General features: G+C 48.7%; 1 protein-coding gene across 5 annotated transcripts; it reads right to left on the bottom strand.

Moving 5' to 3' along the window:
- Positions 1–10,582: 10,582 nt before the first annotated feature.
- On the bottom strand, positions 10,583–111,811 carry LOC146064951 (uncharacterized). 5 transcript variants are annotated; one of them, XM_083179001.1, is made up of 6 exons: positions 111,667–111,810; positions 76,902–77,004; positions 54,527–54,640; positions 34,444–34,569; positions 25,780–26,235; positions 10,583–11,555 (listed from the first exon to the last, which is right to left on the bottom strand). In XM_083179001.1, the coding sequence occupies exons 2-6, from the start codon at positions 76,933–76,935 to the stop codon at positions 10,849–10,851; spliced, it is 1,437 nt and encodes a 478-aa protein (XP_083035127.1). In that variant the 5' UTR covers positions 76,936–77,004; positions 111,667–111,810; the 3' UTR covers positions 10,583–10,848. The 5 variants fall into 5 exon arrangements, with proteins under 5 accessions (XP_083035127.1, XP_083035129.1, XP_083035130.1 ...); XM_083179003.1 differs by lacking the exon at positions 111,667–111,810 and adding an exon at positions 111,628–111,652; XM_083179004.1 differs by lacking the exon at positions 111,667–111,810 and adding an exon at positions 97,111–97,317.
- Between the last annotated feature and the right edge of the window lie 32,368 nt (positions 111,812–144,179).

Below are 144,179 nucleotides of genomic sequence, written 5' to 3' on the forward strand. Positions count from 1 at the left end.
CCGCAGGGTATATGTCCCTGGCAGTGTGTGGTCACAGGAGTCACACCAGGGCCTGGGCACAGATCTCACTGAGGGCATGGGATGTGTTATACCCACAGCAGCTGGGTTTCCGCAGGGTAAATGTCCCTGGCGGTTCGTGGTCACAGGAGTCACACCAGGGCCTGGGCACCGATCTCACTGAGGGCATGGGATGTGTTATACCCACAGCAGCTGGGTTTCCGCAGGGTATATGTCCCTGGCAGTGCGTGGTCACAGGAGTCACACCAGGACCTGGCACAGATCTCACTGAGGGCATGGGATGTGTTATACCCACAGCAGCTGGGTGGCCGCAGGGTATATGTCCCTGGCAGTGCGTGGTCACAGGAGTCACACCGGGGCCTGGGCACAGATCTCACTGAGGGCATAGGATGTGTTATACCCACAGCAGCTGGGTTTCCGCAGGGTATATGTCCCTGGCAGTGTGTGGTCACAGGAGTCACACCAGGGCCTGGGCACAGATCTCACTGAGGGCATGGGATGTGTTATACCCACAGCAGCTGGGTGGCCGCAGGGTATATGTCCCTGGCAGTGTGTGGCCACAGGAGTCACACCAGGGCCTGGCACAGATCTCACTGAGGGCATGGGATGTGTTATACCCACAGCAGCTGGGTTTCCGCAGGGTATATGTCCCTGGCAGTGTGTCCCTATCATGCTCCCCACTTATAACCACCTGTACTACTCTCATGAGACAAGGACATTAATGAATCTATGAAAATTATTTATAAATATTCCCCTGCAAAGGTTTATTCTCCCCCACCCCTCCCTGCAGCATACATCCACCCCACCATGTAATGTGTACCTCTGCAGATTGCACACGCTGCCAGCGCTGAACTATGCAGTGCACCCAGATGTTGCCTCATATGGTATCTCTGCGGGCAGGATGTGGGTCACGTGCAGGGTATATCATACACAAGTATTTGCTTTCCAATATATGCATTGGGCCCTTGTATGGCTCGCCTCCTACAGTGTAACCGACGTAGTGCACCCACCATGGCTGCCTCATATGGGCCCTTATTCTGGTTGGTGCGGTCAGAGCCGCACACGGGGCTCCGACCGCACAAACCAAGGGCCGCCCACCCGACGGATCGCCACGGCCGTCCGTACACGGACGGCTGGCGATCCGCACAAAAATGGTGGAGGCTACGCCTCCACCATGGTGGGAGCTGCCCCCTGCCTTCGATGGTCGACGACCATCGAAGGCAGGCCCGCACGCCGCGGCAGCTCCCGCAAGCTCAGACCACACGGACAATCGTCCGTGTGGGAGCTTGAAAGGGGGCTGAAAGCTGACATCCGGCGACGTCAGCTTTCCGCCCCCATGTCATGGTAATGAGGGCGTCATGCCCTCATTACCATGCATACGCCCCGCGTTTGCATGGGAACGCCCATGAAACGCGGGGCGTACACATAGGGTAATGAGGGGCTGAAGCCCCTCACGCCCCTATACGCCCCCTTTGCGGCGGACGAAATCCGTCTGCGGCGAAGGGGGCTGCACATGCGCAGAATGACCTCTGCGCATGTGCAGAACAAAAACATCGGCGGTACGGCCGCACGCGGGCCGTACCGAGCCGAGTAGAATAAGGGCCATGGTGCACTTGTGGATGGGATGCAAAATACACTGACCTGAGTCTACACTGAAATCACCTATTTTTCTCTCATTTCTTCTAGGGGTAATCTATTCCACCCAGGGTAATCCTACGCAGAGCACCTAAAATGGCTGCCGCATCTGGTACGGATGGAGTACACAATCCATGAAAGTTATTATTCAAAATGCTGCACCAATCCTGCATTATGCTTACTGTGTGCTCAAGGGTTTCTGTTGTCTGTGACTTGTCCGTGACTGTGCAACCGGTGTCCCCTGTATCATGTGCCTTGTCTGCTAGTGTACTACCGACATCCTCTGTATTATGTGCCTTGTCTGTGACTGTGCAACCGGCGTCCTCTGTATTATGTGCCTTGTCCGTAACTGTGCAACCAGCATCCACTGTATTATGTGCCTTGTCTGCTAGTGTACTACAGACATCCTCTGTATTATGTGCCTTGTCTGTTAGTGTACTACTGACATCCTCTGTATTATGTGCCTTGTCCGTGACTGTGCAACCGGCGTCCCCTGTATTATGTGCCTTGTCCGTGACACCGACATCCTCTGTATTATGTGCCTTGTCCGTGACTGTGCTACCGCCATTCTCTGTATTATGTGCCATGTCTGCTAGTGTACTACCGACATCCTCTGTATTATGTGCCTTGTCCGTGACTGTGCAACCGGCGTCCCCTGTATTATGTGCCTTGTCCGTGACAACGACATCCTCTGTATTATGTGCCTTGTCCGTGACTGTGCTACCGACATTCTCTGTATTATGTGCCTTGTCTGCTAGTGTACTACCGACATCCTCTGTATTATGTGCCTTGTCCGTGACTGTGCAACCAGCGTCCCCTGTATAATGTGCCTTGTCTGCTAGTGTACTACCAACATCCTCTATATTATGTGCTTGTCCGTGACTGTGCAACCGGTGTCCCCTGTATTATGTGCCTTGTTTGCTAGTGTACCACCGACATCCTCTGTATTATGTGCCTTGTCCGTGACTGTGCAACCAGCGTCCCCTGTATTATGTGCCTTGTCTGCTAGTGTACTACCGACATCCTCTATATTATGTGCTTGTCTGTGACTGTGCAACCGGCGTCCTCTATATTATGTGCCTTGTCCGTGACACCGACATCCTCTGTATTATGTGTCTTGTCCGTGACTGTGCAACCGGAGTCCCCTGTATTATGTGCCTTGTCTGTGACACCGGCATCCTCTGTATTATGTGTCTTGTCCGTGACTGTGCAACCGGCATCCCCTGTATAAATTGTCTTGTCCGTGACTGTGCTACCGACATTCTCTGTATTATGTGTCTTGTCCGTGACTGTGCAACCAGCGTCCCCTGTATTATGTGCCTTGTCCGTGACACCGACATCCTCTGTATTATGTGTCTTGTCCGTGACTGTGCAACCGGCATCCCCTGTATTATGTGTCTTGTCCGTGACTGTGCAACCGGCATCCCCTGTATTATGTGTCTTCTCCGTGACTGTGCTACCGACATTCTCTGTATTATGTGTCTTGTCCGTGACACCGACATCCTCTGTATTATGTGTCGTGACTGTGCAACCGGCGTCCCCTGTATTATGTGTCTTGTCCGTGACTGTGCTACCGACATTCTCTGTATTATGTGCCTTGTATGTGACTGTACTATCTATATCCTCTGTATTATGTGCCTTGTCTGCTAGTGTACTACTGACATCCTCTCTATTATGTGCTTGTCCGTGACTGTGCTACCGGCATCCCCTGTATTATGTGCATTGTCTGTTAGTGTACTACCAACATCCTCTGTATCATGTGCCTTGTCTGTGACTGTACTACCGAAATCCTCTTTATTATGTGCAACCGGCGTACTCTGTATTATGTAACTTGTCCGTGACTGTGCAACCGGCATCCCCTGTATTATGTGCATTGTCTGCTAGTGTACTACCAACATCCTCTGTATCATGTGCCTTGTCTGTGACTGTACTACCGACATCCTCTTTATTATGTGCCTTGTCTGCTAGTGTACGACCAACATCCTCTGTATCATGTGCCTTGTCTGTGACTGTACTACCGACATCCTCTGTATTATGTGCCTTGTCTGTAACTTATCAGCCGGCGTACTCTATATTATGTGACTTGTCCGTGACTGTGCAACCGGCATCCCCTGTATTATGTGCGTTGTCTGTTGCTGTTCGACCGACATCCTCTGTATTATGTGCCTGGTCTGTTGCTGTGCTACCAACATCCTCTGTATTATGTGCCTTGTCTGTGACTGTACTACCGACATCCTCTGTATCATGTGCATTGTCTGTGACTGTACTACCGACATCCTCTGTATTATGTGCATTGTCTGTGACTGTACTACCAGCATTCTCTGTATTATGTGCCTTGTCTGTGACTGTACTAGTGACATCCTCTGTATTATGTGCCTTGTCTGTGACTGTACTACCGACATCCTCTGTATTATGTGCCTGGTCTGTTGCTGTGCTACCAACATCCTCTGTATTATGTGCCTTGTCTGTGACTGAACTACCGACATCCTCTGTATCATGTGCATTGTCTGTGACTGTACTACCGACATCCTCTGTATTATGTGCCTTGTCTGTGACTGTACTAGTGACATCCTCTGTATTATGTGCCTTGTCTGTGACTGTACTACCGACATCCTCTGTATTATGTGCATTGTCTGTGACTGTACTACCAGCATTCTCTGTATTATGTGCCTTGTCTGTGACTGTACTACTGACATCCTCTGTATTATGTGCATTGTCTGTGACTGTACTACCGACATCCTCTGTATTATGTGCATTGTCTGTTACTGTACTACCAGCATCCTCTGTATTATGTGCATTGTCCGTTAATGTACTAACGACATCCTTTGTATTATGTGCATTGTCTGTTACTGTACTACCGACATCCTCTGTATTATGTGCCTGGTCTGTGACTGTACTACCGACATCCTCTGTATTATGTGCATTGTCCGTTACTGTACCACCGACATCCTCTATATTATGTGCATTGTCTGTTACTGTACTACCTACATCCTCTGTATTATGTGCATTGTCTGTTACTGTACTACCAACATCCTCTGTATTATGTGCTTTGTCTGTTACTGTACTACCTGCATCCTCTGTATTATGTGCATTGTCTGTTACTGTACTACCTGCATCCTCTGTATTATGTGCCTTGTCTGTTACTGTACTACCGACATCCTCTGTATTATGTGCATTGTCTGTGACTGTACTAGTGACATCCTCTGTATTATGTGCCTTGTCTGTGACTGTACTACCGACATCCTCTGTATCATGTGCATTGTCTGTTACTGTACTACCTGCATCCTCTGTATCATGTGCATTGTCTGTTACTGTACTACCTGCATCCTCTGTATTATGTGCATTGTCTGTTACTGTACTACTGACATCCTCTGTATTATGTGTATTGTCTGTGACTGTACTACCGACATCCTCTGTATCATGTGCATTGTCTGTTACTGTACTACCTGCATCCTCTGTATTATGTGCATAGTCTGTTACTGTACTACCTACATCCTCTGTATTATGTGCATTGTCTGTTACTGTACTACTGACATCCTCTGTATTATGTGCACTGTCTGTTACTGTACTACCGACATCCTCTGTATTATGTGCATTGTCTGTTACTGTACTACAGACATCCTCTGTATTATGTGCATTGTCTGTTACTGTACTACTGACATCCTCTGTATTATGTGCATTGTCTGTTACTGTACTACCGACATCCTCTGTATTATGTGCATTGTCTGTTACTGTACTACCAACATCCTCTGTATTATGTGCCTTGTCTGTGACTGTACTACCGTCATCCTCTGTATTATGTGCATTGTCAGTGACTGTACTACCGGCATCCTCTGTATCATGTGCCTTGTCTGTGACTGTACTACCGACATCCTCTGTATCATGTGCCTTGTCTGTGACTGTACTACCGACATCCTCTGTATCATGTGCATTGTCTGTGACTGTACTACCGACATCCTCTGTATTATGTGCATTGTCTGTGACTGTACTACCAGCATTCTCTGTATTATGTGCCTTGTCTGTGACTGTACTAGTGACATCCTCTGTATTATGTGCCTTGTCTGTGACTGTACTACCGACATCCTCTGTATTATGTGCCTGGTCTGTTGCTGTGCTACCAACATCCTCTGTATTATGTGCCTTGTCTGTGACTGAACTACCGACATCCTCTGTATCATGTGCATTGTCTGTGACTGTACTACCGACATCCTCTGTATTATGTGCATTGTCTGTGACTGTACTACCAGCATTCTCTGTATTATGTGCCTTGTCTGTGACTGTACTAGTGACATCCTCTGTATTATGTGCCTTGTCTGTGACTGTACTACCGACATCCTCTGTATTATGTGCATTGTCTGTGACTGTACTACCGACATCCTCTGTATTATGTGTATTGTCTGTTACTGTACTACCAACATCCTCTGTATTATGTGCCTTGTCTGTTACTGTACTACCGACATCCTCTGTATTATGTGCATTGTCTGTTACTGTACTACCAGCATTCTCTGTATTATGTGCCTTGTCTGTGACTGTACTACCGACATCCTCTGTATTATGTGCCTTGTCTGTGACTGTACTAGTGACATCCTCTGTATTATGTGCCTTGTCTGTGACTGTACTACCGGCATCCTCTGTATCATGTGCATTGTCTGTTACTGTACTACCTGCATCCTCTGTATCATGTGCATTGTCTGTTACTGTACTACCTGCATCCTCTGTATTATGTGCATAGTCTGTTACTGTACTACTGACATCCTCTGTATTATGTGCATTGTCTGTGACTGTACTACCGACATCCTCTGTATCATGTGCATTGTCTGTTACTGTACTACCTGCATCCTCTGTATTATGTGCATAGTCTGTTACTGTACTACCTACATCCTCTGTATTATGTGCATTGTCTGTTACTGTACTACTGACATCCTCTGTATTATGTGTATTGTCTGTGACTGTACTACCGACATCCTCTGTATCATGTGCATTGTCTGTTACTGTACTACCTGCATTCTCTGTATTATGTGCATAGTCTGTTACTGTACTACCTACATCCTCTGTATTATGTGCATTGTCTGTTACTGTACTACTGACATCCTCTGTATTATGTGTATTGTCTGTGACTGTACTACCGACATCCTCTGTATTATGTGCATTATCTGTTACTGTACTACCGACATCCTCTGTATTATGTGCCTTGTCTGACTGTACTACCGACATCCTCTGTATTATGTGCATTGTCTGTGACTGTACTACCGACATCCTCTGTATTATGTGCATTGTCTGTTACTGTACTACCGGCATCCTCTGTATTATGTGCACTGTCTGTGACTGTACTACCGACATGCTCTGTATTATGTGCTTTGTCTGTTACTGTACTACTGACATCCTCTGTATTATGTGCCTTGACTGTGACTGTACTACAGACATCCTCTGTATTATGTGCCTTGTCTGCTAGTGTACGACCAACATCCTCTGTATCATGTGCCTTGTCTGTGACTGTACTACCAACATCCTCTGTATCATGTGCCTTGTCTGTGACTGTACTACCGACATCCTCTGTATTATGTGCATTGTCTGTGACTGTACTACCGACATCCTCTGTATCATGTGCATGGTCTGTGACTGTACTAGACATCCTCTGTATTATGTGCATTGTCTGTGACTGTACAACCAACATCCCCTGTATTATGTGCCTTGACTGTGATTGTACTACCAACATCCTCTGTATTATGCGCATTGTCTGTGACTGTACAACCAACATCCCCTGTATTATGTGCATTGTCTGTTACTGTACTACCAACATCCTCTGTATTATGTGCCTTGTCTGTGACTGTACTACCGTCATCCTCTGTATTATGTGCCTTGTCTGTGACTGTACTACCGACATCCTCTGTATTATGTGCATTGTCTGTTACTGTACTACCGGCATCCTCTGTATCATGTGCCTTGTCTGTGACTGTACTACCGACATCCTCTGTATCATGTGCCTTGTCTGTGACTGTACTACCGACATCCTCTGTATCATGTGCATTGTCTGTGACTGTACTACCGACATCCTCTGTATTATGTGCATTGTCTGTGACTGTACTACCAGCATTCTCTGTATTATGTGCCTTGTCTGTGACTGTACTAGTGACATCCTCTGTATTATGTGCCTTGTCTGTGACTGTACTACCGACATCCTCTGTATTATGTGCCTGGTCTGTTGCTGTGCTACCAACATCCTCTGTATTATGTGCCTTGTCTGTGACTGAACTACCGACATCCTCTGTATCATGTGCATTGTCTGTGACTGTACTACCGACATCCTCTGTATCATGTGCCTTGTCTGTGACTGTACTACCGACATCCTCTGTATCATGTGCATTGTCTGTGACTGTACTACCGACATCCTCTGTATTATGTGCATTGTCTGTGACTGTACTACCAGCATTCTCTGTATTATGTGCCTTGTCTGTGACTGTACTAGTGACATCCTCTGTATTATGTGCCTTGTCTGTGACTGTACTACCGACATCCTCTGTATTATGTGCATTGTCTGTGACTGTACTACCAGCATTCTCTGTATTATGTGCCTTGTCTGTTACTGTACTACCGACATCCTCTGTATTATGTGCATTGTCTCTGACTGTACTACCAGCATTCTCTGTATTATGTGCCTTGTCTGTGACTGTACTACTGACATCCTCTGTATTATGTGCATTGTCTGTGACTGTACTACCGACATCCTCTGTATTATGTGCATTGTCTGTTACTGTACTACCAGCATCCTCTGTATTATGTGCATTGTCCGTTAATGTACTAACGACATCCTTTGTATTATGTGCATTGTCTGTTACTGTACTACCAACATCCTCTGTATTATGTGCCTGGTCTGTGACTGTACTACCGACATCCTCTGTATTATGTGCATTGTCCGTTACTGTACCACCGACATCCTCTATATTATGTGCATTGTCTGTTACTGTACTACCTACATCCTCTGTATTATGTGCATTGTCTGTTACTGTACTACCAACATCCTCTGTATTATGTGCTTTGTCTGTTACTGTACCACCTACATCCTCTGTATTATGTGCATTGTCTGTTACTGTACCACCAACATCCTCTGTATTATGTGCATTGTCTGTTACTGTACTACCTGCATCCTCTGTATTATGTGCCTTGTCTGTTACTGTACTACCGACATCCTCTGTATTATGTGCATTGTCTGTGACTGTACTAGTGACATCCTCTGTATTATGTGCCTTGTCTGTGACTGTACTACCGACATCCTCTGTATCATGTGCATTGTCTGTTACTGTACTACCAACATCCTCTGTATTATGTGCATTGTCTGTTACTGTACTACCTGCATCCTCTGTATTATGTGCCTTGTCTGTTACTGTACTACCGACATCCTCTGTATTATGTGCATTGTCTGTGACTGTACTAGTGACATCCTCTGTATTATGTGCCTTGTCTGTGACTGTACTACCGACATCCTCTGTATCATGTGCATTGTCTGTTACTGTACTACCTGCATCCTCTGTATCATGTGCATTGTCTGTTACTGTACTACCTGCATCCTCTGTATCATGTGCATTGTCTGTTACTGTACTACTGACATCCTCTGTATTATGTGTATTGTCTGTGACTGTACTACCGACATCCTCTGTATCATGTGCATTGTCTGTTACTGTACTACCTGCATTCTCTGTATTATGTGCATAGTCTGTTACTGTACTACCTACATCCTCTGTATTATGTGCATTGTCTGTGACTGTACTACTGACATCCTCTGTATTATGTGCACTGTCTGTTACTGTACTACCGACATCCTCTGTATTATGTGCATTGTCTGTTACTGTACTACTGACATCCTCTGTATTATGTGCATTGTCTGTTACTGTACTACTGACATCCTCTGTATTATGTGTATTGTCTGTGACTGTACTACCGACATCCTCTGTATTATGTGCATTATCTGTTACTGTACTACCGACATCCTCTGTATTATGTGCATTGTCTGTTACTGTACTACCAACATCCTCTGTATTATGTGCCTTGTCTGTGACTGTACTACCGTCATCCTCTGTATTATGTGCATTGTCTGTGACTGTACTACCGACATCCTCTGTATTATGTGCATTGTCTGTTACTGTACTACCGGCATCCTCTGTATTATGTGCACAGTCTGTGACTGTACTACCGACATGCTCTGTATTATGTGCTTTGTCTGTTACTGTACTACTGACATCCTCTGTATTATGTGCCTTGACTGTGACTGTACTACCGACATCCTCTGTATTATGTGCCTTGTCTGCTAGTGTACGACCAACATCCTCTGTATCATGTGCCTTGTCTGTGACTGTACTACCGACATCCTCTGTATCATGTGCCTTGTCTGTGACTGTACTACCGACATCCTCTGTATTATGTGCATTGTCTGTGACTGTACTACCGACATCCTCTGTATTATGTGCCTTGTCTGTGACTGTACTAGTGACATCCTCTGTATTATGTGCATTGTCTGTGATTGTACTACCGACATCCTCTGTATTATGTGCCTTGACTGTGATTGTACTACCGACATCCTCTGTATTATGCGCATTGTCTGTGACTGTACAACCAACATCCCCTGTATTATGTGCATTGCTTTAATGTCTGTAAACCACCGTAAGTCCCGTTGGAGTGCGCTATATAAATAAAACTTACTACCATGCATTAAGAGACTATAAAACTTGAAATATAATAAATACCTAAAAAAACACTAGGACACTGGACCTGAATGGGTTATGTAATGATATATGTGCCTTTGTCCACATGCGATGTCTCCTCTGTGTGAGAATGGGGTTGCAGTGTATGGACAGATTAGAGGGGGGAGGGGGGGGGGGTAAAATTAGGAATAATTATATGCGATTGAATAGATTGAAATGAATTTGGTAAAATCTTCAGCATTTGTAAGGAGGGAACTTTATTCTAAGACATCACCAAGGAATGTGACTTGTAGAAGATATGTTCTGTACACCTGCATAGAGAGACACAGTGACTTCCCTACGCTTTATTAGGGCAGAAAACTAGAGAGCCATGAAACAATGCGGCTAGAAAGGAGAACAGATACGAGGTGACATTGCTGGAATGGTTGGCTCTTACATGGCATACAGTCAGAGAAGGCGACAAAACTATGAAAACGTAACATGCGACTAGAATTCTATTTTAATGACGTCTTTTTTTGGGTGTTTGTTCAGGAGAACTCTGAGTTTTGCTGCGTCTTCGGGCGGCCCTCCAATGTGTCTGGGGACCCCTTCTGGGTTCCACTTCCAATGCTGGCACCGGAGAGTTGTCACTGGGACTTTCGCTTGGAGTGGGAGATGGAGACCCCCGGTGGGAGCCTAGGACATGGAACATTTGCTGCATGCCACTCATACACTGTTTGTTGTGCTGCTGCTGCTGTTCTGCAATCAGAAGAAGGTTAGACGACAGCTTCTCAAAGATGGTGTTCTGCTGCTGCAAGGTCTGAGATAGGGTAGCTATGCTTTGGGTGAAGGACTTCTGGAAGGCTTTAACATTGGAGTTTAAAGTTTTAACATTGCTATTAAGCAAATTTAATTTCTGTGACATTGTCCGACGGAAATGACTCTGTTCTGCATAAATCAGGCTTGTGTGATCCCTTATAGTTTGCTGTCTCATATTTAATGTCTGCTCTTTTGTCGAGTTTGGAAGAGAGACCTCCGGTCTGTTTTCTCTTGAAGTATCCTCTTGGGCCGGTCCTCCTTCATTTTCAGGAACTGGATCTTCTGTGTACTCCTCCTGATCATTGGTGTCATCATGTGTGGTAACCGGGTAATCCTCTCCATCTGCATTCCCTGCCTCATCCTCATCAGCAAGCTCTTGGAATTCTGACAGCTCATGTTCTGATTGTCCTAATGCAAACAACAGTTACTCATCCCATCTACAATCACATACAGTAATCATACATGTCAAATAAGCAGTGAAACTAGGATACACTTCTGGCCTTCAGTATACAAAGAAAAAGGCTGAAGGCATTACTTACCTTTACACTTCTATTGTCTGTGTCAATCCCCTCTCAGAAATGACCTTTATTGTGTTCTGTATATCAGGAGGGGGGGGGGGGAGAGTTAAATCAAATCGAGTCAGTCATATAGGCACAACCACCACCGTGACGGGGCCGCCATGCTGTCCTCTCCAGTCTCTGTCCAATGACATCATTGTGACACGCACCGGCCAGTGCTGTTTCATAGCCTCAGATAACATAACCATGTCCCAATGTATGTTTTTATTTATGTTACATGCACATGTATATTTGTACAGTCACTTTTTTGAATTTATTTACAGGGGTTGCCATGAATTTATTTACAGGGGTTGCCATGACTACCAAATCTCTGAGAGTCAGCGCCGGCCGCTGCGTGTCACAATGACGTCATTGGACAGAGACTGGAGAGGGCAGCATGGCAGCCCCGTCACGGTGGTGGGGGTGCCTACATAGGTAAGTTACAATTTGTATTGCATTGAGCCTGATGCCGAGCATTAAAAGCTCGAAACTTGGCTGTCCGTTATTGATTGCTGTTATATATATAAAATATATATATATATATTTATTTTTAAATATATATATTTATTTCAATTTTTTTTCTTTAATATTGATTTTAGTTTAATGTACACCTTTTACAAGTTTTCAGTCATTTTTTTTGTGTGTGGGGGGGGGGGGGGGGGCATTCACTTTGGCTCCTAAACTTTTGTCCTGGCTCCTAAATTTTAGAAAAATTTGTCAAGCCCTGCTGTATATAACCTTCTCCCCTTCAACCTAAATACTATAGAGCAGCTCCAATACACCATATGCTGCTGTGGATCTACCTCATCTCCCCATCCACCTTACAACGCTGCTCTGGATCTACTGTACCTCTTATCCCCATCTTCCTTATGCTGCTCTGGATCTAGCCCTGCTCCCCATCCACCTTATGCTGCTCTGGATCTACCTCTTCTCCCCACCCACCTTACACTGCTCTGGATCTACCTCTTATCCCCATCCACCTTATGCTGCTCTGGATCTACCTTATCTCCCAATCCACCTTATGCTGCTCCAGATCTACCTCTTATCCCCACCCACCTTATGCTGCTCCTGATCTACCTCATCCCCATACACCTTAGGCTGCTCTGGATCTACCTCTTCTCCCCACCCACCTTATGCTGCTCTGGATCTACCTCATCTCCCAATCCACCTTATGCTGCACCGGATCTACCTCTTATCCCCACCCACCTTATGCTGCTCCTGATCTACCTCATCCCCATCCACCTTAGGCTGCTCTGGATCTACCTCTTCTCCCCAACCCACCTTATACTGCTCCTGATCTACCTCATCCCCATCCACCTTATACTGCTCTGGATCTACCTCTTATCCCCACCCACCTTATGCTGCTCCTGATCTACCTCATCCCCATCCACCTTATACTGCTCTGGATCTACCCCTGCTCCCCATCCACCTTATGCTGCTCCGGATCTACCTCATCTTCCCACCCACCTTATGCTGCTCCTGATCTACCTCATCTTCCCACCCACCTTATGCTTCTCTGGATCTACCCCTGCTCTCCATACACATGATACTGCTCTGGATCTACCTCTTATCCCACCCACCTTATGCTGCTCCTGATCTACCTCATCTTCCCACCCACCCTATGCTGCTCTTGATCTACCTCTTATCCCCATCCACCTTACACTGCTCTGGATCTACCCCTGCTCCCCATCCACCTTATGCTGCTCCGGATCTACCTCATCTTCCCACCCACCTTATGCTGCTCCTGATCTACCTCTTATCCCAGCCACCTTACGCTGCTCCAGATCTACCTCATCTTCCCACCCACCTTATACTGCTCTGGATCTACCTCTTATCCCACCCACCTTATGCTGCTCTGGATCTACCTCTTATCCCCATCCACCTAAAGCTATGTACACACAATTCGTTTTGCTTTAGATTTGATATTAGATTTGATTTTCTATTAGATCTGGCATTAGATCTTCCCATTCAATTTGGCATTAGATCTGAACTTTTGCATTAGAAATCGATTTAGTTATTGAATTCGATTTACATTCATGGTACATTGTACACATTTGATTTACTGGATCGGATTCGATATTTCCTTGGCTGCACAGTCTACTTTTCTTTATCAAATCAAATGCATCGAATCAAATGCAGATCGTGGATTTGATTTTGCTTCTAAAAGCAAAATCAAATCGAAAACACGGAAAAATCGAAGCATGTGTACACAGCTTTATGCTGCTCTGGATCTACCTCTTCTCCCCATCCACCTTATGCTGCTCTAGATCTACTCGTGCTCCCCATCCACCTTATATTGCTCTGGATCCAACCCTTCTCCCCATCCACCTTATACTGCCAAGGATCCAACCCTGCTCATCATCCACCTTATACTGCTCTGGATCTACCTCTCCTCCCCACCCACCTTATGCTGATCTGGATCTACCTCATTTTCCCACCCACCTTATGCTGCTCCTGATCTACCTCATCTTCCCACCCACCTTATGCTTCTCTGGATCTACCCCTGCTCTCCATACACATGATACTGCTCTGGATCTACCTCTTATCCCACCCACCTTATGCTGCTCCTGATCAACCACTTATCCCCATCCACCTTATACTGCTCTGGATCTACCGCTGCTCCTGCATCCACCTTACACTGCTCTGGATCTACCTCATCTCCCCATCCACCTTATGCTGCTCCGGATCTACCTCATCTTCCCACCCACTTTATGCTGCTCCGGATCTACCTCATCTTCCCACCCACCTTATGCTGCTCCGGAGCTACCTCATCTTCCCACCCACCTTATGCTGCTCCGGATCTACCTCATCTTCCCACCCACCTTATGCTGCTCCGGATCTACCTCATCTTCCCACCCACCTTATGCTGCTCCGGATCTACCTCATCTTCCCACCCACCTTATGCTGCTCCGGAGCTACCTCATCTTCCCACCCACCTTATGCTGCTCCGGAATCTACCTCATCTTCCCACCCACCTTATGCTGCTCCGGATCTACCTCATCTTCCCACCCACCTTATGCTGCTCCGGATCTACCTCATCTTCCCACCCACCTTATGCTGCTCCTGATCTACCTCATCTTCCCACCTACCTCTTATCCCCATCCACCTTATACTGCTCTGGATCTACCCCTGCTCCCCATCCACCTTATGCTGCTCCAGATACATTGTACACATTTGATTTACTGGATCGAATTCGATATTTCCTTGGCTGGACAGTCTACTGTACTTTTCTTTATCAAATCAAATGCATCGAATCAAATGCAGATCGTGGATTTGATTTTGCTTCGAAAAGCAAAATCAAATCGAAAACATGGAAAAATCGAAGCATGTGTACACAGCTTTATGCTGCTCTGGATCTACCTTTTCTCCCCATCCACCTTATGCTGCTCTAGATCTACTCATGCTCCCCATCCACCTTATGCTGCTCTGGATCTACTTCTGCTCCCCATCCACCTTATACTGCTCTGGATCCAACCCTTCTCCCCATCCACCTTATACTGCTCTGGATCCAACCCTTCTCCCCATCCACCTTATACTGCTCTGGATCCAACCCATCTCCCCATCCACCTTATGCTTCTCTGGAGCTACCTCTTCTCCCCATCCACCTTATGCTACTCTAGATCTACTCTCCCCCCCCTCCTCCAGCTCTTTCGTCCTCCATCGCTGATTTTGCTACCTACTTATCAACAACCAAAATCTCCTCTCTCAGGACTGCTATCACTGCTGTCATGACCTCACCCTCTCCCTCCTACATCTCCACTCCCCTCCTTCCCACACCTGTCCTCATTTTACCCCACCACTGCCGCTGAAGTCCACTCTATCCTTCAATCCGCTTCCCCCTCCACCTGCCCGCTCTATCCTATCCCCTCCAATATTATCCGTTGTCTCAGTCCGTCAGTCTGCTCTCACCTGGCTCACCTCTTTAATCTTTCCCTATCCTCTGGGATCTTTCCTTCCTCCTTCAAACACGCTCTTGTCTCCCCAATTCTCAAAAAAACAAAGATCTGGACCCCAACTCTCCATCCAAATACAGGCCCATCTCCCTCCTCCCTTTTGCCTCCAAGCTCCTAGAACGTCTGACCTATAATCGTCTCCTAAGCCACCTTACTGCTAACTCCCTTCTAGACCCCCTGCAATCCGGGTTCCGCCCTTTACATTCCACTGAAACTGCCCTGACCAAAGTCACTAACGATCTACTATCGGCTAAATCCAAAGGCCTCTTCTCTATCCTCATCCAGCTTAATCTGTCGGCTGCCTTTGACACTGTTGACCACCCTCTCCTGCTCAACACCCTCCGCTCCTTTGGCATCACTGGCACAGTCTTCTCCTGGTTCACCTCATACCTCTCCGATCGCTCCTTCTCCACTCCGAGCTCCTCCTCCTCCTACTACCCCGCAGCCAGTCGGTATTCTCCAAGGGTCAGTCCTTGGCCCTATCCTCTTCTCCCTCTACACCACCTCTCTGGGCACCCTCATCAGCTCCTATGGTTTCCATTACCACCTTTATGCTGATGATACCCTAATCTATCTCTCCTCCCCCGACCTATCCCCAGCACTCCTGTCCAAGGTCTCCGAATGCCTAACGGCCATCTCAGCCTGGATTACCCAACGCTTCCTTAAACTAAACATGGCTAAAACTGAACTTCTAATCTTCCATCCCCCGAACATCCCCTCTTCTCCCACGATCTCCATCAGCATTGGTGAAACCGAGATCACCTCCACCGACCAAACGCGCTGCCTCTGTGTCATCATTGACTCGGCCCTTTCTTTCACCCCCCCACATTCGTGCTCTCTCACAGTCTTGCCGCTTTCACCTACCCAACATCTCGCGCATCAGACCATTCCTCTCCACTGAAGCAACCAAAATTCTCATTCACTCTCTTGTCATCTCCCGCCTTGACTACTGCAACATCCTTCTCTCTGGGCTACCTCTCACCCGCCTCGCACCTCTCCAATCCATTCTTAACGCTGCTGCTTGGCTCATCTTCCTCTCCCGCCGCTCTACCTCCGCCTCCCCCCTCTGTCTATTTCTTCACTGGCTCCCCATTCCTTTCTGAGTTCTCTTTAAACTCCTCACCACCACCTACAAAGCTCTCTCCTCCTCCACCGCTCCTTACCTCTCTTCACTGATCTCTATCCACACTCCCTCCCGTCCTCTTCGCTCCATCGCTGACCACCGACTGACCTCTCACCTAATCACCTCCTCCCACTCCCGTGTCCAAGACTTCTCTCGCGCTGCCCCCCTGCACTTGAACAACCTCCCGCCACCAATCAGGCTTTCTGATTCCCTTACCTCCTTCAAGCGCTCCCTCAAAACCCACTTTTTTCGACTAGCCTATCCCTCCTCCTAACCTCTTTTAATCCTCCTATCCTGCCTCCGTTCCCATCCGTTCCTACTTATCCTATTGTTTTTCGTTCGTCCACCCACCTCCTTTTAGTATGTTAACTCTTATGAGTAGGGCCCTCCTTCCTCACGTACTCACCCTACCTCTTTACCTCACCAGTGCTCCTGCCCGGTTCTTCCCTTCCTCTACTTCGTCTTCAGTCTCCTCTACAATTTCGACACCTACTTCTGAACTGATGCTGATTTTAGTTCTACCAGCTATACCCCTATTTATGCTGTATTTTACCAACACACCCTGTATGTTACCTGGTCATTTGTCTTTTGTTTGCTATGTATGGCGCTGCAGACACTTTGTGGGGCCTTATAAATAAACGTACTACTACTACTCCTGCTCCATATCCACCTTATACTGCGCAGGATCTACTCCTACACCCCATACACCTTATGCTGCTTTAAATCTACACGTTCTCCCCATCCACCTTCTTCTGCTCTGGATCTACTCCTTCTCCCCATCTATCTTATGCTACTCTGGATATATTCCTGCTCCCCATCCACCTTATACTGCCCTAGATCTACTCCGTCCACCGTATACTACCCTGGATCTACCCCTTCTCCCATCCACCTTATGCTTCTCTGGATCTACCTCTTCTCCCCACACACCTTATGCTGCTCTGGATCTACTCCAGCTCCCCCATACACCTTATGCTGCTCTGGATCTACTCCAGCTCCCCCATCCACCTTATGCTTCTCTGGATCTACCTCTTCTCCCCACACACCTTATGCTGCTCTGGATCTACTCCAGCTCCCCCATCCACCTTATGCTGCTCTGGATCTACTCCAGCTCCCCCATCCACCTTATGCTGCTCTGGATCTACACGTTCTCCCCATCCACCTTATGCTGCTCTAGATCTTCTCGTGCTCCCCATCCACCTTATGCTGCTCTGGATCTACACCTTCTCCCCATCCACCTTATGCTGCTCCGGATCTACCCCTGATCCCCCATCCACCTCATACTGCTCTGCCTTTATCTCTTCTCCCCATCCACCTTATGCTGCTCTGGATCTGCCAACCGAATGCGTTTTCTGCTCTGTACCATATTCTTTTCTATATTCTCTTTGTCCACATTATACAGTACTTCTGAATATACCAGGCCCCAATCATCTCAATTTACTTTCCCTAGCATACACCTTATTACAGTACACCTTGTTTTCTCCACCAGACCAACACACCAACTTTCCCCCACCCCTATCATATTCACCTATGGCTGATACATTCTCAAGGTCAGTTCTTTTCCCTTCACATCTCTACTTTATGGCTCCTAAACAAGTCCCACATTTACCCCTAACAACCCCATGGACAGGTACAAGACGCAAAAATACTCTCTTCACTAGCTAGTTGGCTTGCCCACATGGTAAAGGACGACTGTGAACAGACACTTGCCCTTGCTGGATACGCCCTTCCCGGTCACAGATAGTGATTATGGTCTTACAGAACCTGGCCAATAGGGGTCTCCTACTGTTAATTACGCCACCCACTACGCAGTGGGCGGGTATAGCGACTCCAACCACATGGCTTCAAGAACCACGGTTACTTGCTCAGGTCCACACACTAGCCTGGTCAGATCACCCCCAATATACCTTTGGGATTTTTATATCAAAGAGACCATCTTACTGTCACTGCACAAATACATCCAGATTTAATGCAGGATGTCAATGCAATGAAATGTCGCACAGAGACGCACATACATTCCCGTTACTAGTAACACCTGTGCATGGGATTACCTGCTGACACGTCACACATAGACGCACATACCTGCCCGTTACTAGTAACACCTGTGCGGGAAATTACCTGCTGACACGTCACACAGAGACGCACACACCTGCCCGTTACTAGTAACACCTGTGCGGGAGATTACCTGCTGACACGTCACACATAGACGCACACACCTGCCCGTTACTAGTAACACCTGTGCGGGAGATTACCTGCTGACACGTCACACAGACGCACACACCTGCCCGTTACTAGTAACACCTGTGCGGGAGATTACCTACTGACACGTCACACAGAGACGCACACACCTGCCCGTTACTAGTAACACCTGTGCGGGAGATTACCTGCTGACACGTCACACAGACGCACATACCTGCCCGTTACTAGTAACACCTGTGCATGGGATTACCTGCTGACACGTCACACAGAGACGCACATACCTGCCCGTTACTAGTAACACCTGTGCGGGAGATTACCTGCTGACACGTCACACAGAGACGCACATACCTGCCCGTTACTAGTAACACCTGTGCAGATTACCTGCTGACACGTCACACAGAGACGCACACACCTGCCCGTTACTAGTAACACCTGTGCAGGAGATTACCTGCTGACACGTCACACAGAGACGCACATACCTGCCCGTTACTAGTAACACCGGTGCAGGAGATTACCCGCTGACACGTCACACAGAGACGCACATACCTGCCCGTTACTAGTAACACCTGTGCAGGAGATTACCCGCTGACACGTCACACAGAGATGCACATACCTGCCCGTTACTAGTAACACCTGTGCGGGAGATTACCCGCTGACACGTCACACAGAGACGCACATACCTGCCCGTTACTGGTAACACCTGTGCGGGAGATTACCCGGTGACACGTCATACAGAGACGCACATACCTGCCCGTTACTAGTAACACCTGTGCGGGAGATTACCTGCTGACACGTCACACAGAGACGCACATACTTGCCCGTTACTAGTAACACCTGTGCGGGAGATTACCCGCTGACACGTCACACGGAGACGCACACACCTGCCCGTTACTAGTAACACCTGTGCGGGAGATTACCTGCTGACACGTCACACAGAGACGCTCATACCTGCCCGATACTAGTAACACCTGTGCGGGAGATTACCTACTGACACAACACACAGAGACGCACATACCTGCCCGTTACTAGTAACACCTGTGCGGGAGATTACCTGCTGACATGTCACACAGAGACGCACATACCTGCCCGTTACTAGTAACACCTGTGCGGGAGATTACCTGCTGACACGTCACACAGAGACGCTCATACCTGCCCGTTACTAGTAACACCTGTGCGGGAGATTACCTGCTGACACGTCACACAGAGACGCTCATACCTGCCCGATACTAGTAACACCTGTGCGGGAGATTACCTACTGACACGTCACACAGAGACGCACATACCTGCCCGTTACTAGTAACACCTGTGCGGGAGATTACCTGCTGACACGTCACACAGAGACGCACATACCTGCCCGTTACTAGTAACACCTGTGCGGGAGATTACCTGCTGACACGTCACACAGAGACGCTCATACCTGCCCGTTACTAGTAACACCTGTGCGGGAGATTACCTGCTGACACGTCACACAGAGACGCTCATACCTGCCCGTTACTAGTAACACCTGTGCGGGAGATTACCTGCTGACACGTCACACAGAGACGCACATACCTGCCCGTTACTAGTAACACCTGAGCGGGAGATTACCTGCTGACACGTCACACAGAGACGCTCATACCTGCCCGTTACTAGTAACACCTGTGCGGGAGATTACCTGCTGACACGTCACACAGAGACGCACATACCTGCCCGTTACTAGTAACACCTGTGCGGGAGATTACCTGCTGACACGTCACACAGAGACGCTCATACCTGCCCGTTACTAGTAACACCTGTGCGGGAGATTACCTGCTGACACGTCACACAGAGACGCACATACCTGCCCGTTACTAGTAACACCTGTGCGGGAGATTACCCGCTGACACGTCACACAGAGACGCACATACCTGCCCGTTACTAGTAACACCTGTGCGGGAGATTACCCGCTGACACGTCACACATAGACGCACATACCTGCCCGTTACTAGTAACACCTGTGCGGGAAATTACCTGCTGACACGTCACACAGAGACGCACACACCTGCCCGTTACTAGTAACACCTGTGCGGGAGATTACCTGCTGACACGTCACACATAGACGCACACACCTGCCCGTTACTAGTAACACCTGTGCGGGAGATTACCTGCTGACACGTCACACAGACGCACACACCTGCCCGTTACTAGTAACACCTGTGCGGGAGATTACCTACTGACACGTCACACAGAGACGCACACACCTGCCCGTTACTAGTAACACCTGTGCGGGAGATTACCTGCTGACACGTCACACAGACGCACATACCTGCCCGTTACTAGTAACACCTGTGCGGGAGATTACCTGCTGACACGTCACACAGAGACGCACATACCTGCCCGTTACTAGTAACACCTGTGCGGGAGATTACCTGCTGACACGTCACACAGAGACGCACACACCTGCCCGTGACTAGTAACACCTGTGCGGGAGATTACCTGCTGACACGTCACACAGAGACGCACACACCTGCCCGTTACTAGTAACACCTGTGCGGGAGATTACCTGCTGACACGTCACACAGAGACGCACATACCTGCCCGTTACTAGTAACACCTGTGCAGGAGATTACCTGCTGACACGTCACACAGAGACGCACATACCTGCCCGTTACTAGTAACACCTGTGCATGGGATTACCTGCTGACACGTCACACAGAGACGCACATACCTGCCCGTTACTAGTAACACCTGTGCGGGAGATTACCCGCTGACACGTCACACAGAGACGCACATACCTGCCCGTTACTAGTAACACCTGTGCTGGAGATTACCTGCTGACACGTCACACAGAGACGCACACACCTGCCCGTTACTAGTAACACCTGTGCAGGAGATTACCTGCTGACACGTCACACAGAGACGCACATACCTGCCCGTTACTAGTAACACCTGTGCAGGAGATTACCTGCTGACACGTCACACACAGACGCACACAGCTGCCCGTTACTGGTAACACCTGTGCGGGAGATTACCTGCTGACACGTCACACAGAGACGTACATACCTGCCCGTTACTAGTAACACCTGTGCGGGAGATTACCTGCTGACACGTCACACAGAGACGCTCATACCTGCCCGTTACTAGTAACACCTGTGCGGGAGATTACCTGCTGACACGTCACACAGAGACGCACATACCTGCCCGTTACTAGTAACACCTGTGCGGGAGATTACCTGCTGACACGTCACACAGAGACGCTCATACCTGCCCGTTACTAGTAACATCTGTGCAGGAGATTACCTGCTGACACGTCACACAGAGACGCACATACCTGCCCGTTACTAGTAACACCTGTGCGGGAGATTACCTGCTGACACGTCACACAGAGACGCTCATACCTGCCCGTTACTAGTAACACCTGTGCAGGAGATTACCTGCTGACACGTCACACAGAAACGCACATACCTGCCCGTTACTGGTAACACCTGTGCGGGAGATTACCTGCTGACACGTTACACAGAGACGCACATACCTGCCCGTTACTAGTAACACCTGTGCGGGAGATTACCTGCTGACACGTCACACAGAGACGCACACACCTGCCCGTTACTAGTAACACCTGTGCGGGAGATTACCTGCTGACACGTCACACAGAGACGCACATACCTGCCCGTTATTGGTAACACCTGTGCAGGAGATTATCTGCTGACACGTCACACAGAGACGCACACACCTGCCCGTTACTAGTAACACCTGTGCGGGAGATTACCTGCTGACACGTCACACAGGGATGCACATACCTGCCCGTTACTGGTAACACCTGTGCGGGAGATTACCTGCTGACACGTCACACAGAGACGCTCATACCTGCCCGTTACTAGTAACACCTGTGCGGGAGATTACCTGCTGACACGTCACACAGAGACGCACATACCTGCCCGTTACTGGTAACACCTGTGCGGGAGATTACCTGCTGACACGTCACACAGAGACGCACATACCTGCCCGTTACTAGTAACACCTGTGCGGGAGATTACCTACTGACACGTCACACAGAGACGCACATACCTGCCCGTTACTAGTAACACCTGTGCAGGAGATTAACTGCTGACACGTCACACAGAGACGCTCATACCTGCCCGTGACTAGTAACACCTGTGCAGGAGATAACCCGCTGACACGTCACACACAGACGCACACACCTGCCCGTTACTGGTAACACCTGTGCAGGAGATTACCCGCTGACACGTCACACAGAGACGCACATACCTGCCCGTTACTAGTAACACCTGTGCGGGAGATTACCTACTGACACGTCACACAGAGACGCACATACCTGCCCGTTACTAGTAACACCTGTGCAGGAGATTAACTGCTGACACGTCACACAGAGACGCACATACCTGCCCGTTACTAGTAACACCTGTGCAGGAGATTAACTGCTGACACGTCACACAGAGACGCACATACCTGCCCGTTACTAGTAACACCTGTGCGGGAGATTACCTGCTGACACGTCACACAGAGACGCACATACCTGCCCGTTACTAGTAACACCTGTGCGGGAGATTACCCGCTGACACGTCACACAGAGACGCACATACCTGCCCGATACTAGTAACACCTGTGCGGGAGATTACCTACTGACACGTCACACAGAGACGCACATACCTGCCCGTTACTAGTAACACCTGTGCAGGAGATTACCTGCTGACACGTCACACAGAGACGCACATACCTGCCCGTTACTAGTAACACCTGTGAATGAGATTACCTGCTGACACGTCACACAGAGACGCACATACCTGCCCGTTACTGGTAACACCTGTGCGGGAGATTACCTGCTGACACGTCACACAGAGACGCACACACCTGCCCGTTACTAGTAACACCTGTGCGGGAGATTACCTGCTGACACGTCACACAGAGACGCACATACCTGCCCGTTACTAGTAACACCTGTGCGGGAGATTACCTGCTGACACGTCACACAGAGACGCACATACCTGCCCGTTACTAGTAACACCTGTGCGGGAGATTACCTGCTGACACGTCACACAGAGACGCACATACCTGCCCGTTACTAGTAACACCTGTGCAGGAGATTACCTGCTGACACGTCACACAGAGACGCACGTACCTGCCCGTTACTAGTAACACCTGTGCGGGAGATTACCTGCTGACACGTCACACAGAGACGCACACACCTGCCCGTTACTAGTAACACCTGTGCAGGAGATTACCTGCTGACACGTCACACAGAGATGCACACACCTGCCCGTTACTAGTAACACCTGTACAGGAGATTACCTGCTAACACGTCACACAGAGACGCTCATACCTGCCCGTTACTAGTAACACCTGTGCGGGAGATTACCTGCTGACACGTCACACAGAGATGCACACACCTGCCCGTTACTAGTAACACCTGTACAGGAGATTACCTGCTGACACGTCACACAGAGATGCACACACCTGCCCGTTACTAGTAACACCTGTACGGGAGATTACCTGCTGACACGTCACACAGAGACGCACATACCTGCCCGTTACTAGTAACACCTGTACGGGAGATTACCTGCTGACACGTCACACAGAGACGCACATACCTGCCCGTTACTAGTAACACCTGTGCAGATTACCTGCTGACACGTCACACAGAGACGCACACACCTGCCCGTTACTAGTAACACCTGTACGGGAGATTACCTGCTGACACGTCACACAGAGACGCACATACCTGCCCGTTACTAGTAACACCTGTGCAGGAGATTACCTGCTGACTAGGGTGGCCAATACCGGGATCGGGATCGTCGGGATTTGGCCTAAAAAACAACGGGATTTGAATCCCGCGATTGGACCTTCCAATCCTGGGATTCCGGGATTAGCAGCACATATAAATATCTAATGCTGGGCAGCGTCTGAGCGAGTGCTCAGACGCTGCTCAGGAGATCCTGATCCCCGGCCTGCAGTCTGGACTCGGAGCGGGTATGGGCAGCGCAGCGTGACCTCTGACCGTCACGCTGCACCGCCCATATCCGCTTCAGAGTGACTGCGACCGCGCACCTCTGTCAGCAGCACCGGCGGCTCTGCTGCTGCCACCCGCCCACAGGATGCCTGCCCTGCTCCCGCTCCCTTCACCCGCGGATGTCTGCCCTGCTCCCGGCCACCCACCCAGCCATGTAAGTAAATTAATGTGCAGTGCGGTCGGAGTGGGGGGACAAGGCCTTCTGTTACTGCCTGTAAAATTGAGAGATGTCAATCCCGGGAATCCCGGGATTGAGCATTTTTCAATCCCAATACCTGGGATTGAAAAAATGCCCCGGGATTGGCATCCCTACTGCTGACACATCACACACAGACGCACAGAAGTCCCCCGTTACCAACACCTTGCACACAGGACGTCAGACACTAGGAACAATACCTGCTGTGCATTCATTCAAACACAGACAATCACAAGGTAGTAGACTAGTTTTCAAAGCTCTTGCCTTGAGCGGGCTTAGCTAGTAACCTATAACCCTACAACTCTGCATACAGTACTACATATAAAAATGTTAATACACATTTTAAACATGTCCAACTCCCACTGTCATTTTAAGATGTTGCCACAGCACAGGGATTCACCCTCAGTGCAGTGGCGTCCATTTTGTCACTGTGGGACGGGATCTCCAGACACATATATGAACTCCTCATGTTATATCCACCTCTTTGATGAAACTACAATGTGTCTAAGCCCTGTAGCTCCTCTGCCGTTACCCATTTCTCATGCCAATTCCTGGACCCTCTAAACATTACCCTGAGAATACCCACCTGCTGCCTAACCCATGTGTAACAATGATACTAACCTAAGGAATAGCGATCAGTCATTCTGCCCGAATCTGTAGCACCAGGTACACCGGCCACTATATCAGCAGAAATCATCTTCTCCATCACGCGCTCATAGGGCCAGAAAGAGATATTTAATGGTACTCCTCCGCCATTCATCCTCTTGTGCTTAGCAATTTTGCTCAGCTTATCTTTGACTTTGCGTTTAATATCAGCGTAGCGTTTCTTACAGTTCTGCACAGACCTGGGATACGCAGAAATTGTATTTACGGCAGACACGATTTCTCTCCACAGAGCGTTTTTCACAGCAGTGGAATGACGTGCCGCCAGCCTGCCAAACAGCTTCTCATAGTGCGGCATAATACTGTTGATGAGGATATCATTCTCCTCCTCGGAAAAGCGGACGTTGCGTTGTCTCTCGCGCTCTGCCTGCTGCTGTGACTGCGTCTCGTCTGAATCAAGCAGCTGCTGCGTTACTGGAGAATTGGGAGAAGAAACACATGTGAGATCGGACACATCGACCAATACACAGAATGCTGGATAATTAGAACATCAAGTCAAGTTTATTGTCATCAGCAGCAGGAGAAAACTCTCTCTGCAGACGAAATTGTGTAATACATAAATACCAATACAGTAAAAGCAATATCCGCATAATACATATAAAAAGGGAAGAAAAATACATAAGGGATAAATAAAATCAAACATCACTTCAAGCATTCAACATACGCACTACTGATGGTAGGAAACTATTGTGCAAACGGCTTGTACGTGCCCTTAGGGTTCTGAACCTTTTTAGCGAAGGTAATTTCTCGAATGACCTAAAAAACGGGTGACTGGAATCAGCTAAAATATTTTTGGTACGCTTTAAAATTCTAGAATTATAGAGCGCCAGTGTGGTTGGCAGTTGCACTCCAGTGATTTTGCCTGCGGCCTTTACAATACGTTCTAATTTTGAGCGTTCCCTAGCCGTGCAGTTGCCAAACCAAACGATAATACCGAAGGTCAGAATACTTTCTATCGAACATCTATAGAAGTTTGTCATGGTGGGCTTGCTCACACCGGCCGCTTTTAAACGCCTCAGGAAAAAGAGACGCTGTTGGGATTTTTTTGTTTGAGTGAGAACATTGCCAGACCATGACAGATTAGCTGATACCTGAAGACCCAGAAACTTGACTGACTCCATAATTTCTACATCTGCCTCGTTTATACACACTGGTCTCTTCGGCACAACTTGCTTTCTCCTGAAGTCAATCACTAATTCTTTGGTTTTTCCTTCGTTTAACACTAAATTGTTTCCCTCACTCCAGGCTACCAGTCTCGCTATTTCTTTTCTGTAGTGGGTTTCATCATCCTCACTAATAAACCCCACAACTGCTATATCGTCAGCAAATTTCACAATCTTGACAGAGTCAGAGGACGAAAGGACGAAAGGGGGGGGTAGCAGCGCTGGTTAGAATAGATATAATTAATTAAAATATCATAAAAACAGTGCAGATTGGACTGATTGTACAGTTTAAAAGAAATAACAATTTATTTTATGGTGAGACCAAAATAAGCTGGTAAAACACAAGGGGTAGGTCCTGGGGAATGAATAGCAGTGGGGGACTGTCCGTTCCTATTACGCGTGGAAATAAAGTCATAAAGTGCAAAAATGCAGTAAATGAAATTGGGTTACCGTCCACCTGTAGACACGTTGTAGGGGTGTGATAAATCTCTCCCTGGGACTCTTTTCTGTAGTGGGTTTCATCATCCTCACTAATCAACCCCACAAATGCTATATCGTCAGCAAATTTCACAATCTTGACAGAGTCAGAGGACGATATGCAGTCGTGGGTAAACAGTGAATATAGTAGGGGACTGAGGACACATCCCTGCGGCACTCCAGTCTGAATTATGGTCTCCTCAGATACAGTGTTCCCCATTCTGACCACTTGAGGTCTGTCAGTTAGGAAATTTAAAATCCAGTTACAGGTAGATCCGATCAAGCCTAAGTCAAATAATTTCGACACTAGTGACATTGGGATAACTGTGTTGAATGCGGAACTATAGTCTACCAGAAGGATCCTAACATAGGTTGATTTATGCTCCAAGTGCGTTAGGGTGGAGTGCATAACAGAAGCTACAGCATCGTCAGAGCAACGGTTTTTCCTGTATGCAAATTGGAAGGGATCAAATTCTACCGGCAAAAATGACTGAATCTGTCTTACAAGCAGTTTCTCAATACATTTGGTTACTAATGACGTTAACGCAATAGGGCGGTAGTCATTCAAACATTTGGGGAGGCCTTTCTTTTTGGGAACTGGGATGATGGTCGAGGTTTTTAGGCATTTTGGGACTATGCAGTCCAAGAGGGATTGGTTAAATAACAAAGTTAAAATCCCACCCAATTGATCTGCACAGTTTGACAGAACACTACCACAGATCCCATCAGGACCAGCTGATTTTTTCGGATCTGTCTGACGCAAGCAATGAACCACTGTACTAACATTAAATATAATGGGGGATTCACCCTCCCGAATATTTCTGGGCACAATGGGTACATTGTTTTCTTTGTCGAATCTAGAGTAAAATGAGTTTAAGTCGCTAACTAACAGACTGTTATCACCCCCCATCTCTACTTTCCTCTCTTTGGCCCTTATTCTGATTGACGCGGACTTTACCGCATTCTTACGGATCGCGTCTTTTCGGCGTCTGCGCATGCGTGGAGAACGCAACGCGCATGTGCCACGCCTTGACTCCGTACCAGTTCGGCCAAATCCCGTACAAAACTGTTCCCCGCAATCAGTCGGGAAATATGGGCGTATTATGGGCGTCATGCGGAATGTCACATGGGCGTAGTTTCAAAGTGGGCAAAACGGGGCGGAAACATGGGCGGACACGGGGGAGTACACTTATGTTGGGGGGCGTACATTCGGATACCACTCCGAATGCACGCGATCAAAAGGGGAAGAAATGTGCGGTGTCCACAAGTGTACTATTGCTTTGCGGACACCACTCGTTCATGCGGTAGGCGAACGTACGCCTAATGACTACAAGCATTAACACCTGAACCCAATAGAATCTACTCCTTTACTCATTACTCACTAATAGGCCGCTTGTCAGTGCTTTAATTGAAACCATTGCTGCTTCAAGGAACCCTTACTAAACACCCACATATCCTGTACTTGTCAGACACTATAGGTAATTGAATAAGTGGGTCATGTGATGTCTTGCAGAAGATACTTAATAGTGGGTTGTTTGGCGTAAATACTCCGCTTACGGGCGGTAGCACCGCTTGGCTCCCGGTCGGATGCGGTATTTCCGAGCATACTCTGTAATACTCTGTAATACCGTGCCGAATCGGAGTGTTTCTCCCGCACACGCATGGTTTGTATGTCGTCCGTAAACACGCCCTGTTCTTAAAGAGTGAGTCCGTCCGAATGCGGAGGACACGTGGGCGTTTCTACGGACGATGGCCGCATGCGGCAAAACACCGTAGCGTGCGGACCGCTCCGTAAGAATGCGGGAATATCCGCACCGATCAGAATAAGGGCCTTTGTAACCAGTGATTTCTTGGATCAACTGCCACATACATCTAGGATTTTTGATTCGGCTACTCTGAGCCTCAATTTTTACAGTGTAGTCAATTTTCGCCTGTCTAATTCAGTTTTTGCAGATTTGTACAATGACTGATCTCCGGATTTAAAAGCCCTGTTCCGGGCTTTTAATAGAGAGTGAACCTTGCCGTTAACCCAGGGTTTCTCATTGGAGAATATTCTTTTTCACTGTAACACTCTCAATACAACAATTTATGTAACCTAAAACTAGTGATGCTAGGTGATTGACATCAACTTCACCATCTACCTTGCTTTCCTCAATCAACATGTCCCAATCCGTGAATTCTAAACTGTCCTGCAATCTAACCATAGCCCCCTCTCGCCAAATGGTGACAGACTTATTTGTAGGTTTAATACGTTTTACCAGGGGTTTGTAAGTTGGTATTGAGAACACAGACATATGGTCTGATCTACCGATATGGGGACAGACGACCGTTTCATAGGCTGATTTAAAGTTAGTATACACCTGATCGAGGATATTGTTTCCCCGGGTAGGAAAAAAGACATTTTTAGAAAATTTAGTCATGACCTTCTTTAAATCTACTTGATTAAAATCACCCGCTACAATGAAGGCTGCATCCACATATGAGGTTTCCAGATTCATTATTTCATCATAAAGGATTGCTAAAGCCCTCTCCTCATTAGCTTGTGGTGGAATGTACACGGCTATGACAATTACTACTGAAATTTCTCTAGGCAAATAGAACGGCCTACACTTGATTATCAAGAATTCAATTTCAGCTGAGCAGTGGGATGTAAGAAGAGTGGAATCTACACACCACAGACGTTGGACATAAATGCAGACCCCCCCCCCTCTGCCTTTCCCTGAGGCAGAAGTTCTATCTGCTCTAAATAGGGTTCTGTCCCCAAGACACACAGCAGAGTCAGGCACAAGCTCATTTAGCCAAGTCTCAGTGAAGATAAAGATGGAACATAGTCTCAGGTGCAGTTTATGTGCCAGTTCCGCCTGTATGTCATCCAATTTGCCGGGCAAAGACTGAACATTTGCTAAAAATAAGCTGGGCAAAGGGGGATTTATAGAGCAAAGACTCAGCCTGATTTTAATGCCAGCCCTCTTACCCCTCTTTTGCTTTCTTTCCCTCCTACGGTGTCTATTCCAACCATGTCTACACCAAAAGAACCTGTGATCACAATAATGACCATTTCTATACTGCTGCCCCCCACCTCCGTTCCATCCATGCTGTTGTACCTCCATAACAGCAGTAACTCTCACAGGGTCAGGCACAGTCCCAGCAGTATCGGCAGCAGCATCAGCAGAATTTGAGCAGGCAGTGGACTCCATATGCAGGCTTAAATCTAAGATGCCCGCAGCTCTCACTGCACCAGCAACTCCTGGGGAAGGATGTTGATCGGCTTCCATACAGGCAGCACCAGTAAGCGACCAGGTCCCCTACAGGACCCCCTCCAGACCTGGCTCCAGGCTTGCCGGACAGACTCGCTCCCCGCCATGCTCCGGCACTTCCACACAAGGGGCTCTCTCCTGCAGGCTCCCATAGAGGACCAGAAGGCACAGCCGACCTCTGTGTGCACAGGTCGGCTACAGACGGCATCTCCGTCACATACGCCCTCTTCCAGTCCCGGGGCCTCCAGGCGGCCGGAGGCTCAGCAGCACTCCCCGCAGGTATGAAATTCTGTGTCCACCGCTGCCTGCACAACGGGCGCCGCCCGCACACATAGAAAGCAGACACACTAGGAACAGTCCACGGATATTACCAGCAAAGGTAATACGTACAGCCGCAGCGTTTGCACGCGCCGCCATCTTTTTTGCCATCTATCATTGGCAAACATCGGCCATCATATGCTGGTACAACTGGTCTTGATATGGATCAGGGACAATAATGTGAGATCTTCTGCACTAAATAGAAAATGTCTATTCCAGGTGTAATAAACATATTGTGTAGAAAACAGTCCACAGACGCAGGGGCGTCAGTGAGGGAGAACGTACCCTATAACAACATGTATATGCCACATTAGAGACAGCATATAGTCAGAAAGCATATCATGCACCCCTTCTAAATTTATTACAAAAAATAACTCAAACCCAAATTTTCATTGAGTCCTAAAGGTGAGAGGTTCTTTAAACGAAAGATCCATTTGGATTCTAGCTGCAACAGCTTTCTAGTAGTAGTAGAACAAGAAAAAATAGCTCAATTTCTGAGGAAGCCGCCGAGTCCCTAAGGAGGCGGGGAAACGCGTCACACTATAAATTGTTTTATTGAGCATTTTTTCTTTTTTCCACCTCCGGAGTATTGGAGCACTGTCTTCCTGTTACCTGCTGAATGAACAGTATTTCTTCTACAAACCAGGAACCCGGGCCTCCAGAAACGGACTATTGCTGAATACAGCTACCCGGTACATCAACACAGGTACAGGGAGATACCTCCCTTTCCTTTTTTTTTTTTTTTGTGTCTGGCCAGACAATTTAAAACAGAGAGCTCATGCCTCTGTCTTTTCTATAGTGGACAGATCACCATTCATCCACTCTCCATGGGGACATTATAAAGCTGGTTAACAGCAATATCGCTCACCACCTATCCCCACTGGGACTTTTTAAAACCACCTACTACTGTGTCAGATTACATGTTTTTTAATATATGTTTTTTTTTATAATATAAATCCTATGCAATTTTATTTTTAATTGTGTACTCGATCACTGGCCAGTGAATATTAGTGTAATAAATATTCTCTTTGTATATACAAAGTTTCCAGCGCGCTTTATGTGATTTTCTTTTTTTTGTTCTAGTATTAGTACGTTTCTTTATAGCCCTATCCCCACCTCTCACACTGGGGCAGAACAAGAGATAAATGCAAGGGTGATAAGGAGAGATAAACGTCCAGCCAATCAGCTACTTACTGACATGTTACAGGCTGAGTTTGAAAAAGTCAGTAAGGAGCTGATTGGCTGGACGTTTATCTCTCCTTATCACACTTGCATTTATCTCTTGTTAAGGCTTAATACATCTGCCCCAATGTGTCAGGTTCCTGATCAATGATCCGATAGCTCAGTGTGGTTAAGGGGTGACAGCCACAGGCTGGTCGCTATGACTTTGTAATGGCTTTTTAATAGCACTCCTGTGGTTCGCCATCTTTTCCTTAAAGCTTGTTTCAGTTTTCCCTACATAATGCTTGCTGCAGGGACACGAAATGATGTAAATCACAAATCTCGAGTTACAAGAGAGGTAATGTTAAATTGGAATAGTTCTACCAGTCGTGGGGTGTCTAAAGGAATCACCACCTAACATGTAACTGCAAGTCACACAGTTAGGGCACTTGAAACAGCCCAGTTTAGGAGGAGCCAGTGTACTCTCTCCTTCCCTAATATCTGTGACATCTGCTTTGTCTAGAACAGGGGTGGCTAAACCGGTCCTCGAGATCTACCAACAGTACATGTTTTCCAGGTTACCTAGCAGCTGCACAGCTGTAGTCATTACTGTCACATTTTAAAACCTGCTGCATTCATTCCTACTAAAGATCCACAGGTTGCCTGGAAAACATGCACCGTTGGTAGATCTTGAGGACAGGTTTGGCCACCGCTGGTCTAGAACGTCCCTCAAATTCCTCCCACCTGTAAAGCACTGCATGACCCTGGTAGCCTGTAAAGAAACAAAGTCAGGGTCGTCTCTTAATAGTGGTCACTGTTTGTTGAGAGACCTACGAATCACATGGCTTTTGGGGCTGTAGTGGTTAACCCAAGGAATGCTGGTTTTTTATCCTTTTTTTTTACTAGCACACAAAAGTTGTTTTTTAGGCCTCCTCATTGCCTTATGTCTTTCAGAGGGTAGCCTCTAGCCAGGAACTACTGTCTCATTACCTCAGTGTCATCACTCACAATTCTTCGGATTCTCAAATATTGAGCATAGGGTAAACCTGCTTTCATTTTAATAGGGTGATGACTCTGAAGGTGTAAAACATTGTTCCTGTCCATAGGCTTAGTATACAAATTAGCAGGGCATAAAGTGGTCATGCAGAGGTGGGGGAACTCATTTCTCTATGCCACCTAATTACCCCTCCTCCCCGCCCCCCATTAGTCAGAGACAGGGCCAGTGGTAGGGTTTTTGGCAACCCCCTGCAAACTAGAATGATTTTCTGTGACATTACTGTGCAGGGCCAATGTGGAAATATTTTACTTCACCATTAGAGGTGGTGGAACTCAGTTCCACCCTGTCCCCCTCACTTTAACCCCTGCATATTAGTCACAATGTTACCTGACACCAATTGTATCTTTGCTGATTTCATAGGGAAACTTTATTGGATTGTAAAGATTACTTTGCATCTCAAAAATTCCTTCTAAATCCTCTCTGGTGCCAGAGCAGATAATTAGTAAATCATCTTTACATCTATAGAATAATAAGATTTGACTTCTAATATCAGAAAATAAAATAGATTTTTCTACTGAAAACATATACCCATTCGCGAACGTGGGTGCCACGGAAGATCCCATGGCACAACCCGTTTGCTGAAGCTAAAAGTGGCCATAGAAATAAAAGTAATTACACTGAAGTGCCAACTTGAGGAGTGTCATAAAAATTGGATATCTGGTCCTAGGTACCAAGTACTGTTTGTGATGGAATCCTTCCCCATGGGGTATACAAGCTTTCCACGTCCTATTGGTCGGCCAGATGATTCTTTGCTCTGCCTGGCTGATGTGAAAAGCTTGTATACAAGCTTCGTCTGATTGACGAAACGCGTCTGGTTATTATGATAACTGCTATATGAATTAGATTTCTTATGAAATACTGGATCAAAATGGACTGCAAAAGAATCTTACATGACTGTTCACTTTTAAAGATTTTTATTAAAATGTCTGTTAAATTCCTTTATCTCAATTGATTATATGAGTGATAGTGTACCATAGAATCCTGAGGTGGTGGTGATACACTAAGAGACGTACTCTATATTCTTTCTGTATATATATATATATATATATATATATATATATATATATATATATATATATATATATATATATACATACATACATACATACACACACACACACAAATGATTCTGAGCTGAGCATGTCATTGCTCCAACACCCGGACCCCCAACCCCACAGCTACCACTCACCAGCATTTAAGCTTCCCCTTTCTCCATTAAGGTCTGGACGCCAGATGCAACGCTCTTCGTCTGGTTCGTTTTTCACTATAATATTAAGGCTGGAATTGGAAAGGCTTTGCTGATAAAGATCATACCCTGTCAGACAGACAACAAGGCTATTATTACCACAGTACTGACAGTACTGACAGTACTGACAGGAACACATTATGTATATATATATATAGAGATATATACATAATATGTATATATATAGAGAGAGAGAGAGAGAGAGAGAGAGAGAGAGAGAGAGAGAGAGAGAGAGAGAGAGACATAATCCATCACATCCATTAATGAGCATCTGCTCCCGGTGACAATGCCAAAAAGTAATGCACTGCCCATAGGGTCAGAAACGACCAGGCCGGCACTCTGGAGTCTTAGACTGCAAATAATGAAAGAAACTACACTATAGCGTGTGGTCAACGTTTCTGATCGACAAAACCTTGTGCACTGAAGGGGGGTTGGGGGGGGGGGGGCAGATGTAATGTGCACAGAGATTAAGATATGGGTCAGTTATTTTGGCTCTGTGCAGGGAAAATACTGACTGCTTTATTTTTACACTGCAATATAGATCTCACTTTGAAGTAAAACCCCACCATAATCTAATTCTCTCTGCACATGTTACATCTGCCCCACCTGCAGTGCACATGGCCAGGATTTCACAGAGTAAAAAATTTGAAACAATGGTTGGTGCATAATGATATATGTAAAAGTAAGGCACCTGCACACTTCTTACACGCAAACCAGGCAACTACCATTGACATGGGTGTACTACCTGCAATGCCACGGAAATTGGTAAAACCTTTACCCACCCTAGCTCAGGAAAGAAATATGAAATCTGTTATCCCTTAACCTGTACGAGTACCCATGTGGTATATTATATAAAGTGCCCGTGTGGTATATCATATAAAGTGCCCATGTGGTATATTATATAAAGTGCCCATGTGGTATATTATATAAAATGCCCATGTGGTATATCATATAAAGTGCCCATGTGGTATATCATATAAAGTGCCCATGTGGTATATTATATAAAGTGCCCATGTGGTATATTATATAAAGTGCCCATGTGGTATATCATATAAAGTGCCCATGTGGTATATCATATAAAGTGCCCATGTGGTATATTATATAAAGTGCCCATGTGGTATATTATATAAAGTGCCCATGTGGTATATTATATAAAGTGCCCATGTGGTATATCATATAAAGTGCCCATGTGGTATATCATATAAAGTGCCCATGTGGTATATCATATAAAGTGCCCATGTGGTATATCATATAAAGTGCCCATGTGGTATATCATATAAAGTGCCCATGTGGTATATTATATAAAGTGCCCATGTGGTATATTATATAAAGTGCCCATGTGGTATATTATATAAAGTGCCCATGTGGTATATCATATAAAGTGCCCATGTGGTATATTATATAAAATGCCCATGTGGTATATTATATAAAGTGCCCACGTGGTATATCATATAAAGTGCCCACGTGGTATATCATATAAAGTGCCCACGTGGTATATTATATAAAGTGCCCACGTGGTATATCATATAAAGTGCCCACGTGGTATATCATATAAAGTGCCCACGTGGTATATCATATAAAGTGCCCACGTGGTATATTATATAAAGTGCCCACGTGGTATATTATATAAAGTGCCCATGTGGTATATTATATAAAGTGCCCATGTGGTATATTATATAAAGTGCCCATGTGGTATATTATATAAAGTGCCCATGTGGTATATCATATAAAGTGCTCATGTGGTATATCATATAAAGTGCCCATGTGGTATATCATATAAAGTGCCCATGTGGTATATCATATAAAGTGCCCATGTGGTATATTATATAAAGTGCCCATGTGGTATATCATATAAAGTGCCCATGTGGTATATTATATAAAGTGCCCATGTGGTATATTATATAAAGTGCCCATGTGGTGTATTATATAAAGTGCCCATGTGGTGTATTATATAAAGTGCCCATGTGGTGTATTATATAAAGTGCCCATGTGGTGTATCATATAAAGTGCCCATGTGGTATATCATATAAAGTGCCCATGTGGTATATCATATAAAGTGCCCATGTGGTATATTATATAAAGTGCCCATGTGGTATATCATATAAAGTGCCCATGTGGTATATCATATAAAGTGCCCATGTGGTATATTATATAAAGTGCCCATGTGGTATATCATATAAAGTGCCCATGTGGTATATCATATAAAGTGCCCATGTGGTATATCATATAAAGTGCCCACGTGGTATATTATATAAAGTGCCCACGTGGTATATCATATAAAGTGCCCACGTGGTATATCATATAAAGTGCCCACGTGGTATATCATATAAAGTGCCCATGTGGTATATTATATAAAGTGCCCATGTGGTATATTATATAAAGTGCCCATGTGGTATATTATATAAAGTGCCCATGTGGTATATTATATAAAGTGCCCATGTGGTATATTATATAAAGTGCCCATGTGGTATATTATATAAAGTGCCCATGTGGTATATCATATAAAGTGCCCATGTGGTATATCATATAAAGTGCCCATGTGGTATATCATATAAAGTGCCCATGTGGTATATCATATAAAGTGCCCATGTGGTATATCATATAAAGTGCCCATGTGGTATATCATATAAAGTGCCCATGTGGTATATTATATAAAGTGCCCATGTGGTATATTATATAAAGTGCCCATGTGGTATATCATATAAAGTGCCCATGTGGTATATCATATAAAGTGCCCATGTGGTATATCATATAAAGTGCCCATGTGGTATATTATATAAAGTGCCCATGTGGTATATTATATAACGTGCCCATGTGGTATATTATATAAAGTGCCCATGTGGTATATTATATAAAGTGCCCATGTGGTATATCATATAAAATGCCCATGTGGTATATCATATAAAGTGCCCACGTGGTATATCATATAAAGTGCCCACGTGGTATATCATATAAAGTGCCCACGTGGTATATCATATAAAGTGCCCACGTGGTATATCTTATAAAGTGCCCACGTGGTATATCATATAAAATGCCCACGTGGTATATTATATAAAGTGCCCATGTGGTATATTATATAAAGTGCCCATGTGGTATATTATATAAAGTGCCCATGTGGTATATTATATAAAGTGCCCATGTGGTATATTATATAAAGTGCCCATGTGGTATATCATATAAAGTGCCCATGTGGTATATCATATAAAGTGCCCATGTGGTATATCATATAAAGTGCCCATGAGGTATATCATATAAAGTGCCCATGTGGTATATTATATAAAGTGCCCATGTGGTATATTATATAAAGTGCCCATGTGGTATATTATATAAAGTGCCCATGTGGTATATTATATAAAGTGCCCATGTGGTATATTATATAAAGTGCCCATGTGGTATATTATATAAAGTGCCCATGTGGTATATTATATAAAGTGCCCATGTGGTATATTATATAAAGTGCCCATGTGGTATATTATATAAAGTGCCCATGTGGTATATTATATAAAGTGCCCATGTGGTATATTATATAAAGTGCCCATGTGGTATATTATATATGGGCAAGACCATTAGAGCGTTTAAAGAACGCATTGCATTGCACAGGTCTAATATTAGAAATGCCTTGGAGGGCGCAAACAATCATCATCAACCGGTGGCGCGACATTGCAGAGAGATCAATCATTCCATCTCTTCTTTAGGATGCAAAATGATTGATTGGGTCCCCCCCTCTATCCGAGGGGGAGACCTTAACAAAATGATTCTTCAGAGAGAAACCCAATGGATCGTCAGATTACAAACTGTCTATCCGGGTGGAATGAACGAAATACTTAGCCTACGTTGCTTTCTCTGCTATTTATTCTGTTATGTACTGTTGTATGTCCTGACGAAAGGTATTAAAAACCTCAGAAACGTTGACCACACGCTATGGTGTAGTTTCATTATTTGCAGTCTAAGTCTCCAGAGTGCCGGCCTGGTTGTTTCTGACCCTATAGACATATATATATATATATATATATATATATATATATATATATATATATATATATATATATATATCGCGCTAAATTCTGAAAGATTATTAGTTTGCTGCCTGTTTCCACAATACCCCTGTTGGCTGAGGGGAGTTAGATACCAGAACAAGTGTGGAATGGCGCACTTCTCAACTTCAGTCCATAATATATTAAACGAAGTCCAGAACTTCGTGTTATTCTCTTTATTAAAAGTCTTTTATGACAAAAAGTGCTGTTTTCACCAACGCGTTTCACCCAAGGCTCTTCTTCAGGGGTATCAGCTACAAAGCATAAACAAATATCATACACATAATTAATACAAAAACAGATTAAGAAATAATTTTACATAAAAAATGGACAATCAAGATCACCTCTACAAGAGGTATTCATACATCGGAGGATGCGAAACAATAAAGGAGCAGTTTATAAAACAAAAAAATATATAACTTAAACTCCAATCACAAAATATATAACTTAACCTCCAATCACAAATTATACACTGTCATAATTATACTGTCTTAATTAAAAAAAACATCATAAAAATCTTTTTACTTGTTTCCTAGCACGGCGCCCATCGCATCGTATACCATAAGGCATACAATGGTATGCGATGCGATGTTAGCCGATGTTATACAATTTTAAATTGTATACCATCACATTGTATGCCATATACAATGGTAAATGATTTAAAATTGTATAAGCACCCTAATGGGTTTTTTCAATGTTAAATGGCCCCCATATAAGACTATTAATTGTATAAGCACCGTAATGGGTGCTTACAATGTTAAAAGCACCCCCACGCCACCCCCACTATCAACGCCAACCCGAAGCGTGGCGAGCGCAGCGAGCCCGCGAGGGGCGGCGGTACGCGTCCTCCAACCTTTTCATACCCCCACCATCCACGTCGGCGTGGAGTTGATTTTAGATAGTGTGGCGAGTGCAGCGAGGGGACGCGGAATACATGTAAAATAATACGCGTCCCCTCGCGGGGCTCGCTGTGCTCTTTGGGCTTGGTGGCTAGCTGCGCTCGCCACACTATATAAAATCAACACCACGCCGACGTGGATAGTGGGGGTATGAAAAGGTCGGAGGATGCGTACCACCCACGGGCTCGCCACGCTTCGGGTTGGCGTTGATAGTGGGGGTGGCGTGGGGGTGCATTTAACATTGTAAGCATTAAAAATCGTATAGGGGGGCCATTTAACATTGAAAAAACCATTAGGGTGCTTATACAATTTAAAATCGCATTGCATGCGGGTATATGGCATGCAATGCGATACAATGCATAAAATTGCCATACGACTATCGTGGGCGGCGTGCTAGGAAACAAGTACCAAAATCTTCAAATGGATATTTGTTTATGCTTTTTAGCTGATACCCCTGAGGAAGCCCCTAGTTGGGCGAAACGCGTTGGTAAAAACAGCACTTTTTGTCATAAAAGACTTTCAATAAAGAGAATAACACAAAGTTATGGACTTCGTTTAATATATTATGGACTGAAGTTGAGAAGTGCGCCATTCCACACTTGTTTGTGTGTGAACAAACAAGTGTGAACAGTTAGTTGTGTGAAACAGCGCTACCCCAATACGTAGTTAATAAAGTGTAATTCACATGTTATTTTAAAAAAAGTTAATTGTGCGTGCACTATTCCCCTGGTTAATAGGGTGGCAGCCTCTTCTCCAACAAGCACCCGTCCAACAGAATCTGCAACAAAAGTGAGCGATGGCGCCTCCTAGTGCAGTATGGTAAGGTTGCAGATATTTGTGATCCATCACCAAATGGTCACCCTAATAAAGGAGTAGTACTGTACCATTCCCAGCCTACTTTTGTAGCGCATATAGATCAATTCCCACGACAAACAGCAATCAATGGGAAATATGTCCTTCACGGAGATCTTTTTCTTGGTATTTCCAGTGTCATAGGTAGTCACAGTATATATAAGAGACAGAAATGCATAAGCGATCGTGTAATACTGATATATAAAAACAAAGTAATAAATACTGAAAGGTATTGCTTATCCGGTGTCCATAGAGAGACAGCCATCTCCCACTTTTGATGCATACACAAATATATATATATATATATATATATATATATATATATATATATATATAGAGAGAGAGAGAGAGAGAGAGAGAGAGAGAGAGAGAGAGGGACTGGCACTCCGTTGAGTCAGGGGTGGTAGGGCCTTGGTGCACTGTATTCCTGGTCTCCCAGGCAGGATATAGAACAAGCTGATGCAGGCACTCGTAGGGCTTTGTAATCCGCGGAAACAAACTGGACACAAGGGTCTAACAGTAGTGATGCAACGTTTCAAGCATTTACTTGCTTTTCGTCAGGCTTACAAAGAAAAAGTGTACAGACAGGGTTTAAATCACCTTACCTCCACCGTGCTCCCGGCTGCCGCACACGCCGCCCGTCCAGTATATATATATATACATACATACATACATACATACATACATACATACATACACACACACACACTGGTGGACAAAATTTCACACACTTTTTGAAATATTAATGTTTTTCAACTTTGAATGCTTATAAAAACTGTTACACTTCACACACAGCAATGCTTCATATATCAAATTAAAGGAAATATTATGCTGAATTCAACACAATAAACAGAGATCAATATTTGCATTACAAGAGAAGTTATGCTACTTTCAAGTCAGACAAGGAAGCACAGATGCGTGAGATTCACAAAGCAGATTGTAGTAACAGCTACTACTAGCCAATCGGAATCGTCGTTCTGAGGACCAATGATCAGCTGTTGTATTTGAGCAGGTGCAAGGTCATGTTCAAAGGTGGGAAAGGTCAGTTTGGCCGTTTCATTTTGCAGAATGAAGTTGGTTACGGAAGTGCATTTTTGGTTGGATGTTTGTGTTTGTTTAGTGCTATTTACAGTGTAAAAAAATAAATAAAACGATGTCGTCCAGGTAAAGTGGTGACTGGTCACCCCGGAAGAGATCTAGGATTGTTGTTTTATGTGAAGATGATCTCTCGTATGCAGCAATTGTGAGAGAAGTTGGTGGGAATGTGACACCATCGGGAGTACGAAAGTTTTGTTTTATGCTGTCAGGAAACACAGTCTATGACATACAGGTGCTGGGATAGCCAGGAAACAGCCCAGAACTGAACCCCATAGAACATTTGTGCTTCCGTTTGAATAACTGGTACATCTGAGGCATCCATCCAATAAAAGAGAATTAAATGAGGTTATAATTGTCTCATATTAACGAAGGAAGCCATAAGTTACTTGGCAGTTGAGCATTAACCCAGGAAAAAAACACATGTTCATTTTAGCTATGATGTGTAAGCAGGTGCCAGGTTCCCAAGAAAACCAGTTGCTAGTGTAGGACTTGCAGTGAAATGGGGTCCCTTGGCGATGGGCTGCAAGCTTAAATGCATTGATCAATTCATGAACTAAAACCCCATTATTTATTTATTGATTATTTGAATGTTAAGGTGAGTTAGTTTGTTGTAGTGAGTGCTGGGCCCCCTGTGTTTGTATTTACTAGAGTGTGTGGTCACAGGCCACCGCACCCCACCCTGGGATGTGGGTGCTGTTTGCACCCCATTCCTAGGAATGGCGAGTGTGTTGGTACTTCTGTATCTATATATATATTTGGGTTGATTTTTAATTAACCTCTGTTACTGTGATCATAGCTTTCTCATGCACCCTTGATAAGCTCATTTACCTGAAACCTGTGACAGCTGCCCCTTTAATACTAATTCAGGTGCTGTGTTTGGGATTGTCTCACCTTATAAAAGCCATAAGTTACTTGGCAGTTGAGCATTAACCCCTTCACGACATATGACGTATATATACGTCATATGTCGGTTGGGGGTGAATCAAGCCAGCTCACGGAGTGAGCTGGCTTGATAGAGAGCAGGTAATGGCTGTATATTACAGCCATGTCCCTGCTCTCACGGCCACGAGCGGCGAGTTCGCCGATCGCGGCCGTTTAACCCTTTAAGCACCGCGGGCAAAGCGCCCGCAGTGCTTAAATAGCTGATCGGAGGGGGGGCGCCCCCCTCCGGCGCCGATCGGGGCCCCCCGCAGCGCGATCGGAGGGTGCCGATCGGTTGCCATGGTAGCCAGGGGTCTAATGTAGACCCCTGTGCTGTCCGTGTATTCATACCTATTACATCCTGCCTCAGGCAGGATGTAATAGGAAGTGAAAAAAATCACTACGTTCAGCCATAGAGCTCTATGGCTGAACCTAGTACAGGCGATCGCGCCCCCTAGTGGTCAAGTACACTAGGGGGCCTTGTAGTAAAAGTAAAAAAAAAAAAAAAATAAAGTTTAAAAATAAAAAAAAAATAATAAAATATTAAAAGTTCAAATCACCCCCCTTTCCCCATTTCCCAAATAAAAATAAATAAATAATAAAAAAAATAAACATATTTGGTATCGCCGCGTTCCTAAAAGTCCGATCTATTAAAATATAACATTAGTTATCCCGCACGGTTAAAGGCGTAAACGGAAAATAATCCCCAACGCCAAAACTACGCTTTTTGGTCGCATCGCCTACCCCAAAAAAAATAGCTAAAAGAGATCAGAAAGTCGCCCATATCCCATAATGGTATTAATTAAAAAGTACACTTCAGCCCACAAAAAATGAGCCCTCACCCAGGTCCGTAGGTGGAAAAATAAAAAAGTTATAAGCCGCAGAACATGGCGACGCGACGCAAATTCGAAAAACCGTAACATTTTCTATTTTTTTTTTTAGTGGTAAAATGTAACGAAAACTATATAAGTTTGGTATCACCGGAATCGTAACGACCCATAGAATAAAGATAACCCATCATTTTAAACGAACTATGAACTCCAAAAAAACCGTAACCAGCGCAAAATTGTGGAATTGCGTTTTTTTTTTTTTTTACCCCACATTGAATTATTTCCTGATTCCCCAGAATATTATACGGTATAGTAAATGGTACCATTAGAAAGTACAACTTGTCCCGCAAAAAAAAAGCCCTCATGTGTCTATATAGCCGGAAAATTAAAAAAGTTACGCTTATTTGAACACAAGGAGGAAAAAAAAAAAAAAAATTACCTTAAAAGGCAATGTCGTGAAGGGGTTAACCCAGGAAAAAAACACATGTTCATTTTAGCTATGATGTGTAAGCAGGTGCCGGTTCCCAAGAAAACCAGTTAGTGTAGGACTTGCAGTGAAATGGGGTCCCTTGGCGATGGGCTGCAAGCTTAAATGCATTGATCAATTCATGAACTAAAACCCCATTATTTATTTATTGATTATTTGAATGTTAAGGTGAGTTAGTTTGTTGTAGTGAGTGCTGGGCCCCCTGTGTTTGTATTTACTAGAGTGTGTGGTCACAGACCACCGCACCCCACCCTGGGATGTGGGTGCTGTTTGCACCCCATTCCTAGGAATGGCGAGTGTGTTGGTACTTCTGTATCTATATATATATTTGGGTTGATTTTTAATTAACCTCTGTTACTGTGATCATAGCTTTCTCATGCACCCTTGATAAGCTCATTTACCTGAAACCTGTGACAGCTGCCCCTTTAATACTAATTCAGGTGCTGTGTTTGGGATTGTCTCACCTTATAAAAGCCATAAGTTACTTGGCAGTTGAGCATTAACCCAGGAAAAAAACACATGTTCATTTTAGCTATGATGTGTAAGCAGGTGCCAGGTTCCCAAGAAAACCAGTTAGTGTAGGACTTGCAGTGAAATGGGGTCCCTTGGCGATGGGCTGCAAGCTTAAATGCATTGATCAATTCATGAACTAAAACCCCATTATTTATTTATTGATTATTTGAATGTTAAGGTGAGTTAGTTTGTTGTAGTGAGTGCTGGGCCCCCTGTGTTTGTATATATGTATATATATATATACACACAGGTTGAGTTTCCCTTATCCAAAATGCTGGGGACCAGGAGAATTTTGGATAACGGATTATTCCGTATTTCGGTATATTTTAATATTTCAATGATGTATTTTGAAGTATCTTGCATTTATGCTGTATAAACACATAATATACACACAAATATATTTTATTACCACATAAAATACACACAAATATATTTTATTTGTTAAAAAAACAAGGTTTCAAAACGTGAAACAAAATTTGTGTACTATCTCAGCACTGAATTTGAATGCCAAGCAATCATTGTCTTGCACATATATAGTGCCAGTTACATATCATGTCCCCAGTGAGTTTTTAGCAAAAAAAAAATTTTTTCACTTTCTGGAATGTCTGGTTTTCGGAATAATTTGGATACGGGATACTCGACCTGTATGTATGTATATATGTATGTATATATGTATGTATATATGTATATATGTATGTATGTATGTATGTATGTATGTATGTATATATGTATATATGTATATATGTATGTATGTATGTATGTATGTATGTATGTATGTATGTATATATGTATATATGTATATATGTATGTATATATGTATATATGTATGTATGTATATATGTATATATGTATATATGTATGTATGTATATATGTATGTATATATGTATGTATGTATATATGTATGTATGTATGTATGTATGTATATGTGTGTATATATGTATATGTGTGTGTATATATATATATATATATATATATATATATATATATATATATATATATATATATATATATATACACACACATATACATACATACATACATACATACATATATACATATATACATACATATATATACATATATATATATATATATATATATACACACATATACATATATACATACATACATATATACATACATATATACATACATACATATATGTATATATGTATGTATGTATATATGTATGTATGTATGTATGTATATGTGTGTATATATATATATATATATATATATATATATTTATATATATATATATATATATATATATATATATATATATAGTCCGGGGTGTGCCAACACCTATGTAGGTGTCGAGTATCCGGCACTCTCCTACTTATAAATCCAAACAAATTTTGTAAAATCCAAAAGTATGATCTTTAATTGTTCACACGTAGTCACATAGGATCAATGTACAGGTATATATAGGAAATATGCCCCGACGTTTCGATCTTTCGATCTTTATCAAGAGGCCTATAATACACATGGTAAAATAACCTTAGTCAAATATATCGTGCAAAGAAAACAACATAAAAAAAACAAAGTAAAAAAAGGATAAGACAGGAAAAGAAGATTAACTTACTAAGGTTCCTGTGGTTCAACAAATTCAGCTGTGGAGCAGAAAGGAAAAGCCCTGGGTGACCGGAGCAGCTGCTACATGCTACTGCCCGGGCCCGGCTATTTATTTACTCTAGTAGCCAATGGTGCACGTGGGCGCGGCGCCCACGCGCTGGTAGCGCTACTTCCGGGTTTTCCGGAAGTTCGGGACCGGAAATCAATGTCCGGTGACCCGCATAGCTGGAACGCACGGCTTCCTGTCTATGACTGGAGCCGTGCGTATGTAGAAAGGATTGGTTATCAGCTGCAGTATATTACGTGCCGGGGCCGGAAGTCTATGTCCGATGACCCGCACAGTTGGAGCGCACGGCTTCCTGTCAATGACAGGAGCCTGCGGGGATGTATAGAAAGTTCAGCGGCAATATGTTAAACGTGCCGTATGTTGGCAGGGGCTGATAATTAACCATGTAAATGCCAGCTACATTTTGTCCTGATACACGCACGTTCCTTTTATGAGTAACAGTACACATATTGAACACTGAATAGAAAGCACAAGATTATTTTTAAGATTATTTTAAAGCTATAGGTAATGTAATTATTGTATGTCTTATGTAGGTAAGTAGATTTGTTAGCGCACCAGAGATTCTCTAATGTAGAGGAGATTGAGAGCACAGTCAGCGCCACCTAGTGATCACTGTTTGAGTACTAGCCGAGTAGGCTAGATACATCGTACAAATTAGCACATCAGCACGCTTTTATAATAACAATCACTTGATAACGGGATTAGCATGTTTTAAATATATTAAGATGAATGTGCGGAGATGTTTACATTAATGAAATATTTACATGTTTGTTTTGCAGTGTTGTCAGTCAAAGCATCATGACCCCGGACGGCGCCGCGTCACCCCCGGTGGGAGGATCCGGAAGGGAGACGGAGAGCACGCCGGCGGGCGGATGTGAGAGCAGACAGCACCGGGTAGGGTAAGTTGCACCTATGTATAAATATGTCACTGTTTGGAGTTGTTAACTGATTATGTCCTGAAGACGGGCTAGACCCGAAACGCCGTAGGCATCAGTAAACGCTGGTTTTGAGTTATAAGACCTGGAGTGACATCGTCTTCTTTCAATATATATTATATATATATATATATATATATATATATATATATATATATATATATAGATAGATAGATAGATAGATAGATAGATAGAGAGAGAGAGAATGTGTGGTGCCACCTGTGCGTCCCCCAACCAGTTTAGGATAGAGTAGGCAATGTCCCCCTTGACTATGGGGTGTGTGTCAGCCAATCTTCAATTGACAAGTAATGGTATGTTACATCAAAGAAAAAAATGTGCTCAATGGATCAAGATGCGGCGACTACAGCTCTTTAAAATATATATATATATATATATATATATATATATATATATATATATATATATATATATAATATATATATTATTAGTGCAGGCCTGCAATTTTTAATAAATAAGTTACTGGTGATAAATATGGACCTGGAACCACGATATGTAAAAAACTGGCTTCATAAATAATTAAAAATAATGTCAACATATATATGTAAAAGATGTATATAAATATATTTATACAATAAAAAGAATTAAAAACAAACAATTCATTGAAAAAATTCCTATCCTAAAAAGTTTCAAAGATATTCCTCTTAGAGTAGTATTAAAAGGAAGATAAATACAGGTTGAGTATCCCGTATCCGAATATCCGTTATCCGAATTATTCCGAAAACCATACTTTCCAGGAAGTGGAAAAAAAAAATTTGTTTAGCTAAAAACTCACTGGGGACATGATATGTAACTGGCACTATATATGTGCAAGACAATGATTGCTTGGCATTCAAATTCAATATCTGAGATAGTACACAAATTTTGTTTCATGTTTTAAAACCTTGTTTTTTGAACAAATAAAATATATTTGTGTGTATTTTATGTGGTAATAAAATATATTTGTGTTTATTTTATGTGTTTATACAGCATACATGCAAGATACTTCAAAATACATCATTGAAATATTAAAATATTCCAAAATACGGAATAATCCGTTATCCAAAATTCTCCTGGTCCCGAGCATTTTGGACACGGGATACTCAACCTGTATATTTAAGGTACAAAAATAGGGAAAAAAAGGTGCTTATCTTTAGATGAGGCAGGAGGGCGAGAGGGCCAACGCGTTTCGTCCTTCTGACTTTATATAGGCCTGCACTAATAATATATATATATCTTTTAAAGAGCAGTAGTCGCCGCATCTTCATCCATTGAGCACATACATACTATATATATATATATATATATATATATATATATATATATATATATATATATATATATATATATATATATATATATATATATAACCATAAATAAGCAGCACTCCTTCCAAATGAAAGTCCGTTTTAATCACAGCAACGTTTTAATGCTCGGTGTAGCATTGTCTTCAGGCTCGAGCATTGAATGGTTGAAACTGAGTGAAAGAAAACAGTTTAAATAGCTAACATACCATGTCTCCTCCCTCGTGCGGCAGTGCCTGCTGCACGAGGGAGGAGACATGGTATGTTAGCTATTTAAACTGTTTTCTTTCACACTGTTGTTGTATGTCCTGACGAAAGAGGTATTAAAGTGACCTCAGAAACGTTGACCGCAGCCGACATGGTGTAGTCTACATTATTTCATTGCGTCAGTCTCTGGAGTGCCGGCCTGGTCTATCATAGACCCATCTGTATCTATCTACATTTTATGGCAAGGTCACCGTGAGCAGCTGATTCCTTATCCTGAGTGCCGGACCCCTGGATTCTATTTATTTATATATATATATATATATATATATATATATATATATATATATATATATATATATATATATACATATACACACACACACACACACACACACACACACACATACATATAATACATCACATATAAAACCCTTCCGTGTTTTGAGGAATCAGTCTGAATGACTCAGTAAGCTGCAAATACCCACAAACCCCCTGCCACCATTTACCCTCGTATGTGCCCATCACTGGCAGGCATCGGCCTGCCCACGTACCCAAAGCACAGCGGCGCCACCCCCATCCCATCCTCCCCGCTGCAACATTATAAATTGCCACAGCCGTTCGCAGTGGGGGTTTGCACATGAATAAACCCAACCATTGGGGCAGGGGCTAAGTTTGGTTCACTTTGTGTATTTCAGAATCGCCCCTTGTTGCCATAAATAATAGTACATCACATTCTCTTCACTACAGCAAGATCCTATCAGCTGGACGGTGAGAGGGATTCCACAGATATATGGCAGCGTGCACTATTCTTCCATACACAGCGGAGGAAAGCACCACACCAGTGACCTCACCTGAGCCTCTCACATGACACAGCAGAGGAAAGCACCATGCAGGACACAGCAGTGACCTCACCTGTGCCCGTCACATGACACAGCAGAGGAAAGCACCATGCGCAGCACACAGCAGTGACCTCACCTGAGCCAGTCACATGACACAGCAGAGGAAAGCACCACGCAGCACACAGCAGTGACCTCATCTGAGCCAGTCACATGACACAGCAGAGAAAAGCACCATGTGCAGCACACAGCAATGACCTCACCTGAGCCAGTCACATGGCACAGCAGTGGAAAGCACCACGCAGCACACAGCAGTGACCTCACCTGAGCCAGTCACATGACACAGCAGAGAAAAGCACCATGTGCAGCACACAGCAGTGACCTCACCTGAGCCTGTTACATGACACAGCAGAGAAAAGCACCATGTGCAGCACACAGCAGTGACCTCACCTGAGCCAGTCACATGACACAGCAGAGGAAAGCACCATGCGCAGCACACAGCAGTGACCTCACCTGAGCCAGTCACATGACACAGCAGAGGAAAGCACCATACACAGCACACAGCAGTGGCCTCACCTGAGCCAGTCACATGACACAGCAGAGGAAAGCACCACGCAGCACACAGCAGTGGCCTCACCTGAGCCAGTCACATGACACAGCAGAGAAAAGCACCACGCAGCACACAGCAGTGACCTCACCTGAGCCAGTCACATGACACAGCAGAGGAAAGCACCACACAGCACACAGCAGTGACCTCACCTGAGCCTGTTACATGACACAGCAGAGAAAAGCACCATGTGCAGCACACAGCAGTGACCTCACCTGAGCCAGTCACATGACACAGCAGAGAAAAGCACCATGTGCAGCACACAGCAGTGACCTCACCTGAGCCAGTCACATGGCACAGCAGTGGAAAGCACCACGCAGCACACAGCAGTGACCTCACCTGAGCCAGTCACATGACACAGCAGAGAAAAGCACCATGTGCAGCACACAGCAGTGACCTCACCTGAGCCTGTTACATGACACAGCAGAGAAAAGCACCATGTGCAGCACACAGCAGTGACCTCACCTGAGCCAGTCACATGACACAGCAGAGGAAAGCACCATGCGCAGCACACAGCAGTGACCTCACCTGAGCCAGTCACATGACACAGCAGAGGAAAGCACCATACACAGCACACAGCAGTGGCCTCACCTGAGCCAGTCACATGACACAGCAGAGGAAAGCACCACGCAGCACACAGCAGTGGCCTCACCTGAGCCAGTCACATGACACAGCAGAGAAAAGCACCACGCAGCACACAGCAGTGACCTCACCTGAGCCAGTCACATGACACAGCAGAGGAAAGCACCACACAGCACACAGCAGTGACCTCACCTGAGCCTGTTACATGACACAGCAGAGAAAAGCACCATGTGCAGCACACAGCAGTGACCTCACCTGAGCCAGTCACATGACACAGCAGAGGAAAGCATCATACGCAGCACACAGCAGTGACCTCACCTGAGTCAGTCACATGACACAGCAGAGGAAAGCACCATGCAGCACACAGCAGTGACCTCACCTGAGCCAGTCACATGACACAGCAGAGGAAAGCACCATACACAGCACACAGCAGTGGCCTCACCTGAGCCAGTCACATGACACAGCAGAGGAAAGCACCACGCAGCACACAGCAGTGGCCTCACCTGAGCCAGTCACATGACACAGCAGAGAAAAGCACCACGCAGCACACAGCAGTGACCTCACCTGAGCCAGTCACATGACACAGCAGAGGAAAGCACCACACAGCACACAGCAGTGACCTCACCTGAGCCAGTCACATGACACAGCAGAGGAAAGCACCATGCAGCACACAGCAGTGGCCTCACCTGAGCCTGTTACATGACACAGCAGAGGAAAGCACCATACAGCACACAGCAGTGACCTCACCTGAGCCAGTCACATGACACAGCAGAGGAAAGCACCACGCAGCACACAGCAGTGACCTCACCTGAGCCAGTCACATGACGCAGCAGAGGAAAGCACCACGCAGCACACAGCAGTGGCCTCACCTGAGCCAGTCACATGACACAGCAGAGGAAAGCACCACGCAGCACACAGCAGTGACCTCACCTGAGCCAGTCACATGGCACAGCAGAGGAAAGCATCATACGCAGCACACAGCAGTGACCTCACCTGAGTCAGTCACATGACACAGCAGAGGAAAGCACCATACGCAGCACACAGCAGTGACCTCACCTGAGCCAGTCACATGACACAGCAGAGGAAAGCACCATACGCAGCACACAGCAGTGACCTCACCTGAGCCCGTCACATGACACAGCAGAGGAAAGCACCATGCAGCACACAGCAGTGACCTCACCTGAGCCTGTTACATGACATAGCAGAGGAAAGCACCATGCAGCACACAGCAGTGACCTCACCTGAGCCTGTTACATGACACAGCAGAGAAAAGCACCATGCAGCACACAGCAGTGACCTCACCTGAGCCAGTCACATGACACAGCAGAGGAAAGCACCATGCAGCACACAGCAGTGACCTCACCTGAGCCAGTCACATGACACAGCACAGGAAAGCACCACGCAGCACACAGCAGTGACCTCACCTGAGCCAGTCACATGACACAGCAGAGGAAAGCACCATGCAGCACACAGCAGTGACCTAACCTGAGCCAGTCACATGACACAGCAGAGGAAAGCACCATGAGGCACACAGCAGTGACCTCACCTGAGCCAGTCACATGACACAGCAGAGAAAAGCACCGTGCAGCACACAGCAGTGGCCTCACCTGAGCCTGTTACATGACACAGCAGAGGAAAGCACCATACAGCACACAGCAGTGACCTCACCTGAGCCAGTCACATGACACAGCAGAGGAAAGCACCACGCAGCACACAGCAGTGACCTCACCTGAGCCAGTCACATGACGCAGCAGAGGAAAGCACCACGCAGCACACAGCAGTGGCCTCACCTGAGCCAGTCACATGACACAGCAGAGGAAAGCACCACGCAGCACACAGCAGTGACCTCACCTGAGCCAGTCACATGGCACAGCAGAGGAAAGCATCATACGCAGCACACAGCAGTGACCTCACCTGAGCCAGTCACATGACACAGCAGAGGAAAGCACCATACGCAGCACACAGCAGTGACCTCACCTGAGCCAGTCACATGACACAGCAGAGGAAAGCACCATACGCAGCACACAGCAGTGACCTCACCTGAGCCCGTCACATGACACAGCAGAGGAAAGCACCATGCAGCACACAGCAGTGACCTCACCTGAGCCTGTTACATGACATAGCAGAGGAAAGCACCATGCAGCACACAGCAGTGACCTCACCTGAGCCTGTTACATGACACAGCAGAGAAAAGCACCATGCAGCACACAGCAGTGACCTCACCTGAGCCAGTCACATGACACAGCAGAGGAAAGCACCATGCAGCACACAGCAGTGACCTCACCTGAGCCAGTCACATGACACAGCACAGGAAAGCACCACGCAGCACACAGCAGTGACCTCACCTGAGCCAGTCACATGACACAGCAGAGGAAAGCACCATGCAGCACACAGCAGTGACCTAACCTGAGCCAGTCACATGACACAGCAGAGGAAAGCACCATGAGGCACACAGCAGTGACCTCACCTGAGCCAGTCACATGACACAGCAGAGAAAAGCACCGTGCAGCACACAGCAGTGACCTCACCTGAGCCCGTCACATGACACAGCAGAGGAAAGCACCATGCAGCACACAGCAGTGACCTCACCTGAGACAGTCACATGACACAGCAGAGGAAAGCACCATGCAGCACACAGCAGTGACCTCACCTGAGACAGTCACATGACACAGCAGAGGAAAGCACCACGCAGCACACAGCAGTGACCTCACCTGTGCCCGTCACATGACACAGCAGAGGAAAGCACCACGCAGCACACAGCAGTGACCTCACCTGAGCCAGTCACATGACACAGCAGAGGAAAGCACCATGCAGAACACAGCAGTGACCTAACCTGAGCCAGTCACATGACACAGCAGAGGAAAGCACCATGAGGCACACAGCAGTGACCTCACCTGAGCCAGTCACATGACACAGCAGAGAAAAGCACTGTGCAGCACACAGCAGTGACCTCACCTGGGCCCGTCACATGACACAGCAGAGGAAAGCACCACGCAGCACACAGCAGTGACCTCACCTGAGCCAGTCACATGACACAGCACAGGAAAGCACCATACAGCACACAGCAGAGACCTCACCTGAGACAGTCACATGACACAGCAGAGAAAAGCACTGTGCAGCACACAGCAGTGACCTCACCTGAGCCCGTCACATGACACAGCAGAGGAAAGCACCATGCAGCACACAGCAGTGACCTCACCTGAGCCAGTCACATGACACAGCAGAGGAAAGCACCATGCAGCACACAGCAGTGACCTCACCTGAGCCAGTCACATGACACAGCAGAGGAAAGCACCACGCAGCACACAGCAGTGACCTCACCTGAGCCAGTCACATGACACAGCAGAGGAAAGCACCATGCAGCACACAGCAGTGACCTCACCTGAGCCAGTCACATGACACAGCAGAGGAAAGCACCATGCAGCACACAGCAGTGATCTCACCTGAGCCAGTCACATGACACAGCAGAGGAAAGCACCATGCAGCACACAGCAGTGACCTAACCTGAGCCAGTCACATGACACAGCAGAGGAAAGCACCATGAGGCACACAGCAGTGACCTCACCTGAGCCAGTCACATGACACAGCAGAGAAAAGCACCGTGCAGCACACAGCAGTGACCTCACCTGAGCCCGTCACATGACACAGCAGAGGAAAGCACCATGCAGCACACAGCAGTGACCTCACCTGAGACAGTCACATGACACAGCAGAGGAAAGCACCACGCAGCACACAGCAGTGACCTCACCTGTGCCCGTCACATGACACAGCAGAGGAAAGCACCACGCAGCACACAGCAGTGACCTCACCTGAGCCAGTCACATGACACAGCAGAGGAAAGCACCATGCAGCACACAGCAGTGACCTCACCTGAGCCAGTCACATGACACAGCAGAGAAAAGCACCATGTGCAGCACACAGCAGTGACCTCACCTGAGCCAGTCACATGACACAGCAGAGGAAAGCACCATGAGGCACACAGCAGTGACCTCACCTGAGCCAGTCACATGACACAGCAGAGAAAAGCACCGTGCAGCACACAGCAGTGACCTCACCTGAGCCCGTCACATGACACAGCAGAGGAAAGCACCATGCAGCACACAGCAGTGACCTCACCTGAGACAGTCACATGACACAGCAGAGGAAAGCACCACGCAGCACACAGCAGTGACCTCACCTGTGCCCGTCACATGACACAGCAGAGGAAAGCACCACGCAGCACACAGCAGTGACCTCACCTGAGCCAGTCACATGACACAATGTATAAGGCTATATTCACACCTGTGTTTGTGTCCTCAAAGACTTCGCAGTGACGCTTTCTCAGCGAACCACAGAGATCCGATGTATCGGCAGATTCCGGCTTCACCGACCTCTCAGGAATATCTGTATAGTGACCTGATGAGACAACGCACATTCTTTATGAAGCTGGCATTGGAATACAGCGACCATTGTGTACATTATGCTGTCATGTAAATCCCAGGTGAGACCCAGATCAGCAGCCTGAGGTAAAAGGCTCATACACATGGGAGGTCATTCTAATCCCTTGTGTCCATGGTGATGACCTGTGCTCACGGGTCAGTGCGGGTGGGGGGCGTGTAGCCTATGGCAACACCCAGCGTTTCATTGGCGTCCCCATGGTAATTCACCCATGACTCCGGGAGCGAGCAGCTGACGTCACCAGATGCCCCCCTCTTCCCATAACAAGGTGTTGCATCTGTCACCAGAGAGTGAATGGCTTAGAAATCATTTGATGGTCAGCGAACATCGAATGATCTCGTCCATGCAAACAAGATGCAAAACATTCATTCACATGCACAGGAGTGATATCGCCATGCAGTAGGCCGGGGCGGTCAGCCCTACCTCTGTGTATGACCCCAAGTGATGCTGATCTGGGGTCCTGGAGTCACTATCGACAATGTTGTAACCAGATAACCCTGGCCTGCATACATCGCCCAGCACACATCGCTCAGCACACATCGCTGGTGCGTAGCATGGTCTGTCTGCCATCTGTGCTAACCTACATCGCTCAGCACACATCGCTGGTGCGTAGCATGGTGTGTCTGCCATCTGCACTAACCTACATCGCTCAGCACACATCGCTGGTGCGTAGCATGGTCTGTCTGCCATCTGCACTAACCTACATCGCCCAGCACACATCGCTCAGCACACATCGCTGGTGCATAGCATGGTGTGTCTGCCATCTGCACTAACCTACATCGCTCAGCACACATCGCTGGTGCGTAGCATGGTGTGTCTGCCATCTGTGCTAACCTACATCGCTCAGCACACATTGCTGGTGCGTAGCATGGTCTGTCTGCCATCTGTGATAACCTAAATCGCCCAGCACACATCGCTCAGCACACATCGCTGGTGCGTAGCATGGTCTGTCTGCCATCTGCGCTAACCTACATCGCTCAGCACACATCGCTGGTGCGTAGCATGGTCTGTCTGCCATCTGTGCTAACCTACATCGCTCAGCACACATCGCTGGTGCGTAGCATGGTCTGTCTGCCATCTGTGCTAACCTACATCGCTCAGCACACATCGCTGGTGCGTAGCATGGTCTGTCTGCCATCTGTGCTAACCTACATCGCTCAGCACACATCGCTGGTGCGTAGCATGGTGTATCTGCCATCTGTGCTAATCTACATCGCTCAGCACACATCGCTGGTGCGTAGCATGGTCTGTCTGCCATCTGTGCTAACCTACATCGCTCAGCACACATCGCTGGTGCGTAGCATGGTGTGTCTGCCATCTGTGCTAACCTACATCGCTCAGCACACATCGCTGGTGCGTAGCATGGTGTGTCTGCCATCTGCTCTAACCTACATCGCTCAGCACACATCGCTGGTGCGTAGCATGGTCTGTCTGCCATCTGTGCTAACCTACATCGCTCAGCACACATCGCTGGTGCGTAGCATGGTGTGTCTGCCATCTGTGCTAACCTACATCGCTCAGCACACATCGCTGGTGCGTAGCATGGTCTGTCTGCCATCTGTGCTAACCTACATCGCTCAGCACACATCGCTGGTGCGTAGCATGGTGTGTCTGCCATCTGCTCTAACCTACATCGCTCAGCACACATCGCTGGTGCGTAGCATGGTCTGTCTGCCATCTGTGCTAACCTACATCGCTCAGCACACATCGCTGGTGCGTAGCATGGTGTGTCTGCCATCTGTGCTAACCTACATCGCTCAGCACACATCGCTGGTGCGTAGCATGGTCTGTCTGCCATCTGTGCTAACCTACATCGCTCAGCACACATCGCTGGTGCGTAGCATGGTGTGTCTGCCATCTGCGCTAACCTACATCACTCAGCACACATCGCTGGTGCGTAGCATGGTGTGTCTGCCATCTGTGGTAACCTACATCGCTCAGCACACATTGCTGGTGCGTAGCATGGTGTGTCTGCCATCTGTGGTAACCTACATCGCTCAGCACACATCGCTGGTGCGTAGCATGGTGTGTCTGCCATCTGTGGTAACCTACATCACTCAGCACACATCGCTGGTGCGTAGCATGGTCTGTCTGCCATCTGCACTAACCTACATCGCTCAGCACACATCGCTGGTGCGTAGCATGGTGTGTCTGCCATCTGCTCTAACCTACATCGCTCAGCACACATCGCTGGTGCGTAGCATGGTCTGTCTGCCATCTGCGCTAACCTACATCGCTCAGCACACATCGCTGGTGCGTAGCATGGTCTGTCTGCCATCTGTGCTAACCTACATCGCTCAGCACACATCGCTGGTGCGTAGCATGGTCTGTCTGCCATCTGTGCTAACCTACATCGCTCAGCACACATCGCTGGTGCGTAGCATGGTCTGTCTGCCATCTGTGCTAACCTACATCGCTCAGCACACATCGCTGGTGCGTAGCATGGTGTATCTGCCATCTGTGCTAATCTACATCGCTCAGCACACATCGCTGGTGCGTAGCATGGTGTGTCTGCCATCTGTGCTAACCTACATCGCTCAGCACACATCGCTGGTGCGTAGCATGGTGTGTCTGCCATCTGCTCTAACCTACATCGCTCAGCACACATCGCTGGTGCGTAGCATGGTCTGTCTGCCATCTGTGCTAACCTACATCGCTCAGCACACATCGCTGGTGCGTAGCATGGTGTGTCTGCCATCTGTGCTAACCTACATCGCTCAGCACACATCGCTGGTGCGTAGCATGGTCTGTCTGCCATCTGTGCTAACCTACATCGCTCAGCACACATCGCTGGTGCGTAGCATGGTGTGTCTGCCATCTGTGCTAACCTACATCGCTCAGCACACATCGCTGGTGCGTAGCACGGTGTGTCTGCCATCTGCGCTAACCTACATCACTCAGCACACATCGCTGGTGCGTAGCATGGTGTGTCTGCCATCTGTGGTAACCTACATCACTCAGCACACATCGCTGGTGCGTAGCATGGTCTGTCTGCCATCTGCACTAACCTACATCGCTCAGCACACATCGCTGGTGCGTAGCATGGTGTGTCTGCCATCTGCTCTAACCTACATCGCTCAGCACACATCGCTGGTGCGTAGCATGGTCTGTCTGCCATCTGTGCTAACCTACATCGCTCAGCACACATCGCTGGTGCATAGCATGGTCTGTCTGCCATCTGCACTAACCTACATCGCTCAGCACACATCGCTGGTGCGTAGCATGGTCTGTCTGCCATCTGTGCTAACCTACATCACTCAGCACACATCGCTGGTGCGTAGCATGGTGTGTCTGCCATCTGCTCTAACCTACATCGCTCAGCACACATCGCTGGTGCATAGCATGGTCTGTCTGCCATCTGTGCTAACCTACATCGCTCAGCACACATCGCTGGTGCGTAGCATGGTCTGTCTGCCATCTGTGCTAACCTACATCGCTCAGCACACATCGCTGGTGCGTAGCATGGTCTGTCTGCCATCTGTGCTAACCTACATCGCTCAGCACACATCGCTGGTGCGTAGCATGGTGTGTCTGCCATCTGTGCTAACCTACATCGCTCAGCACACATCGCTGGTGCGTAGCACGGTGTGTCTGCCATCTGCGCTAACCTACATCACTCAGCACACATCGCTGGTGCGTAGCATGGTGTGTCTGCCATCTGTGGTAACCTACATCACTCAGCACACATCGCTGGTGCGTAGCATGGTCTGTCTGCCATCTGCACTAACCTACATCGCTCAGCACACATCGCTGGTGCGTAGCATGGTGTGTCTGCCATCTGCTCTAACCTACATCGCTCAGCACACATCGCTGGTGCATAGCATGGTCTGTCTGCCATCTGCGCTAACCTACTTTGCTCAGCACACATCGCTGGTGCGTAGCATGGTGTGTCTGCCATCTGCGCTAACCTACATCGCTCAGCACACATCGCTGGTGCGTAGCATGGTGTGTCTGCCATCTGCGCTAACCTACATCGCTCAGCACACATCGCTGGTGCGTAGCATGGTGTGTCTGCCATCTGTGCTAACCTACATCGCTCAGCACACATCGCTGGTGCGTAGCATGGTGTGTCTGCCATCTGTGCTAACCTACATCGCTCAGCACACATCGCTGGTGCGTAGCATGGTGTGTCTGCCATCTGTGCTAACCTACATCGCTCAGCACACATCGCTGGTGCGTAGCATGGTGTGTCTGCCATCTGCTCTAACCTACATCGCTCAGCACACATCGCTGGTGCGTAGCATGGTGTGTCTGCCATCTGTGCTAACCTACATCGCTCAGCACACATCGCTGGTGCATAGCATGGTCTGTCTGCCATCTGTGCTAACCTACATCGCTCAGCACACATCGCTGGTGCGTAGCATGGTGTGTCTGCCATCTGTGCTAACCTACATCGCTCAGCACACATCGCTGGTGCGTAGCATGGTCTGTCTGCCATCTGCTCTAACCTACATCGCTCAGCACACATCGCTGGTGCGTAGCATGGTGTGTCTGCCATCTGTGCTAACCTACATCGCTCAGCACACATCGCTGGTGCATAGCATGGTCTGTCTGCCATCTGTGCTAACCTACATCGCTCAGCACACATCGCTGGTGCGTAACATGGTGTGTCTGCCATCTGTGCTAACCTACATCGTACAGCACACATCGCTGGTGCGTAGGATGGTGTGTCTGCCATCTGCGCTAACCTACATCGCTCAGCACACATCGCTGGTGCGTAGCATGGTCTGTCTGCCATCTGTGCTAACCTACATCACTCAGCACACATCGCTGGTGCGTAGCATGGTGTGTCTGCCATCTGTGCTAACCTACATCACTCAGCACACATCGCTGGTGCGTAGCATGGTGTGTCTGCCATCTGTGCTAACCTACATCGCTCAGCACACATCGCTGGTGCGTAGCATGGTGTGTCTGCCATCTGTGCTAACCTACATCGCTCAGCACACATCGCTGGTGCGTAGCATGGTGTGTCTGCCATCTGTGCTAACCTACATCGCTAAGCACACATCGCTGGTGCGTAGCATGGTCTGTCTGCCATCTGCGCTAACCTACATCGCTCAGCACACATCGCTGGTGCGTAACATGGTGTGTCTGCCATCTGCGCTAACCTACATCGCTCAGCACACATCGCTGGTGCGTAGCATGGTGTGTCTGCCATCTGTGCTAACCTACATCACTCAGCACACATCGCTGGTGCGTAGCATGGTGTGTCTGCCATCTGCGCTAACCTACATCACTCAGCACACATCGCTGGTGCGTAGCATGGTGTATCTGCCATCTGCTCTAACCTACATCGCTCAGCACACATCGCTGGTGCGTAGCATGGTGTGTCTGCCATCTGTGCTAACCTACATCGCTCAGCACACATCGCTGGTGCGTAGCATGGTGTGTCTGCCATCTGCTCTAACCTACATCGCTCAGCACACATCGCTGGTGCGTAGCATGGTCTGTCTGCCATCTGTGCTAACCTACATCACTCAGCACACATCGCTGGTGCGTAGCATGGTGTGTCTGCCATCTGCGCTAACCTACATCGCTCAGCACACATCGCTGGTGCGTAGCATGGTGTGTCTGCCATCTGTGATAACCTACATCACTCAGCACACATCGCTGGTGCGTAGCATGGTGTGTCTGCCATCTGTGCTAACCTACATCGCTCTGCACACATCGCTGGTGCGTAGCATGGTGTGTCTGCCATCTGTGCTAACCTACATCGCTCAGCACACATCGCTGGTGCGTAGCATGGTGTGTCTGCCATCTGTGCTAACCTACATCGCTCAGCACACATCGCTGGTGCGTAGCATGGTGTGTCTGCCATCTGCTCTAACCTACATCGCTCAGCACACATCGCTGGTGCGTAGCATGGTGTGTCTGCCATCTGTGCTAACCTACATCGCTCAGCACACATCGCTGGTGCATAGCATGGTCTGTCTGCCATCTGTGCTAACCTACATCGCTCAGCACACATCGCTGGTGCGTAGCATGGTGTGTCTGCCATCTGTGCTAACCTACATCGCTCAGCACACATCGCTGGTGCGTAGCATGGTCTGTCTGCCATCTGCTCTAACCTACATCGCTCAGCACACATCGCTGGTGCGTAGCATGGTGTGTCTGCCATCTGTGCTAACCTACATCGCTCAGCACACATCGCTGGTGCATAGCATGGTCTGTCTGCTATCTGTGCTAACCTACATCGCTCAGCACACATCGCTGGTGCGTAGCATGGTCTGTCTGCCATCTGTGCTAACCTACATCGCTCAGCACACATCGCTGGTGCGTAGCATGGTGTGTCTGCCATCTGTGCTAACCTACATCGTACAGCACACATCGCTGGTGCGTAGCATGGTGTGTCTGCCATCTGTGCTAACCTACATCACTCAGCACACATCGCTGGTGCGTAGCATGGTGTGTCTGCCATCTGTGCTAACCTACATCGCTCAGCACACATCGCTGGTGCGTAGCATGGTGTGTCTGCCATCTGTGCTAACCTACATCGCTCAGCACACATCGCTGGTGCGTAGCATGGTGTGTCTGCCATCTGTGCTAACCTACATCGCTCAGCACACATCGCTGGTGCGTAGCATGGTCTGTCTGCCATCTGCGCTAACCTACATCGCTCAGCACACATCGCTGGTGCGTAGCATGGTCTGTCTGCCATCTGTGCTAACCTACATCGCTCAGCACACATCGCTGGTGCGTAGCATGGTCTGTCTGCCATCTGTGCTAACCTACATCGCTCAGCACACATCGCTGGTGCGTAGCATGGTCTGTCTGCCATCTGTGCTAACCTACATCGCTCAGCACACATCGCTGGTGCGTAGCATGGTGTGTCTGCCATCTGTGCTAACCTACATCGCTCAGCACACATCGCTGGTGCGTAGCACGGTGTGTCTGCCATCTGCGCTAACCTACATCACTCAGCACACATCGCTGGTGCGTAGCATGGTGTGTCTGCCATCTGTGGTAACCTACATCACTCAGCACACATCGCTGGTGCGTAGCATGGTCTGTCTGCCATCTGCACTAACCTACATCGCTCAGCACACATCGCTGGTGCGTAGCATGGTGTGTCTGCCATCTGCGCTAACCTACATCGCTCAGCACACATCGCTGGTGCGTAGCATGGTGTGTCTGCCATCTGCGCTAACCTACATCGCTCAGCACACATCGCTGGTGCGTAGCATGGTGTGTCTGCCATCTGTGCTAACCTACATCGCTCAGCACACATCGCTGGTGCGTAGCATGGTGTGTCTGCCATCTGTGCTAACCTACATCGCTCAGCACACATCGCTGGTGCGTAGCATGGTGTGTCTGCCATCTGTGCTAACCTACATCGCTCAGCACACATCGCTGGTGCGTAGCATGGTGTGTCTGCCATCTGCTCTAACCTACATCGCTCAGCACACATCGCTGGTGCGTAGCATGGTGTGTCTGCCATCTGTGCTAACCTACATCGCTCAGCACACATCGCTGGTGCATAGCATGGTCTGTCTGCCATCTGTGCTAACCTACATCGCTCAGCACACATCGCTGGTGCGTAGCATGGTGTGTCTGCCATCTGTGCTAACCTACATCGCTCAGCACACATCGCTGGTGCGTAGCATGGTCTGTCTGCCATCTGCTCTAACCTACATCGCTCAGCACACATCGCTGGTGCGTAGCATGGTGTGTCTGCCATCTGTGCTAACCTACATCGCTCAGCACACATCGCTGGTGCATAGCATGGTCTGTCTGCCATCTGTGCTAACCTACATCGCTCAGCACACATCGCTGGTGCGTAGCATGGTCTGTCTGCCATCTGTGCTAACCTACATCGCTCAGCACACATCGCTGGTGCGTAGCATGGTGTGTCTGCCATCTGTGCTAACCTACATCGTACAGCACACATCGCTGGTGCGTAGGATGGTGTGTCTGCCATCTGCGCTAACCTACATCGCTCAGCACACATCGCTGGTGCGTAGCATGGTCTGTCTGCCATCTGTGCTAACCTACATCACTCAGCACACATCGCTGGTGCGTAGCATGGTCTGTCTGCCATCTGTGCTAACCTACATCACTCAGCACACATCGCTGGTGCGTAGCATGGTGTGTCTGCCATCTGTGCTAACCTACATCGCTCAGCACACATCGCTGGTGCGTAGCATGGTGTGTCTGCCATCTGTGCTAACCTACATCGCTCAGCACACATCGCTGGTGCGTAGCATGGTGTGTCTGCCATCTGTGCTAACCTACATCGCTCAGCACACATCGCTGGTGCGTAGCATGGTGTGTCTGCCATCTGTGCTAACCTACATCGCTCAGCACACATCGCTGGTGCGTAGCATGGTCTGTCTGCCATCTGCGCTAACCTACATCGCTCAGCACACATCGCTGGTGCGTAACATGGTGTGTCTGCCATCTGCGCTAACCTACATCGCTCAGCACACATCGCTGGTGCGTAGCATGGTGTGTCTGCCATCTGTGCTAACCTACATCACTCAGCACACATCGCTGGTGCGTAGCATGGTGTGTCTGCCATCTGCGCTAACCTACATCACTCAGCACACATCGCTGGTGCGTAGCATGGTGTGTCTGCCATCTGTGCTAACCTACATCGCTCAGCACACATCGCTGGTGCGTAGCATGGTGTGTCTGCCATCTGCTCTAACCTACATCGCTCAGCACACATCGCTGGTGCGTAGCATGGTCTGTCTGCCATCTGTGCTAACCTACATCACTCAGCACACATCGCTGGTGCGTAGCATGGTGTGTCTGCCATCTGCGATAACCTACATCGCTCAGCACACATCGCTGGTGCGTAGCATGGTGTGTCTGCCATCTGTGATAACCTACATCACTCAGCACACATCGCTGGTGCGTAGCATGGTGTGTCTGCCATCTGTGCTAACCTACATCGCTCAGCACACATCGCTGGTGCGTAGCATGGTGTGTCTGCCATCTGTGCTAACCTACATCGCTCAGCACACATCGCTGGTGCGTAGCATGGTGTGTCTGCCATCTGTGCTAACCTACATCGCTCAGCACACATCGCTGGTGCGTAGCATGGTGTGTCTGCCATCTGCTCTAACCTACATCGCTCAGCACACATCGCTGGTGCGTAGCATGGTGTGTCTGCCATCTGTGCTAACCTACATCGCTCAGCACACATCGCTGGTGCATAGCATGGTCTGTCTGCCATCTGTGCTAACCTACATCGCTCAGCACACATCGCTGGTGCGTAGCATGGTGTGTCTGCCATCTGTGCTAACCTACATCGCTCAGCACACATCGCTGGTGCGTAGCATGGTCTGTCTGCCATCTGCTCTAACCTACATCGCTCAGCACACATCGCTGGTGCGTAGCATGGTGTGTCTGCCATCTGTGCTAACCTACATCGCTCAGCACACATCGCTGGTGCATAGCATGGTCTGTCTGCCATCTGTGCTAACCTACATCGCTCAGCACACATCGCTGGTGCGTAGCATGGTCTGTCTGCCATCTGTGCTAACCTACATCGCTCAGCACACATCGCTGGTGCGTAGCATGGTGTGTCTGCCATCTGTGCTAACCTACATCGTACAGCACACATCGCTGGTGCGTAGGATGGTGTGTCTGCCATCTGCGCTAACCTACATCGCTCAGCACACATCGCTGGTGCGTAGCATGGTCTGTCTGCCATCTGTGCTAACCTACATCACTCAGCACACATCGCTGGTGCGTAGCATGGTCTGTCTGCCATCTGTGCTAACCTACATCACTCAGCACACATCGCTGGTGCGTAGCATGGTGTGTCTGCCATCTGTGCTAACCTACATCGCTCAGCACACATCGCTGGTGCGTAGCATGGTGTGTCTGCCATCTGTGCTAACCTACATCGCTCAGCACACATCGCTGGTGCGTAGCATGGTGTGTCTGCCATCTGTGCTAACCTACATCGCTCAGCACACATCGCTGGTGCGTAGCATGGTGTGTCTGCCATCTGTGCTAACCTACATCGCTCAGCACACATCGCTGGTGCGTAGCATGGTCTGTCTGCCATCTGCGCTAACCTACATCGCTCAGCACACATCGCTGGTGCGTAACATGGTGTGTCTGCCATCTGCGCTAACCTACATCGCTCAGCACACATCGCTGGTGCGTAGCATGGTGTGTCTGCCATCTGTGCTAACCTACATCACTCAGCACACATCGCTGGTGCGTAGCATGGTGTGTCTGCCATCTGCGCTAACCTACATCACTCAGCACACATCGCTGGTGCGTAGCATGGTGTGTCTGCCATCTGTGCTAACCTACATCGCTCAGCACACATCGCTGGTGCGTAGCATGGTGTGTCTGCCATCTGCTCTAACCTACATCGCTCAGCACACATCGCTGGTGCGTAGCATGGTCTGTCTGCCATCTGTGCTAACCTACATCACTCAGCACACATCGCTGGTGCGTAGCATGGTGTGTCTGCCATCTGCGATAACCTACATCGCTCAGCACACATCGCTGGTGCGTAGCATGGTGTGTCTGCCATCTGTGATAACCTACATCACTCAGCACACATCGCTGGTGCGTAGCATGGTGTGTCTGCCATCTGTGCTAACCTACATCGCTCAGCACACATCGCTGGTGCGTAGCATGGTGTGTCTGCCATCTGTGCTAACCTACATCGCTCAGCACACATCGCTGGTGCGTAGCATGGTGTGTCTGCCATCTGTGCTAACCTACATCGCTCAGCACACATCGCTGGTGCGTAGCATGGTGTGTCTGCCATCTGCTCTAACCTACATCGCTCAGCACACATCGCTGGTGCGTAGCATGGTGTGTCTGCCATCTGTGCTAACCTACATCGCTCAGCACACATCGCTGGTGCATAGCATGGTCTGTCTGCCATCTGTGCTAACCTACATCGCTCAGCACACATCGCTGGTGCGTAGCATGGTGTGTCTGCCATCTGTGCTAACCTACATCGCTCAGCACACATCGCTGGTGCGTAGCATGGTCTGTCTGCCATCTGCTCTAACCTACATCGCTCAGCACACATCGCTGGTGCGTAGCATGGTGTGTCTGCCATCTGTGCTAACCTACATCGCTCAGCACACATCGCTGGTGCATAGCATGGTCTGTCTGCCATCTGTGCTAACCTACATCGCTCAGCACACATCGCTGGTGCGTAGCATGGTCTGTCTGCCATCTGTGCTAACCTACATCGCTCAGCACACATCGCTGGTGCGTAGCATGGTGTGTCTGCCATCTGTGCTAACCTACATCGTACAGCACACATCGCTGGTGCGTAGCATGGTGTGTCTGCCATCTGTGCTAACCTACATCACTCAGCACACATCGCTGGTGCGTAGCATGGTGTGTCTGCCATCTGTGCTAACCTACATCGCTCAGCACACATCGCTGGTGCGTAGCATGGTGTGTCTGCCATCTGTGCTAACCTACATCGCTCAGCACACATCGCTGGTGCGTAGCATGGTGTGTCTGCCATCTGTGCTAACCTACATCGCTCAGCACACATCGCTGGTGCGTAGCATGGTCTGTCTGCCATCTGCGCTAACCTACATCGCTCAGCACACATCGCTGGTGCGTAACATGGTGTGTCTGCCATCTGCGCTAACCTACATCGCTCAGCACACATCGCTGGTGCGTAGCATGGTGTGTCTGCCATCTGTGCTAACCTACATCACTCAGCACACATCGCTGGTGCGTAGCATGGTGTGTCTGCCATCTGTGCTAACCTACATCGCTCAGCACACATCGCTGGTGCGTAGCATGGTGTGTCTGCCATCTGCTCTAACCTACATCGCTCAGCACACATCGCTGGTGCGTAGCATGGTGTGTCTGCCATCTGTGCTAACCTACATCGCTCAGCACACATCGCTGGTGCGTAGCATGGTGTGTCTGCCATCTGCTCTAACCTACATCGCTCAGCACACATCGCTGGTGCGTAGCACGGTGTGTCTGCCATCTGCTCTAACCTACATCGCTCAGCACACATCGCTCAGCACACATCGCTGGTGCGTAGCATGGTCTGTCTGCCATCTGTGCTAACCTACATCACTCAGCACACATCGCTGGTGCATAGCATGGTGTGTCTGCCATCTGCTCTAACCTACATCGCCCAGCACACATCGCTGGTGCGTAGCATGGTCTGTCTGCCATCTGTGCTAACCTACATCACTCAGCACACATCGCTGGTGCGTAGCATGGTCTGTCTGCCATCTGTGCTAACCTACATCACTCAGCACACATCGCTGGTGCGTAGCATGGTGTGTCTGCCATCTGTGCTAACCTACATCGCTCAGCACACATCGCTGGTGCGTAGCATGGTCTGTCTGCCATCTGTGCTAACCTACATCGCTCAGCACACATCGCTGGTGCGTAGCATGGTCTGTCTGCCATCTGTGCTAACCTACATCGCTCAGCACACATCGCTGGTGCATAGCATGGTCTGTCTGCCATCTGTGCTAACCTACATCGCCCAGCACACATCGCTGGTGCATAGCATGGTCTTTCTGCCATCTGTGCTAACCTACATCACTCAGCACACATCGCTGGTGCGTAGCATGGTCTGTCTGCCATCTGTGCTAACCTACATCACTCAGCACACATCGCTGGTGCGTAGCATGGTGTGTCTGCCATCTGTGCTAACCTACATCGCTCAGCACACATCGCTGGTGCGTAGCATGGTGTGTCTGCCATCTGCGCTAACCTACATCGCTCAGCACACATCGCTGGTGCGTAGCATGGTCTGTCTGCCATCTGCTCTAACCTACATCGCTCAGCACACATCGCTGGTGCGTAGCATGGTGTGTCTTGACACTTGACACTGAATTCCTAAGCACTACACTGTCTGCCGTAATAAAATTGCCATTGGCACCGGAATCCAAGAAGGCCTTGGGAACAATGGGAGGTCGTTGTTCCAGTAGTGTCATGCCAATAGTGAATCCCACTGCAGAGACTCGGGTATCGGTGTGTAACAATGTACCTAGGCGGACCACCCCTTGATCAGTTAGGCCTTGTCATTTCCCAGATGTTTTGGAAACAAGGAAAGTAGATGTCCATAAGCAAAGGCAATTTTCAAATCCCTCTCCAATAGGATGACGGAATTTCCCAATTTGCATCGGCTACTCGGTCTGCTAAGTAGAAGCTGGAGCAGAATAATTAAAAGAAGCAGAGGAATAAATCTGGGAGCTAGTTTGAAGCTGAATTTCCAAGATTGTTCCCTCTATTTCTCTCTCTCTTGATGATGCAGATCCACTCGGATATGGAAATGAGATTATCTAAGGAAGTATCCGGCAATTGGGATGCCAACTCATCCTTGATCCTCTCCGAAAGACCTTGAGTGAATGCTGCCATCAAAGCCTCATCATTCCATCTTCTAGGCCAAGGTTCGGAAATGCGCCATGTACTGACCCACATTTTGATTGCCTTGTCTCAGCCAAAGTATTGCTGATGCAGCTGACATAACTCGACCGGGCTCGTCGAACAACTTTCGAAACTCACTGATGAAGTTGGAACTCTGATTGACTATGGCATCATTCTTCTTCCAGAGTGGTGATGCCCATGCCAAGGCTTGTCTGTTCATGAAGGAAATGATGTAGGCGAGCATGCTGGATAGATGCGCTGATCTAGCCCAGTGGTCTTTTCCTCTGGGCTGATTGATTCTGTGGTTGGCTGCGCTGGCAGTTTTCTGGCCACTATGGTCTTTTCCTCTGGGCTGGGCTGGTGTCGATGTTGAGGACTGTAGTCTGGCAGCTTGACCCCAGGACTACATTGGTTGGGAGGCCATCTATAACGGCAATGTCTCAAAACTCTTGTCCAGCTCCCCAGTCCAGGTAGACCCTTGCCATGGGTACCTCTAGCTCCATTCCATTTGCCATGGTAACTTTGGCAGTGCGACCCTGCAATACTACAATAGGATCAATAAGGCAAGGGCTCCCTACAGTTGTTAAGGCCCCTGAGTCTCTCAGGCCTTCTCCCTGCAGGGGCCCTACTTGGACTGGCTGCAGGTGCCACCACATATTTTGTAGAGGCCGATTGGCCATGCAGGCGACTCTCCCCGCAAGAGACATTCCAACCACACTCCATCGGACTGACTGGAGGGGATACAGTCTCTGTGGGCTCATCTCCACAGATTAAACATGCAAGCCGGGCTCTAGCACTCAGCTTTGGGGCACAAGTCTGGGGTGCCGGCAGTGTGGGACAGTTCATCCTCAGATGTCTGATTTTTCCACAGCTGTAGCATTTCTTGTCCAGTCGGACACCGCATGCCACATCTGAATGATGAGTATGCATTCCTGCTCCGTTGTCTTAGTTCGGTTAGCCTATCTGCTGGGCTATCCATTCCACCCCACCTGGGACGTGGGGATCCTGGCCCTGCTAGGGAATGTTGTGAAACATGGCTGCTGCTAGAGGGGGTGCGGCTTGTGAGTCTCACCGGGTCCACATAAAGATCTTCTGCTTGGCTGTTATCTAGAATGCTGTTGCCATCAACATGATCCACCTCCTCCTGACTTGACTCCTCCAAGCTCATGAGCGCCATCCTCATTATGCTTACAGTTGCTTTTAAAGGGATACCCGCACCCTTTTCCCAAAACACGATCTCAAGGTCATCCTTCGACATTCTGCTGAAGTTCGCCATCTCTGCAGTTACTCCTCCCTGAGTAACTTGGCTTCTCCAATCGGGTGACAAAAAGCCGACTGGGGTATCCCACCGCTTGCCACCCATTTCCGGAACGGACGCCTGCCCTAGGCTCTGGCTACGCCTTTCGGGTCCACAGACAGAGGTTTCTGGTCTCACGGGACCTGGCCAATAGGGGATTCCCTCGTACCGTCAGTAACTTCCCGTTAATGACTCCACCCACTATGAAGTGGGCGAAGATATCGCTGCCACCATCAGACTCCTACCACGTGGCATCTGGAATCATGGATACCTCCTCAGGCCCAATGCCGGCACCCGAGTACTACCTGGTGAGGTGTATGCATCAAAATGCTGTTGACACACCCCTGACTGGTATCGGCTGGTCCCCACTGGCCTCTGTATCGGTAGCAGGCAGAGTGGAGCTTGGAGACGCTGGATCCTTTACCCAGTACAGGAGAAGAATGGGATTATTGTAATCCTATTGGTCGCAAGATGAAAACCTTGAGTCAAAGGATGCTGATTGCTCAAATATAAGTCCTTAAAAGGGACCCTCTCCAAGATCTCTAGGAGGCACGGCATACAGAAGATGTTACAGCAGTCACATACAGGCAGATGTACAACTTTACAGGCAAACATTGTGCTTTTAATCCGAATTCCACAGCAAATACTGCATGGTTAATTCCACCCTGCTCTCTCCACCCAAATCAGGGCCTCCCCCATAAACCTGATATCAATCAGACCATCTTACTTGCAATGCATAACTAAATCAAGATGACATGCCAATAAAAGGAATCCAATTTCCTTAGAATATTTAACATCCAAGAAAGATGGCGATCATTTGATTATCTCCTGGACACCTAACATAAAGAAACACAAAATGTTTCTGTTACTACAAACACTTTGCACACAAGACGGCAACCACCCAGCTCACTACCTGCTGTGCAGTGGTCATTCACCAGACATTCTGCTAGGAAATGACAATTAGCATCTAATTTCCTCATCACAGAGCCTGCTGGACTCCTTCCTCCAGAAATTTACACAGTGAATGCATTTTACTTTAAAAAATACATCAGGCTTCATGCCACAGCAGCACTGCAGCATGGGACCTGTCCCAGCTTAGTGCTGTACGTTCAGTTTAAAACACATTTTAAACCTTTCAAGTGCCCACTTTTGTGTAAAGATTTTGCTGCCGAAAAGGGATTCAACCCTTAAGTGCCATGGCATCCATTTTGTCCATGTGGGACAGCGTCTCCGGCCACACCCGGGGTCGTGTCACTGTCAACTGAGGAAGTCCGCCTGCCAGTTGTCAACCCCCAGTATAAAAATGGCTAATATCGCCCTTGCTTGATGTTCTGTTCATGGGAGAATCTTGGTTACGTCTCTCATGCATGCTTTGCTCTTTGTTCCTCCCTGATGTTTGATATAAGCAACCGTCATCCAGTTGTCCGACTGGACCTGTATTGCTTGGTCCTTCAGCAGAGGGTAAGCTTGCACAAGAGCATAGTACACAGCTCTCAATTTAAAGTTGTTTATGTGCAATTTGGATTCCCAGAGAGTCCATTTGCCCTGGAAGTGCACCCCTTGTGTCAATGGCCCCAACTTAGTAGACTGGCGTCCGTCGTTAGTAGAATCCAGTCCGGGATACCATAACTCTGGCCCAACAGGTTGGGAGACTGAAGTCACCAATGTAGAGACAGCTTTGCTTGAGACGACGTATCCTCCTCTGCATGTGGAGGTGAAAGCACATCCAATTGGAAAATTCTGGAGTGGAACCTCCCATGCTGATTTGCCTCGAACGAGGCCACCATCTTGCCCAGTAACCTGATGCACTGATGGACTAATACTTGGTTCGGAGCAAGTACTTTCGCTATCAGCTGTTTAAGTGCTGCCACCTTGTACCTCGGGAGGAACTCCTTCTGAACTACCGTGTCCAGAATCATCACCAGGAACAGAAGACTTTGGCTTGGAACCAATGATGACTTTGGTAGATTTAGAACCCAGACGTGGTCTGATAGTACTTGCATAGAAAGATTGATTGCGTGAATCATACTTTCCTCAAACCTAGCATTTATTAGATCGGGATGATGTTTATCCCTTGTGTCCTGAGTAGGAACATCGTTTCCACCATTACCTTAATGTGCAGAGCTCTAGACAGTCCGAAGGGCAAAGCCTGAAAATGATCATCCCTTAGGGCAGGGGTGGGCAATTATTTCAGCTGGGGAGCCACTTAATACTTCCACCAGATATTTGGGGGCCACACTCCAGAAATAGGGGGTGTGGTCACTAAAAAAGGGGAGATGTCTTTGAATGAATTGTAACACACCCCTATACCCCTTTTACACATCATGCAACACAATAGTAGGCCCCTTATACTTGCCCTTACATTTGTAATTCCACAAACCAGCTCCCCCTTAGTAATTCCACACACCTGCCCCATTAGCAATTCCACACATGCCCCTCACATTTCCACACACTGTCACACAGAGCAGTGGTCTGGATTCACTGCAAGGAATGTGAAGGTGGTAATGGAGAGTTTATAGAAGGGAATACGGAAGGGGTATTGAGCCATAGTCTGATGGGATCTTAAGGTTCGGCCTATGTCACTGCAGTTCACCGCTGGCTAAGACATGGGAGGTAGTGTAAAGGTCAGAAGGGGGTTTGAATGACAGCCCCACTGTGGGTAGAAGCCTGGGTCAGGTTACGTGACCTTTAGGGTTTATTCCCTTATCAGAACCTGTATTAGGGGGGGGGGGGGATCTTCAGACCGTTGTGGGATCTAATAAGCAGTGCATCAGGGCATTGTCTGCTGGGGTGCCTGAGCCGTGAGGGACAAAATAGCAGGGGGGGGGTGACCTGTCAGGCCACAGGGTTGTGTGCAGAGCTGCAGGTCTGGGAGCATCAGCAGGAGTCAGACAGAGGGAGTCACAGTCTGCTGCACAGAGGATGGATGGTGGAGGTTCTGACCTTGTCTGTACTCCAGCGGGTGGGGAGACCGGGGACCCTGGAGCATCTCTCTAGATGCAGAAGCCGTGTCCCAGCCGTCTATGCCCCCGTGAAGCTGAGCCACACTATCGGAAGCAGACTGCACCATCTGATGAGCTGCGTCTCCCTCTGGCCTTCCAAGCTACTCAGGAGGCGGCTGAAGGGTCATCCACATTGGGAGAGGCAGGTGAGGCTTGAGCACAGGTGGAGGGCAGGTCTGAATCGTGTCGAGGGCCCTACCTTGGGGCAAACCTTAGGTACGCTTGATGCAGGGGCCAAACCGGAAAGTGAAGGTAGGCATCCTTCACGTCCAGGGAAGCAAGGTACTCTCCTTCCTCCAAGTTTGGGATTATGGCCCACAATGACTCCATCCTGAATTTGAACACCTGCAGGTAGGAGTTCAAGGACTTCAGATTCAGAATCGGCCACACCGAGTCACCTGGCTTCGGTACCACAAACAGGATGGAGTAATACCCCAGACCCTGTTCCTGTACTGGGACGGGTACAATTACCTGGAATAGGACCAGTTTTAGAATTGCCTGTTGAAGGACTACCTGGTTCCCCACAGCTGCCGGGAGTCCTGGTTGGAAGTATCTCCGGGGAGGCGGTCTGTCGAACTCCAGTCTGTAGCCCTGTGAAATAAGATCCCTGACCCAGAAATCTAGGCACGAGGCATCCCACACTTGACTGAAGTGTAACAGCCGAGCTCCCACCGCAAGCATGTCTCAGGGTGGGTGAGAATAATATCCATAAAAGCCATGATTAAAGGCTCTGACCCTTAAAGTAGTGACTGAGACCCTCGTAAGGGCTCCTGCTCCTCCTCTACCTCTTCCAAAACCTCCTCATCTGAGTCAGGGGTAATGAATGGCGGAAATACCACATTTGTGCAATTGCCCTGGTATGGGAGTAAGGATATGCACTCTGGCAGATGGGATGGATAAATCCTGCTGCAGCAGCACGCTGAGAAGACACATAGACTTCATGCTTCTGGCCCAAGCCATCTCCTGAGTCTCCCCTTGTGACTCACCACTGAGCTGTGGTGACATGCACTGCAAATCATACAGGTTATTGTTCTCACCATTATGGAGGCTGTGACCACACACACACACACACACACACACACGAGTAAAGTACAGTGATAGAGTGTATAGAATAAATATGTGAAGATATCTACAACCTGCATATATGTGTGTGGAGCACATGAGGTAAGGACTCAGACACCAGGGGACCAGTACACCCTTAACCTGTGCCAGGCCCAGATTGAGGAGCTGGTAATAAAGCTTATACAGATGGAGCGCCTCTCATCCTTGCCGCCAGTGCGCCATCGCAGAGGTTTTGGTGATCCTCTCTTCTTCTTGCGCACCCATCCCCCAAGGTGCGTGGATGCTCACCATGCAATACAAGTTGCCACCTCTGGGTGGCTAATGCTCCACCAAGCTAGCGGCGGATTGATATACTGTACCAATGGAACAATATCGACATTCGCCGAGCAGAGCGAGCTTACATAGTATACTACAGTATGAGACGCTGGTGTGTCTCATCCCCGTGAACATCGCTGTGGCTCCAACTGTGCTGTACAACTGTACTTCTGCTGTGTGCTAGTATAATCGTTGTGTGTGTACTGTGATAATTCATTTTGTCACTGAATACTATTTAACCATTTAAGTGTCCCAGCGCTAACCTTATGTGCTGAGTCGGCAATAAAAAGGAGTAGACGCTTTCACGAAATCAGCCCTCTCCTAACACATCAGGCGGCATTGACCGTGTAATCAGAGCACAGTGCATTAAAGCTAAATTGCACTTAATCTATTTGGCACACAGATAAGGGAACCTGACTATACTAGTGCTATATGGATAAATGAAAAGTTATTTATTAATAGTTTCTTGTATAGCGCACACATATTCCGCACAGGAACTGATCATTCACATCAGTCCCTGCCTCAGTGGAGCTTACAATCTATATTAAATGAGCTTAAAGCTTAATTTCTCTGGTTTCCTTGGTCCAATTGGCTCAGAACTGGGTTTGTATGGAAGAGGAGACGTTTATCTACCAGAATATATCAAGTTTCTGAGACCCCAGGAAAGGGTAACTGAAACATCAGAACTCATGTTGGGTCTGAATTAACGGGTCCATTCTAGTCAATGGGGGAAAATTGTGTCTATTTTGCACCCTGATATCTCCGGTTCTATGTGTCCTAGAGACATAAGACTGGTACCATATGAAAGAGGAGACTCTTGGCTTACAGATAAGACTAGTAGTTTATATGACATCAGTAAGGAAAGCGGCAAGCATCCGTAGTTAGGTTCCCCTCCACTTGTCCACCTACTGTAGCTCATTACTACTGAGTACCGCAAATAGGAAATACTGTATAGAGAGGCTAAAGACAGAACAAAAAACTTAGGGAGGAGCTTTTATGTCTCCCCATTATACTTATATAGCTATCACTTATAGCGGGTGCCAGACGCGTTCCCGACAGTCATTTACCCGACGTCGGGATCCCGACTGTCAAAACGCAGACAGCCGACGGCCACCCGCTATTTTCCCTCGCATGACCCCCATAGAGGGAGAATAGAATAGGTGGCTCGCGTAGCAAGCCACCGTAATCACAGCGAGGCAAGTGCAGCGAGCCCGCAAGGGGCTTTTTTGCGCTCGCCATGCTGTCTGAGTAGGGGCAGTCGGGATCCCGACTGTCGGAGCCCCATACCACACCCCTTATAGCTGTAACGGTTACAGTACAATGCAATAAAAGCTGTTCCTGCCTGTGCAGACGCACGGAAATCTTTATAGGGAGGCAAGATTTTTTTTTGTGTGTATTAAATACTGTATACTGACGTACTGTACTACTGTATATAGCTGTGTTTAAAAAAAATGATCCCTTTATGAATCAAGTGGCAGCTTATCCACTACTGTACAACACGACAAGGGCGGCCAGACTTTCCACTCAGATGCATCCTAGCGACTTTTGACCAAAACAATGAGACGCATTAGCGTTCGTGCCCATGCAGACGCACGGGAAGGTTAATAGGGAGGCAGGAGTTTTGTGTGCTAAATATACAGTAACTCACCTACTGTAAATTTGTTGGAAAAAATAAGTTCCCTTTAATAATCAAACTCAGGCATACTGTACTTTAATGTACAACATGCAGAGCGGCGCGCTTATCCACTAGCCTACACACCTGATAAGAGCTGTGTATCTACAGTACTGTAGTTTACTGGACAGTACAGTAGTAAAGTAGTTCCTGTGCTACTGAGCTTTTTAATACTGCAGTCACTTTATGCAGACGCTGCAGCACACATTTCACGCATGCGCAGTGAAGATTTCAAAAAGTGACACCTGGTGGATGATCACTGGTATGGCACTCATCCGGCAATCGGCAAGCTGTTAAAATGTTTTTCGATGCCTCGCGGCGAGGGCCGCCATGGCGGGCTGGTGGTAGAACTGCCATGGGTAGGTTGAATGAGCGGCACTACATCTGTATATGTATATATATATATATATATATATCCAAGAAAAGAACCATCACTTGGGTCTTACTTTTGCTGTAAATCACATCTTGCCCCAATACTATCAACTGAGCTTACCATTGTATATTATGTACTGACGACGGGGTGTGTCGACCCTGAAACGTTAACCTGCATGGATTAAAGTTGGGCCAGCATTTATACACCTGCTTACAGTCTCCGAGTGCCCATTCTATTTCGTATGTATATATATCGCTTTCCATTTGTCTCTGCTAAGGGTTCCCCTTTGTGAACCACACCGCTGATGAGTGCCTTGTGCGATTACAGCATGCAGGGAAAGCAGGAAACAGTTGCTCACAGATCTCTGGTCCCGCTCTGAGCAAGCCCCACCTCCTGTAATTGTGCTGGTGCTTTCACTAATCTTTATACTGGCGTTTTTACAGTGTAACGGGTCCTGGTGGCCCAGTGGCAGTACAGTAACATCCAGTCTGAGCGGGGGGCAGCACGGCCCCTGTGCAGGAACACAATGAACCAGGTACTCACTCTAATCAGTCCCGTGTAACACTCACCTCAGATATCTTCAGACTAGTGACAGGGGTGTGCAGAATGCTGGGGGTGTGCTCGCTGCAGCGCAAGCACCCACTCAGGACAGTGGTCCTGCAGCAGGGAACAGCTCTGCACCTGAAGAGGCCGGTGACTGACCCTGCCCCTAGCTAAAACGAAGCAGGAATGCTGTGTACTCCCAAACAGCAACCTAAAATAACAAATGACAGTAAACTGAAGAAAAACTCTCTGGAGCTCCAGGAGTGCGCATCTTCTCATTATTCTAAGCTGGCTTGTGGGTGGGGACATAGAGGGGAGGAGCCAGTGCACCCTAATCCCATCGTATTGAGACGCCAGTATCCAATATAGATGAGAAGAGAAATTGGGGGGTCACTTAGACTCTGGGAACAGAGGAACCTGGCCCGCAGCATGCTAGGGAGACGCGATACACTAATTGGGGTTCACATTCTCAGGTGTCAACATTGACAGAAACAAATTTGAAAAAAAAAAACACATGTAACTTATTTTAATGCATTAACCCATGTGCATGTGGACACTGTCTGTGAGCGACACCACACTGAGCGGGAGAACCGATAATGCAGAACAATGCTACTCACCCAGGGAATTCAAGAAAAGGAAGTTCTCCTCCATCTTCTATATAGACATTAAGGGCCGTCACTGTGGGTCATAGCGATACATTGGCTGGATCCCACCAATCACCTACCACAAGACACAAGCGTTAGTGAGGGAGCACAGGTCGGGTCCTTGCATTACTGTGACCTCAGGACGATACAAACTCTATTCCCCCTGTATACCCCCTGCATAGACTGTAGATAGAAAGGGTGAGATTTAATAGGATGAGAGATTCAGAAAGTGGGTGATTTGGGAAGAAATCTCCAGGTTTTTTAAAGCGGCAATCATTTACACTTCAGAATCAAACTGGTTTTGCAGTGTAAATGATTGCCGCTTTAAAAAAACTGGAGATTTCTTCCCCAATCACCCACTTTCTGAATCTCTCATCCTATTAAATCTCACCCAAAGTATTTTATTACGTCACTAATAGAGTCTATTAGATCATTTCTAATAGGTATACATTTATAATGGTCTACATATATACGGCTATATCATTTACCTGACAATTTAAAAAAAGGAAAGATCGAAGCAATAAAAACAAAACACACCTCAGGAGCCAATCATAATATTCCTTCTATTAATCCGACTGGATGTGCAGGGAGGAACAGCCAGGGACTGAAGGCGCCGGGGGGGGGGGGGGGGGGGGGGGGTAGCAGCCAGGGACTGGAGGTGTGTGTGTGGGGGGACAACCGGGGACTGGAGGTGTGGCAGCCAGGACTTGGGTCTGTCAACTGGGGACTGGACACGCAGGGGGGGGTGATGCAGAGGGGGTCTGGACATGCCAGGGGATGGATTCAGTTCAGTGTTTTGTGCACCAGCAGCTACTAGATGGGACCCGATGGAGCAATACAAGTGTTCGGGCTACATTCTCCATTCTGTCAAGACAATCAGGTCAGACCACATACTTGTCCTAACTGATTGTGTGGTTATAGCTAAACACAAAGTTCTCTCATATACTTTGAATGGGGATTTCCTTCCCATTCAAAGTATTGGCTGAGCTTTGCTTTGAGTGACATCTCAGTAGAGCTCAGCCAATCAGCGCTACTACATGGTGCTCCCTGATTGGCTCCTGGGCCCTCTAAGTCACAGAAGTCACCCAGGAACCTGGCAGTCTGAGGAAGGGAACTCATATAAACACATGGGGTCCCTTCAGGACCTCTGGTTCAGGACACTTCCACTTTATTTTTAAAAACTGGATATCTACAAGGTAAGAAGGGGACTGATTTACACTGGACAAAAAGGAGTTGTTTGTTATTGATTCTACTAGACAAAGGGACCGAAGTGTAACGTGGGAATTTAGGTAAGTATGCGAGTGTGTACAGGCCGCCATCCACCAGTTTGATATGGACACTTTTTACCTGATTCTTGGCCAGATTCTCTAAGCTTCAAAAGTTATAAAATGGAGAGTGATAAACAGCCAGCCAATCAGCTCCTACCTGCCATGTCACAGACTGTGTTTGAAAAATGTCAGACAGGAGCTGATTGGCTGGCTGTTTATCACTTGTGAAGGTTAGAGAATCTGGCCCTATGACACAATTTCCTGCAATTGCAATGTAAGGCGCATTCCCGTGAGCCTCCCATCGCAGTCGCAGATCCTACAGGCTGCCATGAATATTCATCGGAGCTCATAGCCCTTGATGGGATCGCATACGATACATTGTATGCAAAAGGACCTCATGCGATTTTGCCGACCGGCAACTGAAGGGTGAAATGGTGAGGTACCGCAGGCGATACCTCACCGATGGGGGGCCCTAAGTGAACATGAGTGATTAATAAACTTTTACTTTCAAGGTGTGTGTCTAATATTTGTATTACTGTGGAACTACAAGTAAAGTGGGCCCTTTAATGCCCTGCATGCTGGTACTTGTGGTTCTCCAAGTACAGCATGTAGGGGAGAATTGCTACAACTACAGTAAAAGTTACGGATTATGCTTACGATAATTCCTTTTCTTCAGAGTACTTCATGGCAGCCATTACAATGGGTTTATCCCTCTTCTCCTTCTAATTAGACAGGTAGTTTTTTTTTACCCCAGGATCATGCGCCTCCTCTTCCTCATCTATATAGTCAGTCACCTCCCCATGTACCTTTAGTCTTTTGATTGTCTCCGCCCAAGATCCTAGGGTAAAAAGAAAAAAACACACAGGGAGGGTAAAATACGGGCTGCCATGAAGTACTCTGAAGATAAGGAATTCTAGTAAGCAAAATCCGTAACTTTCTTCCTCCTACTTCATGGCAGCCATTACAATGGGATGTACCAAAGTATAAAGGGCGGGCAATACTCTACCTCAAACCAAAGCTTGTCTGAGGACTTCACTTCCAAACCTGAGGACTTCACTTCCAAACCTCTTCTCTGTCACGTCCAGAGCATAATGTTTGGAAAAGGTATGCAAAGAAGACCATGTTGCAGCCTGGCATATCTCTGCCGCTGACACCTGTGCCACTCTCGCCCATGAAGCCGCCATTGCCCTGGTTGAGTGTGCCTTTATCCCTTCTGGAACAATACGCCCAGCTTTCTTGTATGTGAATGAAATAACCTCCTTGAGCCATCTTGAAATTGTCTGCTTGGAAGGAGCAAATCCTTTCTTTGCTCCCAATGGAATTATAAATAATGAATCCGTCCGCCTAAAAGTAGAAGTCCTATCCAAGTATATCTTGACAGCTCTGACCAAGTCCAATGTATGCAAATTTTCTTCTTTTCTACCAGAAGGGTTGGCATGAAAACAGGGTAACACAATTTCTTGATTCATCTGAAAAGATGCTACTACTTTAGGCAAAAACGAAGGTTTATTTCTAAGGATCAATTTGTCTGGAAATATCCTTATATATGGATCCTTCATACACAGAGCTTGTAGCTCACCCACTCTTCTGGCCGTTGTGATAGCCACCAAGAATATTACTTTCCATGTTAAGAACTTCAAATTGGCCCTGTCCAATGGCTCAAAAGGGGCAGACATTAACCCATTCAGGACTAAATTCAAGTCCCACTGAGGAACTATAGACCTAATCCTTGGTCTAACCCTCTTGATTGCTTGGCAGAATCTTCTCACCAAACTATGTTCTGCTAACTTAAAGTCCAATAAAACACTCAGAGCTGAAATGTGTACCTTTAATGTGGATACTGCTAAACCCTTGTTAAATCCTTCGCAAAGGAACTGTAACACATGAGATATCTGTGCATTGGGAAATTCAAACTTGTTTCTCGACCATTCTGTAAAAACCTTCCATATTCTGTAATATATCACTGATGACACCTTCTTACGGGCTTGTAGAAGAATCTCAATTACTTCTGCTGAAAGTTCTTTATCTCTTAATTGCTGCCGCTCAACCTCCAAGCCGTCAAACGTAACTTTTGCGGATCTTGACATGCCAACGGACCTTGTCTCAGAAGCTTGGATGATGTTGGTAGGAACAATGGCTCTGCCACCGCCATGCTCTCTAACATTGGAAACCAGACTCTTCTGGGCCAATAAGGAAGGATGATGATCACCTGGCATTGTTCTGACCTGACTTTCCATAGAACCCTGTGGATCATTGAGAACGGAGGAAACACATAGGCTAGTGGGAAACGCCAGTTCTGGGACAGTGCATCTACCCCGCAGGACCCCTTCATTGGGTATCTTGAAAATAACTTTTCCACTTTCCTGTTGGTCGTTGATGCCATCAGATCTATCACTGGCTGTCTGAAGCGGTTCACTATCAGATCGAATGTCCTCTGATCCAGCTCCCACTCTCCTGGGATTATTTGCTTCCGATTTAGGAAGTCTGCGACCTGATTGTCTGCTCCTGGCACATGCAGAGCCGAAATTGATAGCAAATGACTTTCTGCAAAAACCATGATGTCCCTTACTTGGGTGAATCTTTTCGCACCTTTTTTCTAATAGGGATATGAGAAATGACCTTGTGTCTATTAATACTCCTAGAAATTGTAGTTCTTGAGTGGGCACGAGTTGACTCTTTTGCCAATTGATCAGTCATCCGTAATTTTGAAGTGTCTGAATGACGAAGTCCCTTGCTGAGATGGCCTCGTTTTTTGATTTCGCTGATATTAGCAGGTCGTCCAAATATGCCCAGATCGACATGTTCCATTTTCTCAAGTATTCTATGAGCACCACCAGGACCTTTGTAAATACTCGGGGTGACGAGGTTAGGCCGAACGGCAGACAAGTAAACTGGTAATGTTTTACCCCTATGCAAAACCTCAGGTACTTCCTGTCTTTTGCTGCTATGGGGATATGAAAATATGCGTCTTAGATCTATGGACACTAGATAGTTGTCCTTTCTTAGACCCATCACAATGGTTCTTAAGGTTTCCATGTGAAATTTTTTCTTCCACATGCAACCATTTAATTTTCTTAAATCGAGAATAGTTCTGAATCCGCCAGAAACTTTGTTTATCACGAAAAGACGGGAATAAAAACCTAATTCCCTTTCTAACTCTTGGACTTCCTGGACTGCTCCTGAGTCTATAAGCCCTTGCAAACTTAGACTTAGAGCTTCCCTCTCAACACCCGGAGGAGGAAGCTTTGAACTTAAAAATCTTGCCTTTGTCAACTTTGAAAGAAATTCCAAACGGTGACCCTTGGCGACTACTTCCAAAACCCATTCGTCTTGAATGGTCTGCTCCCAAACATGAAAAAAATTTTGTAGTCTTCCTGCCACAGGGTCTGCTCTACAGTAGGCATAACGTCATTGTCTCTGACCACCCCTCTTAAGGGACTGGCGAAAAAATGCTCTATTCGTATTGGACGTGTATCTGTCTGGATGAATATCCCGAAAATCTTCCTCTTTTGTCTTGAGGCAATCTAACTGACTTGCCGCCAGACATCCTCTGGATCATTTGATCCAACTTACTTCCGAATAAAAAGGTTCCTTTGTATGGCAAAGTGGCCAATTTATTCTTAGAGTGTGAATCCGCCGCCCAGGACTTTAACCATAGCGCCCTTCTGGCAACAATCCCTGATTTGGCAGAATGGTACTTGTGAGTTATCCGGGCGCCCGATGTTGAAATTGAATGTCAGTACAATAAGAGTACGATGCGACGCGATGCGACGCGATTTCCCTTGAAATGTCCTTGTATCCAAAATCGCATCGTAATCGCGTCGCATTGGATGCTATTGTATGGTATACAATGGCACGCGATGCGACGCGATTTTAACACATTTCAATGAAAAAATGCCCAAAACCCCCAAAAAGTGACAAAACTTAAATCTCATCCCCATTGTTAACGCCACTCCACTATTGACGCCAACCCGAAGCGTGGCGAGCGCAGCGAGCCCGCGAGGGGCGGCGGTACGCGTCCTCCGACCTTTTCATGCCCTACTATCCACGTCGGCGTGGAGTTGAGTATATAATAGTGTGGCGAGCGCAGCGAGCCACCGCGCCCGAAGCGTGGCGAGCGCAGCGAGCCCCGCGAGGGGACGCGGATACCTTCACAGGTAAGCGCGGCCCTTCGCGGGCTTCACAGGTATCCGCGTCCGCTCGCCACGCTTCGGGCTCGGTGGCTCGCTGCGCTCGCCACACTATTCTATTCTCAACTCCACGCTGACGTGGATAGTAGGGCATGAAAAGGTCGGAGGACGCGTACCGCCACCCCTCGCGGGCTCGCTGCGCTCACCACGCTTCGGGTTGGCGTCAATAGTGGAGTGGCGTTAACAATGGGGATGGGATTTAAGTTTTGTCACTTTTTGGGGGTTTTGGGCATTTTTTCATTGAAATAAATGTAAAATCGGGTCTCAGAGACCATTTTACATTGATTCCAATGTTTAAATCGGGTACACTGCTAAAATCGGGTGCTGATCTCGTCGCGTCGCATCGCATGCCATTTGGTTAACACGCGATCCGATGGTACCCGATCTAAAATCGGGCGCCCGGATAACTCACAAGTACCGGCAGAATAGTCCAAGACATCCAGGGATGCTTCGCAAATATAGTCTACTGCAAGTTGTACCTGAGCTAGATTTTTACCAATTTGTTCTCTAGATGTTCTGTCATGCAAATCATCTTGTATAGATACACACCAAATCCTAAGTGCTCGGGCAAGTGATGCAATGGCCACTCCCGACTTCATAGAAACAGTACTGGATATATGCAGTCTCTTAAAGGCACTCTCCATCTTTTTTTTCATTGAATCTTTCAATGTAGCCCCATCCTCAAGAGGAATAGTCGTACGGGTAGCAATTTCTGAAACCGCAGCATCAACTTTTGGGATGCCGCACCACTTAATAAAATCTTCATCCTCTATAGGATACATCCTATCTATTCTTTTGGGTGAGCCTATCCTTTTATCTGCATTAAGCCATTCTTTGGATAAAATGTATTTTACAACTTTATGTACTGGGAAGCAACGCCCTTTTTTGGACCTATCTTCAAATAGCGAATCCAGCTCAGTTTTCTCAGGTTGTTTATAATTAAGGGTTTTGTAAAGCTCTTTCAAAACCACATCCACCAATTCAAGATTAAACATTCTATCGTCTTCTGTTAATTCCCCTGATTCTACCGTTAGAATCACAAGAGTCTTTATCAGAATCACCATCTCCAGTAACAAGATCCCCTTGATCCAAGCTTGTCTGAGATCTAGATCTTTTGCTTGACAAGAACTCATCTTTTGACACAAAATTCTTTTTCATCCAACTCATTAGATTATTGGGTACTTGTGAGTTATCCGGGCGCCCGATTTTTGGTCGTATACGCATCGCGTCGCATCGCATGGCATCGTATGTTAACCAAATGGCATACGATGCGACGCGACGAGATGACCACCCGAACCCGATTTTACATCGCATGGCATCGTATGTTAACCAAATGGCATACGATGCGACGCGACGAGATGACCACCCGAACCCGATTTTACATCGGGTACCATGTAAAGTGATCACGTCGCATCGCATGTTAACCACATGGCATGCGATGCGATACCACCCGATTTTTGCAGTGTAAAACCCCTAGAAAGTGTCCCAAAAAGTGACACAATGTCAGTCCCATCCCCATTGTTAACGCCACTCCACTATCAACGTGAACCCGAAGCGTGGCGAGCGCAGCGAGCCCGCGAGGGGCGGCGGTACGCGTCCTCCGACCTTTTCATGCCCTACTATCCACTAGGGCGTGGAGTGAGAATATAATAGTGTGGCGAGCGCAGCGAGCCACCGAGCCCGAAGCGTGGCGAGCGCAGCGAGCCCCGCGAGGGGACACGGATACCTTCACAGGTAAGCGCGTCCCTTCGCGGGCTTCACAGGTGTCCACGTCGCCGTGGACACCTGTGAAGCCCGTGAAGGGACGCGCTTACCTGTGAAGGTATCAGTGTCCGCTCGCCACGCTTCGGGCTCGGTGGCTCGCTGCGCTCGCCACACTATTATATTCTCACTCCACGCCCTAGTGGATAGTAGGGCATGAAAAGGTCGGAGGACGCGTACCGCCGCCCCTCGCGGGCTCGCTGCGCTCGCCACGCTTCGGGTTCACGTTGATAGTGGAGTGGCTGTGAGCATCCAATATCATTCATCAATATCATGCATATCTGACACATTAAGGACAACTGAATTAAAGGTAATAACTGTGTAATTAACATAAGAATGAAATAAATTACAATAACAAATAATCATAAAGCACACAATAATCAATCAACATCATGATTTATCAACTAACGTGAGCGCATGCAGAATACGCTCAAATGCGTTGTCTCTCGCCAGGCATTTTCGCCACACGAACTCCTGCATGTAGGAATCTAGATGGCGGGCTGTGCCCCGCTGGCGTTTGTTGCGCCATTTTGCACACCCCCATAGTCTCTCAATGTTCTGTGTGTGTGCACCAGTCTCTGGGTCGACGAAATTAAAGCGGTGATTTACCCGCAAGTGGCTGTAACCAGCCCGCTCCAGTTCACTGGTTTGGTAGGCGCGCCAGCAATCACTGACGATGGTGCTGCCAGGTGCCACGTGCTCCACAATTGCACCAAGGAGAGTGGGTGCATCTCGTTTGGGAACTGCGACCATGAAACAGTCCCCTGTCTCCCGGCACACTCCTCCGAACACCCACTGCTGTGGGAGTATTCTGCCAACATTGGCCTTGCGCTTTACAAACAGGGTTTCATCAACCTCCACCATTTGCCCTGGGCCTCCAATCTGCCGTTGAGGCTGTGCCATTAAGTCACATTGGCATGCCTCCCGCATCAAGGCATTATAAAAAACGGTGCTTTTATTGCATAGTTTTAAATTCTTTGCACAGAACTCGATTGATGTCAGTTCATCACACCAGCACCAGATAAAGCGCAGGATCGTCATGAATGGGAGCCTGCACCCAGGATAGAACAGGGAGGCCCGCAGACTCTGTTTTTTGCTGCAGCTTTTAATATAGCAGCGCCATTTGCGCTCTTTCAGGGACAGGCGCATAGGGTGCCCATTTGGGCATGTGGCAGTCAATGGGAGCAGCCCTTTCTCCTGCAGGAATGCGACTGTCTCTTCCTCAGTTTTTGGGAGGCTGAAGATGCCATCAACCAAAGCCATTTTGGCAATAATGGTGTAAGGGGTGAAATGGGGCAGGTGTAAGGGGCCAAATGGGGCAATATTGGGGTAAATGTCCAAAAATTCACCTCACAAATATGGAACAACGCTGTAAATCAATATCTCTCTCAGTAAAACACTTGCTCTCTCCTCTGGAAACTACCTCACACTGTTTTTCTGCCAGATGTGCCAGAGGGCGGGTTTAAAAATGGGCGGGAAGTGTAAACATCGCGTCGCGTCGCATCGCATCCCATTGTATACCATACAATAAGCATACGATGCGACGAGATACGACGCGATGGAAAATCGCGTCGCATCGTATGCTTATTATAATGGCATGCGATGACCACATCGGGCGCCCGGATAACTCACAAGTACCGATTATTGATTTGCGATGATACACTGGCTTCCGATACTTTCTTACTACACTCCTGACATAACGACTCTTCTCCCACAAATGACTTATCACATGATGGGCAAAACTTGTCAGTTCTTTTCTTCTTACACAACTTTTTCTTAGGTGCTGAAGGCACACTACACTAAAAAGAGAAACAATGATCACTAATTAACTCAACACCTTGCAGAATTTGAATATAACCAGTCCTCACAGAGGACTTACCTGGGCAGCGGTGTATCAGTTTTAGGAGAGGCATCTTCCATATTCAGGTGTGTGCAGTGATACTCCTTAGGTAGAAAGACTCCCAAAGACAGGCAGCGCCTATTACACCGACCAGGCGCCTTATATACCCTACTTCCGGGTATCTGACACGCACGCGACCCGCTGTGGAACGCAGGCCGCGTGTGCACTGTGCGCGTCACATCCGGCTATCTACTTCCGCCGGGAGAAGTTTAAGATGCCGGCTTACTCCACCGCCTGCGCCCGCACTCTGCCTCACAGCATCTGTGGATGGACAGCGTCTGGCAGCGCTCCGGAGCACATGGAGCTTCCACCTGCCCCCACTCCTTGCTGCCGCCGACTCACCGCTGCTGACAGCGATACACTGGTAAGTTCTGGAACCACCTGAAGATGCTCTCACAGCAAGCAACCGACCCAAGCTGTATCCATAGGTCAATGCCACCGGCCAGGACCTTATATATATCGGCAATACTAGCTCACCTTCACTGCCCAGGTCCAGCAGCAAACAGCCTGCTGGTTTATGCATAAAATAACAAACGCTCCTATCCACTAACTACCTGCTTACAGATAGGAGACAGGAAAAAGACTAAAGGTGCATGGGGAGGTGACTGACTATATAGACGAGGAAGAGGAGGAGCATGATCCTGGGGTAGAAAAAACTACCTGTCTAATTAGAAGGAGAAGAGGGATAAACCCATTGTAATGGCTGGCATGAATTATTCTAATTTTCCACCAAATGCTATCAACTTGGCACCCAATGCTCAGGGGTGCCGGACATAGCCCCAGGCTTCAACCCTGGCCCTTGGGTACCCTAGAGAGGGGGAACCCCACTACTGCAAGGATTCACTAGTTGGGGGGTTAATACCTCGTTCACAGGGACAGATATAAACGTGTTCCCCAGGATGTGGAATAGTGGAGCCCAGTGGTGGTATACATCTTTTATCCCCCTTATTTTTGGAACTAGGACCGACCCAAGAGCCCACTTCTGTTTCTATAAATACAGGCAACCCCGACACAATTTTTTCCCTGTGTTTTTGGAACTAGTACCAGCTCAGCCCGGGGATGGTTATGCTTGGAAGGGGGGACCCCATGCTGGGTTTTTTACACATAGAAGTTCATGTTCGTCAAGGTGTTTGACTGCTGGCAAACTCAGCAGCCAAAACACCAATCACTTCACCATCAACAAATGCAAATCCTGAGAACACAGCAGCTTAGTAAATAAGTAGTACATAGTAGATAAGACTGAATAAAGACTTGCGTCCATCGAGTTCAACCTAGGTTTTAATAGCTTATCCCTTGTTAAAGACAGAATATGATTCCTTTTAAAGATAGATTATGATTCTTATATGTACCCTTGGATGTTTGTCTAACCTTATTTTAAACGTATTTATTGTGTCCGCCAACACCACATCACCAAGTTCCACAGTTTGACTGCTCTGACCGTAAAAAAAAAAAAAATTTGTTTGAGGGAACAAAATCTTCTTTCTTCTAATCTAAACTCGTGCCCCTGTGTCCTAGATTCCTTTCTTGCAGTAAAACGGGTGCTTGACAGTGATAGGAGAGGATCTGTGTGGCCTGTACAGTGGGATGTGATTGATAGGACAGAGGATATGTGTGGACTGTGCAGTGCGGATGTGATTGGATTGGACAGAGGATATGTGTGGCCTGTACAGTGGGGATGTGATTGGATAGGAGAGGATATGTTTGACCTGTACAGTGGGGATGTGATTGGATAGGAGAGGATATGTGTGGACTGTACAGTGGGATATGATTGGATAGGAAAGGATATGTGTGACCTGTACAGTGGGGATGTGATTGGATAGGACAGAGGATATGTGTGGCCTGTACATTGCGGATGTGATTGGATAGGAGAGGATATGTGTGGACTCTACAGTGGGATGTGATTGGATAGGACAGAGGATATGTGTGGTCTGTACAGTGGGGATGTGATTGGATAGGACAGAGGATATGTGTGGTCTGTACAGTGGGGATGTGATTGGATAGGACAGAGGATATGTGTGGCCTGTACAGTGGGGATGTGATTGGATAGGACAGAGGATATGTGTGGCCTGTACATTGCGGATGTGATTGGATAGGAGAGGATATGTGTGGACTCTACAGTGGGATGTGATTGGATAGGACAGAGGATATGTGTGGTCTGTACAGTGGGGATGTGATTGGATAGGACAGAGGATATGTGTGGTCTGTACAGTGGGGATGTGATTGGATAGGACAGAGGATATGTGTGGCCTGTACAGTGGGGATGTGATTGGATAGGAGAGGATATGTGTGGTCTGTACAGTGGGGATGTGATTGGATAGGAGAGGATATGTGTGGCCTGTACAGTGGGGATGTGATTGGATAGGACAGAGGATATGTGTGGCCTGTACAGTGGGGATGTGATTGGATAGGAGAGGATATGTGTGGCCTGTACAGTGGGGATGTGATTGGATAGGAGAGAATATGTGTGGCCTGTACAGTGGGGATGTCATTGGATAGGACAGAGGATATGTGTGGTCTGTACAGTGGGATGTGATTGGATAGGACAGAGGATATGTGTGGACTGTGCAGTGCGGATGTGATTGGATAGGACAGAGGATATGTGTGGTCTGTACAGTGGGGATGTGATTGGATAGGAGAGTATATGTGTGGTTTCTACAGTGGGGATGTGATTGGATAGGAGGGGATATGTATAGTCTCTACAGTGGGGATGTGATTGGATAGGAGAGGATATGTGTAGTCTCTACAGTGTGGATGTGATTGGATAGGAGAGGATATGTGTGGTCTGTACAGTGGGGATGTGATTGGATAGGAGAGGATATGTGTGGACTGTACAGTGGGGATGTGATTGGATAGGACAGAGGATATGTGTGGCCTGTACAGTGGGTAGTGATTGGATAGGAGAGGATATGTGTGGCCTGTACAGTGGGTAGTGATTGGATAGGACAGAGGATATGTGTGGTCTGTACAGTGGGTAGTGATTGGATAGGACAGAGGATATGTGTGGCCTGTACAGTGGGGATTTGATTGGATAGGACAGAGGATATGTGTGGCCTGTACAGTGGGGATGTGATTGGATAGGAGAGGATATGTGTGGTCTGTACAGTGGGGATGTGATTGGATAGAAGAGGATATGTGTGGCCTGTACAGTGGGGATGTGATTGGATAGGAGAGGATATGTGTGGTCTGTACAGTGGGGATGTGATTGGATAGGAGAGGATATGTGTGGTCTGTACAGTGGGGATGTGATTGGATAGGAGAGGATATGTGTGGCCTGTACAGTGGGGATGTGATTGGATAGGACAGAGGATATGTGTGGTCTGTACAGTGGGGATGTGATTGGATAGGACAGAGGATATGTGTGGCCTGTACAGTGGGGATGTGATTGGATAGGAGAGGATATGTGTGGTCTGTACAGTGGGGATGTGATTGGATAGGACAGAGGATATGTGTGGTCTGTACAGTGGGGATGTGATTGGATAGGACAGAGGATATGTGTGGCCTGTACAGTGGGGATGTGATTGGATAGGACAGAGGATATGTGTGGTCTGTACAGTGGGGATGTGATTGGATAGGACAGAGGATATGTGTGGCCTGTACAGTAAGGATGTGATTGGATAGGACAGAGGATATGTGTGGCCTGTACAGTGCGGATGTGATTGGATAGGAGAGGATATGTGTGACCTGTACAGTGGGGATGTGATTGGATAGGAGAGGATATGTGTGACCTGTACAGTGGGGATGTGATTGGATAGGACAGAGGATATGCGTGGACTGTACAGTAAGGATGTGATTGGATAGGACAGAGGATATGTGTGGCCTGTACAGTGGGTAGTGATTGGATAGGACAGAGGATATGTGTGGTCTGTACAGTGGGGATGTGATTGGATAGGACAGAGGATATGTGTGGACTGTACAGTGGGGATGTGATTGGATAGTAGAGGATATGTGTGGTCTGTACAGTGGGGATGTGATTGGATAGGAGAGGATATGTGTGGCCTGTACAGTGGGGATGTGATTGGATAGGAGAGGATATGTGTGTACTGTACAGTGGGGATGTGATTGGATAGGACAGAGGATATGTGTGGTCTGTACAGTGGGGATGTGATTGGATAGGAGAGGATATGTGTGGTCTGTACAGTGGTAATGTGATTAGATAGGAGGGGATGTGTGTAGTCTGTACAGTGGGGATGTGATTGAATAGGACAGAGGATGTGTGGGCTGTACAGTGTGGATGTGATTGGATAGGACAGAGGATATTTGTGGTCTGTACAGTGCGGATGTGATTGGATAGGAGAGGATATGTGTGGTCTGTACAGTGGGGATGTGATTGGATAGGACAGAGGATATGTGTGGCCTGTACAGTGGGGATGTGATTGGATAGGACAGAGGATATGTGTGGTCTGTACAGTGGGGATGTGATTGGATAGGAGAGGATATGCGTGGTCTGTACAGTGTGGATGTGATTGGATAGGACAGAGGATATGCGTGGACTGTACAGTGGGGATGTGATTGGACAGGAGAGGATATGTGTGGCCTGTACAGTGGGGATGTGATTGGATAGGAGAGGATATGTGTGACCTGTACAGTGGGGATGTGATTGGATAGGAGAGGATATGTGTGGTCTGTACAGTGGGGATGTGATTGGATAGGAGAGGATATGTGTGGTCTGTACAGTGGGGATGTGATTGGATAGGAGAGGATATGTGTGGTCTGTACAGTGGGGATGTGATTGGATAGGAGAGGATATGTGTGGCCTGTACAGTGGGTAGTGATTGGATAGGACAGAGGATATGTGTGGTCTGTAAAGTGGGGATGTGATTAGATAGGAGGGGATGTGTGTAGTCTGTACAGTGGGGATGTGATTGGATAGGACAGAGGATGTGTGGCCTGTACAGTGTGGATGTGATTGGGTAGGACAGAGGATATGTGTGGTCTGTACAGTGGGGATGTGATTGGATAGGACAGAGGATATGTGTGGTCTGTAAAGTGGGGATGTGATTAGATAGGAGGGGATGTGTGTAGTCTGTACAGTGGGGATGTGATTGGATAGGACAGAGGATGTGTGGCCTGTACAGTGTGGATGTGATTGGGTAGGACAGAGGATATGTGTGGCCTGTACAGTGCGGATGTGATTGGATAGGACAGAGGATATGCGTGGACTGTACAGTGGGGATGTGATTGGATAGGACAGAGGATATGTGTGGTCTGTACAGTGGGTAGTGATTGGATAGGACAGAGGATATGTATGGTCTGTACAGTGGGGATGTGATTGGATAGGAGGGGATGTGTGTAGTCTGTACAGTGGGGATGTGATTGGATAGGACAGAGGATGTGTGGCCTGTACAGTGTGGATGTGATTGGATAGGACAGAGGATATGTGTGGTCTGTACAGTGGGGATGTGATTAGATAGGACAGAGGATATGTGTGGTCTGTACAGTGAGGATGTGATTGGATAGGAGAGGATATGTGTGGCCTGTACAGTGGGGATGTGATTGGATAGGACAGAGGATATGTGTGGCCTGTACAGTGGGGATGTGATTGGATAGGAGAGGATATGTGTGGTCTGTACAGTGGGGATGTGATTGGATAGGACAGAGGATATGTGTGGTCTGTACAGTGGGGATGTGATTGGATAGGACAGAGGATATGTGTGGCCTGTACAGTGGAGATGTGATTGGATAGGAGAGGATATGTGTGGTCTGTACAGTGGGGATGTGATTGGATAGGAGAGGATATGTGTGGACTGTACAGTGGGGATGTGATTGGATAGGAGAGGATATGTGTGGTCTGTACAGTAAGGATATGATTGGATAGGACAGAGGATATGTGTGGCCTGTACAGTGGGGATGTGATTGTATAGGACAGAGGATATGTGTGGTCTGTACAGTGGGGATGTGATTAGATAGGAGGGGATGTGTGTAGTCTGTACAGTGGGGATGTGATTGGATAGGAGAGGATATGTGTGGTCTGTACAGCCGAGATGTGATTGGATAGGACAGAGGATATGTGTGGCCTGTACAGTGGGGATGTGATTGGATAGGAGAGGATATGTGTGGTCTGTACAGCCGGGATGTGATTGGATAGGATATGTGTGGCCTGTACAGTGTGGATGTGATTGGATAGGACAGAGGATATGTGTGGTCTGTACAGTGGGGATGTGATTGGATAGGACAGAGGATATGTGTGGCCTGTACAGTGGGGATGTCATTGGATAGGACAGAGGATATGTGTGGCCTGTACAGTGGGGATGTCATTGGATAGGACAGAGGATATGTGTGACCTGTACAGTGGGGATGTGATTGGATAGGAGAGGATATGTGTGGTCTGTACAGTGGGAATGTGATTGGATAGGAGAGGATATGTGTGGTCTGTACAGTGGGGATGTGATTGGATAGGACAGAGGATATGTGTGGCCTGTACAGTGGGGATGTGATTGGATAGGACAGAGGATATGTGTGGTCTGTACAGTGGGGATGTGATTGGATAGGACAGAGGATATGTGTGGCCTGTACAGTGGGGATGTGATTGGATAGGAGAGGATATGTGTGGCCTGTACAGTGGGGATGTGATTGGATAGGACAGAGGATATGTGTGGTCTGTACAGTGGGGATGTGATTGGATAGGACAGAGGATATGTGTGGCCTGTACAGTGGAGATGTGATTGGATAGGAGAGGATATGTGTGGTCTGTACAGTGGGGATGTGATTGGATAGGAGAGGATATGTGTGGACTGTACAGTGGGGATGTGATTGGATAGGAGAGGATATGTGTGGTCTGTACAGTAAGGATGTGATTGGATAGGACAGAGGATATGTGTGGCCTGTACAGTGGGGATGTGATTGTATAGGACAGAGGATATGTGTGGTCTGTACAGTGGGGATGTGATTAGATAGGAGGGGATGTGTGTAGTCTGTACAGTGGGGATGTGATTGGATAGGAGAGGATATGTGTGGTCTGTACAGCCGAGATGTGATTGGATAGGACAGAGGATATGTGTGGCCTGTACAGTGGGGATGTGATTGGATAGGAGAGGATATGTGTGGTCTGTACAGCCGGGATGTGATTGGATAGGATATGTGTGGCCTGTACAGTGTGGATGTGATTGGATAGGACAGAGGATATGTGTGGTCTGTACAGTGGGGATGTGATTGGATAGGACAGAGGATATGTGTGGCCTGTACAGTGGGGATGTGATTGGATAGGACAGAGGATATGTGTGACCTGTACAGTGGGGATGTGATTGGATAGGAGAGGATATGTGTGGTCTGTACAGTGGGAATGTGATTGGATAGGAGAGGATATGTGTGGTCTGTACAGTGGGGATGTGATTGGATAGGACAGAGGATATGTGTGGCCTGTACAGTGGGGATGTCATTGGATAGGACAGAGGATATGTGTGACCTGTACAGTGGGGATGTGATTGGATAGGAGAGGATATGCGGGGTCTGTACAGTGGGGATGTGATTGGATAGGAGAGGATATGTGTGGTCTGTACAGTGGGGATGTGATTGGATAGGACAGAGGATATGTGTGGCCTGTACAGTGGGGATGTGATTGGATAGGACAGAGGATATGTGTGGTCTGTACAGTGTGGATGTGATTGGATAGGAGAGGATATGTGTGGCCTGTACAGTGGGGATGTGATTGGATAGGACAGAGGATATGTGTGGTCTGTACAGTGGGGATGTGATTGGATAGGAGAGGATATGTGTGGACTGTACAGTGGGGATGTGATTGGATAGGACAGAGGATGTGTGTGGTCTGTACAGGGGGGGTGTGATTGGATAGGAGAGGATATGTGTGGACTGTACAGTGGGGATGTGATTGGATAGGAGAGGATATGTGTGGCCTGTACAGTGGGGATGTGATTAGATAGGAGAGGATATGTGTGGCATGTACAGTGGGGATGTGATTGGATAGGACAGAGGATATATGTGGTCTGTACAGTGTGGATGTGATTGGATAGGACAGAGGATATGTGTGGTCTGTACAGTGGGGATGTGATTGGATAGGAGAGGATATGTGTGGCCTGTACAGTGGGGATGTGATTGGATAGGACAGAGGATGTGTGTGGTCTGTACAGGGGGGTGTGATTGGATAGGAGAGGATATGTGTGGTCTGTACAGTGGGGATGTGATTGGATAGGAGAGGATGTGTGTGGTCTGTACAGTGGGGATGTGATTGGATAGGACAGAGGATGTGTGTGGTCTGTACAGGGGGGTGTGATTGGATAGGAGAGGATATGTGTGGTCTGTACAGTGGTGATGTGATTGGATAGGAGAGGATATGTGTGGTCTGTACAGTGGTGATGTGATTGGATAGGAGAGGATATGTGTGGACTGTACAGTGGGGATGTGATTGGATAGGAGAGGATATGTGTGGTCTGTACAGTGGGGATGTGATTGGATAGGAGAGGATATGTGTGGTCTGTACAGTGGGGATGTGATTGGATAGGACAGAGGATATGTGTGGTCTGTACAGTGGGGATGTGATTGGATAGGACAGAGGATATGTGTGGACTGTACAGTGGGGATGTGATTGGATAGGAGAGGATATGTGTGGTCTGTACAGTGTGGATGTGATTGGATAGGACAGAGGATATGTGCGGTCTGTACAGTGGGGATATGATTGGATAGGACAGAGGATATGTGTGGTCTGTACAGTGGTGATGTGATTGGATAGGACAGAGGATATGTATGGCCTGTACAGTGGGGATGTGATTGGATAGGAGAGGATATGTGTGGCCTGTACAGTGGGGATGTGATTGGATAGGAGAGGATATGTGTGGTCTGTACAGTAGGGATGTGATTGGATAGGACAGAGGATATGTGCGGTCTGTACAGTGGGGATATGATTGGATAGGACAGAGGATATGTGTGGTCTGTACAGTGGTGATGTGATTGGATAGGACAGAGGATATGTGTGGCCTGTACAGTGGGGATGTGATTGGATAGGAGAGGATATGTGTGGCCTATACAGTAGGGATGTGATTGGATAGGACAGAGGATATGTGCGGTCTGTACAGTGGGGATGTGATTGGATTGGACAGAGGATATGTGTGGTCTGTACAGTGGTGATGTGATTGGATAGGACAGAGGATATGTGTGGCCTGTACAGTGGGGATGTGATTGGATAGGACAGAGGATATGTGTGGTCTGTACAGTGGGGATGTGATTGGATAGGACAGAGGATATGTGTGGACTGTACAGTGTGGATGTGATTGGATAGGACAGAGGATATGTGTGGACTGTACAGTGGGGATGTGATTGGATAGGAGAGGATATGTGTGGCCTGTACAGTGGGGATGTGATTGGATAGGACAGAGGATATGTGTGGCCTGTACAGTGGGGATGTGATTGGATAGGAGAGGATATGTGTGGCCTGTACAGTGGGGATGTGATTGGATAGGAGAGGATATGCGTGGCCTGTACAGTGGGGATGTGATTGGATAGGAGAGGATATGCGTGGCCTACGCAGTGGGGATGTGATTGGATAGGAGAGGATATGTGTGGCCTGTACAGTGGGATGTGATTGGATAGGAGAGGATATGTGTGGCCTGTACAGTGGGGATGTGATTGTAGGCATGACAGGATATTACGTCATTAAAATCCCGTTAGTATACTAATGTCCGGGGATATATTATAGGGTGCACCCATGAGGATTGACATTAGTGTCCTAGGTATCCATCTTCCCGCCACTACTTAGTGACGCTAGCGCTCTGAGCTAAATGGTCTATAAGGACAGAACGTCCCTTCTGGTGACACGCGCTACGGTCGGGTTCATACTGACTGACATTTGTGTAGACGTCAGTAACCGGCCCATAGTATAAAACATTACACTTCTGGGCAGACGGGCACTAAGAGGTAATGAAGTTTGCGGGTCTATATGATTAAGATATAAGATATTTACTTCCCCATTGGCAGGGGAAGCAAATGTTAGGGGACAATATGTCCGGATTGATTAGTTCCTATGTATAAGAATACTACTATATGTCCTGCTATTGGTGTACTATGATGTCACCTTAGATCTGGTTAATACTGATTGGCCAGTAGAAGCGCTACATCATTTCCGGTCACCTGACTAAGGTGAAATAGAATTAATAAATATATATATACACATACATACATATATATATATATATACACACACACACACACATACACACAGTAAAGATGTATGCTGATTGTTTTTTTAAGTTGTTATTGTGACATGCTTCTCTATCTATGAAATGCCAGCCTTTTCCATCTTATTATCTCCTATTTTTTATATGAACAATTACTAGTAGCTCTTTGACCTGGAAATTATTATTAGGGTCATAGTTCATCTTAGAATAAATGTACGTTTATGACATGATTAAGTATATTATTTATTCATATGATACTTGGGATTTTATTATATAGTCTGTCTCTGCTAATATTTACTGAATATATTGAATTCAAATACGTCTAAAATGGGTGAATCAATTAATTATGCTAATAAGCCCTAATTGACCACAAACTCTAAAGAAGCCCTAACATCAGCGACTGTGATTGTGGCAGATGAATGTTGGGAAGAGGAGATTTGTTCCCCCTACATTGTGCCAGGTAGTGTGGCGGAGCTGGACGCTGTGGTCCCACATGGGGCTGATGGACTGGTGCGCATGGAGCCTGTGCCAGTATACAGGACAGGGACTGCCCCCAAAGAATAGCCCCATAGCAGAGCTGTGCTCCGAGGCAGTGATGGTGATTGCTGCAATCAGCCACTGTCACAAGCAGCTGACCAGTGTACCCAGCTGGGGTAGGGTAGTAGCCAAAGGATGGGAGCTTCCATTTTGCAGAGATGGGAGATGGAGACTTCAAAACCAGCTGTCCAGGGATCAAGACTGTGCCGACAGAGGAGGCTGCAGAGGGGGCTGGACAGCACCTCTACCCAACTGGGGGGGCAACATCCTACCTCCGGCTGGGAAAAAAGGAGAAGATGCCCTGTGTGCACTCTGCCACCCTAGCACCCCAGGGTGGTTACCCCATGTATCTGTGGAGGAATGTGGAGGATAAGGAGCTAAGATCAGGGGACTGGTATGTACCTGTGAGCCACAAGGTAGAGAGGTACCAGAGACTGTGAATACACGATCAGAGCCGGAAGTAAATGTGGAGGTGTGGCTCGGCTGTAGGAAGAAGGGGAGTGAAGATTCCCACATGACCGGGGCAAATCCTGTAGCTAGGATACTGGAGGTTGTGTTACCAATGGGGAGCCCAGGTATAAAAAATACACATCCACTACCGCTGCCTGCATCACACATCCACTACCGCTGCCTGCATCACACATCCACTGCCGCTGCCTGCATCACACATCCACTGCCGCTGCCTGCATTACACATCCACTGCCGCTGCCTGCATCACACATCCACTGCCACTGCCTGCATCACACATCCACTGCCACTGCCTGCATCACACATCCACTGCCTGCATCACACATCCACTGCCGCTGCCTGCATCACACATCCACTGCCGCTGCCACTGCCTGCATCACACATCCACTACCGCTGCCTGCATCACACATCCACTGCCACTGCCTGCATCACACATCCACTACCGCTGCCTGCATCACACATCCACTACCGCTGCCTGCATCACACATCCACTGCCGCTGCCTGCATCACACATCCACTGCCTGCATCACACATCCACTGCCACTGCCTGCATCACACATCCACTGCCTGCATCACACATTGGCTGCCTGCATGACATATCCACTACCTGCATCACATATCCGCTGCAGAAGGGGGATTTAAATAGCTTAAATAGCAACAGTAAACAGCTGGAGTAATCAGCGGCCATATTGGTCCCTGGTATAAATAGAGGAATCAAACCAAGGGGACAACACCTTTGCAAATGCTGGGAACCTTCCAAGCAAAACGCATCAGGCATAGACATCCCTTTCCTAAAAGAACCCATGTAGAATACAAAAACGAATTCCTAAACCAGGACTTATACGAGGACTACCAGGAGCAGTAATTGCACAGCAAGACAAATACACCACTCCAAAGGGTTTTTCCAATATTCTGCAATACATCGAAGGACTTATCACCCAAAAATCATGAGTGGTATCAGCAACAAACTGACCATTTTATCCACTATAGTGCAGATTTAGGAACAGGATCCTATCATGAGGAAAACAGGGGTGTCCATCTCCTTACCCCAATCTAGCAAAGCATGAAATAATCTTTTTCATTGATTTTTTTATTGAGTTTTCCTTTTATAATTAATATTTTAATAATGTCTATTGCATGTTATATAAAAATTTTCAATTAGACACGCATAATTTCCTCAAAGGGCAGATATATATTTTATTGTGTTTTATAACAAATCCGCAACCTGCACCACACGTACGCTGCCTGCATCACACATCAACTACCGCTGCCTGCATCACACATCAACTACCGCTGCCTGCATCACACATCAACTACCGCTGCCTGCATCACACATCAACTACCGCTGCCTGCATCACACATCAACTACCGCTGCCTGCATCACACATCAACTACCGCTGCCTGCATCACACATCAACTACCGCTGCCTGCATCACACATCAACTACCGCTGCCTGCATCACACATCCGCTGCCTGCATCACACATCCGCTACCGCTGCCTGCATCACACATCCGCTACCGCTGCCTGCATCACACATCAACTACCGCTGCCTGCATCACACATCAACTACCGCTGCCTTCATCACACATCAACTACCGCTGCCTGCATCACACATCAACTACCGCTGCCTTCATCACACATCAACTACCGCTGCCTTCATCACACATCAACTACCGCTGCCTTCATCACACATCAACTACCGCTGCCTGCATCACACATCAACTACCGCTGCCTGCATCACACATCAACTACCGCTGCCTGCATCACACATCAACTACCGCTGCCTTCATCACACATCAACTACTGCTGCCTGCATCACACATCAACTACCGCTGCCTTCATCACACATCAACTACCGCTGCCTGCATCACACATCCGCTGCCTGCATCACACATCCGCTACCGCTGCCTGCATCACACATCAACTACCGCTGCCTGCATCACACATCAACTACCGCTGCACCCGTAAGGACATACTTTTCTTTCTTCTTTCTAATAAAGCTATCTCCATATTGTCCAGTGGTCGCACACCTCCCACAGCAAACATACACATTGTAGGCTTATGCCAGTCTGTTATTACTCAGGGGGGTCCTAATTTCCTCAAAAATTTAATGAGGATCCTGTGCGGGTGACTACCTCTCTATTTTTGTTGCTCTAACTACTGGGTCTGCCTGGGGATGCAAAATGCCTAACAGCACCAGGCCAATGACGGCCTAGTCGTAAACACCTCAGACAGGAGAACTGGGGTACCTAGTGTTCATTCTAGCACCCGCCATATTTGAAAACCCATGCAGTTCCTGTTCCCTGCCTGGGGTGTTGCTGTCTGCTGTGGTGTTTCTAGCACAGGTCTGGTTTGCATATCAGTGCTGATATACAGGCCACACTGTGCTAGAAGCACTACAGCAGACAGCGACACCCCAGGCAGGGAAAGGGAACTGCATGGGTTTTCAAAAATGGCAGGTGCTAGATTGAACAATAGGTACCTCCAGCAATACCTATGCAGAAAATATAACTAACCAATAACGTAAATGGCGGCACAGTAATCCGGTACCCCAAAATGACCAAACCAAGGAGTATAATGCGCCTCTCCAATCCGGGGAGGACTGAACAAAGGTGGAACAAATGACTACAAAACCAACACAAGGAATTGGTAGCTTGACAGCAAACAGGGATAAAGAAATAGAACCAGGCTCCAATGGAGCACTTACATGACCTCACACAGGCACGGGCGAAACAGGAGACTTCCAACAGCTGCAGATGGGAAGAAGCAAGCTGGGACAGACTGGAGCAGACTGACAGGATACCAGACATAATGGAACCAGGCTGAAAGTGCCAAAAGGCCAGGAAAGGTTGCACTGGGCTATAAACCCACTCTGCACAAGCTTTACGTCTCTCTTCTGTATGGATCACTAGCTCCCATTCACTATTACAGGACTTTCATCGGGCTGCTCCCATCCTATGGAATGCCCTTCCACGCACAATAAGACTCTCCACTAGCCTCCAAACTTTCAAGCGTTCCCTGAAAACACATTTCTTCAGGCAAGCCTATCATATTTATGTACCACACACATAACCCTCTGAGGCACTTATATATTATATAGCTTCCCTTCTGGACCTGTAACTTGGTGGGACTGCTATGCTATTATTGGTGCCTTCCCTTGTGTTTCCCCCCTATATCCCTATAGATTGTAAGCTTGCAGCAGGGCCCTCCTACCTCCATGCTTGTATGTTGTTACCCAGTTTGTTTTATCACTGTCTACTATTGTAAAGCGCAACGGAATCTGCTGCACTATATAAGACACTATAACGGAATCTGCTGCACTATATAAGAAACTGTAAATAAATAAATAAATAAACAGGGAGAAACGGACTAATGACCAGCAGACGGCTGGTGAGCTCTAAACAGAGCAGTACTCTGACAGGTGACCAGCTGGAAACAGGAAATAGCAGCTACTTGCAAAAAGGAACAGGAAAATATCACCGGTAGGGCAGTGCTGGGGAGAATGCCTTAAGAAGGGCTCAAGTGATCAATCACCTGTGAAAGATCCAGCGCAGCTCCCAAACTGGAATAACGAGGTCATTACCTCCCAGGCTTGTGCATAAATCAACTCACAGAAGAATGAGCTGCAAAGGCACAGACTCACCACCGGAGGCCACCAGAGAGTCCATTATCAGAAACTGACATGACAGAAATGAGCCATAATAAGTGACTCATGACACAGGCTTTGTGTCTGCAGTTCCTGTGTAAAGGTGTTAGTAGTACATCACTTGTGTATGTGATGGGTCAGTGAATCCATTCTTTCCTGTACATTTGGTAAATATTATAAGGAAATTGGATTGAACCCTTTGACATGTAATCTGGATCTATTTATGACAGGAAAATGTTCCAATTAATATATGAATGTAAATGTCCCAGGCATGTACACCTCCTGCACAATGCTAATTGGGTGGGGAGAACAGGGTGGAATTACCCCTGTGGTATGCTGTGTGGATTTTGGATAAAAAGGCACAAGTTTTGCCTGTAAAGTTGTACATCTGCCTGACTTGAATGCTGGAACATCATCTGTTTGCTGTACCTCCTAGCGATAGTAGCAGAGATCTTTTCAGTTCCGCTCTGCCAGCTACCGATGCAGAGGTCTGGTCCGTGACCAGAGGGGAACCAACCAACACCAGTCGGGGGTGTTTAAGCAGCGTGTCGACGCATACACCCCAGCAGGTAGTACTCTGGTGCCAGCGTTTGGGCCTGAAAAGGTAACCGTGGTTCCAGGCACCACATAGTAGGAGCCTGGTGGTGGCAGCGATATCCCCACCCACTACGTCGTGGGTGGTCAGTAACAGGTGGTTACTGCCGATAACAGGGAGTCCCCTATTGGCCCGGTCCCGTGAGACCAGGAACCGCCATCTGTGGACCTGAAGGTGTAGCCAGAGCGTATCGGCAGGCGTCCGGTCACACACATCAACAACCGCTACCTGCATCACACATCCACTACTGCCTGCATCACACATCGACTGACTGCATCACACATCCGCTACCTGCATCACACATCCCCTACCTGCATCACACATCCACTACTGCCTGCATCACACATCCGCTACCTGCATCACACATCCGCTACCTGCATCACACATCCACTACCTGCATCACACATCCACTACCTGCATCACACATCCACTACCTGCATCACATATCCACTACCGCTGCTTGCATCACACATTTGCAGCATGCATCACACATCCGCTACTGCTGCCTGCATCACACATCCACTACCGCTGCCTGCATCACACATCCACTACCGCTGCCTGCATCACACATCCACTACTGCTGCTTGCATCACACATCCGCTACCGCTGCTTGCATCACACATTCACAGCCTGCATCACACATCCACTACTGCTGCCTGCATCACACATCCGCTACCGCTGCTTGCATCACACATTCACAGCCTGCATCACACATCCGCTACTGCTGCCTGCATCACACATCCACTACCGCTGCCTACATCACACATCCACTACTGCTGCCTGCATCACACATCCGCTACCGCTGCTAGCATCACACATTCACTACTGCTGCCTGCATCACACATCCACTACCTGCATCAAACATCCACTACCGCTGCCTGCATCACACATCCACTACTGCTGCCTGCATCACACATCCGCTACCGCTGCTTGCATCACACATTCACAGCCTGCATCACACATCCGCTACTGCTGCCTGCATCACACATCCACTACCGCTGCCTGCATCACACATCCACTACTGCTGCCTGCATCACACATCTGCTACCGCTGCTTGCATCACACATTCGCAGCCTGCATCACACATCCGCTACTGCTGCCTGCATCACACATCCACTACCTGCATCACACATCCACTACCGCTGCCTGCATCACACATCCACTACCGCTGCCTGCATCACACATCCTCTACCTGCATCAAACATCCACTACCGCTGCCTGCATCACACATCCACTACCTGCATAACACATCCACTACCGCTGCCTGCATCACACATCCACTACCTGCATAACACATTCACTACCGCTGCCTGCATCACACATCCACTACCGCTGCCTGCATCACACATCCACTACTGCTGCCTGCATCACACATCCACTACTGCTGCTTGCATCACACATTCGCAGCATGCATCACACATCCGCTACCGCTGCCTGTATCACACATCCTCTACCTGCATCACACATCCACTACCGCTGCCTGCATCACACATCCACTACCGCTGCCTGCATCACACATCCACTACTTGCATAACACATCCACTGCTGCTGCTTGCATCACACATTCGCAGCCTGCATCACACATCCCCTACCTGCATCACAAATCCCCTACCTGCATCACACATCCCCTACCTGCATCACACATCCGCTACCTGCATCACACATCCCCAGCCTGCATCACACATCCACTACCTGCATCACACATCCGCTACTGCTGCCTGCATCACACATCCGCTGCCTGCATCACACATCCACTACTGCTGCTTGCATCACACATTCGCAGCATGCATCACACATCCACTACCGCTGCCTGTATCACACATCCTCTACCTGCATCACACATCCACTACCGCTGCCTGCATCACACATCCACTACTTGCATAACACATCCACTACTGCTGCTTGCATCACACATTCGCAGCCTGCATCACACATCCCCTACCTGCATTACAAATCCCCTACGTGCATCACACATCCCCAGCCTGCATCACACATCCGCTACCTGCATCACACATCCGCTACCTGCATCACACATCCCCAGCCTGCATCACACATCCACTACCTGCATCACACATCCACTACCTGCATCACACATCCCCAGCCTGCATCACACATCCACTACCTGCATCGCACATCCCCTACCTGCATCGCACATCCCCTAACTGCATCGCACATCCACTACCTGCATCACACATCCCCTACCTGCATCACACATCCCCTACCTGCATCACACATCCCCTACCTGCATCACAAATCCCCTACCTGCATCACACATCCGCTACCTGCATCACACATCCGCTGCCTGCATCACACATCCGCTGCCTGCATCACACATCCGCTGCCTGCATCACACATCCGCTACCTGCATCACACATCCGCTACCTGCATCACACATCCGCTACCTGCATCACACATCCTCCACTACCTGCATCACACATCCCCAGCCTGCATCACACATCCACTACCTGCATCACACATCCCCAGCCTGCATCACACATCCGCTACCTGCATGACACATCCGCTACCTGCATCACACATCCGCTACCTGCATCACACATCCCCTACCTGCATCACACATCCCCTACCTGCATCACACATCCCCTACCTGCATCACACATCCCCTACCTGCATCACACATCCGCTACCTGCATCACACATCCGCTACCTGCATCACACATCCGCTACCTGCATCACACATCCGCTACCTGCATCACACATCCCCAGCCTGCATCACACATCCGCTACCTGCATCACACATCCCCTACCTGCATCACACATCCCCTACCTGCATCACACATCCGCTACCTGCATCACACATCCGCTACCTGCATCACACATCCGCTACCTGCATCACACATCCGCTACCTGCATCACACATCCGCTACCTGCATCACACATCCGCTACCTGCATCACACATCCGCTACCTGCATCACACATCCACTACCTGCATCACACATCCTCCACTACCTGCATCACACATCCGCTTCCTGCATCACACATCCTCCACTACCTGCATCACACATCCGCTTCCTGCATCACACATCCACTACCTGCATCACACATCCTCCACTACCTGCATCACACATCCCCTACCTGCATCACACATCCCCTACCTGCATCACAAATCCCCTACCTGCATCACACATCCGCTACCTGCATCACACATCCACTGCCTGCATCACACATCCGCTGCCTGCATCACACATCCGCTGCCTGCATCACACATCCGCTGCCTGCATCACACATCCGCTACCTGCATCACACATCCGCTACCTGCATCACACATCCTCCACTACCTGCATCACACATCCCCAGCCTGCATCACACATCCACTACCTGCATCACACATCCCCAGCCTGCATCACACATCCCCAGCCTGCATCACACATCCGCTACCTGCATGACACATCCGCTACCTGCATCACACATCCCCTACCTGCATCACACATCCCCTACCTGCATCACACATCCCCTACCTGCATCACACATCCGCTACCTGCATCACACATCCGCTACCTGCATCACACATCCGCTACCTGCATCACACATCCGCTACCTGCATCACACATCCCCAGCCTGCATCACACATCCGCTACCTGCATCACACATCCCCTACCTGCATCACACATCCCCTACCTGCATCACACATCCGCTACCTGCATCACACATCCGCTACCTGCATCACACATCCCCAGCCTGCATCACACATCCGCTACCTGCATCACACATCCGCTACCTGCATCACACATCCGCTACCTGCATCACACATCCGCTACCTGCATCACACATCCGCTACCTGCATCACACATCCTCCACTACCTGCATCACACATCCGCTTCCTGCATCACACATCCACTACCTGCATCACACATCCTCCACTACCTGCATCACACATCCGCTGCCTGCATCACACATCCGCTACCTGCATCACACATCCTCCACTACCTGCATCACACATCCGCTACCTGCATCACACATCCGCTACCTGCATCACACATCCGCTGCCTGCATCACACATCCCCTACCTGCATCACACATCCGCTACCTGCATCACACATCCGCTGCCTGCATCACACATCTGCTACCTGCATCACACATCCGCTACCTGCATCACACATCCGCTACCTGCATCAAACATCCCCTACCTGCATCACACATCCACTACCTGCATCACACATCCCCTACCTGCATCGCACATCCGCTACCTGCATCACACATCCACTACCTGCATCACACATCCCCAGCCTGCATCACACATCCACTACCACTACCTGCATCACACATCTGCTACCTGCATCACACATCCGCTACCTGCATCACACATCCCCTACCTGCATCACACATCCGCTACCTGCATCACACATCCGCTACCTGCATCACACATCCCCTACCTGCATCACACATCCCCTACCTGTATCACACATCCACCACTACCTGCATCACACATCCCCTACCTGCATCACACATCCCCTACCTGCATCACACATCCCCTACCTGCATCACACATCCGCAACCTGCATCACACATCCGCTACCTGCATCACACATCCGCTACCTGCATCACACATCCGCTACCTGCATCACACATCCGCTACCTGCATCACACATCCGCTACCTGCATCACACATCCGCTACCTGCATCACACATCCGCTACCTGCATCACACATTCTCCACTACCTGCATCACACATCCCCTACCTGCATCACACATCCCCTACCTGCATCACACATCCGCTACCTGCATCACACATCCGCTACCTGCATCACACATCCGCTACCTGCATCACACATCCGCTACCTGCATCACACATCCCCTACCTGCATCACACATCCCCTACCTGCATCACACATCCACCACTACCTGCATCACACATCCCCTACCTGCATCACACATCCCCTACTACTTGCATCACACTTCCCCTACCTGCATCACACATCCCCTACCTGCATCACACATCCGCTACCTGCATCACACATCCTCCACTACCTGCATCACACATCCTCCACTACCTGCATCACACATCCGCTACCTGCATCACACATCCTCCACTATCTGCATCGCACATCCCCTACCTGCATCGCACATCCACTACCTGCATCGCACATCCACTACCTGCATCGCACATCCCCAGCCTGCATCACACATCCACTACCTGCATCACACATCCACTACCTGCATCACACATCCCCTACCTGCATCACACATCCCCTACCTGCATCACACATCCGCTACCTGCATCACACATCCGCTACCTGCATCACACATCCGCTACCTGCATCACACATCCGCTACCTGCATCACACATCCGCTACCTGCATCACACATCCCCAGCCTGCATCACACATCCACTACCTGCATCACACATCCCCTACCTGCATCACACATCCCCTACCTGCATCACACATCCGCTACCTGCATCACACATCCCCAGCCTGCATCACACATCCGCTACCTGCATCACACATCCCCAGCCTGCATCACACATCCTCCACTACCTGCATCACACATCCTCCACTACCTGCATCACACATCCTCCACTACCTGCATCACACATCCTCCACTACCTGCATCACACATCCCAAGCCTGCATCACACATCCACTACCTGCATCACACATCCACTACCTGCATCACACATCCTCCACTACCTGCATCACACATCCCCAGCCAGCATCACACATCCACTACCTGCATCACACATCCCCAGCCTGCATCACACATCCACTACCTGCATCACACATCCGCTACCTGCATCACACATCCGCTACCTGCATCACACATCCACTACCTGCATCACACATCCACTACCTGCATCACACATCCACTACCTGCATCACACATCCGCTACCTGCATCACACATCCGCTACCTGCATCACACATCCGCTACCTGCATCACACATCCGCTACCTGCATCACACATCCACCACTACCTGCATCACACATCCCCTACCTGCATCACACATCCCCTACTACTTGTATCACACATCCACTACCTGCATCACACATCCCCTACCTGCATCACACATCCCCTAACTGCATCACACATCCTCCACTACCTGCATCACACATCCACTACCTGCATCACACATCCACTACCTGCATCACACATCCTCCACTATCTGCATCACACATCCACTACCTGCATCACACATCCGCTACCTGCATCACACATCCGCTACCTGCATCACACATCCACTATCTGCATCAGACATCCGCTACCTGCATCACACATCCACTACCTGCATCACACATCCGCTACCTGCATCACACATCCTCTACTATCTGCATCACACATCCACTACCTGCATCACACATCCTCCACTATCTGCATCACACATCCACCACTACCTGCATCACACATCCACCACTACCTGCATCACACATCCACTACCTGCATCACACATCCACTACCTGCATCACACATCCTCCACTATCTGCATCACACATCCACTACCTGCATCACACATCCTCCACTATCTGCATCACACATCCACTACCTGCATCACACATCCTCCACTATCTGCATCACACATCCGCTACCTGCATCACACATCCGCTACCTGCATCACACATCCGCTACCTGCATCACACATCCACTATCTGCATCACACATCCACTACCACTACCTGCATCACACATCCGCTACCTGCATCACACATCCACTACTTGCATCACACATCCACTACTTGCATCACACATCCACTACTTGCATCACACATCCGCTACCTGCATCACACATCCGCTACCTGCATCACACATCCACTACCTGCATCACCATACCTCCCAACATGACCCTCTCCAGGAGGGACACAATGCTCTGCTCCTGGACTTTCTTCTTAATGCATGATTCCCTCCATCTGTGTTGAACAGGTTAATTAATAAGAAAGGTGCTTCAACACAGGTGATGGCAATCATACATTAAGACCGAAGTGCAGAAGTAGAGCAATGTGTCCCTCCTGGAGAGGGTAATGTTGGGAGGTATGCATCACACATCCGCTACCTGCATCACACATCCGCTACCTGCATCACACATCCACTATCTGCATCACACATCCGCTACCTGCATCACACATCCGCTACCTGCATCACACATCCGCTACCTGCATCACACATCCGCTACCTGCATCACACATCCGCTACCTGCATCACACATCCGCTACCAGCAGCGCACATCCGCTACCAGCAGCGCACATCCGCTACCTGCAGCGCACATCCGCTACCTGCATCACACATCCGCTACCTGCATCACACATCCCCTACCTGCATCACACATCCGCTACCTGCATCACACATCCCCTACCTGCATCACACATCCGCTACCTGCATCACACATCCCCTACCTGCATCACACATCCCCTACCTGCATCACACATCCCCTACCTGCATCACACATCCCCTACCTGCATCACACATCCGCTACCTGCATCACACATCCCCTACCTGCATCACACATCCCCTACCTGCATCACACATCCGCTACCTGCATCACACATCCTCCCCTACCTGCATCACACATCCGCTACCTGCATCACACATCCCCTACCTGCATCACACATCCGCTACCACTACCTGCATCACACATCCCCTACCTGCATCACACATCCGCTACCTGCATCACACATCCGCTACCTGCATCACACATCCCCTACCTGCATCACACATCCGCTACCTGCATCACACATCCGCTACCTGCATCACACATCCCCTACCTGCATCACACATCCGCTACCACTACCTGCATCACACATCCCCTACCTGCATCACACATCCGCTACCTGCATCACACATCCACTACCTGCATCACACATCCACTACCTGTATCACACATCCCCTACCTGCATCACACATCCGCTACCTGCATCACACATCCCCTACCAGCATCACACATCCGCTACCTGCATCACACATCCGCTACCTGCATCACACATCCCCTACCTGCATAACACATCCACCACTACCAGCATCACACATCCCCTACCTGCATCACACATCCACTACCTGCATCACACATCCCCTACCTGCATAACACATCCACCACTACCAGCATCACACATCCCCTACCTGCATAACACATCCACCACTACCAGCATCACACATCCACTACCTGCATCACACATCCACCACTACCTGCATCACACATCCACCACTACCTGCATCACACATCCCCTACCTGCATCACACATCCACCACTACCTGCATCACACATCCACTACCTGCATCACACATCCGCTACCTGCATCACACATGGGTATGGGTAAAATCCGGAATCGGATAAGACACCGGAATGCCGGACTGGACATCAAACTCTGCTTTCCGGAGCATGTAGTATCCGGTCCGGGGGTGTCCTGTCCGGGGGTGCTCCATCTGATGAGGCTGCTCTCGCACCTGTCACCTGGGAGAGGAGAGGGGGGAGAATACAGCCTCACCGCATGGTCCGGGGGTGTAATAAAAACTGGAACGGTCCAGACCACACGGGGAGGCTGTAATCTCCCCTTCCCCATGTCCCTGGTGTGAGCAATCACAGGCATCCCCCCGGACAAGACACCCCCCGCATGGGACACCCCTCGGACCAGACACTATAAGCTCCGGAATGCAGAGTTTGATGTCTGGTCCGGCGTTCCGGAGTCTTATCCGGGTCCGGTTTTTACTTAGTCCCATCACACATCCCCTACCTGCATCACACATCCGCTACCTGCATCACACATCCGCTACCTGCATCACACATCCGCTACCTGCATCACACATCCCCTACCTGCATTACACATCCCCTACCTGCATCACACATCCGCTACCTGCATCACACATCCGCTACCTGCATCACACATCCTCCCCTACCTGCATCACACATCCGCTACCTGCATCACACATCCGCTACCTGCATCACACATCCACTACCTGCATCACACATCCCCTACCTGCATTACACATCCCCTACCTGCATCACACATCCGCTACCTGCATCACACATCCGCTACCTGCATCACACATCCTCCCCTACCTGCATCACACATCCGCTACCTGCATCACACATCCCCTACCTGCATCACACATCCACTACCTGCATCACACATCCCCTACCAGCATCACACATCCCCTACCTGCATCACACATCCCCTACCTGCATCACACATCCCCTACCTGCATTACACATCCCCTACCTGCATCACACATCCGCTACCTGCATCACACATCCGCTACCTGCATCACACATCCTCCCCTACCTGCATCACACATCCGCTACCTGCATCACACATCCGCTACCTGCATCACACATCCACTACCTGCATCACACATCCCCTACCTGCATTACACATCCCCTACCTGCATCACACATCCGCTACCTGTATCACACATCCCCTACCTGCATTACACATCCCCTACCTGCATCACACATCCGCTACCTGCATCACACATCCTCCCCTACCTGCATCACACATCCGCTACCTGCATCACACATCCTCCCCTACCTGCATCACACATCCGCTACCTGCATCACACATCCACTACCAGCATCACACATCCGCTACCTGCATCACACATCCCCTACCTGCATCACACATCCACTACCTGCATCACACATCCCCTACCAGCATCACACATCCCCTACCTGCATCACACATCCCCTACCTGCATTACACATCCCCTACCTGCATCACACATCCGCTACCTGCATCACACATCCTCCCCTACCTGCATCACACATCCGCTACCTGCATCACACATCCTCCCCTACCTGCATCACACATCCGCTACCTGCATCACACATCCACTACCAGCATCACACATCCGCTACCTGCATCACACATCCGCTACCTGCATCACACATCCCCTACCAGCATCACACATCCCCTACCTGCATCACACATCCCCTACCTGCATTACACATCCCCTACCTGCATCACACATCCCCTACCTGCATTACACATCCCCTACCTGCATCACACATCCGCTACCTGCATCACACATCCCCTACCAGCATCACACATCCCCTACCAGCAGCGCACCATAACTGTATACACCCCGCTACCAGTACCCCCCTTTTTAAAAATACCCAAATAACATACACCCACTCTTCTACACACAGGTAAAACATCTCCTCTAGGTACACCCCAATATAATGCCCCGTTACTATATACACTAACAGCCAGCACCCTCTTGTACACACGTCAACTTGAGGCCCTGATGTGGTTGCACGGCGCTGTACATACCGGAGATCGCCCTCTCTACACTCTGTACCCCGATATTACCTGAATTGTCGCCGATCCACCGACCGGAAACTGAGATCCCCGGTAACGCAGCCGCCGCACTGATCCCTGGGAGTTGTAGTTTCTAGTCCGTAACAGTACCAAGCAGCATGGTGGCGCTGACAGCATAGAACTACAACTCCCAGACTTCTCTGATGTCAGTCGGCTCCGGTCCCGTGCTGGGAGAGAGGAAAGAAACAGAAAGAGATGTCAGAGGGCCGGGTCCCACAGTGCAATACTTCCATCACCAATCTACTAACCCTGCCTGACCCACAGTACTACTGCCCCCAACACACCCTGCTCCACAGTACTACTACATCCAACACACCCTGCTCCACAGTACTACTACACCCAACACACCCTGCTCCACAGTACTACTACACCCAACACACCCTGCTCCACAGTACTACTGCCCCCCAACACACCCTGCTCCACAGTACTACTACACCCAACACACCCTGCTCCACAGTACTACTGCCCCCCAACACACCCTGCTCCACAGTACTACTACACCCAACACACCCTGCTCCACAGTACTACTGCCCCCAACACACCCTGCTCCACATTACTACTACACCCAACATACCCTGCTCCACAGTACTACTACACCCAACATACCCTGCTCCACAGTACTACTACACCCAACACACCCTGCTCCACAGTACTACTACACCCAACACACCCTGCTCCACAGTACTACTACACCCAACACACCCTGCTCCACAGTACTACTGCCCCCCAACACACCCTGCTCCACAGTACTACTACACCCAACACACCCTGCTCCACAGTACTACTGCCCCCAACACACCCTGCTCCACAGTACTACTACACCCAACACACCCTGCTCCACAGTACTACTACATCCAACACACCCTGCTCCACAGTACTACTACACCCAACACACCCTGCTCCACAGTACTACTGCCCTCCAACACACCCTGCCTGACCCACAGTACTACTGCCCCCCAACACACCCTGCCTAACCCACAGTACTACTGCCCCCCAACACACCCTGCTCCACAGTAGAACTGCCCCCCAACACACCCTGCTCCACAGTAGAACTGCCCCCCAACACACCCTGCTCCACAGTACTACTACACCCCACACACCCTGCTCCACAGTACTACTACACCCAACACACCCTGCTCCACAGTACTACTACACCCAACACACCCTGCTCCACAGTACTACTACACCCAACACACCCTGCTCCACAGTACTACTGCCCCCCAACACACCCTGCTCCACAGTACTACTACACCCAACACACCCTGCTCCACAGTACTACTGCCCCCCAACACACCCTGCTCCACAGTACTACTGCCCCCCAACACACCCTGCTCCACAGTACTACTACACCCAACATACCCTGCTCCACAGTGCTACTACACCCAACACACCCTGCTCCACAGTACTACTATACCCAACATACCCTGCTCCACAGTGCTACTACACCCAACACACCCTGCTCCACAGTACTACCCTGCTCCACAGTACTACTACACCCAACACACCATGCTCCACAGTACTACTACACCCAACATACCCTGCTCCACAGTGCTACTACACCCAACACACCATGCTCCACAGTACTACTACACCCAACATTTCCTGCTCCACAGTACTACTACACCCAACACACCCTGCTCCACAGTACTACTACACCCAACACACCCTGCTCCACAGTACTACTGCCCCCCAACACACCCGGCTCCACAGTACTACTGCCCCCCAACACACCCTGCTCCACAGTACTACTGCCCCCCAACACACCCTGCTCCACAGTACTACTGCCCCCCAACACACCCTGCTCCACAGTACTACTGCCCCAACACACCCTGCTCCACATTACTACCCTGCTCCACAGTACTACTACACCCAACACACCATGCTCCACAGTACTTCTACACCCAACATTCCCTGCTCCACAGTACTACTACACCCAACACACCCTGCTCCACAGTACTACTACACCCAACACACCCTGCTCCACAGTACTACTGCCCCCCAACACACCCTGCTCCACAGTACTACTGCCCCCAACACACCCTGCTCCACAGTACTACTGCTCCCCAACACACCCTGCTCCACAGTGCTACTGCCCCAACCCACCCTGCTCCACATTACTACCCTGCTCCACAGTACTACTACACCCAACACACCATGCTCCACAGTACTACTACACCCAACATTCCCTGCTCCACAGTACTACTACACCCAACACACCCTGCTCCACAGTACTACTACACCCAACACACCCTGCTCCACAGTACTACTGCCCCCCGACACACCCTGCTCCACAGTACTACTGCCCCCAACACACCCTGCTCCACAGTACTACTGCCCCCCGACACACCCTGCTCCACAGTACTACTGCCCCCTGACACACCCTGCTCCACAGTGCTACTACACCCAACACACCCTGCTCCACATTACTACCCTGCTCCACAGTACTACTACACCAAACACACCATGCTCCTCAGTACTACTACACCCAACACACCCTGCTCCACAGTACTGCTACACCCAACACACCCTGCTCCACAGTACTACTACCCCCCAACACACCCTGCTCCACAGTACTACTGCCCCACAACACACCCTGCTCCACAGTACTACCCTGCTCCACAGTACTACTACACCCAACACACCATGCTCCACAGTACTACTACACCCAACATACCCTGCTCCACAGTGCTACTACACCCAACACACCATGCTCCACAGTACTACTACACCCAACATTCCCTGCTCCACATTACTACCCTGCTCCACAGTACTACTACACCCAACACACCCTGCTCCACAGTACTACTGCCCCCCAACACACCCGGCTCCACAGTACTACTGCCCCCCAACACACCCTGCTCCACAGTACTACTGCCCCCCAACACACCCTGCTCCACAGTACTACTGCTCCCCAACACACCCTGCTCCACAGTGCTACTGCCCCAACCCACCCTGCTCCACATTACTACCCTGCTCCACAGTACTACTACACCCAACACACCATGCTCCACAGTACTACTACACCCAACATTCCCTGCTCCACAGTACTACTACACCCAACACACCCTGCTCCACAGTACTACTACACCCAACACACCCTGCTCCACAGTACTACTGCCCCCCGACACACCCTGCTCCACAGTACTACTGCCCCCAACACACCCTGCTTCACAGTACTACTGCCCCCCGACACACCCTGCTCCACAGTACTACTGCCCCCTGACACACCCTGCTCCACAGTGCTACTACACCCAACACACCCTGCTCCACATTACTACCCTGCTCCACAGTACTACTACACCAAACACACCATGCTCCTCAGTACTACTACACCCAACACACCCTGCTCCACAGTACTGCTACACCCAACACACCCTGCTCCACAGTACTACTACCCCCCAACACACCCTGCTCCACAGTACTACTGCCCCACAACACACCCTGCTCCACAGTACTACCCTGCTCCACAGTACTACTACACCCAACACACCATGCTCCACAGTACTACTACACCCAACATACCCTGCTCCACAGTGCTACTACACCCAACACACCATGCTCCACAGTACTACTACACCCAACATTCCCTGCTCCACAGTACTACTACACCCAACACACCCTGCTCCACAGTACTACTACACCCAACACACCCTGCTCCACAGTACTACTGCCCCCCAACACACCCTGCTTCACAGTACTACTGCCCCCAACACACCCTGCTCCACAGTACTACTGCTCCCCAACACACCCTGCTCCACAGTGCTACTGCCCCAACCCACCCTGCTCCACATTACTACCCTGCTCCACAGTACTACTACACCCAACACACCATGCTCCACAGTACTACTACACCCAACATTCCCTGCTCCACAGTACTACTACACCCAACACACCCTGCTCCACAGTACTACTACACCCAACACACCCTGCTCCACAGTACTACTGCCCCCCGACACACCCTGCTCCACAGTACTACTGCCCCCAACACACCCTGCTCCACAGTACTACTGCCCCCCGACACACCCTGCTCCACAGTACTACTGCCCCCTGACACACCCTGCTCCACAGTGCTACTACACCCAACACACCCTGCTCCACATTACTACCCTGCTCCACAGTACTACTACACCAAACACACCATGCTCCTCAGTACTACTACACCCAACACACCCTGCTCCACAGTACTGCTACACCCAACACACCCTGCTCCACAGTACTACTGCCCCCCAACACACCCTGCTCCACAGTACTACTGCCCCACAACACACCCTGCTCCACAGTACTACCCTGCTCCACAGTACTACTACACCCAACACACCATGCTCCACAGTACTACTACACCCAACATACCCTGCTCCACAGTGCTACTACACCCAACACACCATGCTCCACAGTACTACTACACCCAACATTCCCTGCTCCACAGTACTACTACACCCAACACACCCTGCTCCACAGTACTACTACACCCAACACACCCTGCTCCACAGTACTACTGCCCCCCAACACACCCTGCTCCACAGTACTACTGCCCCCCAACACACCCTGCTCCACAGTGCTACTGCCCCAACACACCCTGCTCCACATTACTACCCTGCTCCACAGTACTACTACACCCAACACACCATACTCCACAGTACTACTACACCCAACATTCCCTGCTCCACAGTACTACTACACCCAACACACCCTGCTCCACAGTACTACTACACCCAACACACCCTGCTCCACAGTACTACTGCCCCCCAACACACCCTGCTCCACGGTACTACTGCCCCCAACACACCCTGCTCCACGGTACTACTGCCCCCCAACATACCCTGCTCCACGGTACTACTGCCCCCCCAACACACCCTGCTCCACGGTACTACTGCCCCCCCAACACACCCTGCTTCACGGTACTACTACACCCAACACACCCTGCTCCACGGTACTACCGCCCCCCAACACACCCTGCTCCACGGTACTACCGCCCCCCAACACACCTTGCTCTACAGTACTACTACACCCAACACTCCCTGCTCCACGGTACTACTGCCCCCCAACACACCCTGCTTCACGGTACTACTGCCCCCCAACACCCCCTGCTCCACAGTACTACTACACCCAACACACCCTGCTCCACGGTACTACTGCCCCCCAACACACCCTGCTTCACGGTACTACTGCCCCCCAACACACCCTGCTTCACGGTACTACTGCCCCCCAACACACCCTGCTTCACGGTACTACTGCCCCCCAACACACCCTGCTCCACGGTACTACTGCCCCCCAACACACCCTGCTTTACGGTACTACTGCCCCTCAACACACCCTGCTTTACGGTACTACTGCCCCCCAACACACCCTGCTTTACGGTACTACTGCCCCCCAACACACCCTGCTTTACGGTACTACTGCCCCCCAACACACCCTGCTTCACGGTACTTCTGCCCCCCAACACACCCTGCCTGACCCACAGTACTACTGCCCCCAACACACCCTGCTCCACAGTGCTACTACACCCAAAACACCCTGCTCCACAGTGCTACTGCCCCCCAACACACCCTGCTTCACAGAACTACTAACCCCCAACACACCCTGCTCCACAGTACTACTGCCCCCCAACACACCCTGCTCCACAGAACTACTAACCCCCAACACACCCTGCTCCACAGAACTACTAACCCCCCAACACACCCTGCTCCACAGTACTACTGCCCCCCAACACACCCTGCTCCACAGTACTACTGCCCCCCAACACACCCTGCTCCACAGTACTACTGCCCCCCAACACACCCTGCTCCACAGTACTACTGCCCCCCAACACACCCTGCTCCACAGTACTACTGCCCCCCAACACACCCTGCTACACGGTACTACTGCCCCCCCAACACACCCTGCTCCACGGTACTACTGCCCCCCAACATACCCTGCTCCACGGTACTACTGCCCCCCCAACACACCCTGCTCCACGGTACTACTGCCCCCCCAACACACCCTGCTTCACGGTACTACTACACCCAACACACCCTGCTCCACGGTACTACCGCCCCCCAACACACCCTGCTCCACGGTACTACTGCCCCCCCAACACACCCTGCTTCACGGTACTACTACACCCAACACACCCTGCTCCACGGTACTACCGCCCCCCAACACACCCTGCTCCACGGTACTACTGCCCCCCAACACACCTTGCTCCACAGTACTACTACACCCAACACTCCCTGCTCCACGGTACTACTGCCCCCCAACACACCCTGCTTCACGGTACTACTGCCCCCCAACACCCCCTGCTCCACGGTACTACTACACCCAACACACCCTGCTCCACGGTACTACTGCCCCCCAACACAGCCTGCTTCTCGGTACTACTGCCCCCCAACACACCCTGCTTCACGGTACTACTGCCCCCCAACACACCCTGCTTCACGGTACTACTGCCCCCCAACACACCCTGCTCCACGGTACTACTGCCCCCCAACACACCCTGCTTTACGGTACTACTGCCCCCCAACACACCCTGCTTCACGGTACTACTGCCCCCCAACACACCCTGCTTCACGGTACTACTGCCCCCCAACACACCCTGCTTCACGGTACTACTGCCCCCCAACACACCCTGCTTCACGGTACTACTGCCCCCCAACACACCCTGCTCCACGGTACTACTGCCCCCCAACACACCTTGCTCCACGGTACTACTGCCCCCCAACACACCTTGCTCCACAGTACTACTACTCCACACACACCCTGCTTCACAGTACTACTAACCCCAACACACCCTGCTCCACTGTACTATTAACCCCGAACACACCCTGCTTCACAGTCTACTACCCCCAACACACCCTGCTCCACAGTCCTACTTCCCCACACACACCCTGCCCCATAGTACACCTACCCCTTACATAACCTTCCTCACAGTACTACCACCCCCAACATACTCTGCCCACAGTGCTACCACCACCCAACATAACGTGTCCCACAGTACTACTACTCCCAACATTCCCTGACACACAGTACTTCTACCCCCAAAATACCCTACCCCCCAACACTCCCTCCTTCACAGTACTACTGCCCTCAACACACCCTGCTCCACAGTACTACACCCAACATACCCTGCTCCACTGTACTACTGCCCCCCAACACACCCTGCTCCACAGTACTACTGCCCCCCAACACACCCTGCTCCACAGTACTACTACACCCAACATACCCTGCTCCACAGTACTACTGCCCCCCAATACACCCTGCTCCACAGTACTACTGCCCCCCAACACACCCTGCTCTACAGTACTACTGCCCCCCAACACACCCTGCTCCACAGTACTACTGCCCCCCAACACACCCTGCTCCACAGTACTACTGCCCCCCAACACACCCTGCTCCACGGTACTATTGCCCCCCAACACACCCTGCTTCACGGTACTACTGCCCCCCAACACCCCCTGCTCCACGGTAAGACTGCCCCCCAACACACCCTGCTCCACGGTACTACTGCCCCCCAACACCCCCTGCTCCACGGTACTACTACACCCAACACACCCTGCTCCACGGTACTACTGCCCCCCAACACACCCTGCTTCACGGTACTACTGCCCCCCAACACACCCTGCTTCACGGTACTACTGCCCCCCAACACACCCTGCTTCACGGTACTACTGCCCCCCAACACACCCTGCTCCACGGTACTACTGCCCCCCAACACACCCTGCTCCACGGTACTACTGCCCCCCAACACACCCTGCTCCACGGTACTACTGCCCCCCAACACACCCTGCTCCACGGTACTACTGCCCCCCAACACACCCTGCTCCACGGTACTACTGCCCCCCAGCACACCCTGCTCCACGGTACTACTGCCCCCCAACACACCCTGCTCCACGGTACTTCTGCCCCCCAACACACCCTGCTCCACGGTACTACTGCCCCCCAACACACCCTGCTGCACAGTACTACTGCCCCCCAACACACCCTGCTTCACAGTACTACTACACCCAACACACCCTGCTCCACAGTACTATTGCCCCCCAACACACCCTGACCCACAGTGCTACTAACCCCAACACACCCTGCTCCACAGTACTACTGCCCCCCAACACACCCTGCTCCACAGTACTACTGCCCCCCAACACACCCTGCTCCACAGTACTACTACACCCAACATACCCTGCTCCACGGTACTACTGCCCCCCAACACACCCTGCTCCACAGTGCTACTACCCCCAACACACCCTGCTCCACAGTACTACTACCCCCCAACACACCCTGCTCCACAGTGAACTGGCCCCAACACATCCTGCTCCACAGTGCTACTGCCCCCCAACACACCCTGCTCCACAGTACTACTAACCCCCAACACACCCTGCCCCATAGTACACCCACCCCTTACATAACCTTCCTCACAGTACTACCACCCCCAACATACTCTGCCCACAGTGCTACCACCACCCAACATAACGTGTCCCACAGTACTACTACTCCCAACATTCCCTGCCCCACAGTACTACTACCCCCAAAATACCCTACCCCACACATACCCTGCCCCACATTACCACTACCCCACACATACCCTGCCCCACAGTGCTACTACCCCCAACATGCCGTACCCCACAGTACTACCACCCGCAATACCCTGCCCCACAGTACTACAACCCCATACATACCCTGCCCCGCAGTACTAACCTCAACATACCCTGCTCCACAGTGCTACTACCCCACACATACCCTGCCCCACAGTACTATTACCCCACACATACCCTACCCCTCAGTACTACTATTCCCAACATCCTCTGCCCCACATCACTATTCCAACCAACATCCCCTGCCACCAGAACTACTACCCCCAACATACCCTGCCTGACACTAATACCACCCCACAGTACTTCTACCCTTAACATCCCCTGCCCCACAGTACTATTACCCCTTACATAAACTCCCACACAGTAATACCAGCCCCAACATACCTTACCCCACAGTACAACTACACCCAACATACCCTGCCCCACAGTACTACTACCCCCAACATACCCTGCTCCACAGTACTACTACCCCACTCATACCCACGCTGCCACACAGTACTACTAGCCCCAAGATGCTCAACCGCACACAGTAGTACCACCCCCCAAAAACCCTGCACCACAGTACCACTATCCCACACATACCCTGCCCCACAGTACTACTATCCCCAACATGCCCTACCACACAGTGCTACCACCCACACATACCGTGCCCCACATTACTACTAACCCACACATCCCCTGCTCCACAGAACTACTACTGCCAACATCCCCTGCTCCAAAAAACTACTACAGCTAACATCCCATGCCCCACAGAACTACTACCGCCAGCATACCCTGCCCCATAGAACTACTATCACCAACATCCTCTGCTCTACAGAACTACTACCGCCATCATACCCTGCCCCACAGAACTACCACCACCAACATCCCCTGCTCCACAGAACTACTATCACCAACATTCCCTGCTCTACAAAACTACTTCTGCCAACATACCCTGCTCAACAGAACTACTATCGCCAACATACCCTGCCCCACAGAACTACTACCACAGAACGACTACCGCCAACATATCCTGCTCCACAGAACTACTATCACCAACATCCCCTGCTCCACAGAAGTACTACCACTTACATCCCATGCTTCACAGAACTACTACTGCCAACATCTCTGCTCCACAGAACTACTATCACTAACATCCCCTGCCCCACAGAACGACTACCGCCAACATATCCTGCTCCACAGAACTACTATCACCAACATCCCCTGCTCCACAGAACTACTACCGCTAACATGCCATGCTCCACAGAACTACTACCGCCAACATCCCCTGCTCCACAGAACTACTACTGCCAACATCCCCTGCTCCAGAGAAGTACTAGTACTTACATCCCATGCTTCACTGAACTACTACTTCCAACATCCCCTGCTTCACAGAACTACTACCACTAGCATCCCACGCACCACAGAACTACTACTGCCAACATCCCCTGCTCCACAGAACTACTACCGCTAACATGCCATGCTCCACAGAACTACTACCGCCAACATCCCCTGCTCCAGAGAAGTACTAGTACTTACATCCCATGCTTCACAGAACTACTACTTCCAACATCCCTTGCTTCACATAACTACTACCACTAGCATCCCACGCACCACAGAACTACTACTGCCAACATCCCCTGCTCCACAGAACTACTATGACCAACATCCCCTGCTCCACAGAACTATTACCGCCAACATACCCTGCCCCACAGAACTACTATCGCCAACATACCCTGCCCCACAGAACTACTATCGCCAACATCCCCTGCTCCACAGAACTACTACCGCCAACATCCCCTGCTCCACAGAACTACTATCGCCAACATCCCCTGCTCCACAGAACTACTATCGCCAACATACCCTGCCCCACAGAACTACTATCGCCAACATCCCCTGCTCCACAGAACTACTATCGCCAACATCCCCTGCTCCACAGAACTACTACCGCCAACATCCCCTGCTCCACAGAACTACCGCCAACATACCCTGCCCCACAGAACTACTATCACTAACTTCCCCTGCTCCACAGAACTACTACCGCCAACATCCCGTGCTCCACAGAACTACTGCCCCCCAACACACCCTGCTCCACAGTACTACTACACCCAACATACCCTGATCCACAGTACTACGCCCCCCCAACACACCCTGACCCACAATGCTACTAACCCCCAACACACCCTGCCTGACCCACAGCACTACTACCCCCCCAACACACCCTGCCTGACCCACAGCACTACTACCCCCCAACACACCCTGCTCCACAGTGCTACTGCCCCCAACACACCCTGCTCCACAGCACTACTAACCCCCCAACACACCCTGCTCCACAGTGCTACTAACCCCAACACACCCTGCTCCACAGCACTACTAACCCCCAACACACCCTGCTCCACAGTGCTACTACCCCCAACACACCCTGCTCCACAGTGCTACTACCCCCCAACACACCCTGCTCCACAGTGAACTGCCCCCAACACACCCTGCTCCACAGTGCTACTGCCCCCCAACACACCCTGCTCCACAGTACTACTAACCCCCAACACACCCTGCTCCACAGTACTACTACTCCACACACACCCTGCTTCACAGTACTACTAACCCCAACACACCCTGCTCCACAGTACTACTAACCCCGAACACACCCTGCTTCACAGTCCTACTACCCCCCAACACACCCTGCTTCACAGTCCTACTACCCCCCAACACACCCTGCTCCACAGTCCTACTAACCCCGAACACACCCTGCTTCACAGTCCTACTACCCCCCAACACACCCTGCTCCACAGTCCTACTACCCCACACACACCCTGCCCCACAGTACACCCACCCCTTACATAACCTTCCTCACAGTACTACCACCCCCAACATACTCTGCCCACAGTGCTACCACCACCCAACATAACGTGTCCCACAGTACTACTACTCCCAACATTCCCTGTCCCACAGTACTACTACCCCCAAAATACCCTACCCCACATTACCACTACCCCACACATACCCTGCCCCACAGTACTACTAACCCACACATCCCCTGCTCCACAGAACTACTACTGCCAACATCCCCTGCTCCAAAAAACTACTACCGCCAGCATACCCTGCCCCATAGAACTACTATCACCAACATCCTCTGCTCTACAGAACTACTACCGCCATCATACCCTGCTCCACAGAACTACTGCCCCCCAACACACCCTGCTCCACAGTACTACTACACCCAACATACCCTGATCCACAGTACTACGCCCCCCCAACACACCCTGACCCACAATGCTACTAACCCCCAACACACCCTGCCTGACCCACAGCACTACTACCCCCCCAACACACCCTGCCTGACCCACAGCACTACTACCCCCCAACACACCCTGCTCCACAGTGCTACTGCCCCCAACACACCCTGCTCCACAGCACTACTAACCCCCCAACACACCCTGCTCCACAGTGCTACTAACCCCAACACACCCTGCTCCACAGCACTACTAACCCCCAACACACCCTGCTCCACAGTGCTACTACCCCCAACACACCCTGCTCCACAGTGCTACTACCCCCCAACACACCCTGCTCCACAGTGAACTGCCTCCAACACACCCTGCTCCACAGTGCTACTGCCCCCCAACACACCCTGCTCCACAGTACTACTAACCCCCAACACACCCTGCTCCACAGTACTACTACTCCACACACACCCTGCTTCACAGTACTACTAACCCCAACACACCCTGCTCCACAGTACTACTAACCCCGAACACACCCTGCTTCACAGTCCTACTACCCCCCAACACACCCTGCTTCACAGTCCTACTACCCCCCAACACACCCTGCTCCACAGTCCTACTAACCCCGAACACACCCTGCTTCACAGTCCTACTACCCCCCAACACACCCTGCTCCACAGTCCTACTACCCCACACACACCCTGCCCCACAGTACACCCACCCCTTACATAACCTTCCTCACAGTACTACCACCCCCAACATACTCTGCCCACAGTGCTACCACCACCCAACATAACGTGTCCCACAGTACTACTACTCCCAACATTCCCTGTCCCACAGTACTACTACCCCCAAAATACCCTACCCCACATTACCACTACCCCACACATACCCTGCCCCACAGTACTACTAACCCACACATCCCCTGCTCCACAGAACTACTACTGCCAACATCCCCTGCTCCAAAAAACTACTACAGCTAACATCCCATGCCCCACAGAACTACTACCACCAGCATACCCTGCCCCATAGAACTACTATCACCAACATCCTCTGCTCTACAGAACTACTACCGCCATCATACCCTGCCCCACAGAACTACCACCGCCAACATCCCCTGCTCCACAGAACTACTATCACCAACATTCCCTGCTCTACAAAACTACTTCTGCCAACATACCCTGCTCAACAGAACTACTATCGCCAACATACCCTGCCCCACAGAACTACTACCACAGAACGACTACCGCCAACATATCCTGCTCCACAGAACTACTATCACCAACATCCCCTGCTCCACAGAAGTACTACCACTTACATCCCATGCTTCACAGAACTACTACTGCCAACATCTCTGCTCCACAGAACTACTATCACTAACATCCCCTGCCCCACAGAACGACTACCGCCAACATATCCTGCTCCACAGAACTACTATCACCAACATCCCCTGCTCCACAGAACTACTACCGCTAACATGCCATGCTCCACAGAACTACTACCGCCAACATCCCCTGCTCCACAGAACTACTACTGCCAACATCCCCTGCTCCAGAGAAGTACTAGTACTTACATCCCATGCTTCACTGAACTACTACTTCCAACATCCCCTGCTTCACAGAACTACTACCACTAGCATCCCACGCACCACAGAACTACTACTGCCAACATCCCCTGCTCCACAGAACTACTATGACCAACATCCCCTGCTCCACAGAACTATTACCGCCAACATACCCTGCCCCACAGAACTACTACCGCCAACATCCCCTGCTCCACAGAACTACTACCGCTAACATGCCATGCTCCACAGAACTACTACCGCCAACATCCCCTGCTCCAGAGAAGTACTAGTACTTACATCCCATGCTTCACAGAACTACTACTTCCAACATCCCTTGCTTCACATAACTACTACCACTAGCATCCCACGCACCACAGAACTACTACTGCCAACATCCCCTGCTCCACAGAACTACTATGACCAACATCCCCTGCTCCACAGAACTATTACCGCCAACATACCCTGCCCCACAGAACTACTATCGCCAACATACCCTGCCCCACAGAACTACTATCGCCAACATCCCCTGCTCCACAGAACTACTACCGCCAACATCCCCTGCTCCACAGAACTACCGCCAACATACCCTGCCCCACAGAACTACTATCACTAACTTCCCCTGCTCCACAGAACTACTACCGCCAACATCCCGTGCTCCACAGAACTACTGCCCCCCAACACACCCTGCTCCACAGTACTACTACACCCAACATACCCTGATCCACAGTACTACGCCCCCCCAACACACCCTGACCCACAATGCTACTAACCCCCAACACACCCTGCCTGACCCACAGCACTACTACCCCCCCAACACACCCTGCCTGACCCACAGCACTACTACCCCCCAACACACCCTGCTCCACAGTGCTACTGCCCCCAACACACCCTGCTCCACAGCACTACTAACCCCCCAACACACCCTGCTCCACAGTGCTACTAACCCCAACACACCCTGCTCCACAGCACTACTAACCCCCAACACACCCTGCTCCACAGTGCTACTACCCCCAACACACCCTGCTCCACAGTGCTACTACCCCCCAACACACCCTGCTCCACAGTGAACTGCCCCCAACACACCCTGCTCCACAGTGCTACTGCCCCCCAACACACCCTGCTCCACAGTACTACTAACCCCCAACACACCCTGCTCCACAGTACTACTACTCCACACACACCCTGCTTCACAGTACTACTAACCCCAACACACCCTGCTCCACAGTACTACTAACCCCGAACACACCCTGCTTCACAGTCCTACTACCCCCCAACACACCCTGCTTCACAGTCCTACTACCCCCCAACACACCCTGCTCCACAGTCCTACTAACCCCGAACACACCCTGCTTCACAGTCCTACTACCCCCCAACACACCCTGCTCCACAGTCCTACTACCCCACACACACCCTGCCCCACAGTACACCCACCCCTTACATAACCTTCCTCATTGTACTACCACCCCCAACATACTCTGCCCACAGTGCTACCACCACCCAACATAACGTGTCCCACAGTACTACTACTCCCAACATTCCCTGTCCCACAGTACTACTACCCCCAAAATACCCTACCCCACATTACCACTACCCCACACATACCCTGCCCCACAGTACTACTACCACCAACATGCCGTACCCCACAGTACTACCACCCGCAATACCCTGTCTCACAGTACTACAACCCCATACATACCCTGCCCCACAGTACTACCCCCAACATGCCCTGTACCACAGTAGCACTACCCCACACATACCCTGCTCCACAGGGCTACTACCCCACACATACCCTGCCCCACAGTACTATTACCCCACACATACCAGACACATACCCTACCCCTCAGTACTACTATTCCCAACATCCTCTGCCCCACATCACTATTCCAACCAACATCCCCTGCCACCAGAACTACTACCCCCAACAGGTGGTCTGATTAACAAATGGGTAATTGGAACCATTTTAGCTCTTCCACGAGTACATGTAGCAGTTTTTTTAAAACCTCACATAGGACACCTCACATGGGACACCATTAATTAAAACCGGACACTTACTTAAAAATTCTTACTCGAATACGCCAAAAGGTATATTTGAATATCCTTTTCAAATAAAGTGGTAATCAGCCAACATAGTTGAGGATAAAAAATGACTTACTTTATTATTCTTACTCACGTGCATATAAAGGTAAGTCATTTTTTATCCTCCACTATGTTGGCTGATTACCACTTTATTTGAAAAGGATATTCAAAGATACATTTTGGCGTATTCGCACTTTCCACCGACAGTGGACAATCTCCCAAAAGGAGAATTTCTACGACTTCGGAGAAATTGCACGGATCAAAAACATTTTGACCAACAATCTCACAACCTAGCACAAAGACTGGAGGAAAGGGGGTATACCAGGAGGTCTATAAAATGGGCCAAAAAGCAGTATCCTGCACAAAAAGAGAACATATCATCTTCTCTGCAAAAAAAGAAAAAAGATACCAAGAAAATAAGATTTGTTGGCAACTTCTGCAATGAATAGAGGATGATACAAAACACGATACAAAAGCACTGGCCATTGTTATTATTAGATGATGACTTATCGCATACATACGAGCTGGCGTCGGTCAAAGGATTTGGGTGACAAACTGGTTCATAGCCACTTTATAAGAAAACCACAAAGGACAGATATAGCAGAAGGAGGATACATGTGGCAATTGTAAAGCATGTGAATACATGCAAAACACAGAGGAAATCCAGGATAAATATGGAAACATACTAAACATTAGACAATACATCAATTGTAATACCACTGGTTTATTGCATCCTGTGTCCCTGCAACAAGAAATATGTGGGGATGACCACCAGAGCTCTTAAACATAGAGTCCTAGAACATGCTGGTTACGGTGAGGAACTCTATATCGGATTTGGCTACATTTAAGAAACTGACTTTTGTAGCACGCCACTATCATCGGCAACATAGTAATTCCTTTCAGGGAACCAGAGTGATAGGCCTCGAGAAGATCAAACTAGGCATCAGAGGAGGTGACCTACAAAATAAATTATTACACAGAGAAAGTGAATGGACCTTTAAATCGGATGCTCTCATTCCTCATGGGATGAATGAATTTATAAATTATCGAGTATTCCTGTAAGGAACAAGAAAATGAGAACTATAAGGTGACCATATAACATCACATTGAATTTATAGTGTTATTTATTACATAACATCCTATACTCTTTCTTATGCAATAGACATTCCAGTAAAAAGGAGTAATACATATAAAATTACAATAACAAGGGACACAGGCAATAATAATATTTGATTTAATAACTGTAGCATAAGTTTATAATACTTTATTAGTCACATACACATTATACACTATTAATATATTCAGTTACTACACACAGTCACACAGATAACACGGTCACCATCCAATAAATTTTTAACTTTATTTTTATTTTATTCAATTTTATTTACAGTCGAGTATCCCGTATCCGGGCATCCATTATCCGAATTATTCCAAAAACCGTGGTTTTTGGAATCATTCGAATAATTCCCCCCCCCCCCCCCCCTAACCCTCTTTTCATACTTACCAAGTCCCAGGGCATCCACAGCGGGCCTCCGGCATCTTCTCTGGGTCTCCAGCGGTCCCAGGAATGCATTGCGCGAGTGTGCGTGCGCGCCGGTGACGTCACCGGTGCGCGCGCACACCCGCGCAATGCATTCCTGGGACCGCTGGAGACCCAGAGAAGATGCCGGAGGCCTGCTGTGGATGCCCGGGGACCACCAGACACCATCAGGGGACAAGTAAGTATGCCTTAAAAAATTATTCCAAAAACCGAAAAATTCCCCTATCCGGAATGCTCGTGGTCCCGAGCATTTCGGATAGGGGATACTCGATCCGGTATTATATTAGTTTAAAGAACAATTACCACTAATATCATTGATTCGTTTATACACATTTTTTCACTTGATTTCTTCACATATTTTATATTGTTTTTATGCACATTAACACAATCCGTAAAAAGAAGAAAAAATCTATCACATATACCGTTTAATAAAGCTCACAAATATACAATAAATGATCTCTTATGTTACTATTAAATATTATTTCATAGTAATATTTAAACTACAAACAGTATAAAATATCTTAGGTGTTCCTATTGTCAATACTTAAACTAAATATATATATGGAGGAGATTTGATATAGTATATAACCTCTCCATATATACCCACATAATACTCATTATATTCCTTATTGCTCATTTAGCAATTTTTTCATAGAAGTTATAAAATAAATTGAACTTACTGCAGGTCACCTATAAAACAGAAAGGGTAGGTAACTTAGTTACCTGTAGGAGGCGCAGAGGTGTGAGTGGCCTTGTCAAGCTGCAGCACAATGGTGGGGAGTGTCAATCCCCAAAATAAATATGGAAAAGAAAAAGGGGGGTAGGCTGCGCTAATTTCCAATTTTTTGCAAAGTTAATACTTAGATGTATCAAGTACCACTAAAATGGTTTTTAATCTTTAAACATTTAAAAATATATAAACAATATAACATCACAACATTACAAGTCAAATATTGGCCATTGAATACCTTTAAAATAAGGGAAAAAAGGGGTGGGAGTGGGGAGAAAAAATTCACGTTTCTGACTGAGCTGATGAGATAGTTATTATAAGTCCATTAGGTACCGTATTTTTGGTGGAACAGACGGATTATTTTTTTTTTTAGATCTGTATATGCAGATTTGGTGTCCTTATTCTTGGATATCCTCACATAGTGTTTGCATGACTAGGACATAAGCAGTGGAGCCCGCTGGCAGGTTTAAGTTGGGGATCCAAATTCCTCCTGTGTATATTGCCAGAAATAAGTTGGGGGTTGCCTCTGGGTGATGGTGCGGTCCAGGTTGGTGTCCACAATGGTGCAAGTCTTCAGAGGGTTGAAATAGGAGCACTCTGCTGTGTCTCAGGACGTTCAATCAGTCAGTCAGTAAAAACAACCAACGCGTTTCACTCCACTAGGGAGCTTTTTCAAGGTGTGCTGGGTCTTTGACCTTGGTGGGTTTATATACCTTCATAGGGATAGTGGGTGGGAGGGTACTTGGGAAAGTTAATTACATCATTAAAAAAATTACAATATAAAACATTAGTTTAGAAACGTAGATCTATGAGCAGGAGACCTAAATACCTTATTATAGTAAAATATGGTGAAAACAAGCAGTAAAAGTACTTTAATATACATTTTCAGTAGTATTAGAAAAGAAACACTACTTGCAATTATGGGGAATATTATTTCTGCATGTATAGCTGACCAAATACAGCAGAAAGCCAATTACAATTGGGGTAAACAATTAAATGAATCAGAGACCTTTACTGTTGCCATTGAGAAGAGAAGCACTCCACACGCACCTTATTAGCATACAAGAGAGGTGAAGCATCATAGCCACGTAGGAAAGGGGATTACACAGATGACAAAAACCGCCATAAGAGGCGTGTATAGAACGTACGGTTCTCCTACAACCTTGATTTGCGTAAGCAGCTGCCGGATACACGGAGTGACGTATCAAACAGCGGGAGGTGCCGCTGAAGTCGGAAACACCTTGTCCCCGTTAATTACAACTAGTAGAAATAGAGGAGACGGAGAGCTCTCCTCTCACACTGGTGATCAAGCCTTTGTACCGGCGAAATGCGCGTCCAGGGTCTAAGTGACTGTCCCGGACAGATACCAGCACTATACACAGGATGAAGGGAACCCTATAGGTTAATTCTATCAGCTCCGCAAATATTTGTCTTTGTCTGTATTTTGACTATCATACAGCTAAAATCTATTAGATAAATGGGACATAAGGGCTGTTAGAATTATGATCAACAGCTATGTGAAAATCTAATTGAGGTAATTGGAAGTTATATTTGTCTTTTATAGACAGATCAACTCTTAAAGGTGTATTGACTTAACTTGCCTCTTTAAGGGACTCTCATTGCGGCCAATGCCTTCTTTTCCCCTTGCACTGGATTTATTTCTAACAGGGGCAAAACCAGGCAGTGGATTGCAACAGCAGATCCCCATGTCTTCCTTCCACTGCTCCTAATAAAGCTCCATTCTAATTGTACCCTCATCCTGACTGTTCACTGTCCTAGACACACACAGCGGGACAGTAGGAACAATTGGAGGTGTAAGGGAGTAGTCTTTTACTTTCATCTTTTCAATTTTGAATTTTCCATTGTAGAATTAACCTACATCCCTCATCCTCTTAGTCAGGGGCGTAACTATAGCACTGCAGCCCCCGACACCGCGGGGGGGGGGGGGCGCTGTGCATGTGGGGGCGCCGGGGGCTGCGGTGCTATAGTTACCCCCCCCCCAATCCCCCGCAGACTTACGTATCTCTCTGGTCCTGGCGGCTCCGTTCTTCTGATGAGGACCACCACAAAATGGCCGCCCCCATATAGCACACTGTTCTCTGAAACTGTCTGCTGTATGGGGGCGGACATTTTGTGGTGGTCCTCAGCAGAAGAACGGAGCCGCCGGGACCAGTGCAGCGCGATAGGTAAGACTGCGGGGGAGGGGGTTAGCATAGGCGACGGGGTGGCGGGGGGGCTGCTTGACGGGGCGGCGGCGGCGGGGGGTGGGTATGGGCGCCCCCCCCCCTAACGGCGGGGGGGCGCCCAAAACGTAGCTACGTCACTGCTCTTAGTGATCATTTTCTTAGCCCAAATATCCTACACAACACTTTTATTGGCAAGCTGCTCAATCAGAGGTAATGTCATTCAGGTCCCAACAGGGAGGGGTAAATCTGGTTAGGAAAAAAAAACAGTTTGTATCCCAATTGCACAGTGAATGAGAAATATACATATAATAATCAGATAATACCCAATATCCTACATAAGTGGTAATATCTAGTGCAATTAGCTGCAGCGTTATCTTCCACTTGGGATTGTATTGAGGCTGCCCATCTCTTCCGGGGATACGGTCATATTGTCTACAAGCATTAGGTCGACACCACTAGGTAGACCTGCATTTAGGTCGACATGACTGAAGGTCGGCATGACTTAGGTCGACAGGGTCATAAGGTCGACTTTTATAAGGTCGACAGGGTCATTAGGTCGACATGGGGTCATTTGACTGTTTTATGAGTCGACATGTGCCGACAGGCGGTATTTCATGCCCTACCATCCACTAGGGCGTGGTGGGAGAATAAAATAGTGTGCTGAGCGCAGCGAGCCATGCGAGGGGACGCGGTGCTATGTTGACTCTGTCGACACTTGAAAAAATAAAATAAAAACCATGTTGACTTTTTCACTGTCGACCTAATGACCCTGTCAACCTAACACATGTCGACTTAATGACCCTGTCGACCTAACTCATGTCGACCTTCAGTCAGGTCGACCTAAATGCAGTCTGACGAATGATCCCATTCCCTCTTCAGACCAGTGGCCATTTTAGAGGCACAGGAGTCTTCCAGAGACCGGGCACAGTCTCCCCTGTGAAACCGTCTACACGCTAAGTAGTCGCTTTCACAGCCACCCTAATCCCCCTTACTCCATAGAGTTCAAGCGGTTTATACAGGGTGTGACAGCATTTATAGGCTGTAATGGCGAAATGTATGTGATTGTCATGTGCTAGTTCTTTTACTTTTACACCGTTTTCTCTCATATCTTCTGAGGAAGATTACAGAGGTTTAACCCTCTAGGGTCACATACACTCAGTGATATCACTCTAGGTTTTCCTTGGTTGAATATACCTATTGTGCACTGTACCCCCCCCCCCCCCCATACCTCCCAACAGTCCCGATTTTAGCGGGACCGTCCCGATTATCAGGGCCTGTCCCGCTGTCCCACCCACGGCCGTCAGTGTCCCGTGGTGTGGGGAGGCTATTGGGAGTCCCCCCTGCCAGTTGCTAAGCAGCGGGGAATAAATGCTGTACGCATGAGCACAGCATCTATTCCCACAGACTGGGGGCATGGCTAGAGGCTCACAGAGCCTCTGGGTCATGCCCCATAGTGGCAAAATGGGGGCGTGACCTCGTGGAAGAGCTGTGGGCATAGACCACGCCCCCAAAATTAGTCCACGCCCCTCGAAAATTTCGGGACGTCTTTGGCGCGCATCACTTGTGTCCCGCCTCCGGAATGTTGAAAGTTGGGAGGTATGCTCCCCTCTTTGGTTTGTTGCCATTATGTCCAAACAGGGGCGCAATCAGACAGTCTTCTAAGCTCTTGTCTCACAAGGCCTGTTTGAGCAGGATGCATCCAGGATGATCCAGGTTATGTGTTATTTGCTTTTCCCCCCTGGCAGTCCTTTGCCACAGTGGTTTTCCAAACAACCTCCCTGTGCAGCCTTTCAGCAATTATTAAGGACCCTAGTGGATCGCCTCCTTCCCCAGTTGCACCCCCTGTAGTCCAGTCCCCTCCACCCTGGGTGGATGACCTGTCGACCATGGTGCAATCCTTGCAAAGCTGCTGCCTAATGCTGCACAGCCTAATAGGCCTCTGTTACACCGTTGCTCACTGAAGCACAGGATGATACAGATGATGAGGAGGATGATAATGCTGATAATGACATCGTTAATGATGAAGAATACTTTGCTGCACAGGCAGAGACAACTGATGTGGCAGCTTTCATTCATGCAATCCGTCAGGTGTTAATGTTTTTAATAAAAGCAGAAAGTGATCACAATTCCCTCATTCTGACCACGTGATGGACATCAAGAGGGATTAGTGGTAGGCCCTTGGGGATAAAAGTCCACTATTGTCCATTACCTTCCTCAGGATAGTAAACCAAGATTCCTCCCTGGGTTAATTCTCATGTGACCAGGTTAGATAAACCTTCAAACTGCCGGCCATTTCAGGATCTGTACTAAAAGACCCTGTGGTCAGGCGTTGGAATACTCCCTAAGGGCCATTCATGGGGGCAGACCTACCCTAACACGGCTAAAAGCCAGTTTACCATGGGTATAGGTCCTAGTAGACCATCTAACCTCTGACCATACTTGCCTACCCTCCCGGAATGGCCGGGAGGGTCCCCCTCCCGGTCCCCCGGGAAGGGGGGCAAGTCTCCCGCATTTCCCTACAGCCCCGGCTCCCCCTCTCCCCGCGGTCTAAAAACTATGACTTTCGCGGGTCCACGGGGAGGGGGCGGGGCTAAATGACGCAATTTGCGGCATTTAGCATCATTTTTAGCCCCTCCCCCACCCACGGACCCGCAAATTGAGGCTTCAGCCCGTCATGGGGGCGGGGCTTGATGACATCACCCGTACCCCGCCCCCAAAACGAAGCCTCTACCCGCCCTTCTTTCACTCCTCTCCGGGCTTCTCCCGGAAAGGAGTATGCCAAAGTCGGCAAGTATGCCTCTGAGACCTCTGAGGTTGCCAAGTTATGTGTACATCACATTAAACAAGCAGCTTTTTATAATATTGAGACTATGTCAGATGCAGGCACTTTAGCTGCCAAGGCATCCGCCAGCTTCATTCAGGCCAGCCGTACCATTCAGCTAAGACCATGGAAAGCGGACCTGGAATCCAAGAAGACCTTGAAACGTTTCCCCTTTAAGGGTGAAAATTTATTAGGGTTGGAGCTTAACAAGTTTGTGGCCTTCTCTGGCAGCTGCCAAAATAGCGTGTCTATCCACAGCTCTACCACAGAAAGGACCTCTTCCTTTCGTTCCCAGGGCACAGCCAGAGACCAGTCCTATCCTAGGACCGCTCATGCCTTCAAGGCAAAAGTAAGCCAAGCCTGGGCCGCTAGAAGGCTCCTGCCAAGCCAGACAAACCTTCAGTATGACGGGACGGGCCTCCCGCAGGGGGACCCCCAAGTGGGAGGCAGACTTCTCAACTTGGCCCACCAGTGGCTATCCACGACAAAGGATGCCTGGGTAGGGGAAGTGTGTCACAGGGATACTCCATCTCGTTCAAAAAGCCTCCCCCACACAAGTTTTTTTGCACGGGTCTACCCCACAATCCATACAAAGCAGAACAATTACTAAAAATCTTAAATTGTCTGCTACAGTCTCGAGTCATTATTCCAGTCCCTCAGTTCCGGAGAAGACTAGGTTACTACTCGACGCTGTTCCTGGTTCCAAAACCAAAAAGGAACTTACAGGCTAATTCTAATCCTGAAGTCACTCCACAAAGTGGCGAAGGTTTCAAAGTTTTGGATGGAAACTTTAAAGATAATCTACCGAGCCCTGGAACGGGGGGATTACATGGTCTCCCTAGACATTCGGGACGCTTACTCGCATGTCCCAATTCTTCCAGCACACCAGAAATATCTCAGGTTTGCTGTTCAGAATCCAGGCTCTCTCATGCGGCCTAACCACCGCCCCCAAGATTATCACAAAAATCATGGCAATTAGGGCAGAACACCTTCACCACCTGGGAATCCAAGTATTCCCATACCTGAACAACCTATTAATAGTGGTCAAGTCCCAGGAAGTCCTGTTCTCACACCAACATGGTTGGCTGCTAAATCGGGAGAAATCATCGCTCATCCACTCACAGCAAATGCTGCATTTGGGAGCTCTCCTGTACACTCAGTCATTGAGGATGTCTCTCACCAGGGACAAGTGCAATTCCTGGCAACAACTAATTCGGGGTGTTTTTGCAGAGTCCCATAGTCTCAATACACTTGAAAATGAAGATCTTGGGCCCTAGGGTGTCAATGTTCGATATGGTGGAGTGGGCACAGTTTCACTATTTCCCCTCCAACACCTAATTTTGTTGAAATGGGACGAAAAACTCACCACATCAGGTCCACGTTTCTCACATTGACACAAGAAGTGAGAACTTTCAGAGGTGACTGCAAATAGACATCTGACTCAGGGGCGTTCCTTCTGGTTCACAGAGGGACGATTCTCACTACCGACACCAGCCTTCGAGGCTGGGAGACAGTAGTAGAATACCGATTCTTATAAGGGTCACCAGAGTCACGATTCTCCATCACCGTGTTGGGACTTTGGGCATCTTACAATGCCCTGATCCTTTCTCAGGACCTTCTCCAGTGAAAATCGGTCCAGATCAGATCGGACAATGCCACGGCTGTGATGTACATAAATTGCCAAGGAGGTACTCGCAGCGCAGCTGCTTTCTGAGAGGTCTCCAGGATGCTCACCTGGGTGGAGCAGTCTTCATTACAGGGGTTCTGAATTGGGAGACAGACTTCCTGAGCCACCAACATATCCATCCGCGGGAGTAGTCACTCTACCCAGAGGTTTTTGCACTCCTGAAAGACCATTAGGGCATGCCAGACATGGACTTCATGGCAGCCAGACACAACAACAAAGTGTCCAAGTTCAGGTCGAGATACAGGGATCCTTAAGCCAGCTTCACGGATGCCCTATCAGTTCTATGGAATTATCGCCTTACATATGCCTTTCCACAATCATCATGATTCCCAGGGTAATCAGGAAGTTCAAACAGGAAGGCGGGAACCTCATCCTGGTAGCTCCGGCCTGGCCACGCAGGCACTGGTATGTAGACCTCCAACAGATGTCACACCAGCCTCCCTTACGCTTACCCCTTCGGGTGGACTTGCTGAGTCGGGGACCTTGCTTACACCCGGACCCTCAGCGGCTGTCTTTGACGGTGTGGCACTTGAAACTGAATTACTGAAATGTAAGGGCTTCTCTTCTAAAGTAACCAGGACCATGGGCCTTATTCTGGTCTGTGCGTACTTTCCCGCACTCTTTCGGATGGCGTTTTTTAGCCGTCTGCGCATGCGTGGGCAACGCTATGCACATGTGCCACGCAAGGTCTCCATTCTTGTTCTCACCAATACCGAGCTCCTCCTCTCCTACTACCCCCCAGCCAGTCGGTGTTCCCCAAGGGTCAGTCCTTGGCCCTCTTCTCCCTCTACACCACCTCTCTGGGCACCCTCATCAGCTCCTATGGTTTTCATTACCACCTTTATGCTGATGATACCCTAATCTATCTCTCCTCCCCCGACTTATCCCCATCACTCCTGTCCAAGGTCTCCGAATGCCTCACGGCCATCTCAGCCTGGATGACCCAACGCTTCCTGAAACTAAACATGGCTAAAACTGAACTTCTAATCTTCCATCCCCCGAACATCCCTTCTTCTCCCACTATCTCCATCAGCATTGGTGAAACCGAGATCACGTCCACCGACCAAACGCGCTGCCTCGGTGTCATCATTGACTCCTCCCTCTCTTTCACCCCCCACATTCGTGCTCTCTCACAGTCTTGCCGCTTTCACCTACGCAACATCTCACGCATCAGACCATTCCTCTCCACTGACGCGACCAAAATTCTCATTCACTCTCTTGTCATCTCCCGCCTTGACTACTGCAACATCCTTCTCTCTGGGCTACCTCTCACCCGCCTCGCACCTCTCCAATCCATTCTTAACGCTGCTGCTAGGCTCATCTTCCTCTCCCGCCGCTCTACCTCCGCCTCCCCCCTCTGTTTATCTCTTCACTGGCTCCCCATTCCTTTCCGAGTTCTCTTTAAACTCCTCACCACCACCTACAAGGCTCTCTCCTCCTCCACAGCTCCCTACCTCTCTTCACTGATCTCTATCCACACTCCCTCCCGTCCTCTTCGCTCCATCGCTGACCGCCGACTGACCTCTCACCTAATCACCTCCTCCCACTCCCGTGTCCAAGATTTCTCTCGCGCTGCCCCCCTGCACTGGAACAACCTCCCGCCACCCATCAGGCTATCTGATTCCCTTACCTCCTTCAAGCGCTCCCTCAAAACCCACTTTTTTCGACTAGCCTATCCCTCCTCCTAACCTCTTTTGATCCTCCTATCCTGCCTCCGTTCCCCTCCGTTCCTACTTATCCTATTGTATTTCGTTCGTCCACCCACCTATTTTTAGTATGTTAACTCTTATGAGTAGGGCCCTCCTTCCTCACGTACTCACCCTACCTCATTACCTCACCTGTGCTCCTGTCCTGTTCTTCCCTTCCTCTACTTCATCTTCAGTCTCCTTGACAATTTTGACACCTACTTCTGAACTGATGCTGATTTTAGTTCTACCAGCTATACCCCTATTTATACTGTATCTTTCAACACACCCTGTACGTTACCTTGTAATTTGTTTTTTTTGTTTGCTATGTACGGCGCTGCGGACACTTTGCGGCGCTTTATAAATAAACGTACTACTTTTACTACTACCGTACAGAAATGTGCACCGCATTCACTCGGGAAATATGGGCGTATTATGGGCGTCATTCGGGACTACACAGGGGCGTAGTTTCAAAGTGGGCTAAACTGGGCATAAACATGGGCGTACACGAGGGAGTGCACTAATTCTGGTACGCGTACATTCGGACAGCACACCGAATGCACGATAACAAAAAGGCAGGAAACATGCGGTCTTCATAAGCAAGTATTGCTTTGCGGACACCACTCGGTCATGCGCTAGGCATTCGGAACGCCCAATCAGTACGGGCGCACCTCAACCAATTTCAGCTGAACACAATACAATCCACTCCTTTGCTCATTACTCATTAATTACACTCTTGTCATTGCTTCAATTGGAAACCTTGTAGCTTAAATGGACCATTACTAAACACACCAATATATGCTGCATTTTTGACACACATTTACACTGCAAGCAATGGACAGAACTTACTATCACTAATATAAATATACATGTCACTTGTACATTTACCAATAAAACCACACATTTGTGGATCAAAATATAAATTTATTACATTAACGTCAAACATAAAATGGAAAAAGCATGTTTTAGGACACATGCAACAAATTAAAGGTACCATACCAGGAATGTAGAAAAATAAATAAAAATATAACAATGTATTCTTTACATACATAGCCACAGCAGAATCATTAGGAACACATCAGGTGGCTTCACAACAAAAGTATAGCACCAACACTTCAAGTACAGCAGACAGTAATGGCAGCCAAAAGAGGCCAACAGAGGAACCAAACACAGCATTTGAACCAAGGGCAAATGTGGGTACCCTGTACAGGGGATTGGTTTGCACACAGGAGGCTGACACACACACACAGCAAAATGAAAGATTTGGGAAGACATAAGGGTGGAGATTAATGTGGACACAAGTTCATGTGCGGGGCTTTTTCGCCTTGGAAGGGCCCTTGCCACGTGCAGCAGCAGCTCCTCGCCCACGGCCACGGGATGGTGGGGCAGGTGGGGCAGATGATGGCGAAGGGGATGATGCTCTTCCCCTTCTGCCAGCAGGGAGTGCTGGTGGTGGGAAAGCACCAGAGACGGCTGCCTATAGGGCCTGATTGGTGGTAACTAGGTCTTGGAGGAGGTCATTCATCCGGCAGGATTGATCTGCCAGCACCCGCAGGCTGGCAGCTACGGACTGCTGGGTGCTGACAAGACCCATCATGACCTCCTCCATCCTACGCATCCGCTCTAATGCTATCTCTCCCTGCTGGTGAATCTGGCCAAGCATCTCCACCCACCTGTCCACATCCTGTGTGGCCGGTGGCTGCTGCTGCTGCTGCACATGTCTGGCAGTGGTGGCAGGTGGCACAGACTCCTCCACCTCCTGAAGACTTGCCTGACCAAATGGCGGGGATGCTGGTGAAAGAGAAAATTACAATTACAACACATTCCAAGAAAATTAGTACCAACTACTTATGCCATGCCAAATAATTACCTTCAACATAAGCAGACTTCCGCTGGGGCCTCGCTATCCATGTTGCTCACCCCCCGGATCTCCTCTATGGCTATGCAGCCAACTGCCATCTCTTCCAGGGGGGTGAGCTTCAATTTTGCTGGCATGGGGCCAGCCCCAGAGGTTTGGCTGTTTTCCCGCCGTTTGGTCAGCTTCTTCTTCAGGTTGGTTTTGAAGTCGTGCCACCTGCATGCAAAGTTCTCATATTAATACATGTCACCCCTGACGTTTTATGTAGCATGCATTGTAATCTGCTACCGATGTCAACGTGTGCTTCATTCTACATAACTTACAATATGTAAAACTATCAACACGGAATAGGTTGGTTGGCCCTGCGCTCACCTCCTTGGTGTAACCAAATAATGTCTCTATGAGGCCCAGTATAATGGATAGATATGAACGTGGGTTGTAACAAAGTGATTTTATTATAAGAAAACAAAGGTGCAGGATGTTTACACATTATCGATATCCATGTTAATCATGGTGACTGAATAGGAACAAAAGGGGAAAAATGATGAATAAAAAAAGGGGAGGAAAAATACGTTTAAATACAATAAGCTCCTGATGCAGTTATCAGAAGATATGTCCCAGTGCAGGCAGCTCTCACAGTCCCAGTCTGTGTCTGCTGTCGACTGTGATATCCAAGGTGACACCTTAATAGGTGTCAATATGCGTAAGTCAATGGTGTGTCTGTGGCCAGGGGTGGTGGGCTGGGTAGGGTTGCTGTAATGTGCGGTAGTGTAAGGCGTATATGTCACCAGGGGCTGGCGTCCCAATACCCCCGGTGGTGCACTATACCCTTACCTTCCGTTCCACAGTAGCAGTTCCTCTTCCTGGTCCCACGTAGCCGTTCACATGAAAGCCGCTTCTGACTCCTGCAGAACGCCGGCCAGGTCCCCACACTGCTGTGTCCGCCGCGCGGTGCACTTCCGGGTTAGCGATGTGACGCGTCGCCCGGAGGTCACTGGCTGCTGGAGCTGTGTGCGCTCGACTCTCTGCCACCGGGGAGAGGAGACTTAGATGTCGGTGTGGTGTCTGTTCTGAACAGACACCGCGGGCCTCAGACTGAGAGGTGAGGAGGACGCCTAGAAGCGCGGGGTGTGTGAGACGCCGGAGGTGCTGCTGGCTTGCTTGCAAGTTCCAGCATATTGATCTGCTCTCCCCAGCAGTCCATTGGTGTGCACGCTGGAGCTTCATCTCTGGACACAAGTACTCGAGGCAGCCCTGAGTAATTGGAGGCAAGCACCGTATGCCGAAAATCCTATGCTGAGGATGTGTGCCAGCATTGTCTTAAGCACCTAGGTGGTAGTGGCGTGAGGTGAAGACACATGTTGGAACTGTCTACAGTGCTCTTTGGTGGAATCATCTGGGGTCAGTCCACACACACTCTATACCAGTTTTATTATCGCATGCCTCCCTGGGGACAAGCTGCAGTTTAGGTGGTTGGTCCTAGTCGGGACTAGTTGTATGGTGTGTGTGGTGAAGATTTCCCATACAATCTTGATCCAGCAAGTATCGGTCCCAAGCCCTCTGCCCTCCACCTGTCCCCCCAATTGTAAGGGGTGTTATCAGTTGCCCCAGGCACTTTGCTGTTGTCCTTTTGACTTCGCCCGGATTACCCCCAGTCAGCTCTATCTATGGGTAAATCTAGCCAAAGCACTGCTGCCACGCGGCTGGAAAAATATGCGCGCACACAGACGCAAGCCCTCCCGCCATCACGGGATACCACTCCACATAGCACCCCTACAAAGAGTACTAGTGGTCCCTCACAGAATGAGGTAACACTTGCACAAGTTCTCGAAGCTGTAAATGCATCTGAGTCTCGTTTGTCAACACAAATTAACAAGGTGCAATCTGACATTATGCTTTTGCGAGATGATTTACAGAAAACCCATGACCGGGTGACAGAAACTGAGTCACGTATATCAAGCATTGAGGACATTCTGGCCCCTGTGCAAGTGCAAATCAAATCCCTGTCGGATAGACTGTTGGAGATGCGCAGCAAAGTTTCCGACATGGAAGGCCGACTGCGTCGGAATAACATCCGCTTTGTCGGCCTGGAGGAACGGGCAGAGGGTAACTCTCCGGAAAAGTTTGCTGAGGAGTGGTTGAGACAAAACTTTGGGGGTGACGCCCTCTCTCCGCTGTTTTCTGTGGAGAGGGCGCATCGCATCCCAATTAAAACTCCAACTCCGGGAAGTCCTCCCCGCACCTTTATTGTTAGAATCTTGCACTCAAAGGACCGTGACACCATCTTAAGACTAGCCAGAAATATGGGAGATCTAAAGTTTAATGGTAAAAAGGTCTCAGCATTCCCGGATTTACCTTATGAGGTCCAGAAAGAGAGAGCCCGCTATCGTGATGTGAAAGCAAGACTGAGGGACTTAAATCTCAAATATTCTATGGTCTATCCTACAAAATTACGTGTTGTTGCTGAAGACGAGACTAAATTTTTTTTCTCCCCAAACGAGGCCGCTGCCTGGCTGGATAGAACCTATCCCAGCAAAGTGCAATTGGCAAAGGACTGAGGCCTAGTCTTGTTCTCTCCCCCTCTGTTTTTTTTTTTTTTTTTTTCTCCGTCTCCCTTTTTGGAGGGGGGGGGGGGGTGTAAGAAACTGAAACTGTACAATCTACAATCTTGCTCCGCTGTTTATTAACACAGGAATAACAATTCTAATATATGCTGGGTATGGTGGGGGAGGGGAGGGGGGGGATCTGTGTATTAGCTCTGATAAATTTGAAGAGATGTCGGGGGGGGTGAACACGCCTTTTGTGGGTTCCTAATTGAGTATTGCCCTCGGCTTAAGGACTTAGGATCTATGTTGGTAGTAGTCGGGAGGGAGGGAATTTTAGAGTATGCCTAAGAGGGTAGGTGATACAGGCAGTGGCGTAACTTGTGTAAGGCAGCCCCCGCCACTGCTTGGAGGAGCGGGGGCTGCGTGGGCGCCGGAAGCCTCTCACTCTAACCTGCAGAGCTGAGGTAAGGTCCGTCCTGTCTCACTCCGTCTCTCTCCCTCCCTTCCTCCCAGCAGCAGCAGCAGCATTACAGGCAGGAAGTTCGTCTGTGTACACAGTACACACAACCTCCGTCCGCGCAGGCTGGGCAGCTAAGGAATCGTCCCTCTCCCTGCTTTCTGTTCTTGACTGTCCTGCTCCAGCAGCTGCCTTCTATTCCCCTGCACTCTGCACTCCGGTTACAGAGCCCTCCCTTTCTACAGGCTTCAGCACAGGAGCTGAACACAACAATAAGGTTAACTCTTTCAAAACCTGGTTTTCTACAGTGGTATGCAAAGCATTCAGTGTCTGTGTCATCACATGTCAGCATATTTGTGTCAGTGTCTGGGTGTCTGTATTATGTCTCTAGATATCAGCGTCTGTCAGCATCAGTGTCTCTATGTGCAGTCCGTGTGTCAGCGTATCCCTGTGTATTGGCGTCTTTCAGTGTCCATGTGTCAACATATGTGTCTGTGTCGGCGTCCATGTATCAACTTGTCAGCGCCCGTGTTTTAGGATCTGTCCATTTGTCAGTATCTGTCTGTTTGTCGTGTCTGCGTGTCCATGCGTTAGCATCTGTCTGAGGGGTTGGGGGCATGCCAGAAGCTCACAGAGCGCTTAGCATGCCTCCATAGTGATGAAAACGGGAGGCATGGCTTGTGGAAGCATTATTCCCAATAAGCCTTTCCCCCTCTCAGTGAGGTCACACCCTTTTTCTGGCGGCAGTGCGACTTCGTCAACCGCGGACATCTCGCCCGAGTTCAGTGTAGTGCGAGATGTCTGCTGAATTCTGACGTTTTTTTAAAGGGGAATTAGCTTACAAGGCAAAACCATGCCAAACCATGCCTTGTAAGTTAATTCCCCTTTAAAAAACATCAGAATTCAGCGGATATCTCGCACTGCACTGAACTCGGGCGGCATGAAATTCCGGCCATAGTGTAAGGTGCATTTAGATTTGTGGAGTATAAGTTTAATGACGGCATGTGGCATATAGTGCAAGGGGCATTATGATGTGTGACGTAATGTTTAAGGGGCATGGGGGGGGGGGGGGGGCGCCAGAAACTTTTTTGGCTGGGGGGAGCAAAATTTCTAGTTACGCCACTGGATACAGGGAGGGGGAGGGCGGGGTTTTTTGTTATGTGTTGTTTGTTTGTGTGTACTTGGTATTGATATTTGCTTGTTTAACTACTTGACAGGGATCCGCTTTCAGTATAGGGTGGGACAATTCACCTGTATGGTAGGATATAATGCCCATTTGATCAAACTTGTTCAAACACTATTATGGTTGGGTTTATGACGTGGAACGTGAGAGGCCTGGGAGACAAAATCAAGCGCTCCTTGGTGCTTGAGCAGTGCCGGATCGCCTCAGCGGATGTAGTCTGTCTCCAAGAGACACATATGTCCGGTGACAGGGCGGCATCTCTGCGGCGATCATGGATTGGAAAATCCTTCCACTCCCAATTCTCTTCATCGGCTAGGGGAGTCTCGGTGTTGATTAAAAGGAAAACAATGTTTGAATTACTAGCGTCGGATGTTGACGTAAGGGGTCGTTATGTATTCTTAGAT

The sequence above is a fragment of the Crinia signifera genome, chromosome 3 (genome assembly GCF_055691185.1).
Source record: "Crinia signifera chromosome 3, ASM5569118v1, whole genome shotgun sequence".
In the NCBI taxonomy this organism is placed as follows: domain Eukaryota; kingdom Metazoa; phylum Chordata; class Amphibia; order Anura; family Myobatrachidae; genus Crinia; species Crinia signifera.

What these genes read in the sequence shown, in the direction of transcription:
- LOC146064951 (XM_083179001.1), bottom strand. Translation starts at nt 76,935, where the DNA reads ATGGAGGAGAACTTCCTTTTCTTGAATTCCCTGG. An exon ending in CCTTTTCTTGAATTCCCTGG is followed by an intron (nt 54,641 to 76,901) that starts GTGAGTAGCATT and finishes TTGTCTCATCAG; the next exon opens with GTCACTATACAGATATTCCT. An exon ending in GACTGATCGCTATTCCTTAG is followed by an intron (nt 11,556 to 25,779) that starts GTTAGTATCATT and finishes TGTTTGCATTAG; the next exon opens with GACAATCAGAACATGAGCTG.